This window comes from Salvelinus alpinus, chromosome 7 (genome assembly GCF_045679555.1).
Source record: "Salvelinus alpinus chromosome 7, SLU_Salpinus.1, whole genome shotgun sequence".
Classification (NCBI taxonomy): Eukaryota; Metazoa; Chordata; class Actinopteri; order Salmoniformes; family Salmonidae; genus Salvelinus; species Salvelinus alpinus.
Window position 1 is genome coordinate 26,755,704 of NC_092092.1, and position 127,550 is coordinate 26,883,253.

A 127,550-nucleotide genomic window follows, 5' to 3' on the forward strand; every position below is an offset into this window, starting at 1 on the left:
CCTTCAGGCAGAGAATAGACAATCTTATTTTATGGTGTTTATTATGCATGTGATTAATTGTACTGCACACACAAACAAAAAGTCCAACAAACTGGCCTTAATAGTATCTGCGGCTGAAAGGTTTTTGGGTTTCCAGGAATTCACTGACGAAACATTGCAAAGATTACTGTCCAAAGATCTAGCGCCAAGTCAATATTTTTAAACTGCATTGTTGGTTAAGGGCTTGTAAGTAAGCATTTCACTGTAAGGTCTACACCTGTTGTATTTTGCACATGTGACAAAGACAATTTGATTTGATTTGAAGATGCTCTTCCATCTCAGGCACCAGAGCCTGTAGGGATGGACGTTGGCAGTTGAATCTGAATAAAGGAGTACATTGAGTTTAGTTTAGTTTATTTAGTTTACTTTTATGTTAATTATTTTTTGCTGATATACAGCCAAAACAGTAGGTGGAGGCATGCACCTATAGCATTTGTTTGCAGACCACACTACTAACAAAGAAGAAGAACCCATACAGTAGGTGGCGGCAATACACCAATAGGTGTAGTATGACGTAAAACTTTAAAGAAGAATAGATGTTCTTTGCTTCAGATTCTTTGCTTCAGTTTTGTGTATTTCTTCCAAATGTTACAGTTATGACTGGGGGAAAGGAAGACTATCCTATAGGCTAGATCTGTGGTTAGGGTAACTTCCCTGAGCCCTAGTGGTTATTGTGTCATCTGACCAGGAAGGTGTGGGACCAGAGGAGGGGGATGACCCGAGCACTTTACGCCAGTAGGGGCTCTGGGGAAGGGGGATTTGACAGGCAGGGATCCGATGGAGCTTTCGTTGGTGGGAAGGGGAAAGAGTGTGTGTGTGGGTGCATGCGCAAGTGTGTGTGCGTCACGGAGGTATGGGGAGGTTAAGACACGAAAAGCCTGGCCATTGTGCTCCAGTGACCCCTCAAAATCAATGTGACAGACTGGTTGATTGGCTGGAGGGTCCTGGCTGTCCACACCTAATCCCTCAAGGTAGGCCCATGGCCTCGGTTGGGATACGGCTGGGGTCTGAGGGAGTGTGTGTGTGCTTGCGTGCAATGAGGCCGGCGGGAGATGGGTGCATGAAGGTATGGAAGGCAGTTGCCTTGATAAGACTGGCGGAGGCAGGACCAGGTACATGGCCAGCAGTTGTAGTTAGGGGCATTTTTCTGGGGACACATTTCAGGGCAGATTTGGGAGTATAATCCAGTCGGGGTGAAATTAGACACAGGCATCTGGATTTGACCTACTGACCTCTGTAGGTGACCCCAGGTCGCAGTGGGGTCGCGGGACACAAAGCAGAGCTCTGACCCCTGAGAGGTCAAGCATGCGGACGGCTGAATGGAGGCCTTTCTGGGGCCAGGCATGCACACGATTTCCCATGAGCACCGGGGGCTTGAGGTCCTAAGTCTGCCCAGGAAACCAGTGGAGGGAGGGAGGGAGGGAGAGGGAGAGGGAGAGAGAGCCCTCTGCTCCAGTAATCACAGTTAATTACAACGCAGCATTAGCCCTGGCCATGAATGGGGTTTTCAACCAGCCTCCTATACAGAGAGAGAGACTGCATGGCCCTGCCTATCCAACTGAACATTGCCTACCTTTGTGCCTCTGGCCCCTCAACATTCTATTAACCCCCTGTCATTTGACCATCAGTAATACACTGGGGGCTAGAGGCTCTAATGACCACTCTGCTAATAGGCTACTAGACTACAGATAGAATGAAGGAATGGACAAAAGATGTCTTCTGGGCTGGATGGTTAGGTCTGGTGTTGTTGTTGTTAAATGGGGAGGCCATGTAGAATCGGAACGAAGCTTTAAAATTAAACTTCAGTTCATTTTAGTTGATTCTGTCTTTGAAAAATGGAGGGTTATGTTCTAAGTATTTGGGTCATGAGAAAGCTAGTTATGGGCATTTCCATCTAAAGGACCCATGAGTACCAACATGTGAAGTTTATAGGAGCATATCAAATTGGGTGTCAAATAAGAGTCCATATTTTTTTTAAATTAAGGCATAGAATACATTTTCAACCATTTTTCAGCTTAAAAATGAGGTAGTACTGTAAGTGCTTTTATTTTTGGATAAACAGATGTTGGCATGGAAAACATAGAGCATAAAAAGTCTTAAAAGTTATCAGAAATACATCAAAATACAATAATGTTGACGTGAAGACCCCTGCCAACTATACTGAACAAATATATAAATGCGACATGCAACAATTTCAAAGATTTTACAGAGCTACAGATCATATAAGGAAATGAGTCATTAGAAATTAATTCCTTAGGCCCAAATCTATGGATTTCACAGGACTGGGAATACAGATATGCATTTGTTGGTCACAGATACCTTTAAAAAAAGGTATGGGTGTGGATATGAATACCAGTCAGTATCTGATGTGACCACCATTTGCTTCATCCAGCGCAACACATCTCCTTCACGTAGAGTTGATCAGGCTGTTGATTTTGGCCTGTGGAATGTTGTCCCACTCCTCTTCAAATGGCTATGTGAAGTTGCTGGATATTGGCAGAAACGGGAACACACTGTCATACACGTCGATCCAGAGCATCCCAAACATTCTCAATTGGTGACATGGCTGGTGAGTATGCAGGCCATGGAAGAACTGGGACATTTTCAGCATCCAAGACATGAGGCTGTGCATTATGAACATTCAATTCTCTGGCAACAGCTCTGGTGGACATTCCTGCAGTCAGCATGCCAATTGCATGCTCCCTCAAAACTTGAGACATCTGTGGCATTGTTGTGTGACAAAACGGCACATTTTAGGGTGGCCTTTTGCTGCCCCCAACACAAGGTGCACCTGTGTAATGATCATGCTGTTGAATCAGCTTCTTGATATGCCACACCTGTCAGGTGGATGGATTATCTTGGTAAAGGAGAAATCCTCACTAACAGAGATGTAACACATTTGTGCACAAGATTTGAGAGAAATAAGCTTTTTGTGCGTATTGAACATTTCTGGAAACTTTTATTTCAGCTAAATGAAACATGGGACCAACACTTTACATGTTACTTTTATATTTTTGTTCAGTGTAATATCAACACTTATATTTAGTTTTGGAGAAATGTTTTACCTTCTGTAAGTTTAAGAAATATTGCCTTGTAATTCCGTTACCAAACCCCACATATCTTGAAGATATTTTCTAATTTCTCTCCCTCAAGAGGGAGGGTAATGAAAGTTCACAGAAGTAACAAGTAATGGTAGACCTACCAATTAGTTATAGTGATTCTTTTTTAAATATTTATTTTGGTTAAGAATTGTTAACTTATTCAGACGTGTAACTCCGTTCTCAAATTAACAGAATTACCCCAAAATCAATAATGGAGTTACTGCAACTGAATTGGCTACAATGGGAAATCATAATATTCACAAATCACAGTTTGGCCACCTGCCACTGTCCTCCCTTCTACTGGCATACTGTTATGTTCAGCTCATAACTGTTTTCTTTGTCTTTCTGTTTTCTGGTGGTCAAACCAAGAGTGTGAGTCTGGACAACCCCTCCTACTCTCTCTCCCTCTCTGCCTCTTACTCTCCAGTTAATGTAATCTCTCCCAGCTCTTACTGACACCTACCGATGGGCTCCCTCTTTTCCCATGTACTGGAACCAGAACCAACTGAGCACCTATCGACACGGGACGTCCATGGACGTTGGAAAGTAGTTGACATTTGGTCAGTCCACCCTGGCCTTGATGTTAATGCCCACAGACTTTAATTTAATTTGATAGGTTCAGATTTGGTCAAATCAAATCAATCATAGATGTATGTTTCACAAGTTTGGATAGTATAGTGAGTAAAGCACAGTAGAGTACAATACAGTACCAGTACAGTGAGTAGAGCACAGTAAAGTACAGTACAATAAAGAAAGGTAGTGTACAGTTGTAACGGCTGTTTGAAGAAGAGGACCAAGGTGCAGCGTGGTGCGTGTTCATGATGTTAATTAATAACCTGAACACTGAAACAAAAAACAAAAGTGGAACAAAAACGAAACAGTCCTGTCTGGTGCAGACACAAAACAGAAAACAACTACCCACAAAATACAGGTGGGGAAAGGCTACCTAAGTATGGTTCTCAATCAGAGACAACGATAGACAGCTGCCTCTGATTGAGAACCACACCCGGCCAAACACATAGAAATAGACAACATAGAACAAAAACATAGAATGCCCACCCCAACTCACGCCCTGACCAACCAAAATAGAGACATAAAAAGGATCTCTAAGGTCAGGGCGTGACAACAGTACAGTAAAGAAAGGTAGTCTACAGTACAGTAGAATAAGGGAATTTTACTGTAACAAAAAGTTAGCATTGCACAGTTCTTCCACTAAATTAGTTATTGTAATTTTTCAATGGAAATTGTTAAAAATAGTCCTTGTGCATAGAGTTATATGGTTTGTTAAACTTTGAAATCAATGGTTTTTGTTTGGCATACATTTTAAAGTGAAAAAAAACTGACTGAAAGCATAATTCCGTTACCGTGGAATCCTTAATCCATATCTTAATGTTGGCAGGTTTAATGCATTATGATGCAGTTGTTATGTCAAATATATACAGACACTCTTATAATGTCTTAATAAAGTTCCGTTATGGTCCTGTCTAAATAACATCTATTTCCAGTGTGTGGAGGGGGAGCTTGGGACAGTAAAAGTGTCAGTGTAACATTTTTGGTAAGGAGGACAGCTCAATCCTCCCTCTAACACTCTTCTCGTATACGAATGGTGCCTCTTTCTAACCGTCACCTATTTTAGGCCACACACACACACACACACACACACACACACACACACACACACACACACACACACACACACACACACACACACACACACACACACACACACACACACACACACACACACACACACACACACACACACACACACACACACACACACACACACACCCTCTTTCTATGAAATACCGCCTAAACTGACCATAAATCCAGTGTGTTTTTAAAAGGCCAGACTCATAAAGAGGAGAGGTGGAAACGCTGCACTGATGGCCCCTCTACACTGTCTACATCAGCTCAAACACACAGATACACACACACACACACACACACACACACACACACACACACACACACACACACACACACACATACACACACACACACACACACACACACAGATACACACACAGATACACACTTATGGGAACACACATATAGGGATGCACACACGTACAGATACATACACACAGTCACACACACAGAACGATGTATATACACACACACACACACACGCACGCACAGACGGTATATTACCCTCCGGGGACAGCGTGCAGTGTGAATGGCAGAGACTGTTACCTGTGTGAGTGAATGGAACAGAGCGTCTGTGTGGATTCATGCTGGGTCTCCTCTATTAAACCAGGCTATAAGGTACAGTGTGTGTTTGAGTGCTGACACTCCTGCCCACACCTATGATCTACAGCCCGTGTGTGTCAGTGTGTGTGTGTGTGTGGTGATGAGTGTAGTTCAGTGTAGGGAGGAAATTCCTTCACATTTAAATGGAGATAGAGGTCTCTTTGGTGGAGTTCGAAATGTAGAAAATCAGGGATCTAGGGATGATCATTTACACAGGCTTTTCACTTTCACACTGACTAGCCGGGGTAAAACTGAAGTCACTCAGTGATTGGCGGAAATGAACCCTGCCATATTACTCCTTAATTGACACCACCCCCCACTCCCTCCATCCCTTCTTCCATCCTTCACTCCATCCTTCCATTTCTCTCGTTCATAACTGAGTCTACCAACTCTGTGATTAGACTTTACTGTCTTTACTGGGGTGAAGTTGACCTTAACTCTTACTGAGCTAAGAGAAGTCGATGCCATCTTGGTCCTGTTGTTGAACCCTCGCCTCCGCTGGTTTCCAGTTAAGCCCATTGACTGTATAGACAATATTCATCAACTATGAGTTACCGGCAGATTAACTGGATCCATTAGTTAATTTAACTCGCACACCTATCCTCCTTTCTCTCCTTTTCCCCCTCCTCTGTCTCACTATTCTGCATCATCCCGCAACCCCTCATACTTTCTTTCTTTCTCTCCTCTATATGTCTTCCTCCTTGCTCTCTCATTCTCCAAACTCTCCTTCTCTCGCTCTCTCCTTCCTCTTCCCCCTTTCCTCTGTCACTCAACTATGCGTGTGGATGGCCCCACAGCAGCTGGTGGCTGAGAAGCAGTTGCTTCTGGGGAAAAAAACATTAAGGTTCTCATAAACAGGAAATATCTCTTTAATACCAGTAAATAGAACACAGACGCAGCCATTCATTATCCCAGGCGAACCCTGACCTCATAACATGGCTGCTTGTCCTACTTCATGACAAAAATGTGAAGCAGCAGTGAACATTATGTACAGCAATGTAAACAGATCATGATGGAGAATGTGGATCTTCATTATAAGGGAATGTGTAATGTATTAGAAATTGTGCAATGAAGTCTAAATCATTAAGGTCTGAATCATAACTTGAGATGTGTACACTTAACACTGAATGTGTGTTCCTGGTTCCTGCCCAGATCCTATTTGTGTTTTGTCTGTGTACTCCGCACTCCATAAATATTTGTCGCCTACAACCCTGACCACACTAAACACTTTACAGTCCAGATGACCCACACACATCACCCCCTCCCCTCTTCTCCCATACTTAGTTCTAGTCTCCTTCCTTTCTTCTTCTCTCATCAAAATTCAGCTGTTTAATTCACTGTCGGTGGACCTGATTGATCTGCTTCCTACATATTTGAGAAACATCAACTTAAAGGGTTATTTTAGATCAGAGAGAGAAATGAGATAGAGGAGAAAGGGAGCGAGAGGGGGAGAAGAGGAGAGCAGTACCGCTGTGGTTTAAGAAGAAAAGACACGGGTTCCCTTTGTGATTACATGTTCTGCCCCTCTTTTTCAATAGAAGAGAAACAAGGGAGCAGCTAGCTATTGTAGGCCCACATAATGGGGACTTTTATTTACTTTCCTGAATGCAGCCTCTGCCAGGGACTCTTGTCTCCCTGTGTCTCTCTCTCTCTCTGTCTCTATCTCTACATCCGTCTCTCTCTTTCTCTCTCTCTTTCACAGACTCTTTGTCGGATCCCTCTGTGTTGGAGTATGGAGTTATGCGTATATGCATGCCTCTGATATTCAACACCCCAATCACCCACCCACAAGGAAAAACCCCATAGGGGAGAGAGATGTGTATCCCCCTGCAACATGTGGGTGCATTTATATATGACCTGTACCTCCTCTGTCCCCTTTCGCCCGGGAAACAAACACACACACCTAGATCACCTTTACTCCACACAGAAACGCATACAAGGCTCTCCCTCGCCCTCCCTTTGGCAAATCTGACCATAACTCTATCCTCCTCATACCTGCTTACAAGCAAAAATTCAAACAGGAAGTACCAGTGTGGCGCTCAATACGGAAATGGTCCGATGAAGCGGATGCTAAGCTACAGGAGTGCTTCGCTAGCACAGACTGGAATATGTTCCCGGACTCATCCAATAACATTGAGGAGTTTACCACCTCAGTCACCACCTTCATTAATAAAGTGCATTGACGACATCGTCCCCACAGTGACCGTAAATACATATCCCAACCAAAAGCCATGGATTACAGGCAACATCCACACTGAGCTAAAGGCTAGAGCTGCCGCTTCCAAGGAGTGGGACACTAATCTGGACGCTTATAATAAATCCCGCTACGACCTCCGACGAGACAGGAAAAAACAGGAAAAACGGCAATACAGGACTAAGATCAAATCCTACTACGCCGGTTCTGGCACTCGTCGGATGTGGCAGGGCTTGCAAACTATCACAGATTACAAAGGGAAAACCAGCTGCGAGCTGCCCAGTGACAGCCTATCAAACAAGCTAAATACCTTCTATGCTTGCTTCGAGGCAAGCAACTCTGAACCATGCATGAGAGAACCAGCTGTTCCGGACAACTGTGTGATCACGCTCTCCGTAGCCGATGTGAGTAAAACCTTTAAACAGGTTAACATTCACAAGGCCGTGGGGACAGACATATTAGCAGGATGCGTACTCTGAGCATGCGCTGACCAGCTGGCGGGTGTCTTCACTGACATTTTCAACCTCTCCCTGACCCAGTCTGTAATGCCTACATGTTTCAAGCAGACCAGCATAGTCCCTGTGTCCAAGACCGTGAAGGGAACCTGTCTAATTGACTTTCGCCCCGTAGCACTCACATCTGTAGCCATTAAATGCTTTGAAAGGCTGGTCATGGCTCACATCAACATCATCATCCTAGACACCCTGGACCCACTCTAATGTGCATACCGCCCCAACAGATCCACATATTACACAATCTCTATTGCACTCCACACTGCCCTTCCACCTGGACAAGAGGAACACCTATGTGAGAATGCGGTTCATTGACTACAGCTCAGCGTTCAACGCCATAGTGCCCTTCAAGCTCATTACTAAGCTCAGGACCCTGGAACTGAACACCTCCCTCTGCAACTGGATCCTGGACTTCCTGACGAGCCACCCCCAGGTGGTGAGGGTAAGCAACAACACATCCGCCACACTGACCCTCAACACGGGGGTCCCTCAGGGGTGCATTCTTAGTCCCCTATTGTATTCTCTGTTTACCCATGACTGCGTGGCCGTGCACGACTCCAACACCATCATTAAGTTTGCTGACGACAGAACGGTGGTAGGCCTGATCACCAACGACGATGAGACCGCCTATAGAGACTCCTGCCACCCAAGTCACAGACTGTTCTCTCTGCTACCGTACAGCAGCGGTACTGATGCACCAAGTCTGGATCTAACAGGACCCTGAACAGCTTCTACCGGTAAGCAATAACGCTACTAAATAGTTAACCAAATAGCTACCCAAACTATCTCCATTGACCCTCTCTGCTCAAACTCTTTTGACTCATCACGTACTGCTGCTACTGTTTATTATCTATCCTGTTGCCTAGTCACTTTAACCCTACCTATATATACATATCTACCTCAATTACTTCGTGCCCCTGCACATCGACTCAGTACTGGTACCACGTGTATATAGCCAAGTTATTGTTACTCGTGTATTTATTCAGTGTGTTATTATTTGTTTCTATATTTTTCTCTCTGCGTTGTTGGGAAGGGCCTATATTGTAAGCATTTTACGGTTGTTTTCGAAGCATGTGACAAATACTATTTTATTTTATTTGACCCCTCTCCCTAAATCCTTAGCTGCTATCCAGCCGCTGATCAGTGTCACTTCCTGTCCAGAGGCCACATAGTTAGTAGTTAGGCCATGGAGGGTTTTTTGGCCAATCCTGCTGTGTGTGTGTGTGTATGTGTGTGTGTGTGTGTGTGTGTGTGTGTGTGTGTGTGTGTGTGTGTGTGTGTGTGTGTGTGTGTGTGTGTGTGTGTGTGTGTGTGTGTGTGTGTGTGTGTGTGTGTGTGTGTGTGTGTGTGTGTGTGTGTGTGCGTGTGTGTGTGTGTCCAATACAAAATACTATGTAGCTATGGGTTATTCTATGCAACTCTCTGTAACGTTATGTAGCCCTATTTAGTTCTGTGTGCCTGCCCTCTGGTAGTAACATGCTGTATATGGAGCCCTCTCCCCTGGGGCTCAGAGTTACCTGCATTCAAAAACAAGTAAACTACCACATAAAGATCATCCTTCATTTCTCTTGAAGTCACTCACTGACACACACGCACACATACACACACACACCTCTGACACACAGAGGGGGACCAAAATGAGTTTCAAATGTTGGCATTATTTATTATTGGGTGTCATCTCACTGTACAAATCCCTTACAGATGTTTGCCTCCTGTGCATGCCTGTGTGTGTTCATGCCTGTGTGTGTGCATGCCTGTGTGTGTGTGTGTGTGTGTGTGTCCCTGTGTCTTTGTGTGTTTGTGTGTGTGTGTGCGCCCACGTATGTGTGTGTGCACGCCACGTGTGCTTGCACGTGCGCCTCTTAGCGCGCGTGTGTGCGTACGTGCCTCTTTCTGAGTGTGTGCACATGTCTATGTTATGACCAATCATATGCTGTATATCCTACAGGTGTTACAGTTTACTGATATGAACCTCCCCCCTTTCCCTCCTCCACAAACTGAAGAGAAACTGTCCTGTTATTCTACAGCTGGCTGCCAGACATCCCAATGCAGACTCACAGACCTCCATGCAGATTGATCAACAGTTTTGGTAGTAATTGTAGTAGATCTGTATGTTGATCAGCTGGTATACCAATGATAGTCATTAAATATTTTACAAATATCTGTTTGCCACCATTAGAACATTATATTGTTCACACACTATCCATACTCCTCTGTTGCCTCCTTCCTGCATCAACATGCAGTTTTGTGTATTTACCAGTAGGGGGGGCCCCAAAGCATCCTTTCATTCTCTCATTCAGAGAGTGATATCATTGAAGTATAAATTGAGGTTGCGCATAGATCCTTTTCTAAGGTCAGTTTTGTGCTTTCACGTTAATTAATGTTTAAGTTTAGGTTTGGGGGAGGGGAAGCTGTGGGGGAAACTGACCTAAGATCAGTATCTAGAGGCACCTTCATCTCCCTACTCCTCCCTCCATTTCTGTTTCTCATCCCATTCCAGCCTGTTGCATAATCTTCTGTTTGTCATGGCAACGCTGAATTGTTTGAGATTCCAACCAAGTCATCTGTTATGTCACCTGATCTCACCCTGAACTCTCTCTGACACACAGACACATACACACACTCTTTCAGGCTGATGTCATTGCAAACACAGAGTCAGTTCCTGGAGAGGGCTGTGGCTGCAACAGTGTGATCTTCTGCCATGATGTCCTATTGATGTGTGTGTGTGTGTGTGTGTGTGTGTGTGTGTGTGTGTGTGTGTGTGTGTGTGTGTGTGTGTGTGTGTGTGTGTGTGTGTGTGTGTGTGTGTGTGTGTGTGTGTGTGTGTGTGTGTGTGTGTGTGTGTGTGTGTGTGTGTGTGTGTGTGTGTGTGTGTGTGTGTGTGTGTGTGTGTGTGTGTGTGCGTGTGTGTGTGTGTATTTAGGAGAGAGAGAGAAGTAATGGTTGGGTTGAGGTTTCTGTACATAGGTTCCGTAAACACCTACGTGTGTGACAGTGTTTTATTGTCATTCATTTCATCGGCAGGTAGGGAAGGGGAGGGGGAAAGACTCAACCCCCTTAAACATCTGGTTTGGCAATCGTTTCCTCTCTACTGATGTACCCCCTCCCCCTTTCTCCTCACCCCTCGCAAACACTAACTGTGAAGTTACAAATATGAATACTAAATAGGACTTATTAAGTGTCCAGTTACATAGGGAAGATCCATCTTAAACCCCCCACGACCGCAAACTGCACACATTGTTGGAGGTAAAATAACACTGTTAAACAATTAAAGGCAGATTGGCAGCACTGTTTCTATTCGAGAATTAGAAGTCTTGCTGTATAGGTTATAATGAAGCCATGAATGATACATAAACTGTTGCATCAGCTATTTAAGCTAGTCATTAGAAAAAAACATTCAAGTATAATGACAACCTTAACCTTTGCACAATCGTTTTGGTTGATGTCAAACTAGGGAATAATACTGTATAAAGAGATAATAACAATGCCCAAATTTCAGCACTAAACTTTTCAGGGCTAACTTTTTCAATGCCAAATGCCATGAAATGTTTTCAGCTGTGCCATAAGATTCAAACAGGTTGAATAAAGCTGAAGAAAGTCTGAAGAAAAAAGAGGGAAATTTAGAAGGGCAGAGCTTTTAAAAAGTGACAACAGACAGGAGGGAGGAATTTGTATTTCTTTTCATTGTCTGCGTATTAAAAAAACATCCCATGGTCAAGCACTCAGCATACAGAGACAGAAGGCTAGCAACAAACACCCTGTTTCCACCCCGACAATGCAGTTGTGCGCCTAGCCGTTAGGCAGGCAAGGAGGAGGGGGGTTCGTTTTGGTAGGGAGGGAGGGATGTGGTCCAAGAGAGCTAGCAACACTGACTGCACCCCTGTACAAAAGAAGACGCAACTCGAACTTGAATGTCTGTGTCTCTGTTCGAGGGGGCCCAGACCATACCCCTCCCCCCTCTACATACACACACACATTAATTCTCCCCGTAGTGTTCTGGTCTCTCCACTCTCGATCATTGGCAAAGTAAACCCCCAGCACGTGAGGGTAATAAATGGACTATCCCACACCGGATACACACGTTAGGAAAGACCCCCTACCATTCCCTCACTCTCTCCTATCTTTTTCTTATTTTCTCTCCCTCTCTCTCCCTTTTCTCTTCACCTCTTCTCTCTCCCCTCGTTTATTCTTCCCCAGCCATCTCCCTCCTCTCTTCCTCTGCTGGCCCTGCTGACCTCCCCTGTCTCCTTCCTTCCTCTGAAAGCAGAACACCTGCCCCCTTCGTCTGCCCCAGTGGTCCTCTGGCCTGTCAGTCTCAGCCATGGGCCCTGGCTTGCATTGCTGCTGGCTGGGGTCTGGTTATCCCTGCCTGGGGTCTGGTGCCTGGGATAGGTAGGTGTGTGTGGTTCCACTGGACTCCCCCATGACCTTAACATCTGACACTGCCCCCTGGTGGTGTGTGTGTGTGTGTGTGTGTGTGTGTGTGTGTGTGTGTGTGTGTGTGTGTGTGTGTGTGTGTGTGTGTGTGTGTGTGTGTGTGTGTGTGTGTGTGTGTGTGTGTGTGTGTGTGTGTGTGTGTGTGTGTGGTCTTGTTCTTCTATCCTCCTGCAGACCTGAAATCTGCAAAAGTCCCCACAAGGATAGTAAAACAAGGAAAATTCTCGTTTGTGGGGACATTTCCCACATCCCCATGAGGACATAGACTATTTTAAGTTTAGGGGTTAGGGATAAAATTAGGTTTTGGGTTAGGGTTAGGGTTATGGTTAGGTTTAGGATTAAGGTTAGGGAAAATTGTAGGTCCCCACAAGGATAGAAAATGTTTGTGTCTGCTTCTGTCTGTTTGTGTGTGTAGGCCTACATATGTGTCAGTGCAAAAAAGGCAATGAGTACAAGGCCAAATGTGAGTTAATCTCTTTATTATTGGATATTATGATAACATTGTACATTACATTGTAACACAACAACATAAAATGACATGAGACTTTGGCACATTTCAATGCAAACCATACATTACAATAGATCAGCATAAAATAGTTGATCAGAGGGGGTTCTAACCATTCATTGGAAATACTGAAACTCTGGGAGGTCCACAACTAATTAAATAAGCACCACTGCTCTTCTCCCTACAACCCCACACCCGACTCTCCTACACCCTGGAGAAAGAGAGAGGGAGGGAGGAGGGGAGAGAGAGACGGGAAAGCAGGATAGAGACAGAGAGCTAAAGGTTCAGCAACAGAGGATTTGCGTGTGCTGATCTTTTAAAAATGATTTTTATTGCTGTCAAAACATTTGTAGTGGGATTTAATACAGGATGGGGGTGGAGGAGAGGTATAAAACGCCTCTCATCCATGGCCCATACCGCTGAGGAGGAGATTGAGAGAAAGAAAGAGGGAATGCAAAGAAAGAGATCCGGAAGAAGAGGCATGTCCATAGGTACAAGTCTGACAAAACATTTGTCATAGCCTAAATAAATTCAATCCCATTTACAGTTTACATAGGAAATCCTGAAATGACTTAGCTACTATATAAAGGTCCAGACTATCATTAAATTACTTTCTGTCCCCATCATATTTTAGTAAGATTTGATGAATTGTATTATGTATATTGAAAACATCATAAAATCAAGAATTCATATTTGGCTCAATTACAGATTAAGAAATCGTACCAAACAAAACCCATAAAAGGCATTGACACTGACAGGGGCATCAATTTGTACATATCAACATTGTAAATTTAAGGAATGTAAATTATAGAAAAGGTGGCAGGCTATTGCTGTGAGTTTAGATTGTTTAATCATATTTTTTCTTTAATTATAAATCGAAATTTTTATCTCCAAATACACGATTAAAACAGACATTTGACCCATTGAAATTGAATCATTGAACAGTCCTACTTTTAAAATAGAAGGTAAAATCACTTGACCAGGCATGGACTTCACGTGCCAAGATCCACGATGGAGATATGCTTCTGACGCGCGGGCGCAATTGTTCTATATTCTAGCTACCTCAATAAATGTACCTTGATAATATTTCTTCACAGTTCCCAACACGCCTCGTCTCGCCCTGTTAACATGAATGTGTCTGCGAAATGAAAGGCTGAAGGAGGGAAACATTGAATCGATGTTGTTGTTTTATCACATTTTTCTACACGGACGAGGTAATTGGGTAAGGCTTGTACGTGAACATATCATGGTACATCTGCAAATGAAAAGCCTTATAGTTGCCTAGTATGTATAGGCACATAGAAGAAACGGCTATTGAATGTGCATGGTTGGATCCATGGAAGCCTACTTGCAACAACAGCTTGTGAAATCCATAGTTTACTAGATTGAAACCAGAATGATGAAACCATGTCATTCTGTTCCATTATCGAAGTTATTTCATTAAATAAGTACGAGTTTATATCGTATGTAGGTCTACTTCTAAAATACCTGAGGTCTAGAAGGTAGACCCCCCCCCCCCCCCCCCCACGCGCTTCTCTTTCAGCCCTATGGCCTGCAGACCTGGGATAGTAGCCCTGCGTGTCTGTCTGTCAGGCCACGTCCTCCCCCTTCTGTTTGTAATTATTGTTTACACTGTTTACCGCTAAACCATATTTTCCCTGTTCTCATTTCACGGTCGACAGCAACGAAATTATTTTGTTATTCGCAAATGTGTACATTTTTATTTTCCAACGTCTGGTAAAAAGGATAACTAGCAATCTAGCAATAAAACCATTTGACCTTAAACACTGACGCCTTGAAACAAACCTGGTTATTTAGACTGGAATTTGCAACAAAAGCGAGAGATGGTTTACCAGCAAGACTAAATGTGGTAAATGTATGCATATTTTACATAACGATTTTGCCTATTATTACAATTTGAAAGATCCTAGTATGTGAGAAAGACTACCAATGTATAATTCATTGCAGTAAATCGCAGCGGAGACCGCATTTAATTGACGTTGTATTGTATTTCTTAGCTGGGCGCAGTATGCCTAGGGTGAGGATTCGCTCTCTGCCCGTCCCAACTCAGCGGGGTGGCGAGAGAAGCCCCCGCCGCGATGGAGGCCCCTTCCCCCGCTGCAGGCAGGCAGCTACTCTGCCTTGCTGGCCACCAAACAATCAACTGGTAGCGAAGGAAGGCATCTTGTATCTTTGACCACGGGTAGTTCTGGCCTGTCTTGCCTAAGAAAACTGTACAGGCCTATCATCTACGTCGAGAAAAATAAGAAATAAATTCTGATGCAGCCAAGTCCCCAAGGCAAAGTAGGCCTACTGGAAGTATTGTAGACTATCAGAGACGGTAGCCTAATGATTTATCTATGCAAATAAGGCAACTTAATGATCTGAACTGAAATCGGTTGACTACTTCGACGTGGCTGCTGCTATCCTCTACTATGGACCACACTATCTCCACTATTGTTTAAAATCACATAACCTCTAGTCAAAAGTTTGTGCGTGATACAAAACATGGTGCAGTTGTATGAGGCGAGATGGTAGCCAGCTGGTATAACGCCCATATAAGCGGCTCATAGGCCTATTTGTGGAGAAATCCCCAAGCTGTGTAAAATAAGGCTCTCTTGGCCTATCCCCTGATGAACAAATAATGTTTCAGGAGGCTGGTGGGTTTCTTTAATATTTAAGACGCGTTCAGCTTACAAAACATCGTGAGTAAAGGGCCAGAGTACAAAATGGGGGTTTGGAACGCAAGCCATCAAAGGACAGCCTACATCTACGGAGTCTGAATAGTCCTTGCTTTCTGATTTGAAGTGTTTTCTTCACACCGGTGCTTCTCGTGAAACAAATGTAGTTGTTTAGAAACATATTCTATTAGCCTTTGTAGTAAATTATTGCAAGTTAAATGCAGGGGCTTATAGGCTATAGCTTCCTGCCCATGTCCAAGTTGTTGATCAGTAGCCCTACCTCATTACATGATTCTGCAGGTCTCAACGCTATAATTGCCCCTTCCCCTCACATATTAGATGTAGGTATTTTTTTAATTCTACAATAGAATTCGAGATGTTTTATCTTTACGCACAACAAAATATGTTCCTAATGTAACATTTTGGAAGTATTTGAATACTCGAAATAGAAATAAGGACATTGTAGGCTACATTTCTCTAAACTGGGAGGTGGTCTTGCAGCCATACCTACATGTGTGATATACTATATTTACTGTAGGCCTACGTTTTATATAAATATGAATATTTATATATTATTATTAATATTACACCGAATTTGGGCCTACTGGAATTTTGATAATATTTTTTTCTTTCAACAAATAAGCCATTGTTACTGACAATCTTATCTAAGGGGACTGAATTGTTTGTTTGGCTAGCTAAACGCTACGGAAAGTGCCCCCATCCAAAAGTAAAACATGCAACATCGACGCACCAGTATGCTGCCCCCAGTTTCCTTCTGTGCATTTATGCTCCTAAAGAGTCATGCAATAACCATCTAACTACAATATATGTTTTAAGATACTCAGGGTTTGTCCTATAACCTACATTGAAATTCTGAAGACTGCCTTGTAGTTATCTCTTCTTCAAGTCATTTTTTTTCTTCATTTACGTAATTTAGCAGACGCTGTTATCCAGGGCGATTTACAGTAGTAAGTACATACATTTTCGTGCTGGTCCCCTGTGGGAATCGAACCCACGACCCTAGTGTTGCAAGCACCATGCTCCACCAACTGAGCCACACGGGACAATGTTAACTCAAACGAGATCAATGTCGTGAAAATGTTGATATTCTCTTCCTAATATATTTAAGGTTAGGCCCTGTGTACAGACTGGCGGTGTTGTTATTATTGCTATTATCGCCGTCATCATGTTCATAGTCAAAAGCTCCCCCTCCCGCCGCAGTCACTTCGAATTAACTTCACTACAGCCGTGCACAGGTCCCTGCTTGAGCCTCCATAGGCTCCATTCCTCAAAAACGTTACGTTCAAACGTTCTGACAAAAAAAAGAGCTAGAGCTATTTCTAATTTGTCTCAATGCCCACTTGTTGTTAATCAAAAGCACACCACATAATGCAGACTTGTGTGTGTAGGCCCTATATGTCGTTCATAATCGACAATAAATAAACACGTCTTTTATTCTATGTGAATGGTAGTGTGCATGGTGGAATTTTGTTTAGGCCAAGATTAAACCAAGCAGTCAAACTGTGTTAAAGGCCTGTATGTGGGAACACATACAGAAGATAGTAGAGAAGATAGTGAAACAAGACGTTCCAAAATAACGTTTTTTTTGTTACAGCCTTATTATTATAATCATTATAATTATAATACATGTATAATAAGGATTTGTATACATTTTGAGAAGTCTCTTTAAACTCTAACTCATTAAGGTTTCTTTGTTTTTGCAAAATGTGTTCGTTCACATTAAGTCATGTTTATAAACACTAACATGGTCATTTAGGATTTTATTTAAAAACAAAATATCATTCAACTCTAACCGTTTGTAGCTAACTTTATATTTTGCAGACTCTACTTTAGGATGAAATTTTCCAGTGGCCTTGACAACAAGAACTTATTTTTAAACACATTTAAAAATGAAGAAATAATATTACTAAAATGGTTTATTCTTAGATCATATATAGGCTTAATTGTAATGCAAAATAAATTGTAGCATTATCAAATAATGCAGTGTCAACGACTAGATATTAATCAATTAACATACTAATGTGCACACAAAATTGGCAAACTTAGTCATGGTTTTTAATTATACTGTATCACACTCACACATTGAAAATAAATTATCAGAAAGGAGTTTAAAGTGGAATTGAAGTAGTCTTATCTATAAACACATTGTAAAATCAAGTCAAATGAGGTGATTTTGAAATAAAATCTTCTAAACCTATTATCCTCAAAAACAATGCAGGGTCACACCATGCTTAATTTTTAACCAGATATAGTTGATTGTATTGAAGTAAAAAAAAAAAAAAGTTTATGGTTAACAACAGGCTATAGTCTTTATCTATATAGGCTACACAAAGGATTTCAACATGGCGATAGAGGCGCGCTCACCCCGCCCGTTTGATCGATTTTAAGGTTTTATTGCTGTGGATTTTATGCCTTCAATGCACCAATGGCTCCTACAGGAGTGAAAGGGCACTTTCACAACAATTCTGTAGATATGTATATATATTATTAGTATATCTGGTTAGTATTCTACTACGTTTGATATTTAAAACAAAGGAGAATTAAATGTACATAGTGAAATAAATCTAATTATTTCAAATTGAATAGAAACGCGTCCTAAACAACATACTTTGTTATGTGTATGGTAAATAATTTAATTACTAACATGCACACAATTTACAAATGCTGGATAATAATCTTTCTGAAATTGTCCCTATTATAGTAATATGGACAATAGCCTACTATATCCTACATTTTCAAACTAACTATAGAAGTTATATTAGCTTTTTCATAATGCTACATTAAATTGTTGCAGATAATTTCATGCATTTTATGTTCCGCAAAGACTATCCAAATGATCGAATACAAAAAAAAATTCAGATTAATGAATTAGCTCTGCAATCTGCATCACAACTATGAATTAATAATATAATAGGGGGGAAACACATTTAGTACATTGCCCACCTTTTCTTGTTAAAAATAAATCCTTTGCAGCTCCGATTATTATTTTACAAAATATTTTCCATAAAGCGTTGCAATTGATTTGGAACTCCTCTATATATGTTAACGCAAAGTGGATGAAAACGCAATTGTTCGATTTTCCAGGATTTAAACTCATTCAGAGCTGGCAGATTGCATGTAACATGAGAAGTGAGCACGGATGCAGTTTAGCTCAAGAATACAAATATACCACATTATGCAAAAATTTGAATCTCGCGCCCTGGAGCTGACACCTCCTTGTCACGGGGGGCGTTCCAAACGGCGTTGTGTCGCGCGCATAGGCTGCGTTCCTATGTTGTTGTAGAATTCGAATATGAAACCAATCCCTGGTATTTGCCGGTAGCCGAGGATGTTCCTTACGAAAACACACGTTACCAGACTAAATGTTTTGGCGTTCTTGCGTTTTTCTAAGTGAAAAGGGGTTGATTTTGGGTATCGATGGTGCCGTGTCCAATGTCCCCATCCCCCCTCTCTGAAAAGCGAACAGTTTTTCCGCAAGACGACTTTCCTTTGCCAAAATTCTCCCATATCGAAGACCTAGATGCCCTCTTCAGATAAATATCCTCCCGCGTTGCCCTGGTCCATCCAGTCCTGGTCCAGCCGTGTGCTTTACCTCTCTCATTGCCGTGTAGCCCTATCCATATCCAAACAACGCCATTACCTCTGTTCAAGTGTTCTTGCAGACTGCACGGCAGTAGGGCTGCCAGGGGAGAGACGCGAAGAAGCGATCTCCCCCTCCCCTTCTCTTCTCTCAGCCGAGCAGGGGGGGGGGGGGGGGGGGTAGTTGGAGGGAGCCCCGGTGCTCTGAGCTGTGTAGCGTTCTGTAATCGTTGCTTCGAAATCCCGCATGAGGGCACGTGGGTTAAAGGGGGATCTGCATATTCACGCGAGGAGAGGAGATGTAGAGTTGGATTGGCAGCTGGTTTGATGGGGTAAATTCTACTGTGTTGTTGTTATTATCCATCTATAGATTATAGTATAAATATTACATCTAATTGAAAATCAATTAGCCATTCTGAATTCAGATGTTTTTCTCATGATTCAGCATTTGCCTTTAGGTCAAACAATCCCTCTAGCTATTATTGGGTGAAGTGGATCAGTCAAAAGCCATACATTACCATAGCTAATACATACCCCTACAAATGTATGGAGTCACCAAATTTACAACATTTATGCTCCGTCAAAGTATAGCTCCCCCCTCTTCACACTCCCGTGCTGTCAGAGCATTAGTGGCTGTTCTGTGTTCTGCTGCAGCTCTCAGTTAGACAGAGTTGTTGTGGACGTGAACAGAATCTTTGACATTTATTGTGCAATGCTTTACAACATGACTGGAGCTATAATCGTATCACCAGCTAAGTCTTGCTCTCTTGAAGTAGTGGATATACGCTTGGTGTACAAGACATTAGGAACACCTGCTCTTCCCATGACATACACGGAGCAGGTGAATCCAGGTGAAAGCTATGATCCCTTATTGATGTCACCTGTTAAATCCACTTCAATCAGTGTAAATACAGGGGAGGAGGCAGGTTAAATAATATTTTTTAAGCCTTGAGACAATTGAGACATGAATTGTGTGTGTGCCATTCAGAGGGTGAATGGGCAAGACAAAAGATGGAAGTATCTTTGAACGGGATATGGTAGTAGGTGCCAGGCGCATCGGCTTGAGTGTGTCAAGAACTGCCACGCTGCTGGGTTTTTCACGCTCAACAGTTTCCCGTGTGTATCAAGAATGGTCCACCACCCAAAGTACATCCAACCAACTTGACACAACTGTGGGAAGCATTGGAGTCAACATCCATGTGGAACGCTTTTGACACTTTGTGGTCCATGCCCGACAAGTTGAGACTGTTCTGAGGGCAAAAGGGGTTGCAACTCAATATTAAGGTGTTCCTAATGTTTTGTACACTCAGTGTGTAGGTGATTAGTTGACATCTGTGTGTCTCGTCTGTGTGTGCACAGCAACTTCTCCAGTGTTAAATCAACACTGAGTGTTAAATTAACTCTGAAAGTGTGGACTCATGTAGACACTGGAAAGTGTTAAATTAACACACTGCTTGGTGTAAAGCCTTATTTCCCAGAGTGCCTTGCCTTTTCAAGTTAATTGTAGAGTTACCACCATGACTCTTTTTTTTGTGAAAAAGACATTGCATTCATACATTTTCAGTCCTTAGCACATCACCAAGTGAGATATTGGGCGAATGTACAAATGTAAATTGTATTATTAAACACAATACAATACATATTTCATAGACCTTATTTTGAGTGTATACACTCTAAACATAACATTTAATTCTGTAAGTGTTGAATTAGCACTCATGGGTGTAAAATAACCCCAATGTTGTTGTTAATAACCAGAGTTGAACCAAAACAATGGTCATTATTATCTTATTTTACAGCATGCTCTATTGCATGTTAATTTTAAGAATTGTTTGTTTCAATATCTATGTTTTAGCATGTACATTGATTTATTAATGAATGTTATGCTTCTCAAATATTTCGAAACTACACTGAACAAAATTATAAACGCAACATGTAATGTGTTGGTCCCATGTTTCATGAGCTGAAATTTTCCATACGCACAAAAAGCTTATTTCACTCAAATTTGGTGCACACATTTATTTACATCCCTGTTAGTGAGCATTTCTCCTTTGCCAATATAATCCATCAACCTGATAGGTGTGGCATATCAAGAAGCTGATGAAATGGCAGTATCATTACACAGTATCATTACAGTATCATTACACAGTATCATTACACCTTGTGCTGGGGACAATAAAAGGTCAAATGTGCGGTTTTGTCACACAATACAATGCCACAGATGTCTCAAGTTTTGCGGGAGCGTGCAATTGGCATGATGACTGCAGGAATGTCCACCAGAGCTGTTGCCAAAGAATTTAATGCTAATTTCTCTACCATAAGCTGCCTCCAAAGTCATTTTAGAGAATTTGGCAGTACGTCCAACCGGCCTCACAACCGCAGACCATGTGTAACCACACCAGCCCAGGACCTCCACATCCAGCTTCTTTACCTGCGGAATCGTCTGAGGGCGTGTGTAATAAAGCCATTTTGTGGGGGAAAACTCATTCTGATTGACTGGGCCTGGCTCCCCTGCCCAGTCATGTGAAATCAGTAGATTAGGGCCTAATAAATGTATTTAAATTGACTGATTTTCTTATATGAACTGTAACTCAGTAAAAAAAAATGAAATTGTTGCATGTTGCGTTTATATATTTTTTCAGTATAATCCAACATGTTACTTGGATTTAATGTACCCGTTACTGAAATGGTTGTTCCAGTTTAGATTCTTAAGGTACTCTCATATTTCAGTCTTCCCAACCCTGGCAGTCATTCACAAAGTTGGATATCCCCACGCTGACCTGCGTAATGTGACAGGTTGCGTTAATCACCCAACATATCATGTTGTTCAGATTACCCAAACATGGGTTCATTTGACCATCAATTGTGTTTCTATAAAAAAAAAAATGTTGAAGACTTCAGTTACCCAAGTCATAGACTGTTCTCTCTGCTACCACATTGCAAGCGGTACCAGAGTACCAAGTCTAGGTCCAAAAGACTGGTTCAAATCCAAGCTGTATCACATCCAGCTGTGATTGGGAGTCCCATAGGATGTCGTCCAGCTTTGGCTGGGGTAGTCCATCATTGTAAATAAGAATTTGTTCTTAAGACTTGCCTAGTTAAATAAAGGTATCATTAAAATAATAAGACTGCTGAACAATTATTCAAATGCCCACCCAGACTAGTTGATCTGCGGGGTCATATCTCAATAACCCAGCATCAACAAACCAACCTTGCTCTTTTTAAAACAACCCAACTAAGTGACCCAATCCAAACAACCCAGTATTTTTTTGTGTAAACCCTCAAAATAAGTCCTTATGAAATACATATTGTATTGTGAAAATATTCACCTAGTATGTCACATGGTGAAGTCCATGGAACTGAAAATGGATGTATGCAACAAGCATGTCTCTGTCACAAATTTTTTTTATTCATGGGTGGTAACTCAAAAGGCAAAGCATTCTGTGAAATATGCAAATAAAGCTTTACACTAAACAGTGTTAATTCAACGCTGTTCAGTTTCTATATGGGCCAACACTTTCAGTGCCAATATAGCACTGGGGAATTTGCTGTGTGTGTGTGCTCACTTAAATGGAATGTGCCTACCTGGGTGAGAGTTTATACACACACTCTCTCTCTCTCTCGCTCTCTCTCTCTTACTCTCTCTCTCTCTCTCTCTCTCTCTCTCTCTCTCTCTCTCTCTCTCTCTCTCTCTCTCTCTCTCTCTCTCTCTCTCTCTCTCTCTCACACGCACGCACGCACGCACGCACGCACGCACGCACGCACGCACGCACGCACACACACACACACACACACACACACACACACACACACACACACACACACTCTTACTCTCTCTCTTTCTCTCACACACACACACGGCACACATAGCACCGTAAGTGAAATAGGCTACTCCACCCATAGAAAACCAATTTATTCAGTGTAGTGCTATAGGGTCGGGGGTAGGTGGTCAGGGGACGGGGCTGGAGGCCGGGGCTAGGTGGTCGGGGGACGGGGCTGGAGGTCGGGTTAGGTGGTCGGGGGACGGGGCTGGAGGTCGGGGGTAGGTGGTCGGGGGACGGGGCTGGAGGCCAGGGGACAGGGCTGGGGGTCGGGGGTAGGTGGTGGTATTTCAGATAAATCACTCTAGGGTTGCTGAACAGTCAGTCCTCACCTATGTAAACGCACCCCTGAGGGCAACAGATTCATCTGCAAGAGGACTATTCAACCTCACCAGCCCACACACCATCCCCATACACACTCACACATACAACACATTTCCCCCTCCCCATATCACTCACACACACATTCGCTCACACACACTGTGACACCCCCTCCCCCCACAAACACACACACATCATCCCCATACACACACAATCCCCCCTCCCCTTTTCCCCATGTCCCTTTTGTCTGGATGCAAATGGACTTTAACCCTGAATTAATGGATAACTCTCTAGAAGGAGGTAACAATGTGATGCTAGCCTGCCACTAATCCACTCACATGTATAATATAGAGTAAACTCACTGACAGTCACATCACTGCTGAGAATTTAGATGGCATTTTGGTGTATGTTTACATTTTAGTAATTTAGCAGACACTCTTATCCAGAGCAATTGCTTACAGGAGCAATTGGGGCTAAGTGCCTTGCTCAAGGGCACATCAACAGATGTTTAACCTAGTCTGTTCAGGGCTTGGATCCAGAGACCTTTCAGTTACTTGCTCTTAACCATTAGGCTACCTGCCACCCTATAAATGTCAGAGGAAGATAGCAGCAGGATTAACATTTTCATAAACAGTTGTTGTTGTTGTGGAAAGTAGAGGCAGAACTATAAATGTGCAATGTTCTATGATAAAATGCTTCTCCTTACTCTTAAACCTCAGTGGGTATTGTGGAATGAACCAAGTCTTTAATTTGGGGCACATTCTCACAAAACACACACACAGTGCTGCATATTCAGTCTCTTGTAGAATGGAAAGCCAGCAGGAACAGTGAAAGGATGGGGTCAGGGGTACAGAGCACTAGGGGTTAAGGGGGTAAGGGGAACCTGTGGGGGAGCGTAGGGGGTAGGTAGCCAGTAGGGGCCCATATGGGGGTTGAGTGGGGGTAGTAGTAGTAAGGGGGTTCAGTACCATTACCCTAGGACAAGGCATAACTGCAACACAAAAATGTAACTCAAGTAAGGTCCTAAACGTTCTTCTGTGTGGGTGTGTGTTCTGACCGTTCCTCTGTGTGTGGGTGTGTGTGTTCTAAACGTTCCTCTGTGTGGGTGTGTGTGCTGACCGTTCCTCTGTGTGTGTGTGTGTTCTGACCGTTCCTCTGTGTGTGTGTGTTCTGACCGTTCATCTGTGTATGTGTGTGTGTGTGTTTCTGCTTATTCCTCCTACCCCCTCCTCTTCTAGTGCACTTGCTCGCTGTCCCATATAACTCAATGTTCCCGGAGGCCCATGAGCCCAATCTATGAAATATCACCCCTCTGTTTCACGTCAGGAACACACTCCCCTACGATACTACCAATGTAAAAATTAATCTGAGGAAGAGGCCACCTGTTGCCAGGGACGACAGAGGAATAGTGAAGTAGCCTGAATTATGGAATGAATGTTTTTAATGCAACAGCTCATGTAAAATCAAAATACATGTCATATAAACAAACGTATGTAGGTACAGCTTTATGGAAAGCCTATGCTGATGTTCAGGGTTATCAAAAGGTTAGGAGGCACCTATATGAAGTAGAAACTGGTGGTGTGTAGGTAACCCTTTTAGCGGAGCAGGGGGATAAAAGAGAGAATGATTAGTATTGTATCATTTCCTTCTCCCTTCTTCGAAATGCCCTGAATTGTTCCTTTTTCAAACTGTTTTATATGATGTTCTAAGAACACTAAATTGCCGAGTCTCGGGACCATGTTGTGGCAGTGATGCCCGGGTCAGCTGGCGCTATCTTGAGATCTGCCTCGGGCCTGGAGAGATGGAGATGGATCAGACGGGGAAGAAATTAAATAGGAAAGGAACGCTGGCAAAGAAGCAAGAGGGAGAGAGTTGGCTCTTTGTCAGGACGAACCTATTGGATCAGCGTTTGCATTGACCTCTCAACCCACTGCTGGGTCTGAAAAAGGTTTCGGACACAAACTTTATTTCTTCTCTCGGCGGGCAGCTGCTGTGGGGTGACCATCGCTATCGATCACATTACTTACCCCGGCCACGCCACTCCTTGTGATGCTGTTGAAGATATGAGGAGAGAGGGAAATAAAACGTATGTTTTTTAACGATGGAACGAAGAGGAAGAGAAAGAGAGAGCGAGAGGGACAGATGAAGGGTATAGGCAACAACCAACTGCGTCAGCAGAGAGAGGGAGGGTGACAAGGCAGCCCTTGTCTCTGTCCCGGAGGCTGCACCAGCAGCTGCGATAAAAAGAGTTTAGACTGAAACCCTGGAGAGGAATGATGGATGGATGGAGGGATGGAGGGAATGGTAAAGAGGGCAGAGAGGACAGAATGCCTAGCCTGGCGTTTAAGAGACGGCTCTCTGTTCGCAGCCTCGGCATCCTGTACTGTAGGACTCTTTTATGGGGTACATGCATAATGTGAGGACGTCAAAGGGAAAAATACCTATATCCTCAATAATGGGAAGCTTGCAGCTTGACCATCCTCGACTACTGTGCTGTACTGGAATTTTATGTAACATACAGTACATGCATATTAGCATGTCAAAGACTTATAAAAGGGGGTTCTGTAATTTGGGCCTTTGCCCTGGCCTGCTTCTTAACTATGGCGCTATAAGACTCTCTCCTATGCCCTCTGTCTGACTACCCACCCAGGCAGCCAGACATCATGGACTCACATGTTCTGATCGCGGGCGGCCCAGTGTTTTTCTATGTCCATTCCTTTCTGTGGTTAAACCGTTTCTGCGTGTGTTCTATACCCACCTGACGAATCATGAGGACTCTAAAAACAAGGGGGAGTGAAGTTTGTGGTTGAACTGAACTGAGTGTGAGTGTGTTTGCATATGGCCTTTTCCGGAGCAGGCTCTCTTCAACTCCAGTTCTAGAGAGCTCACGTGACCATGTATTTATTTTACGAGGCCGATGCCAAGGAACCATCTTAAATTACCCATAGACACTGATCTGGGGTCCGTTTTTCCATTTCACCCCTAATGTTTAAGGTTAAGATTCAGGCAGGGTTAAGCTGATCCTAGATTTGTGCCTGAGGGTAACTTGTACCCAGAGTGTCCGTGGCACCTTGAAGTGTTTTCTGTTTACCAGAGAGCAGTCTGTTGGCGCAAATTGGAAGCAGAAACAGGTTGAGCGCCTGATTCTTAACCCGCTCCAGCTGTGGTTCTGCCTGCCGCACCGCCCCCGCACCGCTCCACCCACGCTCGCAGTCAGGCTTTCATGGCCCTGTTAGGAACCTGCAACTGAATTATACACCCCATACACACACACACGCATGCAAACACACACATGTGCGCGCGCATGCACGTACGCACACACACACACACACATTCAGCAATACCAGGAGCATTCACACATCACCAGCAAATGTGAACCAAGTTTGGTTCTATCTGTGGACAAACTGCCCATTAAATCAAATCAAATGTTATTTATCACGTGCTCCGAATACAACAGGTGTATGTATACCTTACCGTAAAATGTTTTCTTACGAGCCCTTAACTAACAATGCAGTTTTAAGAAAATAGAGTTAAGAAAATATTTACAAAATTAACTTAGGTAAAAAAAGAACACAATAAAATAACAATAATGACGCTATATACAGGGGGTACCGGTACCGATTCAATGTGTGGGGGTACAGGTTAGTAGAGGTAATTTGTACATGTAGGTAGGGGTAAAGTGACTATGGATAGATAATAACCAGCGATAGCAGCAGTGTAAAAACAAAGGTGGGAGGGGTCAATGCAAATAGTTTATTAATGTGATAACAAAATTTTGTTACTTTATTTAGTTTGCATTTGTAATTGTTATTGGATTGCATGCTAATATTGCCTGTGTGGTATAGGACACTATTTGTAAGGGGTTTCTTTTTATTTTGTATTACAGAACACACAGTGCATCAGAGTTTAGTCGCTAGAGCGGGCTAGAGGTCAACTTCCTGAGTGAGGCCCTGGTCAACCTGACCATCCCTCCCTTCCCCATAAATCCTACCAAACATTTGTATTCCAAAAGCATGACAAAACCCTGGTGTGTGTGTGTGTTTCAAGTACAGTGAAATGCCTTTCTTGCAAGTTAAAAACCCAACAACGCAGTAATCAATATCAATGTAGTACTAAAAATAACATAAGGTAGAACAAAAACACCTCAATAAATAAAAATAAGAGCACAAGAAAGTAAGAAGCTATAGACAGGGTCAGTTCCAGGGTCAGTTCCAATACCATATTTACAATGTGGAGGGATACTGGAGAGATAGAGGTAGATAGGTATAGGGGTAATGTGACTAGGCATCAGGATATATGATAACACAGAGTAGCAGCAGTGTAAATTATGATTGTATGTGAGTGTGTGTGTGTGTGTGTGTAGAGTCATTATGAATGTGTGTGTTATGTGTTGAAGTGTCAGTGTTTGTGAGTGTAGAGTCCTGTGACTGTGCGTAGAGACAGTGCAAAAATGTGAATTATATACAAGGGTCAACTCAGATTGTCCGTGTAACCATTGTATTAGCTATTTAGCAGTCTTATGGCTTGGGGATAGAAGCTTTTCAGGAGCCTGTTGGTGTCAGACTTGATGCACCGGTACCGCTTGCTGTGCGGAAGCAGAAAGAACAGTCTATGGCTTGGGTGGCTGGAATCTTTAACGATTTTCCCGGGCCTTCCTTGGTGTGTGTGTGCATGTGTGTTTTTAGATTTTACGGGCTTTCCTTTGTGTGTGTTTAGATGTAATTGATTACCTGAAATTATTTAAGCCTATTGTATGTATGTTTTGAGATTGCTTTCATATGAGCTTCAGTTTATTGCCAGATGGCACCACATTAGAGATATGGAGATATTATCTTTATCTCTCTCTCTCTCTCTTTCTAACACACTCACACACACATGGTCCCGAGACAGAGCAAGCTCTTTCCCTCCAACCGGTAGTGTAGAGGTTAACCTCGTGACGTCATGATTCCTGGGGCGGTGACCTATGTAGGGGGCAGTTTAGGCTGGAGGAAGGACAGGGAAAGAAAGTCTGACTATCAAGTCTCACGTCCTACTTTAGACTACACGTTTCTCAATTATTTTCGAGACGCACATTTTGAAAGTTTTTATATATATATTTTTCTATTTATAGTACTGAATTGCTTTTTTATGCAAAAGTAAACTTATTAGTAAACGGCTCAGGACTGTGTGTTTGTGTCCTCTTTTCTTTTACATTTATTTGCGTGATGAATCCAGATGGGTAATATGTGGGTTGTATTCTCTCCATGGCGAATAGTTGATAATCAGTCTTTTTTACTTTAGCGCGTCAAATCGCACCTTTTATGCACAAGCTCGTCGAAACCGTTTAAACCTGATCAAAGGTCTTCGACGGGCGCAAGTAAACGCCATGGACTTTTACGCGTGTGCTAAATAGTTAGGGGTTCCTTATAACTCAGACCGTGTGTTTGTGTCCGTTCGTCATCTTTGAAATGGCACAACAGTGTGCTTCTGAAAGTCTGAGAACCGTGAAATTCTTGTGGTAGGACGCGAGCTGGGAGAGGGGGGGTGTGCCGAAACTTGTTTTTCTGCTGCCAGTAGCCTAGTTTGATAGATGTAGGGTCTTTTTTTAGAGGCAAGAAAAGGTGAAAATTCTGACTGGAGGCTCCGATGGGACTCGATGTTAACCAGCTAACGTTATATCTCTCCAAGATGGGGAAGTCTTCGCTCTCAATCTCTCTGTCTCAGACTCCTCCATAGATCCGGTCCACGACAACAATCAGAAATGCAAACAAAACAATAATGGCACGGGGAAGGTTTGTGTTTTCTGTAGGCTATGTGTGTATGTGTGGGAGGGAGGGAGGGGGGCATACATGTTATCGGTCGGTGTGTGCATGTGCCCCCACCCCTAATTAAAAACGGCAAGAAAGCTTTGTCCTGGACAAGGAGAGGGAGAGATGGGGATTGCGTTACGTTCGTCTTTCCATCAATTTTCTGTTTAATGTCAACGCTCGAGCTCCATTGTGGGAAGAGAGACGCGTCATCCAGCCATAAATTTGCGATTATACAGTCTCGAGGAGACTGTTCGTACGGATTCCGTCTCGCGCGCTCACAGGCACAGGATCCGGTGTTTCTAAAACACTAGGTGCAGAGTTCGAGCGAACGGAAAACCCCCAAAAGATGATTTCTGAAGTTATTTCTTTGGAATAAACAGTACTAGGAAAGGAAGTGGAGAGGTATTAGAACATTATGTATATTAATGCGGATAACCTTTTATAAATCACTGATTTGATTAGATAGACTAGTTAGATTACACTTGCAAGGATTAAGACTGTTTGAAGATTTACATTTTAAAGAGGGTAAGGTTTTACACCTTATCTATATTTTTATTTTATTCTCCCTTCTGCGTAAATCAATAGGGATACGGTGTGTTATAAATAGGCTACAGTTTTGTGCGGGACCGACTGTCGTTTTTATAGGTAGGTGTTTTCTACTTTCCACATTTTTATTTATCATTGTCACTGTGAATTACAGAATAAAAACAAACTGCTGTATTTTGCACGGATGACGTTTTAAAACGTTGATATACTCTGACATAACGGCTTGAATAGACTGGCGTGTTATAAACTGGTTTAGATGTTTTTATTTTGTCATAGGCTTTGCGTTTCTAATTGTGTTTTGTTTAGATGGATTGCAAACGCTGCAAGGACACACACACATGGATTTAAATCACAACGCATTCTTTATTTATTTAGTCAATACGGAAATATTTTGTATGTTTTTCATTTATCAAATAAATTACTGCTCTTTGTATCCGATTTAAATATGCACTTTTGGCGATTATAACACTGCAATAATGATTTTAGCATGCATTTATTTTCCCACAGTCTCTAGCAGCTGAAATATAACATTCGTAGTAATAACCTTGTGTCAATTGTTCCAGAGTTGCTATTTATTCAGCTCTTATAGCACAACCTTTATGGCTAATTTTGACTGCGTAGCACTGCCCTTTTTCGAGACAACACCAGTTTTCCTGTAGCCTATTTGCACATTGAAACATTTGACATTCGGACCACCTTTGTTGTAGACTACCTAAATTACTTAGGGTGACTTTAGAGTAGGCTATAAGTAGGCCTACATACACCGATCATGTAGCCTGTGTTGTTCATTTGTAGCCAACTTTTAGGTTTGGATATGACTGTGAGTGAGCCTCTTACGTCGGCCACATTTAAAAAGTAGAATAATGACAATCTTTACTGATTCGGCATGGTTTTGGCGGGTAGCACATCGCTCTAATGTAATGTATGGTTATAAACAAGGGACTTTTTAAAAAATCCATAAAACATTTCATATGGATTGCTTATTATTATGGTATTGGTCACACACACGCACACACTCCTATTCGAGGAAGGACAGGATGAGGCCTATAGAGATTTTGATGCCTGACCATCGAACTATGTAAAGATAGTTTGTCGCTTTCTTCGTGCAATTGGGTAGGCTACTTAAAATAGTTTTATAAGTTGATGCGTATCTGATTGTTAACAGTGCGTCATGTGCGAAAAGAACACTTCGCTGATTCCTGAATCCCCACCACACACGCACGAGCCGAAACGTACACACTCACACACACACTTGAGGGAACAACACACACACTTGAGTGAACAAACGTCACATGATTATTTAAAATATCAATGGTTGAAGCAATGTTCAGTTGTTATTGTTGTTTATTTCCTGAAGTTGGGAGAGATTTAACCCAGAGATGGTAAACAACAACATGTCGACATTTTGTGACCATTTTGTGACTCTCTTGTCTTAGCACATTGAGGTTTCATGCAGTCACTGTTTTATTTATGTTCTCTGTCAGAGGATTTGGAGTAGACTACGTAATTTGACAATTATTGATTAGCTAATACAACAAGCAATACATTTGTGGCATAAGGCCTTATGTGACGCCACTTTTCCCCAAATTGTTTTATAGTAGCCTATGTTTTATAGTTTCACTTCCAGAACAACTAAAACGTATTGTAAAGTTTAAATTGTAATGTATGATTTCAATATAAAATTATCCATAAACAATAACTTCTTCGATTAGGGCCTACATTAATTACGCCAATTATTACCAATTAATTAATTATGACATTTAATAATGATTGCATTTTGAAATAAACCAACAGCAAGCTTCAACGATTAACATGTTTCATCTGAATTATCTAAATTATGTAATTTTATAATGAACCACACATGATCCAGTAGGCTCCACTGGCTTATACCTTCACCTTAAATCGATTAAATAATAGTTTGCACCAACCCAAATCTTTTAGCATGTTCAGGTTGCTATAGTAGTTTTTTATTTTGCGTAGTTTAACGTTTAGCCTCTTCTATAAAACAGGTCGTAATGAAGGAGGCATGTGCCATTTATAGGAGCTGGGCATATACTTCCACTAATGAGGTGCAGGTTTGCTTCTATCGATAACCCTGGACCAGGGACTCAGACCCTGTTTTAAAATTACAAATGATGGTCTTGGCAGCTTGGCGACTTCCTGCTCAACGATGTTTATCTAATAGGCCTAACCAATGTTGATGCTCTGGTCTATGTAACCTGTAGACGTATGCTTAGTAATAATAACTTACAATCTCATAACTCGTACTTCCTATCCAGTCATGCACTTCTTGTATTCTTTTGCACTATTTCAATTGCACATAGAACGTTTAGGTGGGAAATATTCAGTGTATTCCTGAATTGCAATCGACGACCTAGAGACACCAAAAAAACTCAATTTTATAAGGCCTTGACTATTGACTTCACGTTCAACATAGGCCTACACTGTAGTCACCTGTCCACACAAGAACGAGCCTCTTCTTTAGCCGCCTCTTCCTCCTCCTTCTCCTGCAACCGAAAATCAGGGCATATCATATCTCACATCTCTGAACGCAGGCCTAAGCAAATCGTGTCCAATCATGTTGTGTGTGTTGAGAGTGTGTAGGTGTGAAGCCAGGGGTGTCATACTTTTCACTCGGTCATATTTTATATGAAGCAAGTCTTCATAGACCCCATGGCCATTCCCCGGCTTGTTCTCTGTTGAGAAGGGAACGCCAATTTGCTTCCCCTGGTCGAAGGATGCCAGTAAAACTGCTCGAACCCTAATTAGCGAAAATGATAGCTTTGCAGCGAGTCTCCGAGGTGTACAGATGAATGCACGTTAACTTGGACGTATAGGTCTTTAGTCCAGGTTGGAACCCTCGTCACTAGTCGGCCACACGCATGTCTTCTGTATATTTAATCCCATTATGTGTCCATATGTACTGACGGTGCTACAGTTTTGTTCTGGCCTAAACTGCGTTTCCAATATCTGTGTTGCGGTCCAAACGCTTAAGGTAGAGTCAGGCCTAAGCTGGCAACTCTTTTGTGGGACTTTATGGAACGTCCAGGTAATAGGCTCTATATTGAGGCTTTAGAAAGCTGTTTTATGTATGTTCAAATGCTGATAATGAGGACATGTTAGCCTACATGATGGCGACCTCGGTAATGGATGGCATTCTGTCCCAGTGTATTGCCCAAGCCCATTGTAACCTCCTTGTTGTTTGGCAAGCTGTTCAGAAGCTAAAACATGCTGGCATTCAGTAGGTTTGTGAGGAACATTAGGCTGTTGTCCTTGACATTACCAAATTTTTTATACTTTTGTGGTTATTTTTATTTTGTCGATGTGTAATATAATTGACTCACTGTTATACATGTAGACTTTGGCTATTTTGCGTGGTCACCAAGATATGTTGATGCGAGAGAAGCATTCAGACATTCTGAAATTATAGACCTAAAAATGAAGTTGAAGAAAAAGATCTTATTTGTCTTTTTTTTAAAACCTATGTTTATACAAATATGTGCTCAATGCTGCTAACATTGGAGATATTTGGTTTACAACCATGCCTGCTGTAGCTTGTAGTGTTTTATAACATATCGGCGATGGCCTGTTGTGAAGTAGCTATCTATCACGATGACCAGAAATAGCAGCTTCTCATGCACACACTGAGCTTAAAAGGTCACGTTGCTTTTAGGCTGAAGTTCGAGTCCATCATGTCGTGTTTTGGGGACGGTGTCCTCACCAGGGTCTTAGGACCTGCACATTCTGTCTGGGTGCATGTGGTTATAGCAAAGTTGAATTTATTGATATAGATGTATAGGCCTAAAAACACACAAACTGAAGAGTTGCTCAGTTGCAGTCTCCACACACCCTTGTTGACCAATCAGCCATCAAAATATAGGGCTTAACGTTTATATGTTACTCCTAGAGCCCCAGACATAGACTACACCTACATTTAAGAACTTGTTTTCAGTAAATGTTATTTTAGTAATAACCGCAGAGAAATTTCAATAAACCTATTTTGCTATATTTCAGTCGGTCAGTAATTTCATCAATGTCTCGGAGGGATCAGCCTATACCTTCGACTTGTTAAGGCGTTTCCCTGGTGAAAAGCCCTGTTTGGAATTCGTCATCATTAGTGGACATCAGAAATATTTTCGTAAGAATAGAATTGTTGCCCGCTGTAGAGGCCCTCCCGTAGAGATCTTCAGTTGGCCCTCATTTACCTCGCCCTGTCTGTCAGTGTTTCCCGTTGACTGCGAATTGCACTGGGAATATGTAGCTATACCCTTCCTAAGTTAATTCAGCTTTACCTTAGGACCATTGCATCTATACGTGACACCCCATATTTATTTAGAATACCCAGTCGTTTTACGCACACACTTGCGCACACGCTAGAAGCAGCAGGCTCCCTTTGCCTACAGACATTGCCTCGAGCGCGGAGGCGAGTGAACTGTGCTGTGCGGACGTCCTTTGGTTCTAGAATGGTCACGGTGAAAACACAGGTCAAACAGAAAGACGCTCGTCTCTCCAGCGGAAATGAAAACTCCAGCCTGGCTTTTTGGAAGTGGGCCTTTGCTGGCAAAAAACGCCCCGCTCTAGTAGTTTGGGTGTCAGAGGGGACGGGGAAGGGGGGAAAGTGTCAGTCAAGAACGCTTTATTGCTCGATGACAATCCCTCGCGCAGGACCGGTCTGTTTCAAGAGTAATCAGTCAATCCGCATTAATTATCCGCGCGTCCCCTCCTTATAGTGTAGCTCGCGCTGGCACACAGGCGAGAGAGAAGAGAAAAGTGTGTGTGTGTTATGCTTTCTACACACACCGAGCAGACGAGCACCCACCCAACCCCCCACCTTTTAAGTGAAAAAGAACCAATAAAAATCAGGCAGTAAAGGGCTTTTTCTTGTCACTAAATAAATTAAATGCAGATTTCTGTTTTAAGTGCGGGACCCCTTTTGTGCAGGCGAGGAACATACTTCTTTATTGTCCCGATGTCATTAGTTTTAAAGACAACGGTGCTGGAGAATGGAATGGGAGAGGGAGGTTGGAAGGTGATTTCTTCTATATAAAAACATCACAACGAAATTAATGAAAATTATATATTTTTTATCTAGAGGAAGGCGATTCTGTTTATCATTGAGTATGCATGCACCACCTAACTCGATGAAAGCATGGGAAATGTAGGTTGAATAGAAAACTGCCTGTCTTACATTAGAGTGATTTTACTAATGTAGTATTTCACACTTAGGCTATAGGTCTGCGTGTATCAGCCTAATGGGCACTAATGCATAAATTACAATACTGAAATGTATATTTGGCACATTTGGGGCTGGACAGTGAATTCTCAATTTTGAGGAATGGAGCAAGTCGGTGCTTACAATATCGATGATCAGATTTTGTGTGTGTGGACAAGTGGTGGCTCCAATCCATCGACAGGCCAATGGGGTCAGGACCCATGGAATGCGGGGTGCATATGTAGATTGCGATGCGATTAGATTATTGAATTAATACGTACAAGTCTAGGCTCCTCGTTTTTACATTATTTGATTTTAATTATATTTATTAGTTAATGGCATTGCCATTGTCCACGGGGGATGATGTTGGATCATGTTTGATGCCGCTGGTCAGATGTTGGGATTTTGGTGTTTGTTGTAGTTCTACCAAAAGGAGATTGATTGAATAATGCCGATATAAAGAGTGCATATCTAATATTTTCTCTGATGTTTGACTGCTCATTAGATCTACCCCAGAGAGGCAGAGTGATCATTTTTGTAGTCTGGGATTTTTTCATGTTGCCTAAATTATGGTTTTGCAGTCAATTAGAAATTCTAACATTTGTAAAAAAATATATATATATATATGAAATCTAAAACACTAACATCTTGATTAGATAAGTATTCAACCCCCTGAGTCAATCAGTAAGAATCACCTTTGGCAACAATTACAGCTGTGTCTTTCCGGATAAGTTTCTAAGAGCTTTCCACACCCAGATTGTGCAATATTTGCCCATTAGGCCTATTCTTTTCAAAATGGTTCAAGCTCTGTCAAATTGATTGTTGATCATTGATAGACAACCATTTTCAGATCTTGCTATTGATTTTCATGTAGATTTTAAGTCAAACTGTAACTCGGCCACTCATAAACATTCACTGTCTTCTTGGTAAGCAACTCCAGTGTAGATTTGGCCTTGTGTTTTAGGTTATTGTCCTGCTGAAAGGTGAATTCATCTCTTCTAGGATTTTGTCTGTGCATAGTTCCATTCCATTTATTTTTCATTCTGAAAAAGTCCCCAGTCCTTAACGATTACAAGAAAACCCATAACATGATACAGCCACCACTATGCTTGAAAATATAGAGAGTGGTACTCAGTAATGTGTTGTATTGGATTTTTCCCAAATACTTTATATTCAGGACAAAATGTTAATTGCTTTGCCACACTTTTTGCGGTATTACTTTATTGCCTTGTTGCAAACATGTTTTGGAATATTTGTATTTGGTACGGGCTTCCTTATTTTCACTCTGTCAATTGGGTTAGTATTGTGGAGTAACTACAATGTTGTTGATCCATCCTCAGTTTTCTCCTATCACAGCCATAAAACTCCGTAACTGTTTTAAAGTCATAATTGGCCTCATGGTGAAATCCCTGAGAGGTGTCCTTCTTCTCAGGCAACTGAGTTAGGAAGGACGCCTGTATCTTTGTAGTGACTGGGTGTATTGATACACCATCCAAAGTGAAATTAATAACTTCACCATGCTCAGAGGGATATTCAATGTCTGCTTTTTTTTCTTTTTTTTACCCATCTACAAATAGAGGCATTGGAAACCTCCCTGGTCTCTGTGTTTGAAATTCACTTCTAGACTGAGGGACCTTACAGTGGGGTATAGATATTAGGTAGTTATTGAAAAAGCATGTTAAACATTTTATTTTTTCATTTATTATTAATTTGTGCAAATTTGTGCAAATTTCGAAAAACATAACTCCACTTTGACATGATGTGGTATTGTGTGTAGGCCAGTGACAACCAAATCTCAATTTCATCCATTTTAAATTCAGACTGTAACACAACATCATTTGGAAAAAGTCAAGGGATGTGAATACATTCTGAAGGCGCTGTATGTCAGCATTGTTGTAGCATTGCGTCATAAACTAATATGTTATATTTATTTTCATTATTATTATCATTAGGCTATTATTATTAGCTCTGTTCGGTTAGTGAATTAATTATGAAACCCTCCACCATTAAACCAATGGGACCATGCTGGTCCATTCTGAATCATGCGAGATTGGATTTAGCCTATTCTTTAGAGAGAACATTTAAAACAATTTATTCTCTCCTTATTTTCAGCCCTTCTTGAGATATTGTTGTTTTCTTGTAGCAAGCAATGTATGTAGCTAATCCCAATTCATGGTAACAAGTAAACCAACACCCATGTGAGGTATCCTTGAACAGTTATGGTAATACTCCAATTTGCGAGTGTAACGTATCCTACTTACTGCGTAAAGTCGGAAATATCCACTTACTTAAGCATGGTTATTGAATAGCTGGCAATAAAAACGTACGCTAACGTTTTAGAAACACCGATGAAATGACACGAGTCCAAGGTTTTCTACCACCGAATCCGAATCGACCTCGCTCTCGCTCTTTATCTCTTTTGCAAACTAATCGTTTTTGTGGTTCGTATCTTGGAAAAACAGCATTCCCATTTCAAATAAAAGCTAAATAGTTGTTTCCTGTCATTGTAGCCATTTTACCTTCCATTTTCTTTATGCAACGTTGTTATTCCATCGCATTAATCCGCAAATCTAGCCTCTACATTTAATACAACATGTAATTTCCCCCTTTTTAACGTATTCCCTTTGATTTAGTCACTCTTGACTCTCCTTTTGCGCTGGGGCCAACGGGGTTCGCCGTGGGGGCGCCTTGAAACAGCCTCTCCTTATCTCCTTTCATCGTTCAACCCGGGGCCGCCTTGAAACCGCAGGGCCAGTAATTGCTTTTTTCAGGCAGCCCAGTGCGGACTGGCCAGCAGCCAATCAGAACCTTGTTTACACTCTGTGATTGACAGCACTCTGGCAACATGCCAACCAATCAGACACTTTACACAGACCGAACGCTCGAGTTTTAACCCTTTACTTCCATTAAAAACAAACTGGGAATGGACTGGGAATATTAGCCTATAGCTCATAGATTTTTAACATGGAAACACACAAGGCCATATCCTTCCTTTTTTAATTGACTAAATTAGGGAACCGTGAGCAAAACTAACCCCGAGGACAGTAATGCTATCAAATTACATTGTGATTCGATTTCCCTAACCCTGTGTGTGTGTGTGTGTGTGTGTGTGTGTGTGTGTGTGTGTGTGCGTGTGTGTGTGTGTGTGCGTGCGTGCGTGCGTGTATGTGCGTGCACGTGTGTGTGTGTGTCATGACAGTAAACATAAACAGACCCCAAAGTTTTTACATCCCGAGTTATTTAGTCTATTAGAATCAAATTTGAATTGCTCCTGCATTTCTGTTGTTCTTTAATTACCTTTTAATCTACTTATTTTCTATTATATTTACCAAATCTTACAAACATATATTTGTAAGGCATAATTTATAAATATGATACTCAGGTTTAAGACCTTTTAATACATGTGTTATTAAGCAAGTTATAAATAAATTAAACTGATCATCAAAACCTTTTGCCTATTTCTGGTGACACAAGTAAGGCATAAGTGTGAAGCTATAAAAAAAATGTTATTGTAAAATACTACAAATAAAAACTGCCAATGTTATCCAATTTTTTTTTATTGTTTTAAACCTAGTTTGGTGATTGACGTGTAGGCCTAGTTAATGTGATCACAAAATATTCAGTTGACTTTCTAGTGATCAAAAAGTGTATATTTTCTGCTTTTCACTCACAGTGCTGTGCTGCCTGTCTCCTTGCATTTGCGTGCAGGGCATGCTGTTCTCTGGAAAGGGCTTGAATCAAACGCCCGCCGTTTTGTTTTGCGAATCCAGCAACTTCGCCATTGGTTTACGGCATCATCCAATCGGAGACTCTGTTTATCACGGGGTGCGTCTCACGGGCACGCTTCTCATTGTGTTTACCAAACCAATGGGCGAGCGCGTTCCCCTACTGTCCCTCCTTCGCGCGTAGTTGTGGCACTAGCGGATACAGTGGGAGAGTTTCTGTGTGGATGTGCGATCTTCGATTCACTAGAAGCCTGTACTTCTACGATGCATCTCTATACCTCAACTGCACAATACAATCTGCAGACTAGGATGTAACTATTTCCACGTTTTTCTTTGTTGTACGCCGCTTTTTTTCATTTGTATGTTTTCGTACTATTTTTTAAATCATTTAATTGTTATGCAAGGAATAACTTACCAGTAAGTAATTTCTTTATTGTATCCATTTTGAATGTGTGTGATAATAAACATTTATACTTTCAAGTGCTGCTTTTAAGAGTCTTTGTAGTAGAAAATGTGTGTTATTTTAGACTGAGAGGGTCTGGAGCAATTATTCGTAAAGAATATGCATGAATTTAATTCACACCGCACATAGATTTGATTGTTTTGTAGTAGTCCAGTAAGCCTATAGTATTAATAATGAAAGTAATAACAGTAATAATATTACTAACAAAATAATTATATTTATAAATAGTATAATGACAAATACAATAGTGAGCATAGTGTTATATTATACAACAACAGTTCATGACAATGTAGCGATTTTAATAATTGTACTTGAGCCAAGTTGCTCATGCTGTTGACAACCTAAACGTTGGTTGTTGTATAGACAATTATTATTGTACAGTTAAACAATCATCTCCAATTACTCTCTCACGATGAGATGAGATGCCACGTTTGCAATTTATTGTATTTTAATATAGTTTACAGTTATTTGGTTATATCCGTTCTATTCTTTTTCGCGGTTCAGATACCACCATTTGGTGCTAAATAATGGATTAATTCTATTGTAGTTTTGTTGTTTTAATATCAGTAGTTGATTACATAGGCTTGGCCTACTACAGTTTTTCACAGTTGTTATCGAGGGGGCTTTGCCAGTAGAGAGATCTTGACGAGTCCCACCCGGCAGTTTTCGCTGTGCTTGGAGTGTCTCTCTCGCTTAACTGGCATTTGAATATCTTGATTTAGTATGCCAGTTATGGCTTGTGACTTTGCTTTACTGCAAAATAGTGAATTGCACTGAGTACGCTCTTGGGCCCAACGTAAAGCCGTGTAGAGAACACATGACAATGATAGCAGTTATGTCCTTACGAGAGTCTATTCTTTTTCAGAAGATGTTTGGACTTTCTATGCCCAAAATGCCGTACTTGTATTCCAATCTCATGCGGGGGACTAGGAAGAGAGGAGAAATTAGTGCTTGTTCCACCTCAGTGCTTATGCAGGCTTTTCATGTAGCCTATTGCCATTCGACTGGTAGTTTTCGAAGGGGGATTTTTTTGTCTCCTGATAGTTTGACCCTTTGGGGCAGCGATTGAGGGGGTGAAAGAGAGAGAGTGTCTGTCGTAGAGGAGTGGAAGGAAAGGAAGTCTCAGCGTCTCCTAACCTAGAGTAGCCTACTCCCACGTTGATCCCAGATTTAAATAGGCCCAGGCTACCTTGTTTTTTAATCAGATTTTAATAAGTGATTTTTAATGTGATGGGCTCTCGTCATCTCTGTGACGCTCTTGAAGGACGGTAGGCCTTGGCTCCTACATTGAATGTAAATGTTGTTTGGGTCGAATTGCATAGTTTGAGTGGCTTCGTGTTAAAGTAGAATGTAAACATTTTAGACGTTTGTTGACGACGAATAATGTAAAAATGTATCCGTGTTAAATGAGAGGAAGCCACGTACCTTTGATTGTTGCAACATGAAATAACATAATTGTTTTCCATATAGTCCCATTAGCCTACTTATTTATAAAGAAAATAAAAAACGTTAATCACGTCACCAGGAATGTTTATCAATTTTTTATGTGACTATTTGAATTGAAATGGCATTTTTTAATTGCATTTAGTAATTATAGCTTTATGTAATTGAATGAAACATAACATTTTGGAGGCGTGTAGGCCCTTCATAACCAAGACCATTTTTAAACGATTGTCAACATTTTGAATGCAAATACTCTCTCTACCATACACATTGTCATGCTCAAGGATTTGGATACGTGCAAATCTCTCACTGAGCACCGTGTACGTACGCACACACACACACACACACGTCAGCAGCCTATGCTGCGTGAACTTATAGGCCTCTGTTCTGTCGTTTTGAGAGAGCCATGTTTTGCTCAGGATAGAATTCCTGAAAGTTTGACTAGAAGACCTACTGTTCTAGTAGAATGTTCGCTGTATACTTTTCTCCTTGAAACAGCAAGGGAAACAGTTGGTTTAGCTCGCCATTTTATATTTTCTTTGTTCTCTTATCTTAGATTTTATTGATATCATTGAGGTTCACCAATCACCGTATCAGCCTATATGTGCGCTGAATGGACGTGCTATGGAAGGGGACTAATACATTGCCCAATGAGGTGTGTTTTGTGAACATAGGCTCACCTATCCATATTTGAGCGCCATGGGGTGTTCCATTGAACTGAATGACTAGGGCTATAAGGCACACATGGGCATGTTGATTCCCATTCCTATATGTATTATTACGTCTCTCTCCCTGGCGGTTAACGTCATTTAGTTAGTTGTCTTATTATTCCTATATTATTATTACGTCTCTCCCTGGCGGTAAACGTAATTTAGTTAGTTGTCTTATTATACATGGTTACACCCACCCATGCCTACATGCATAATAAGTGATTGCCATTGTAAAAGGGTGAGATGCAATGCTGACTTAACTATTCAGTTACATTTGCTTTAAACAAGCGATTTCAATGCTTCTTCTCAAGCACATTCACTGGCATGTCAGTAAAGAAAAACAAATATACAGACAGTCAATTTATGAGCCAGTCAAACTTCACTGACATGTCAGAATTGTCCCAAGTCTAACAAAATACGGTAGCTGATCCAGTTCATACATTTAAGTCTTCATAGTATTTTGTTTACCTCGACATATGTATAATGTGTGCTCCTTTTAATGATTTGCAGTAGGCTATGGTCGAGGAAACAATTTTGATGCTTGAAGTTTGAGAAGGGGAACATTTGGTCTTTAATGGGCTGACTGAAAGATCAAACATTTGCTTCAGGTTTTATCTGGTTCCTTCTATCAGAGAGGGTGAGATATAGCGTCCCCCCCCCCCCCCCCCCCCCCCCCACACAGACTGACTCACATCTAGGTTTCAGGATACGCTGATGCAGTATAGCTTTATGGTCCCCAACAATAAAACAACCCGTAGTTTAGGATGACCACGTCTTTTGTTATTCTGTTTGTAGCCTACCCGTCTCTTGTCTGCAATGGAGACCAAGGTAGGCGGTTTGGGTCTCGGCAAACGACCAGACTTGTAGCATATACTTTACTGTAGGGTATTTGTTTTGTGGTTTAATTTAGTTAAACCTATATCATTCTTTTTTATTGTTTTATTTAACCCTTATTTAACTAGGCCAGTCTGATATTTTAATGATATCTAAAAAGACTTAAAATGTATACTTTTGTTATGCAAGGTAATAGTTTTGTTGGCATCATTACACAGCATGCGTGTGAGAAGTACCTTCCTAAATAATTATTTCAGAGTTTTTGTCCCATTGTTTTCAGTGCATTGACGTGGTCTTGTGTTTTCTCATTGTAGAACATGACCGGGACATACTTTTTGGTCGGCAAGGCAAAAACTCGACTGAATGCAAGACGACCTATCCGAAGTTCATAAAAGGGATTATTGCATCTGGGAAGCGTTCGATGCTTCTGGCTTTTCCTCTGGATTGGGGGATTTATTTCTTCTCGACAGAATGGAAAGCCGGGATTTCGCTCCTCCACACCACCTCTTGACAGAGCGGGGCGCGTTGGTTCACCATGCCGCCTCTCGGATAGCTCCTGGCGGCCACAGCACCGTGCAGCACCCCGCTCATTTCCAGCCCGGAAAATACTATCCCTCTCACATCTCCATGGCCCCACATTCAGGTTGGTGTGAATACGAATTTGTTGTGCAAAATAAAATGAATAATACAATTGTATTAAATCCTCTATGGTGTTTTTTGGCTGTTGGAAAGTGCTAACCTACAGACAGTTTATATTGTCTTATTTACCGCCCTCCCCCCACCCCCTTAAAAACTTAACTCTGACGTTTTTCAGTGAAGAACGAGAATTTATTAGAAAAGGAAATTAGTTAGTCGATGTGGTCATTCAGGAAATTAGCACTTGCTGTGGACTCTTTAGATATTTCATGTTTCAGTTTTAGGCAAAATTACGTTTTATTGAACTGTTTAGTGTTGTTTCTTACTTACCTGGTCAGAACCAATCCACTGGGTTAACACTGGTTAAAATAACGTAGTTTACACGTAATTTCAATCCAATTACTTTGAACCCACGTGGAATAGACGATGAATTGATGTCTGTGCCCAGTGGGACTGTACTTTAATATGAAAAAGAATCGTGCATCTTGTCAAACTAAGCACAAAATAAGATTATTTTGTTGAATTGCAAATTTAGTGAGATTAGGCCTATTCTAGACAAGACGATTTCTATTAAGAACAATATATACAACGTTAGGCCTATTTTTAGATTACAGCCTATTATAACCGAGAGTATTGCATAATTCAGAAATATGATGGGATTATTCAGAAATCTATGGGATTATTATTATTATAATTGATTTGCTTTCAAGTGACATGGAATCTTATTTTATATGGTTTGATAGTTTCATTCAAAAATGTCAGTTTAATTAAATGGATTAATCATACTGTTATAATTGGGTTTTAATCCATTTGTAACTTTATATTGCCTTGTTTACCATCAATCATTTGTTATTTGCTAAAATGATTGGTGTATGTGCGCAGGCTCTGTACTGCAGGCCTATTTGGGTGAGTGTGGTGCGTGTGGAGGTGGAAGGGGTTAATTAAGCGCGAGCTGGTGCGTTCCATTCGGTTGTCCGTGAGGCCCCGGGACTGTCCTGTGTCTGGGACCGGGGATCAGTCCGGTGGGAGCGGAGCTCGCGCTAATAGAGGTGCGCGTAATACCAGAAAATCCCGTTTCTGTTATTCAGCACGGACGTGACGGGGCGAGAATGGTTTGACAGTGCATGCATTAGATTTGAAAAGTAGCTTTGGTATCCTGCCCCAAAGGAGGAGGAGAAGCGGGAGGGAACTGGTAAGGTGTGTGTCTGTGTGTGTGGGTTGGGGGAGGGGTGTCTGCTGCACCTAATCATGTATTGAATCATATAACCGAGCGGATGTGTGTAGAAATCTAAAATAAATGTGTCTTGAGTGAAATCACATGAATTACTTATTATGTTGAGATTAAGAACCTGTGTTGTCCTAATATTTCTGAAAATGACTTTTCCAGCGGTAGATGTTGGTGTAAATATATTACGCCTATCAATTAAATTATGCATTTGAATCGTTTTGTCTCTCCTGTAATAGGCGAGATTCACAGTGAACGACATCGTAGACTGCATATATGCCTTAAATCTACAAGACTAATGGCATACTAGAAGGAACATCCAAGGAAGTCATATAGGCTTATGCGTTTCTTTTTTTCTTCACTTTCAAAGAAGAAATGCCAGGCCGTCTTTGTAAATAAAAATGTAGTGACTATACCTTTTGAATGAAGATTGAATGAAGTAAAAATAAAAAATAAAAGAAGATGAGAATTATGGTTAAATTGACAAATTATATAGAGACTGTATTTATTCTCACCACTCATGTTTATCATAACAATTTGCGTTACAATTATTTGCAGGTGTCTTATTCAATAGGTTAATTGGGGCTTAAAAAATAATAATCTTTAGAAGTTTTAGGACTTTCGCTATTTGACACAGAAGAATTCAGTAGTTATGCCATTGAATATAATGTAGAATATTTCCATGACGTTATTTAATCATTTGTTTGTGAATATTTTATAATTATTGCTTTTTTGAAGTCTAAGGGAGATTTTATTATATTGTTTGTATATAATTTAATCGCTCAATAGAGAAAATACTAATATCGTAGTAAATGAGTGGTGTATATGCCTGCCTGGGTTATCTTGGGCCCTTTCTTACTCTAAAATAGTGAAGTTTGAAGGTTGATTGGTGTTCTAACCATAGTACTAAAGTTTGAGGTTACTGAGGCCATATCTAGACGACACTGGTCACATACAATATCATGCTCATGCGCACATCTGTCCTGCTCTTCTAAACCAACACTGTTGTCTTTATGATCATCTTACAGCATATATAGCTGTGTATTTGGAGAGTGTTAGGAATTGGCTGCTCTCTTTACTTGTACAGTCACTTTGGTGGTGAGGCTATTATCTAACCACAGAATATTATTGAAATAATAATAACTATATTAAATGCTATTATATAGTATTTTAGCATTTATATAGTCTGTTAACATTTATATAGTTTTCAAAGTGCTTTACATTGTATTTTATTATATTTAGAAACCAGAGCTTCGGTATTCCTTCATTATTCCTGATGGCCGACTGACATTCTGATGGGGATTGTTTTTTGGATGGGCTTCTGGTGTAATGGGGCTGGGGAGGGGGGAACTTTGCCCCCCCCCCTTGAGATTCAGATAGCTGTCTGCCTGGCCTAGGCCTCTGGGCAGGGGGTTGATGTGATGTGAGGTGCAGGCAGGGCAGGGGGGAGGCAGGAGGAGGAGGAAAGGGTTTCAGGGTTTGGGGGTTAGTTAGATCTCCTCTCCCTGGGACTACTCCCCTGCCAAAACGCGCACACACACACACACACACACACACACACACACACACACACACACACACACACACACACACACACACACACACACACACACACACACACACACACACACACACACACACACACACACACACACACAGATTCACCAATGTTTTGCTTCTGCAGCAGGGTAATTCCAGAATCTCAATTTTAGATATGGAGAGGAAAAATGACAATTTCCTTCTTTTGTCATTGTTGTTTGTTCTAAATCTGTAACATGATCCATCTATAACGTCCACGTCCTTATAAGGATCAGCATGGTGTCTGTTGACGAGGTGACTGAGTTATAACTGTTATATAGCGTAACTATAAACCTCAGCCCCTCCGATGAACACCAGTGATATAGCGTTGGCAGTGAGGGTTTGATATCTGCACTAGGACTCTTTGTCTTTCTATTCCTCATATCCATTTTCTCTTGTATGCATTTTTCTCTCTTTCTCTTTCTTTCTTTCTTTCTTTCATTCTTTCTTTCTCTCTCTCCCTGTCTCCCCCCTCTCTGTGATGTTAGCCTCTAGGCAGTAGTTGTTTCAGTGCAGGTGTGTGTCTGTGTGTGTGTAGACAGACACAGTTGTCTAGTCTGGAGGTGTATAGTTGTACAGGTGTGCTGTATCACAGAGGGTGTGGCTGAGCCTGTCCTTGCACAGGTGTGTCACTTCTCAGCAGGTATGGATTGGCGGGGGTGTGTGTGTGTGCATGTGGGTGTGTGTGTGTGCACACTTTTGAGAGGGAAAGAGGCCAGCTCTGATGTAGTCATTGTGCCCTTGAAGCTGCACTACACACACACACACACACACACACACACACACACACACACACACACACACACACACACACACACACACACACACACACACACACACACACACACACACACACACACAGCAGCTCAGGCTTAGTGCTGTAATAATCATGTTTCAGAGAGACCTGCAGACCTGGCTATCAGACCCTCGTTGGCTCTCTCTTTCTTTAATCTATCTCTTTTCCTCTCACTCTATTCTTCCCCCTTTTCTCTCCCTCTCGTCTCTCTTCCTTTCTCCTCAAGTGCTGTGTCTGGTTATGTCAGCGCTGGCTCCTACACTGTGCCGTCTGTGTGTCGTGTGTTTGTGTGCTGTGTGTCGTGTGTTTGTGTGCGCTGTGTGTGTGCGTGTATCAGACGCTGTCTCACACTCCGCAGCCCTGTCCAGTCATCCTGATGCTCTTGTAACAGCTCTCGTTGCGACTCAGAGCCAGCGAGCAAGCTGATTGGCTAAGGTGTTTCAGGTGCTCTAGCCTTGGGGTGCCATGACTTTGATCGCCACGGTTACAGAAACAAGACACCCTGTTCTCTCTCCCTCCCCTCTACCCCCCCCCCCCAATCCAATGGCAGACTAGTTAGTGCCTTCTGTCTGTGTGTCTGTCTGTGTGTCTGTCTGTCTGTCTGTCTTTAGAAAGTGGAGGAGAACAGTGGAGTGGGCCTCTGATCATAGTTAAAAGGAGAGCCGGGAATCTTTTCTAGAACAGTTTTAAAAGCCTCTACGGGAGCAGGGAGAATGTGTCTCTTTATAGCCCGACACACCAGCCCTTATCACCCACCACAGGTCTCACTATTGGTGATTTCTGCTCACATTGTTGTAATACTTGGAGGAGAAGGAGGAGGAGGGAAGGAGGATAAGAGGAATGAGCATATGAAGAAAGGATAAAGGGATGAGTGAGAAGGGAAGAGTAAGAGAGGAGGAGGAAATAAGGAAGAGAGAAGTTAACTGGACGAAGAGAGAGAGAGCAGTTGGAGGGAGAAGAGAGAGGGAGGGGGGGAGAAAGGAGGAGAGGAGGGGGGGAATAAAACAGCAGGATAGGAGGGTAGAAAACAGCAGGAGGGTGACGATGGAGGGAGAGTGGAGCGGGGAGGCTAGGAGGAGAGAGGGAAAGGAGGAGTGGAGAGGGGGAAGAGAGAGAGAGCGAGAGTGGCTGAGCGTTTCCACCTGGTTGATAATCCAGTCAGATTACCGCCGCCTGACAGCACGGACCGTCGTCCCCGGCAACTCATCCGAGCGTCTCCGCGGGAACACGCTGGCTCTTAAGTGGTGTGTGTGTGTGTGTCAGTGATGAGTCAGCAGATCTGCTCAGCCATAGGCAGAGACAGAGACAGGCCCCAGCCCCCTTCACCGTCCTCCCCAGGGAAGAAGACTTCATATGGGGCATGGCAGCTAAGGCAACCCCCTCTACGGAGCTGGAGATGGTGGTGGTAGCGTTAGCGGGTGGTTGGGTTGGTGGTGGGGATCATGTGGTTTAGCCTACGCTTGGAGACGGTGTAGAAGAGCTCTACTCCTCTTCTACTACTACAAACACACACACACACACACACACACACACACACACACACACACACACACACACACACACACACACACACACACACACACACACAGGTATGTTGTTGTATGGGGTGACTAAATCTACTCTGCATCTGTTCTGTAGGGTGTTTGTCAGTGGCACTGCTGTAGCACGTATTAACGTAATGTAACCAGTCAGTTTTTGGTTGTAAAATTCTGGGATGTGTACTGATGGACGATGACTGAAGATCTATATGAATGAAAAGACCAGCAGGAATTCCCTCTACTTCTCATCCTCTCTCTCTCTTGTCTGTACTTCTCTCTTTCACTCAATCTCTTTCTAGATCGCTCCCCCCCGATGTTGTTAATAGCCCATCCCGGTCTCTCTCGGCTCGTAGCCAGCTCACTAAATCAGAAACGATTGGAGGATTTGGCAGAGGGAGTAAGAGCTCAGCGCAGCGCCTTTGAAGTCAGAGAATGAGAGAAAAATTGCATTTTAAACAGCCCGCAAAACACAACGCTAAAAGTGCTTCTTGTTCTTTAGGATGAAGGGGAGGTGTGTGTGTACCGGTATGTGTGGTGTGTGTGTGTGTACCGGCATGTGTGGTGTGTGTGTGTGTGTACCGGTATGTGTGGTGTGTGTGTGTGTACCGGTATGTGTGGTGTGTGTGTGTGAGAAAGGGGGACAGAAGTAGTTGTGCAATAGTGGACACGGCTTTTAAGTGTGTGTGTGTGTGTGTGTGTGTGTGTGTGTGTGTGTGTGTGTGTGTGTGTGTGTGTGTGTGTGTGTGTGTGTGTGTGTGTGTGTGTGTGTGTGTGTGTGTGTGTGTGTGTGTGCAGGCGTACAGTGCCTGGTGTTTATGGTATTATTGTGGATTGCTACCTCTTGCCTTGAGGCCAAGGCATCCACTGTTTAAATGAGCCAGAGCGATGACATAATTTAACAGGGACAGACATGATGTCATCCACGACGGGATTCCTCCTTGGGCGGCTGGTCTGACACCTGAAAAACACACTATTGTCCAGAGATGCAGCCACGGAAACCCTCACTATAATAACCATCAATACCTGGAGATAGCCACCTGAAATGGCCCTGAAATGTACAGCTGAAATGTGTGTGCTTTTTATTAAGTTAATGTCAGCTCTGTTTACTGCATCTCAGCTCTATTTGATTCATTTGGCTCATTCATATTGTAATGCAGTCCATTGAGCACTGTTTGTGTGTTAATGTCAGGGTCTTAGATGGATGGAGAGGTCCTGGGTTCACAAATAGGTGAGGGAATATAGAGGGACAGTGAGGATAAAGGGCATGAAGGAAAGAGGGACAGTGAGGATAAAGGGCATGGAGGATAGAGGGACAGTGAGGATAAAGGGCATGGAGGATATAGGGACAGTGAGGATAAAAGGGCATGGAGGATAGAGGGACAGTGAGGATAAAGGGCATGGAGGATAGAGGGACAGTGAAGATAAAGGGCATGGAGGATAGAGGGACAGTGAGGATAAAAGGGCATGGAGGATAGAGGGACAGTGAGGATAAAGGGCATGGAGGATAGAGGGACAGTGAGGATAAAGGGCATGGAGGATAGAGGGACAGTGTGGATAAAGGGCATGGAGGATAAAGGGCATGGAGGATAGAGGGACAGTGAGGATAAAGGGCATGGAGGATAGAGGGACAGTGAGGATAAAGGGCATGGAGGATAGAGGGACAGTGAGGATAAAGGGCATGGAGGATAGAGGGACAGTAAGGATAAAGGGCATGGAGGATAGAGGGACAGTGAGGATAAAGGGCATGGAGGATAGAGGGACAGTGAGGATAAAGGGCATGGAGGATAGAGGGACAGTGAGGATAAAGGGCATGGAGGATAGAGGGACAGTGAGGATAAAGGGCATGGAGGATAGAGGGACAGTGAGGATAAAGGGCATGGAGGATAGAGGGACAGTGAGGATAAAGGGCATGGAGGATCTGCCTGAAGTTGAGGGAGCATGATCCTTTCATTTGATTCTATTCTGTTGTTTTCTCTTCTCTCCTTTCTTTCCCTCCTGTTCTCCATGACAAACTCTTTATCAAATGTACTCTATCTCTCAAGCCCTTTTTCCTGTATGGACTGGAAACTGTTCAGTCTGACAAACTCTATATTGGAAAATATTTTTTGGCCATGAGGGTTACCTAAATCCATAAAGGTTGAGTTTAAACTGTTGTTTATCTGGTCCAGCAATGGCCAGTGTGTGTGTGTGTAGATGTGTGTGTGAGCGAGTGTGTATTTTTTGTGTGCATACAAGGAAGTGACTGTGTGGAACAGTGTGGAACGGTACACCGTAACACATGAAAGCGTTAAGTATATTCAGGATCCTCTGTTGAATATACATGCAGATCTGTGAGTGTGTTCCTGTCTCCTGAAAGCTCTCACCCGAGTGCAGAGAGAGAGAAAGAGGGTGAGGAAACAAGAAAAGAGAGAGACAGAGAGAAAAAAAGAGAAAAAACCCCAACAAAGATCTGTCATCAGTCATTCATGGATAATCAGTCTCGTGGGACACACACACACACACACACACACACACACACACACACACACACACACACACACACACACACACACACACACACACACACACACACACACACACACACACACACACACACACACACACACACACACACACACACACACACACACACACACCTACACCTACACACACGCGTACACACACACACACACACACACACTCCCGCCAGGGTCCTAATCCTTTGGGGACTCATTGTGCCTGTGTGTATGCCTATCTACATTTTGGCTAAGAAAACCAAACCCTCGTTTTCTTGCTTCGTTCTCTCTATCTTTGATTGCAAGTTTAGTATTTCTCCTCCTTTTTGTCTTTAGTTTCTTGTCACTTTGATCATCATCTGTTGTCCTTTTCAATCATTTTCATAAGAATATGTGTTTTATGTTGGATGCCTGCACGCATGCATTACGTGTGTGCTTGCTTTTGTGCTTACTTATGCATGCTTGAGTCGAATGTGTGCCTATCAGTCAGTGTTTTTCTGTGCATATGTGTGCACGTCTATGTGTGTGTCTGTCTGTGAGTTGCACCCAAACCTCTTTGGATTCTCATTGGATTCAATGCCCCCCCCCCCCCCCGTCTCTCACTCTCTTCAATAATGCCTTTATTGGCAGGAAATTCCCATGTAAATATTGCCAAAGTCAGGGAATATGAAATGGGACTAGATTGAATAGCTTACATATAGATGAGGTTAGGTTGGGCTCTCTCTCATTCCCTCTCTCTCTCCCTCATCTCTATTGCTCTCTCGACCTCACTCAACTCTCTCACTCAACTCCCTCACTCACTCTCTTTCACTCACTCCCTTTCACTCATATGCTCTCCCTCTCCTATTTGCTCTATCTCTCATGATCTTAGCCTACTAACCTCCGTCCCCCGTTCCCCCATCCCCCTCTCGTATGCTGCTTGCACTGGCACATGACTGAAGACACACGCGCTAATGCTTGGTGTAGATATAGTGCACGCACACTGACATCTGTGCAGAGCGCAGTTAATGTTCTATTTAGGTAAAGCAAAGTGCTGCATGCATAAACCACAACCCACCCACACACACACACACACACACACACACACACACACACACACACACACACACACACACACACACACACACACACACACACACACACACACACACACACACACACACACACACACACACACACACACACAGTGATGCTTGTTGTAGATGTAGTGCTCTGAGGGTACAGGGTTTGTTCTACATTTAGATAAGCATGCACAACTCCTACCTCCACTCAGAACAGATCATTGGCAATACTGGATTTACTGACTGTTTTGACCAATCCTAAAAGGGGTTCATTTCAGATTCTTAAAAAGGGGTGCTCTCTCTCCCCTCTCTCTGTCTGTCTTTCCTCTCTCTCTCTCCCCTCTCTCCGTCTGTCTGTCTTTCCTCTCTCTCTCTCTCTCTCTCTCTCTCTCTCTCTCTCTCTCTCTCTCTCTCTCTCTCTCTCTCTCTCTCTCTCTCTCTCTCTCTCTCTCTCTCTCTCTCTCTCTCTCTCTGTCTGTCTGTCTCTCTCCTCTCTCTGTCTGTCTGTCTCTCTCTTGCTCTCTCTCCTGTCTGTCTCTCTCTGTCTGTTAGTCTCTCGCTCTCTCTCCTGTCTGTCTCTCTCCTCTCTCTCTCTGTCTCCTCTCTTTGCATGGTTCCTGTGTGTTTTGAATCAGCCAGGGCTAGAGGCTGAATGGACAAGAGGTGTGGCAGAGACAAATCTGGGCCAAGGAGTGAAGACTAGACACACACTCTTGCACTATTGACTCCCATCAGTCTCATGCAGTAAAGGCAGATCACCACAGGCTCTCCAGAAATATCATCCACCCTTGTGCTTTTCATTAGTGTGGACTTGGATGGCCCATATCCCCACATCCTGTTACTATGGTGAACATGGAAAGTTCACTCATCCCTTTACTTCCTGAAAGCCCATATATGGTTGTTCCTTCCACTGTGGGCTGGGTGAGGTCTAGCCAGAAGAACTCGGCTGTTATGATACTGGAGCCATTTCTTCCTCTCCTAATGGGTTAATCAGGGCCTGATTCTTTAACTTGAAAACGGACTAAAGTGATGTCAGCAGGGACTGGGTATGCCGGTCCATGGACCAGGGGTTGGGAAAAGGTGGTTCTAATGTCTCAGGGCAGATGGTGTTCTGCAATCCACTGTTTAACACTTGAGTCATTCGCACAACTTCCGTTCTTCTTTCAAATCAGCATCTGACTCAGATCTGGGAAACAGCTGTTTGCCGTCTGTAAGCAATCAAATGCCGAGAACCAGCAGACTCTCATCTTGGTGTAACAGGGTAGGGGTATACTAGGGGTAACGGGGTAGTTTCCAACTTGTAAGTCGCTCTGGATAAGAGCGTCTGCTAAATGACTTAAATGTAAATGTAAATGTAGTGTGGACCTGAATGTGTGAGGGCTGTTATAAGGTTCCCCCTTCTTTAATCCTTCAGTACAGAGAGAAATAGAGGGTGAGAGAAAGAGAAATGGAGAAAAATAAAGGATGGTTCCCCCTCTCTTCCCCTCCTGTACATATTCTGCTGATTTATGTGCCTCAGAGGGAAATCTCTCATTTGTAGCTTTTCATCTATTTTTTTCTTTCTTTTTTTTCTTTCTCTCTCTCCAGCTCCTGTAATGTAATTCAGTACTGCTGGTTGTCCCAGGCGACATGCTCTCTCTCTCTCTCTCTCTCTCTCTCTCTCTCTCTCTCTCGCTCTGCCTCGCTAGCACTCTCTCCTACACACACACACACACACACACACACACACACACACACACACACACACACACACACACACACACACACACACACACACACACACACACACACACACACACACACACACACACACACACACACACATTCATTCATTCTCTCACCATTTCTCTCTCTCTCTCTCTCTTTCTCTCTTTCTCTCTCTCTCTTTGATGAAGTAACATGAATGAGTCAGGAAAAGAACTGTGGAGGGACAAAAGAGGCAGAACTGAAGGGAAAAGCAATCTAGATCTTGTTTAACAAAAAGCCTCTCTTTTTCTGGCTGTGTGTGAGTTTTTTGTAAACACTGCTTGGCGCCTGCTCACATTTGTAGAGTGTGTGTGTGTCCGTGTGTACCACTGCCACCTTATTTGAGTACTCCTGTCACTTTTGCAATTTCTTCCCATCAAAACATATGAGAAGGACCTGCCACACACTTGCTGAGGGCGGTGTGCCAGGACTGTGGGTGGTTGGAGCCTGTTGAAAGGGTCGGACGGAGGGGAAGGTGCCAACTGTGCAGCAGTGAGCGGAACAGCTCAGCTAACAAGAGTCAGAACCTCTGGTACACGCAGGGAGACACACATACACACTTTTTGTCCTCTTTTTCCACTCCTATTCTGTCAATTAGTAAAATTGTATTCATTATTTTGCAGTATATTTGTGTCAAGTGGAGGTAGTGTGTGTTGTGTTCAGTGGTCAGTGTGTCAGCATGAGGATAGAGGCACTGTTAATTGGCTAAAGTGACAATAGAACACAAGGGGATATTGATCTCCGATTGGCTGCTGATCGATTGAATCTACCAACTTCCCGTCTCTCAGGAGTGTGTGTGTGCCAGGGAGTGTGCGTGCGCGTGTGTGTGTGTCCATTGACCAGGGGCAGTCCATTCAAGCAAGAATAGGCTACTAGGAGGAAGGTTATTCACAGTGAGCTAAACTGAAGGAAACTTCTCTTCATCCCTACCTTCTCTCTCTATGTGTTTGAAAGTTCCTCATAATTTCCCTCACTCTTGCTTTTTTTCATAATAGTAGTGTGTGTGTGTGTGTGTGTGTGTGTGTGTGTGTGTGTGTGTGTGTGTGTGTGTGTGTGTGTGTGTGTGTGTGTGTGTGTGTGTGTGTGTGTGTGTGTGTGTGTGTGTGTGTGTGTGTGTGTGAGAGAGACAGAGAGAGACCTTGAGTCGTCTGGTCAGTTATGTTTTCACTCTGCTTCTCCGAGCCAAATACCACTCTGCTGCTGTGGACAAGAAACCGACCAAAGGGAGTGTGTGTGTGTGTGTTTGTGTACTTGTGGCTTTTAACAGAACTGGGCTCCCATTTGCAGAAGACAACCAGATCTGGGAATCTTGGAATATGGAATTATTGTTGATACTCGTCAGTAATGTGGTCTCCAGAACCATCTCCCAGGTGATGTGTTCAGTGTCAAAGGTCATAGATGCGAGGTCATGGAAGGAGGCCTGGGAAGAGAGCATCTGCTAGGCCAATCAGAGATATTGTGCTTGGTGTCCTTGACATTCTCTATCAGCCACTTCCCTATACCAAGACCCTCCTTCTCTCCTTTTCTCCTACCTCTTAGCCTGTATGCCCATCTGTCTGTCTATCTACTATAACTTGTGGATGTTAACATGTGGTTGTCTTACCAAACATGGCTACAATGTTGAATGCAGAAACAAACAGTTAGGTACCGGAGCTCTGGTTTAGATCTGAGACAGGGGTTATTTCTGGTTGTGATATACAGCACATCTGTGGGGTCTCAACAATCTCTCCCAGTCTCACTGAAGAATTAGACGTTCATCCACGTTCTCCAAACGTGAGGTTAAGGGTTACGTTTAGGCACCTATTCCCGAATGGTTAAGGTTTGGGATAGGGTTGGAATAAAAATCCAATGTCTCCACGACTGGGACCAAACAAGCAACCTTCTGATCCAGAGTTATGCCCATCCACCACCCCTGTCCACAACACTCTAGCAAAACCCAAGCCTACTTGATGGTAATAGCGCTCACCGTTGCCCCTAGTGGCCGGTTGTGAAGGCATTACCCGACGTCCTCAGGAGATGGATAAATGTCACATTTTGATGTCAATCTTGAACGATCCCCCTGGGGGCCCAGCTGTGTGTTTTTACAAGGCTTGGGAGACATTTTACAATTGAGAAAAAGAGGAGAGAGCGACAGAGGCGACAGAGAGGAGCAGGGGTAGAAGAGAGAGATGCGGATAGAGAGACAGAGAGAGGGATAGAGGGAGATAGAAGGATGTAAGCAACAAAGGGAAGTGGAGAGAGAGGAAAAGGAGGAGAGAAATATGGTGGCAGTTGGCTTCTGAGAGGATTTTCCATATCAGCGGCCCACAGGGAGAACAAATATGATTTTCTCCTCAACAGACGGAAAACAGAGCAGAACGAGAGGAGAGGAGTGAAAGACAGAGGAACGTGAGAGATGGAAATCGTGTGATAGACTCTCTATCTGGCGTGAATTTACCCTGTTCTGTTTGAGAACTGGTTTCCAGGACATCGATGTGTTGTGTGTGTGTGTGTGTGTGTTTGTGCGTGTGTGTGTGTGTCCGTCCTCTATCTGAACCCCTGTGATGCAGCGTGGGAACCTAACCTCACACACGTCTGGAGTGTTTTCTAGGATGGGCACTAGTTCACAGTTAGTACAACCGTCAGGGCAGACAGACTATTGTCTTCCGGGGGAGAGAGAGTTGAGAGAGAGACAGAGAAAACAACAGTCTGGTATGGGAAGTCATGTCTGGGTTTCTTTAAACAGCTTTCAGGTTTTACCCAGAAATCCGGTTTATTTTGACTACGCTGAGCTGAGAGAAACTATAGACGGTAAATAATATGGTTTCTCCTTTTAGATTGAGAGGGTGTGTGTGCCCCAGCTGCAATAATAGAACGCCCCCTGACCCGCCTCCTTGTCCACAGACCATCGCCCCTTTCCTGTCCCCTTCAGTCTCTTACCCCCTCCTCACATCACATCCTATCACATGATTATTGACCCTATTCTGTTCAAACACTATGTGTGTGTGTGTGTGTGTGTGTGTGTGTGTGTGTGTGTGTGTGTGTGTGTGTGTGTGTGTGTGTGTGTGTGTGTGTGTGTGTGTGTGTGTGTGTGTGTGTGTGTGTGTGTGTGTGTGCGTGTGTGTGTGTGTGTGTGTGTGGAGACAGCAGCTCAGATTAAAAGCAGTTGAGAGTTCTTGTGGTTGTTTGGGTGTTTTGTAGTGGTCTGACTGTCAAGGGTGTGACTGTGTGTGTCTGTGCGTGCCTGTGCGCGTGTGTGTTTGCAGGCATTGTGTGCCACAGACTGTTGTGGCTATTTTGTCTGTCAAAGGTTTTGAGCAAGGTTAAACGGTCTTTCTCTATCTATCTCTCTCAACGCAAGAAGCTTTACAAGTGAAATAACTTACATTTCTCTCTCTCTCTCTCTCTCTCTCTCTCTCTCTCTCTCTCTCTCTCTCTCTCTCTCTCTCTCTCTCTCCCTCTCTCTCTTTCTCCCGCTTTCTCTCAGGTGCATCGTTCATGGGCTCATTCCTGGCCAGCAGTTTGGGCTCTCCCCAGTCTCACCCATCCGGCCCCCCTGCCTCCCCTTCCTCGCCCTCCTACAGGGGAGTACCTCACTCCAGTGCCTCTCCCATCTGGTTCCCCCACTCACATGAAGGTAAGACAGACAGACAGACAGACAGACAGACACAACACAACACAACACAACACAACACAACACACACACACACACACACCAGGCTGTGTAAGCCTTGGAGTGTTGCTGTGTAAACAGAAACGTGACTGGTCCCTGTTTCAGCTCAGAGCTTCTTTAAGGCACATAATGACTCTGTCTCTATCTATCAGACCTGGGATTACACTCTCTGGGAACAGGGAATGGGAGGGTGTGTGTGTGGATGTGTGTGCGCATGCTTGCTCACTCTCTCTGTTGCCCCACTCCTTTCTCTAGTCTTCCCCCTCCCCTCTCATCTCTCCTCACTTACCCCCCGCCCTCCTTGTGGGTATCAGGAGTGTAGCTTCAGGTTTCGGGAGCCCCTATACCCCGTCACCCCCCTCTCTCAGACCGCAGCCCCGCCCTCAGGGCCCCTCTGGGCTAACCGACCTCCAACGGCCCCTTCCTGCTACACACACATACACGTGTTTTGTGTCTTTTGGAAGGGTGCACCATGTCTTCTTTTGGCTGTTAACCGTTTGCGGTCAGAAAGAGAGGTTGTCTTAGTTATCTACCCCAGTCAGGTGTGTGTGTGTGTGTGTGTGTGTGTGTGTGGGTGTGGGTGTGTGTGTGTGTGTGTGTGTGTGTGTGTGTGTGTGTGTGTGTGTGTGTGTGTGTGTGTGTGTGTGTGTGTGTGTGTGTGTGTGTGTGTGTGTGTGTGTGTGTGTGTGTGTGTGCAGTTTCAAGGGGAGATGAGCTAAAACAGATAACACAAAACAGAATGCTGTTTTCAGCGTTTCTCAACTAATCAACGATGGTTTGGAATACTCACTGCATGCGTGTATATGTGTGAAAAGGTATGTTTGTGTATCTGTTTATGCATGTTAGTGTAGGTAGGTGCAGATATATATAGTGAAAGCAGCATACTAGTCAGAGAGAGGGAGTGTTGCTAATGTTGTCTTGTTGTTAATGTAAGACTGCCTGGAGCTTATTTGGATTGAATTGAATTCATAGAAAGAGTAAAAGAGAGCGGAAGAGTTGAATTGTGAGAGCAAGACAGTGAGAGCAGGAGAAATACAGGGAGAGGGAGTGGGGAGAAAAAGAGAGGGGGAGAGAGCGAGGGGTGAGAGAGAGGAGAAAAGAGAGGGGGAGAGAGAGAGCGAGGGGGAGAGAGAGAGGAGAAAAAGAGCGAGGGGAGAGAGGGGGGAGAGAGCGATGGGGAGAGAGCGAGGGGGAGAGAGAGGAGAAAAAGAGAGGGGGGGAGAGCGAGGGGGCGAGAGAGAGGAGAAAAAAAGAGAGGAGAAAAAGAGAGGGGGGAGAGAGCGAGGGAGAGAGAGAGGAGAAAAAGAGAGGGGGGAGAGAGGAGAAAAAGAGAGGGGGGAGAGAGAGGAGAAAAAGAGAGCGAGCGAAAACGTTTGTGAGTATCAGACGGATTCCTCTCTGTGTGGCTCACCTTTGATGTGTGTGTGTGTATGAACACGCACACTCGCACGCACGCATGCACACACACACTACAGATGATTGTTTTGAAGAATCCAAGCCAGGGAGCACCAGTAGGCAGACTGCCAGCTGGCCTCAGTCCAGAGAGTGAGGCACAGCTAGTACAGAGAGGAGAGCCTGGACACACACACACACACACACACACACACACACACACACACACACACACACACACACACACACACACACACACACACACACACACACACACACACACACACACACACACACACACACACACACACTCTCTCTGTGAAACACCTGTTCTTGTCTTCCCTGTTTCCCATGTGTTCTTGCTTTTTCTTCCTTTCTTCTTTTCTTATCTTAAAGCTCTCCACTCCTGTTCATTTTGTCCTTCATCTTCCATCCTCTCTCCATCTCTATTCCCTCTCTCCTTATTCTCTCACTCCTCTACTCCAACTCCATACCCTACAGATTAGAGTTTTTATTGACAGAGTTCTCAAACTGTTTTGGTGTGTGAATGTTCTCACTCCGTATCCCCCCATTCTTGTCCCCTGTCTCCTTCTCCTCCATCTCTCTCTGATCCCCTTCTCTCCTCCCCCTTCCTTTTGCCTCCCCCCCCCTCTCTCTCTCTCTCTCTCTCTCCTCCCCCCTCTCTCTGTGAGGTTAATCCCTCACCATTAGCCTATGACTGCCTCTAGATGGCCGATGGAGCCTTTTGGTTAATTGTTGCCATTTAGATTAACTGGTTGTTAAAAAACACACATATGCACGCACGCACGCACGCACAAACACACTCACACAGACACACTGAGTGGGACCAGCATGTCAGGGGTGTTGGTGGTTTTGTGCATCTGAGGAATGTGGAGGATGAGTTTTATGGAGTGCTGTTTACTTTGGCCACCACCGTTAAACTGTTAACTGCTGTCAATTAACCGGCCGGCAAGGACACTGTGGGGCTTGAAACCAGCTGGGAAACCAGTTTGGGAAAGGGCACAAACAGACACACACACACACACACACACACGCACACATCAAGCCTTTTGGTAACTCTCACTGTGTGTAGTAGGCCCGGTGTGTGCAACGTGTGTTTGTGCGTGTGCAGGACTACATGTTTGTATGTGTTTGATGTGTGTGTGTGTGTGTGTGTGTGTGTGTGTGTGTGTGTGTGTGTGTGTGTGTGTGTGTGTGTGTGTGTGTGTGTGTGTGTGTGTGTGTGTGTGTGTGTGTGTGTCTGGTTTGTGTGTTTTGTCTGCTTCATGGTGACAGAAATATTTAGTTTTCACATAAATATCCTCTCACCCCCCGTTGAGGCCTCCGCTATCCCAGGATGCAGTTCAATGTTCTTGGAGGTGAGGAGTTGAGCAGAACCACTATTTACCTCCCGCTGACCCCCTGGGAAGAACTGTGTGTGTGTGTGTGTGTGTGTGTGTGTGTGTGTGTGTGTGTGTGTGTGTGTGTGTGTGTGTGTGTGTGTGTGTGTGTGTGTGTGTGTGTGTGTGTGTGTGTGTGTGTGTGTGTGTGTGTGTGTGTGTGTGTGTGTAAAGGCGGGTTGAAATGGGTTATGGGCACCACTATTTGTCTTGGATGAGCGTCCTGAAGAGAAAAACACAGGCTTGTTTTGTATAAGCAAAGTTCATCCTGAAAAATACTCCGTTCTTGTCAGTTACACTCTGTTATGGTTGTTGTCACCGCTGTGTCCACTGTAAATGATGGGGATAATCATGTTGGGCCATTTAATAGAGGTCTTGTGGTCAAAATGACATTGAATTTCATTGAACTTCTCTCTCCCCTCTCCCTCCCCTGTCTCTCTTCCATCCTGTCTCTCTTCCATCCTGTCTCTCTCTCTTCCTCGATCTCTCTCTCTCTCTCTCTCTTTATCTCTTGTTCTCTATGTCCTTGCTCTCTCTCTCTCCCCTCCTCTTTCTCTCTCTTTCTCTCTCAGGGTATCCCCGTTATTCAGGAGGTCTGACCTCCCCCTTTCTTCCCATGAGCCACTTGGATCACCATAGCAACAGCAGCGTTCTCTACGGACAACACCGATTCTACGACACTCAGAAAGGTGTGTGTGTGTGTGTGTGTTTTTTTGTTGTTGCTACAGAACCACTTTCTGTGTTTTGCAATTTTGTAATTTTGTATTGAAATGACATCAGCCAAATTTAAATCCATTTTTATTTTCCTATTTTTATTTTCTAAATTTTGCAACCTTATACATGTTTTTTATTAGTTTTTTTCTCTTTTCAGATCACTTCTATCTGAGAAGTCTGCCGTCCCAGCCCCCTCTTCTCTCAACCAATCACAGCCTTCCGCCACTGTCTAGGACCGCCCCTGGACATCCTCTGGGGTCCTGCAGCAGGGAAACAGACTCTGGGGAAGGAGGAGGAGGGGGAGGGGGATCCCAAAAGAGCTCCAAGGAACCGGGGATGGTGGAAAAGAGTGTGTCGAGAGAGAGATCCAGCAGCAAAGAGAGGCCCCAGGAGAGCAAAGAGCGACATCATCATCACCACCATCAACATCAGCCTCATGCGCTTTCTCACCCCCACTTCCTCCCCACTCACATTGGTGAGGAGGACCACAGACACAAAACCCCCAACCTGCCCACGGAATACAGGGACGACTCCGCAAAGCATGGAAACGACCCCTTAAACCAGGGTGCCAAACACATGACTAACTGTGCGCAACTAAGTAAACTATCCAATGGAGAATCTGGGTCTGGGTCCAAGGGCGGGTCCCTGAACAGCTGTGGGGGTGGAGGTGAAGGGGGTAACAGACCCCAGGGGAGTGGTAGTGGGGGGGCGAGACGATGCTCCAAGGAAGGGGGCGTGAGCGGGGAAATGAGGATAAGTGAAACTGTCCCCTCCTCCTCGTCAGACTGTCTGCGTCGAGCAGCCATGATGGGACCCCACAACCCCCTTGCCATGGCTTCCTACTCCATGCCCCCGCCCCCTCCTCCACCACTACATATGGGGCCTGCTGTGGGAGGGGGCTGGCTGCACCATCCTCACCACCCCCATCACCCCCACCCTGAGTTCTACTGCCCCCCTCCCCCCGCCCCCCTTACCCTCACCCCCCCTAAAGACAGAGGATCAGGGAGGGAGGCGAAAGGCTCTGGCCCAACGTACGTCCCCTCGGTCGGGTCTTTTGGGGACATGGGGTCCTCTGACTGCCGTGGTGCTGGAGGAGGAGTGGGTGTAAGCGGAGCCAAGGATGTAAAAGGGGCAGAGAAGAGCGGAGGGGGAGGAAGAGGAGGAGGGTCTAGTGAAAGTCTTTCTCTTCTTAATCCTCATCATCCTCAGTCTAGTAACTGCCAGAGGAAGCCGTCGTCCCAGACGCAGCAGCCCCAGCCCCATCAACAGCAGCTGGGCTACGGCAAGGCAGACAAGCCCCCAGACTGGAACCAGAACCACAAATACAACCAACACCACCACAGCCAGAACAACCAGCCTAAATCCCAGCCTCAGCCCCATACCTCTAACCCCCAGTCCCACCACCCTAACCCCAAGCCCGGGCCTCGCTCCTGCAGCCTAGAGGCCTCTTCTTCCAGGGGAGAGTTGGAGGTCCTAGAGGTCTACCGGCCCTCCCTGCCTCTTGAAGCCCAGAGCGCTTACCCCAGGGTTGGGCACCACGCCAACAAGACTGGGCCCTACGCCAGCACCCCGCCCTTCCGGGACTGTTCCCACTCAGCTCCTCCTGAGGGAAAGGGGGGGTCAGGAGGGAGAGCCCAAAGAGTTGGGCAGAAGGTTGCTAGGATAAAGCACCAGCAGCACAGTAGTCATGGCAGCGGGTCAGGTTCTGATGGATCAGGGACTGAGAGGGGGAGAGAGGGGGGTAGGCAGAGTCAGAATCAGAATGGTGAGGGTGGTGTTGTTATGGGGTACGGGGTTCAAACGCCCCCCACACTGCACCCTTGGGGGGTACTGAGAGGTCCTCAAGAGGACGAGAGGAGGTTGTCCCCCCACACAGAGTCCTACCCAGATAACAGGACTCAAAACCCCCATGACCAACAGCAGTCTATGACAGCACCTCACCCCTCTCACCCCCACTCCTCCCCCAACCCAGAGGGAGAGAGCAGCGCCATGAAGAACCTAATGAACTACAGTTCGCAGCAGCCTTTGCTGCTCTCCCAGAGGAGTCCCTTCGGGGGGCTGGGCTGCCTGAAGCAAGGGGGTGAGAGGGGAGTGAAGGGGGGTAGACCCAGCGCCCCTCAGGATCCCCCCAAACAGCCCCTACCCCCTAGGAGAGGGTCCACCAGCGAGGGGGAAAGGATGGACGGAGGGGGAAGAGGGGGGAGGGAGGCGGGGGAGACACACGGGGAGGGGGAGGTGCGACAGCCCCCTGTGGGTATAGCTGTGGCGGTTGCCCGGCAGAGAGAGCCCCCCCAACGCCCGTCTGATACCCCCCCAGGACACAGCCGACAGGGCAGGGTGCTGCCCAGCATCAAAGGTGAGAGCTGGATCTATGTATCTGCATGTCTCTGTATTTATGCACGCATGTTAGTCTAGCTTCAGTATTGGAATGTTTTTTGAATGTTTTTTCAACTCTTTCAACAGCTGCGTTGTGTTTAGAAATCTGGCATGACTTATTAAGAATTAAGGCATTGCCAGACTAGCTTTGTTTAAGGGTTACCAGATCTGCTTTCTAAACCCTCTCTCTCCCGCTGTGTGTGTTGCCAGGTATGTCTCGCTCTGTGTACCCGCTGGGCCGGGAGGCAGAAGAGAGGAAGAGGATGACAGAGGAGCAGCTGAGCCTTCATCACCTCGACCGAGACAGAGAACTCCTCATCAGGGAAAACAAGGAGAGAGGGGAGTTCGCCAGGATCCACCCATCCAGCAGTTGCCATGGTGACCTGACCTCTCACCTTCTGGTGCCTGGCGGGGCCAGCCAATTAGGTGGAGACCCTTCTGCTCATGCCCACCACCATTGGATGCAGCGGACTGGAAGTCCCTCCCTTTGGATGGGCCATTCATATGGTGAGCTGAGCATTCTTGTTTTCCTCAATACAGTTTCCCCACAGACCATGACAAACACTCGTATTGTTGTGCAACTGTTTTTACATGTGGATCAGGAAGTGTGGAAACAACATGTTGAAACAAACTCAAAAGTTCATGTTCTAATCTTCTGTTTTCTCTCTCTCAGGTCTGAGCCATGCTGCGCTCCACCAGAGTATGGGCCCAGGGTTTGGCCCTGGCCTGCCCAGCCCCCTGCAGCCTGTGCTGCCTCTGTCCCAGGACCCCTCTGGTTCCCTGGTGGTCCTACCCTCAGAGCCTGGAGCACACCACCACCTGGGTAAGACACACAAACACACATGCAGGCCACACACACACACACACACACACACACACACACACACACACACACACACACACACACACACACACACACACACACACACACACACACACACACACACACACACACACACACACACACACACACACACACACACACACATACCCAGCCAGTTAGCCAGCGCTAAAGATGAACCTCCATTAGAATGGCTTGCATAATGCTTTACACTCGGAGAGGAGACATTAGAATATCTGCTCCCATTAACAGAGCCATAAAACACAGAGTCTCTGACAGAGGGACTTAGCCAACCATTTTACTATGATTAGCTAATGATACTAAAATTCAGGGAGAGAGATGGCACCGCTTCTCATGGTTCAGCCACAGAGAGAAAGATGCAGTGTGTGGGATGAGTGTGTGTTGGTGTGTTCCTATGTGGTGGAGTTTGGTGGTGTATGTGTGTGGTGTGGTGGAGTCAGATGTTTGTGGTGTGTGTGTGTGTATGTGTGTGTGTGTGTGTGTGGGTTACTGCTCTTTTGCAAACAGGCTGTGAAATGTAATTATCTGCCTGCTCCCTTGCCTCGCTCCTTAGGAGTTCCTACAGAGAGGGGAAGTGCATCCACTGAACCCTTCCCCAGGGAAACATAAGCCCACTCAGGCTAATCTCACAGAACAAAGGTTCCCAGCGACGGCTGTGGCAGCCACGAAGGGGTGGGGCATATGGGAATGTATGTCTTGCCATGCACATAAAGACACCACCATGAGAAATTGAGAGATAAAGAGAGAGGGAGAGAGTGATGTCTGAGGCCACACTGACAGAAATAACACAGCTGCTTCCACACACCCTTACTCTCTCTCTCTTGCTCTCACTCACACACACACACTCTCTTACTTGCGCCCCCTTTCTCTCAGACACTCAGTCCCTTTCTGAAAGTAAAATTCAATCACGCTTTATCGATTTGAACAGAACAGACCGAAAATACCACTATCAATACCACTATCTCTCTCTCTTTCTCTCTCTTTAGATGTGATGGACCAGTCAGCTCTGTGGCCCTCGGTCTACGGAGCCCGAGGTCCCTCCCCCCACATGCAGCATCACGCTGTTTACTCCCGTTCGCCGTTCCTACGGCAACAGGAGCTCTACGCCCTGCAGCATCAGCACCACCAGCAACAACACAGGGCCATGGAGCATATGCACCGGCAACACACACTCTCACAGGTAAACACACCCGCGATTCACAGGTAACACACACTCTCACAGGTAAACACACCCGCGATTCACAGGCAACACACACTCTCACAGGTAAACACACCCGCGATTCACAGGCAACACACACTCTCACAGGTAAACACACCCGCGATTCACAGGTAACACACACTCTCACAGGTAAACACGCCCGCGATTCATAGGTAACACACACACTCTCAGCACTCGTGTGTAACGTTTAATGGAGAGAATACTCTTTAACACAGTGACTTTTGCTCCCATTTACAGTAGCCCAAATGAGCTTTTTACACTGCAGTTTCCCCCTTGACCATGATCAACACTCGTATTGTTTAACAGTATGCACACATAGATCAGGAAGTTAGGAAACAACATGCTGAAACAAACCCAGAGTTCATGTTTTCACCATTTTCAGCATATTCAGTTGTAGAGTGTTGATTCTCAACCACAAGAGCCAGATGTTTCAACACAGAGAAAGGGGAAAACCAGGCCATTTTTAAAGAGAAAGCGTTTTGTCAAGAGACAAAGGATCCTAGCAGACTGCCAGTGACCTTTGGCTAGTTGAAAATGTCTGTACTAGCTTGTGGCATTCACCCAATAAACCCCATTGTGTTCCTGACATGATGGTCTGTAGTGATGCACGGGCTGACTTATAACCCGCAGTCCACGTGGGTCATGAGATATTGTGTGGATGAAGGTCGGGTGGGTGGTGGGCGGGTTGAATAAAGAGGGGAAAAAACATGAAAAATTCATAAATACAATACCAGTCTCATTCCAGGGTTTTTCTTCATTTTTACTATTTTCTACATTGTAGAATAAAAGGGAAGACATCACAACTATGAAATAACACACAGGGAATCATGTAGTAACCAAAAAACTGTTAAACAAATCAAAATATATTTTATATTTGAGATTCTTCAAAGTAGCCACCCTTTGCCTTGATGACAGCGTTGTAAACTCTTGGCATTCTCTCAACCAGCTTCATGGGGTAGTCACCTGGAATGCATTTCAATTAACAGCTGTGCCTTGTTAAAAGGTCATTTGTGTAAATTCTTTCCTTCTTAATGCATTTGAGCCAATCAGTTGTGTTGTGACAAGGTACAGAAGATAGCCCTATTTGATAAAAGACCAAGTCCATATTATGGCAAGAACAGCTCAAATAAGCAAAGATAAACGACAGTCCGTCATTACTTTAAGACGTGAAGGTCAGACAATGCAGAAAGTTTCAAGAATTTCAAGTGCAGTTGCAAAAACATCAAGCACTATAATGAATCTGACTCTCATGAGGACCGCCACAGGAAAGGAAGACCCAGAGTTACCTCTGCTGCAGAGGATTAGATCATTAGAGTTACAAGCCTCAGAAATTGCAGCTCAAATAAATGCTTCACAGTGTTCAAGTAACAGACACATCTCAACATTAACTGTTCAGAGGAGACTTTGTGAATCAGGCCTTCATGGTTGAATTGCTGCAAAGAAACCACTACTAAAGGACACCAATAAGAAGAACAGACTTGCTTGGGCCAAGAAACACGAGCAATGGACATTAGACCGGTGGAAATCTGTTCTTTGGTCTGATGAGTCCAAATGAGAGATTTTTGGTTCCAACCGCCGTGTCTTTGTGAGATGCAGAGTAGGTGAACGGATGATCTCTGCATGTGTGGTTCCAACCGTGAAGCATGGAGGAGGAGATGTGATGGTGTGGGGGTGCTTTGCTGGTGACACTGTCAGTGATTTATTTAAAATTCAAGGCATACTTAATCAGCATGGCTACCACAGCATTCTGCAGCGATATGCTATCCCATCTGTTTTTCAATGACACAACACACCTCCAGGCTGTGTAAGGGCTATTTGACCAAGAAGGAGAGTGATGGAGTGCTGCATCAGATGACCTGGCCTCCGCAATCACCCGACCTCAACCCAATTGAGATGGTTTGGGATGAGTTGGACCGCAGAGTGAAGGAAAAGCAGCCAACAAGTGCTCAGCATATGTGGGAACTCCTTCAAGACTGTTGGTAAATTAGTCCAGGTGAAGCTGGTTGAGAGAATGCCAAGAGTGTGCAAAGCAGTCATCAAGGCAAAGGGAGGCTACTTTGAAGAATCTAAAATCAAAAATATATTTTAATTTGTTTAAAAAGAATTGGTTACTACATGATTCCATATGTGTTATTTCATAGTTTTGATGTCTTCACAATTATTCTACAATATAGAAAATAGCAAAAATAAAGAAAAATCCTTGAATGAGTAGGTGTGTCCAAACTTTTGACTGGTATTGTATATAATTCTTGTGCATTGAGGTTCTTCTTTCAATATTTGTATCTGGTGTTAGTACGTAGCCCAAGCCTAAACTATAGAGCCCAGCTGTAGTGCTCCAAATACACGCCAATTGCCAAAATGCTTTTGGGAACGTGGGCAGAAAAAGTTAACGTCGATCCTCTAAGGAAAAAAGTACAATGCCAGAGTTTAATTCAGTAAGAGGAAAGCTGCGAAATGGAGAGTTCAAAATAAATATAAATAGGGCCAGAACAGTATTCTAATGCTTGGGAAAGATTTGGTGAAGTGGCAAAAGAGGATGATAGCAGTGCCGGCTATGTCATGCGTGATGATTGTGAGGCACTATACAAATTCAAAGTCACAAGACCGGACTTTAAGATGGCACAACAAGGGTAGGTGACTGTTCAAATGGGTTAAATGGATGGAATAATAGCCTAACTGGAATCTGGACACTGACTGTAGGTCTATAACCTTTCACATAACCTAATATAATATTAACTCTTGCAGAATAATTATACAACAAATGTGAATTTTTACTCTGAAACAGGAGTTTTTTGGAGGGTTATTGCATTTTCTCCCCGGTCCCTCAACGTCTTTGCTGCACGAGGGAAGCAGAGACGAAAGAGGAAAGACAAAACAAACTTTACCGATGGCAACTAGATTGAATCATTCATTCTATCGATTTATTACATTATTCTGGTACGCAAAGTTTTTTTTTGTCATTTAGGGCAGTGTTTGCTAAACTCAGTCCTGGGGCCCCCTGGGTGCATGTTTTGGTTTTTGCCCTAGCACTACACAGCTGATACATATAATCAAAACTTGATGATGAGTTGATTATTTGAATCAGCTGTGTAGTGCTAGGGCAAAAAAAAACGTTCTAGGGCAACGACCCTGTTCTAGGGCAACAACCCTGTTCTAGGGCAACGACCCTGTTCTAGGGCAACGACCCTGTTCTAGGGCAACAAGTAATGACAGAAGAAAAGCTGTATGTATGTCTAGTTATAGACAAGTTGACTAACTACCAACATGTTGTAAATTAGAAGCAGAAACATAGCCCTGTCTAAAGATCGTGGATTATTAGCATTTGCGTGTGTGTGAATGAACAGCTGACACACACATCACAAATGGTCAGGGTTTTTAAGGAATACAGTATGTGGCTATTCTTTAAGGCTCAAAATAGATTGAACTTCTTTCCCCTCTCTGTCCCCCCCTTTCTTTTCCCCCCCCCCCCCGCACCTCTCTACAGAGGAAGGCAGAGGACACCACTATCACCATTGACGACCCTCCTCTCCACGACACTTCGAGAACCTCCCGTGCTGCTAAGCCCTTCTCCCATACCCCTCCCTCCAAGACCACCCCTCCCTCCCAGGGGGTGAGTCCCAGCAGTCGCCAAGCACCCTGCTGCAACTCCCCTTCCAGGAGAACACACCCCCAGAACCGTTTAATTCCCGCCCCCAGCCCTGCGGCTGCAGCCCCGAGATCCCCAGCTCTAAGCCCTGCCCCCTCACACCTGTTGAAAGGAGCGGAAAGAGGGGAAAGAGGAGAGGGGCAGCCGCCTCAGGATTACCCACAATCCTTAGAGCCAGGTGAGTTTGGATTGATGGACTGATGTCTGAGCTCTATGTTTCCTGGTGCACTCTGACCCTGTCACACGCAAGTAGCCTACGAACTTTATCCCCACTCTCTCCCATTCTTCATTCTACTCACAAATATGCACCACACTGTGACAAACACTTGAGCTTTAGTCTCTGGCACGTTCTCTTGCACTGTGTCTTTATTTCTGATATAGTATTCATCAACACCAACTAATAAACCGAGAGACACATAGCGGTCTTATCCCTGATTCCCTCTGCTCTGTGGAGGAGAGAGGAGAAACACTGGAACATTTCATCAGTTCCCAAGGTTAGAGTCTGTACCAGCCTCCATTTACTACTGAGATTGAGGAGGAGGAGGGAGGGAGAGGGAAATAGGAAGAGATAGAGCGAGAATGTGTGTGAGAGAGAAAGCAAGAGAGCGAGAGGAGTAGAGGGAGAAATAAACATTTATATAGAATTGGTGAAAGAAGGATATGGAAAAAAAGAAGGAGAACAGATAGTAGCAGAGACGTTGAGAGATGAAGATGCTGCAGGAAAGATAAGAATACTTGGCCTGTTATTCTTTGATTCTGCAAAGAACGTTTGAAGCAAGGATGGACCCTAGTCTGTGTCTTTGAGTGTGTGTGTGTGCATGTTTGTGCGTGTGTGTGTTGAATGTGTGTGTGTGTGTACTATATATGAGCGAGGTCAGAAACATTTCTGATAGCCCCTCCTTATCCTTCAGAGGTCCTTGAAAGACAGCAGGCGGAAGGATATGCATTCATCTGGCGGCGTTGTCAGGGGGCGGAGGGATACCATCAATAACAGAGTTGTGGGGTGACAGGGTCGGCACTGCAATCCCAGCCAGGCAGCAGGGTGTCATCAATATCCCCTACACATACACACGGACATATAGCCTAGATGCACAAACTGCTGCTGCTGGGATGCCCTATTTCTTACTGCCTATAGACTACACTTGCTGTATCAATGCTTCCTCAACTAAAGCTCTGTTGCCTTATTGATTGAATGATTGATTGATTATTAGTCACTCTTGACTAAAGGAGTTTCTTTTCTATCTGTCTCTCAGATCTTCCACCAGGTTACACCTATCCAGAAATCACCATGGGTTACAAGGCTGGTCCTTCCCCAGAGGAGGCCCGATTGGCTGAACATGCTGATCTGGAGGTGGAGCCAGCTGAGTCCTGCCCTAAGCCCCGTCCACACACCGTGAGGATTGTGGAGGATGAGGAGGTGAAAACAGAGAAGAAGGAGAACGGGTATAAAGTTGTAGAATCTAGTGCAGTTGTAGAAAGGGAACGAGAAGGAGCAGAGGTGGAGGGGCAATCAGTATCTGAGCCCCCACTATTTGGCAGTGGAGTGAAGACTCCTGAAATGGCGCCGTGTCCTGCCCAAGTTTCAACCTCAGCCACATCCCCAGCCACACTTCCAGCTCCATCTCTAGCCCCAGTCTCTGCTTCTGAGGATGCCCAGAAAGGAGAGGTCTCTGTGGGCGGCCTGGTCCAGCCAGCTGGCTTGAAGGACCCACAACCAGCACAGGCGAAGAAAGATGAGAAGGAGGAAAGTTCAGCAGAGTTGAAAAATAACCACCTACCAGATTGTACTGTTTCCCTGCCTCTTGAGCTAACTGGACATGGGGAGAAGGAGGAGAGAGAGACGGGTGATGATGTGGAGGAGAAGGAGAAGGAGGAAGGTAGGATGAGTACGAGTGAAGCCTCTGTGGGGATACCAAGCAGCCCACGGCCCTCTCCAGCCCCAACCCCAACCTCCACCCTCACCCTCAGTGATGATCCCTGCATCTGGAGTCTGGAGCTTCTTATTGCCGCAGCGTTGTGTGCCACCCGGGATGCCTGCTACCCCCCTGTGCCCCCCTCCAATACACTCCTGCCCGCCCCGTGCCCACTCCCACACCGAGGCATGGAGATCCTGGGAGAGTTGGCTGAGCTGGGGATACTGCAGAGGAACAGGGAGAAGGAGAGAGAGACAGGAAGTGAGTGGATAGAGAATGTGTGAGAGCACACACATTCACACACACACACACACACACACACACACGCACGCACGCACGCACGCACGCACGCACGCACGCACGCATGCAGAGACAGAAATACAGAGGAGCAAAGAGAGAAACAGAGATGGGAGAACTGAGTGTGGAACCCAGATGTGCATGCCACACACACACACACAACGTCCCCACTGACTGTCCAGCTTCCTTCCTCTGTTCTCTTAGAGCCTCTGTTCAAGTCCAAAGATCAAATGTTTCCCTGGGGGAGGAGATGTGGTGGTGAGGGAGAGGGGTTTGGAGTGGTAGGGGGCAAAAGGAGGGAGGAGGAGAGGGGAAATGGATAGAAAGGAGAAAGAAAGAAACACAATACAAAAGTGTAAGTGTCCCTCCCTCCCTCCCTCCCTCCCTCCCTCCCTCCCTCCCTCCCTCCCTCCCTCCCTCCCTCCCTCCCTCCCTCCCTCCCTCCCTCCCTCCCTCAGGCTCTGGAGTGTGGCTTGGCTAATTAGAAGCTCTTGTTTAAAACACTTCTTCTTTAAACCGTTCTTCTTTTCCCTCTGAGAGAACGTGTTTTTATTTACGCGTGCGTGCGTGTTTGTGTGTGTGTGTGTAAGCTGTTAAGTAATCCCAGATGAATCCCTGTTACACTCCATCAGCATCTGTGTTTCTCTTCACCACACTGGCTGCGCTTTTCTCCGTTTGCCGTCCCCCCCCTTTTTTTCATTTATAAAAAGCGATGTAATCTTCTGTGTAAATCCTTCCTTAGCAAGCCCTGATGACAGAATTAATAAGTTCAAAAAATTATAACGCGCAGCACAGCTGTGTGTATGTGTGATTTCATGTGCGTGTCTGTGTGTGTTTACACCTGCTTGTGTGTGTGTGTGTGGCCTGCGGGCGGAAGGCACTGCATCTCAGTGCTAGAGGCGTCACTACAGACCCTGGTTCGATTCCAGGCTACATCACAACCGGCTGTGATTGGGAGTCCCACAGGGCGGCGCACAATTGGCCCAGTGTCGTCCGGATTAGGGTTTGGCCGGGTTAGGCCATCATTGTAAATAGGAATTTGTTCTTAACTGATTTGCCTAGTTAAATAAAGGTTAAATAAAATAATAAAAATTGACCTAAGTGCAAAAAATTATAAGGCACAGTCTGTGTATGTGTGTGTTTACACCTGCCTGTGTGTGTGTGTGTGTGTGTGTGTGTGTGTGTGTGTGTGTGTGTGTGTGTGTGTGTGTGTGTGTGTGTGTGTGTGTGTGTGTGTGTGTGTGTGTGTGTGTGTGTGTGTGGCGGGCAGGCGGAAGGCATCTATCTGTGGCTGCCGCCCTTGGGGAGGCTAAACTAGGCCTGTTGATGTCAGCGGTGATGTCATCCAGTCAGGGGTAACCAGAGCCTCTCATTGGCCCAGAGGTCTGACAGATGAGACTCCACTCCAGGACAGGAGAGATACATCCCTCTACCCCTCTTTCCTATCCCTCACTCCCTTTCGTTCTCTGCCTCTTACACCCTTCCTCTTTCTCTCTCGCTCTATCTCTTTCTTTCTCTCTCTCTCTCTCTCTCTCTCTCTCTCTCTCTCTCTCTCTCTCTCTCTCTCTCTCTCTCTCTCTGAGGGGAATGGTTCATTCATTTATATATTTATTCATTTGCTCATTCTTTCATTCACACTCTTTCTCTGCATCCATCCATCCATCCCTTCCTTTCTATTATTTCTCCCTGCCTTCCTCACTTTTAATATATTCTGTGTACCCTGCCTGTTCTATGGTTTGAGCTCAGGTACACACACACAGGTTTTTAATATTGTCAGTGAATAGCCGTTCAGCTCCAGTGGTCCAGCTCTGAGTGGGTCTGTAGTAAAACCAGACACTGCTTCCTTTTGGCCTAGCAGACCGATCCCTTTCTCTCTCTTTCTCCTCTATTGCCCATCTCTCTTCTCTTCTGCTCTGTCGTCTAGCCTCTCACTCGCCTTCCCTCCCTCTATCTTCTCCTTCTTTCTCTTGCAATGCCACCCTCTCTTCCCCTCTTACACTCTCTCTCGATCTCTCGCTCCCTCTCCGTCTTCCCCTTCTCTATCGTTCTCCTTCTCAGAAGACTTCAGTCCCCTTTCTTGCCCTCCTCCTCTCTCCTCCTGTAGGGTAAATTGGATTGTGTCCATGTCGGTAATGAGGAGATGTAGGAGAATAAATAGATATCTCAATAAACACCTTGCCTCTTATTGCTTCTCCTCTCCCTCGTCCTCCCTTCACCCCCTCCTTACCTCCCTCCCTTTGTCTTTATCATCCTCTCTCTCCTTCTCTCTCTTCTTTTCTCTTGCACGCGGCAATATGACTGTGTCTGTGCAGCTCAGCCTGTGTGTGTGTGTGTGTGTGTGTGTGTGTGTGTGTGTGTGTGTGTGTGTGTGTGTGTGTGTGTGTGTGTGTGTGTGTCTGGGGTGGCTCGTCCCTCATGAATATTCTAGTTGATCTGCAGGCGGTGACAATGACAGAGTTAATGACAGTGATAGATGGAGAGACAGCACTCCTTTAGCGCTCTCCCTCCTTCTTTCTCTCCGTCCGTCTACCTCTTTCCCTCTCACTCAGCCGATGAGTGAGTGTGTGGTCCTGCGTGCGTGTGGGTGTGGGTGTGAAGGCTATAAGTTAGCTTGTAAATCACTTGTTTAGGAGGCGGCAACAGGACAAATCATGTCATATTCTTTTCACACCACTTTCATTTAAAAAAAAATTCACCCCAGAAAGAAGTAACGTTTTTCCTCTCTCTTTTTTAGGTGAGGATGTTTTGACCTTTGAACTGCGTAGCCTGGCGACCCTGGCTGCTGCCCGCAGTCTGGAGCTTGGGGGAGGAGCTACAGGGACGGGTGAGGGGCAGCAGTGTACCGTCAGAAGGACCCTCAACCTGCGACGGAAATGCAGCTGGATGCCTCGCCACGAGCCGGTATGTGTGTATCCCAAAACATACATAGAACTGTATACACTCACATAGAACTGAACACACACACTTATACTTATAATGCACAGTATGAATGGTATATACATACACACAGATACACAAGCTACCTTTTATATGTTACACCAACAAGCTTGCACAGTTTCACTGCAGAATGAGACGTTTTTCCACGTTTCTCCAAACGTCAAATTTCAAAGTTGCTCCAAACGTCAAATTTCGAAGTTGCAAACATGAGTTCTAATCACTGGGATTGAACACGCAACTGCCGGAGCTCGCAGATTACACCCATCCACCACCCCTGTTCACAAACCCCAGCAAAACCCATGCCTACTTGATTGTAATAGCACTCACCGTTGCCCCTAGTGGCGACGTCCTGTATTTAGGCACAAGCTATATTTTTGCCCTTAGTGGATGGTTTTGACGGCGTCTCCCGACGTCCTAGGGACCTGCAAAAACGTCATATTTCAACTTGAATCTGGAGTGATCTCTCTGAACGACACACAGTACAGTCCATTTACAGTCTACTATATATTTAATGTCTGTCTGTATTGCAGGTGTGTCCAGTGAAGGCTGCCATGGAGACGATGGATGAGGCAGAGCTAGCGATGCGAGTGCAGCTAGCGGAGATCCAGAGACGTTACAAAGAGAAACAGAGAGAGTTAGCCAAGCTGCAGAGAAAACATGACCACCAGAAAGCAGAGACCTCTCACAGCCCTGTTCGCAGACGACCTGGTCGCCCCCGGAAACGCAAGTCTACCCCCGGTCCCAGCGCCTCAGATGGCCCCAAGAGACTCAGGTGAGTGTCTCCGCAGGGGTTCTTCTATCCAGATACACTACATGACCAAAAGTATGTGGACACCTCCTCGTCGAACATCTCATTCCAAAATCATGGGCATTAACATTCAGTTGGTCCCCCTTTTGCTGCTATAACAGCCTCCACTCTTCTGGGAAGGCTTTCCACTAGATGTTGGAACATTGCTGCGGGGACTTGCTCTCATTCAGCCACGAGCATTAGTGAGGTCGTGCACTGATGTTGGGCGATTAGGCCTGGCTCGCAGTCGGCGTTCCAATTCATCCCAAAGGTGTTCTATGGGGTTGAAGTCAGGGCTCTGTGCAGGCCAGTCAAGTTCGTCCACACTTTTCTCGACAAACCATTTCTGTATGGACCTCGCTTTGTGCACTGGAGCATTGTCATGCTGAAACAGGAAAGGGCCTTCCCCAAACTGTTGCCACAAAGTTGCAAGCACAGAATCGTCTAAAATGTCATTGTATGCTGTAACATTAAGCTATCCCTTCACTGGAACCATGAAAAACAGCCCTATACAATTACTCCTCCACCAAACTTTTAAGTTGGCACAATGCATTCGGGCAGGTAGCGTTCTCCTGTCATCCGCCAAACCCAGATTCGTCCATCGGACTGCCAGATGGTGAAGCGTGATTCACCACTCCAGAGAACGCGTTTCCACTGCTCCAGAGTCCAATGGCGGTGAGCTTTACACCGCTCCAGCCGACACTTGGCATTGCGCATGGTGATCTTAGGCTTGTGTGCGGCTGCTCGGTCATGGAAACCCATTTCATGAAGCTCCAGACTAACAGTTCTTGTGCGGACGTTGCTTCCAGTGGCAGTTTGAAACTCAGTAGTGAGTGTTGCAACCGAGGACAGACGATTTTTATGTGCTACACGTTTCAGCATTCGGCAGTCCCGTTCTGTGAGTTTGTGCGGCCTACCACTTCGCGGCTGAGCCGTTGTTGCTCCTAGACGTTTCCACTTCACAATAACAGCACGTACAGTTGACCGGGGCAGCTCTAGCAGGGCAGAAATTTGATGAACTGACTTGGAAAGGTGTCATCCTATGACGGTGCCACGTTGAAAGTCACTGAGCTCTTCAGTAAGACCATTATACTGCCAATGTTTTGTCTAGGGAGATTGCATGGCAGTGTGCTCGATTTTATATGCCTGTCAGCAACGGGTGTAGCTGGAATAGCCGAATCTACTAATTTGAAGGGGTGTCCACAAACCTTTGCATATATAGTGTATATTTACTGTACTTATATGGTTTTCAATAAAGTATTGTTCCCTGAGATGAACCTTGTTGAGAATCTTTATGAGAGGAACTGCTACTGCTGAGTGGAGGAACTGCTATCTCTCACTCGCTCGCTCGCACACACACACACACACACACACACACACACACACACACACACACACACACACACACACACACACACACACACACACACACACACACACACACACACACACTCAGTACGTGTGTGTGTGTGTGTGTGTGTGTGTGTGTGTGTGTGTGTGTGTGTGTGTGTGTGTGTGTGTGTGTGTGTGTGTGTGTGTGTGTGTGTGTGTGTGTGAACCTGGTAGTAAACCCGGTGTGGTTTCTAAATGAGAGGAGTTAATAGATTAATCAGCTCAGAGGAGAGACTCATTAATCATCATTAATCACATTTAATCATATTTATCACCACCATTGATTATGTCCTGACTCCCTCTCACCCTCAGCACATATTAATATGGCTGGACAAAGTCCCCATGTAAACTTATCACAGTGATGAATGACTCACCAACCTCTTCTTCTAACACATACACTTGAGCTCGCAGGCAGGCATTCACAAAGGCATGCACGCACACACACACGCGATTACAAAGCAAACCCCCTAATGCCCTACACATGCTCTCTCTCGAACACACACACACACACACACACACACACACACACACACACACACACACACACACACACACACACACACACACACACACACACACACACACACACACACACACACACACACACACACACACACACACACACACACAGTGTTACATTCCAGTGTTAAGTCATCATATTGATGAATGTGTTTTCTGGCTGTGCTCCACCTCTGATAGTGCATGTTCCCCTCGCTCTGATAAACTGATTAAACAAACTCAAGGTTTATCACGGTTACCACACTGATTACAACGAACTAATGAAAAATGACAAACACACACACACACACACACACACACAAAAACACATACACACATTGCATGATTTTACATACTGCACAGATAAATGCATAGACGACACACACACAGACATATTCGTTTAATTACTGGAGCTGGCTGGTTTGTGACAGGGTGTATTTTTTGTCTTAATTAATGAACGTGGTATCAATAGTGTATTCCTTCATCTCAGAGAGAGAGAGGGGGGGGGGGGGGAGTGAGGGAGGGCTGCAAGAGGTAGAAATGTCTCTAGCGACTGGTCTGTTGGTGGCAGTACTTGTTGACAGAGGTATTGGAGAGAGGAAAGGGGGGAAGGGTGCTGTTATTGTAATTTAATACTCTGTTAGGGCTGGGACCTCACGTTATGATAGTATCTCGATACTTTGGTGCTATTACGATATGCATTGTGATTCTATTGCGATTTGATGTTCCAAACATATTGCTCACTATGTGTCTGCTGCAAAGGGACGAGAGAGAGCAGGAGAAAACTAGTTGATCAGTCATGGAAATAAAAGTGCTGAAAACAAATTGTCTCCCTATAGAGAGCAATAGTAATGGTGTCTTTTTGTAGGCACCAACTCCGCCAGGGTTCGTTGGACAAAGCCTATTGGAAAATGAATGGAGTTTTTATAGGGTTTTTGGATAAACGCCGAAAATAAGGTCTGTGGTTACCACAGGTTTAGGAGATCCAATATGTTTTGTTCTATGAGATAATCTTCATCAGCTACGTCACCTTTTGTGAATTTTGAAGAATGTATGTCATCAAAACAAGCACATAAAGGCTTCCTAATTCAAAAAGGTCATGTTAACAGACTGATAATATCTCATAGAACAAAACGTATAAGATCTCTTAAGCCTGTGTTAACCTCAGACCTTATTTTCGACGTTTATCCCAAAACCCTATTCTTTTCCCATTCATTTTCCCATAGGAATAGCTGAACGAACAAGATGTAACTCATTTCTGATTTTTAGGACTACAAGCTGGCAAGCTCTATTTAAAAAGAAGATGGAGAACAAGCTATGAAGGAAAAATACTGGAGTTTTGGTGCAGGTAGAGTCAACCAGCACAAAAATAATATTGCAATATTGTCAAAACGATACGATGCGATATATCGTCAAAAAGAATATCCCGATATGTAACTGTACCGATTTTTTTCTCCAATCACTATTCTCTGTGGATTTACATTATTCTACGTCAACTGACTGCCGTTGCACACTGACAGAGGGCTAACGCTAGGGCTTAGGGCTGACTGGAGGTCAAAAGGTCAAAGGTTGAAAGGAGTGGTAAGGGGTGATGGTGACAGACAGGTTAAGGCTGGGCCATGGAGGGTTGGTGTGGGGGATGGGTATGGGGGACGTGGGAGTTTGTTAGGGGCAGTTTAGGGGTTTTCAGGAAGCTGCCCACTGGGCACACACTGGTTGAATCAACATTGTTTCCAAGTAATTATAATGAAATTACGTTGAACCAACTTGGAATAGGCGTTAAATTGACGTCTGTGCCCACTGGATGGCTTCTCTGTAGATCTTAACTTCAGCAGAAAAGTTTTGAATTTGTCTGAAATGACAAACTAGACCACCTCGTATTTCTCTCAGGTTTCACATTACAAATCCTATCTTCCCCTCCTCTTTTTCATGCTCCTCCTTTCCTCCATTCATTCCCTGTTTTATCCTCTAAAATCTCCCTCTCTTTTCCTCTCCTCTCCTCTCCCTCCCTTCTCCCTTTACTCCGCTCATTCCCCAAATCTATCTACCTCCTCCCTCCCTCTCTTTTTCTTGATGGGAGATGCTGAGCACTCTGTGGGAATATAAGATTCACCTGCCTCAGACACCAGCTGCTCACAGCAGTGTGTGTGTGCGTGTGTATGTGTGTGTTGTGTCTGTGTGTATGTGTGTGTGTATGTGTGTGTGCACTTTGAGAGATAAAGAGAGAGAAACGGAGACAGAAAGAGAAAGAGAGACACTGGGGAGAGAGAGAGAGAGAGAGGAGAGGAAGAGAGCGAGAGAGAGAGAGAAAAGGGGTAGAGAGAAGAGTGGTGTTCAATAGAGGTTAGTGTTTATCGATCCAGCCCCGGAGCGTAGGTCAATGGACAGACTCCCCTGAGACTGCCTCGCCTCTCCCTCTCCCTCTCTCTCTCTCTCTCTCTCTCTCTCTCTCTCTCTCTCTCTCTCTCTCTCTCTCTCTCTCTCTCTCTCTCTCTCTCTCTCTCTCTCTCTCTCTCTCTCTCTCGCTTTCTCATACTCCCGCTCTGTGTGCTCTCTTTTGTTAGCTCTCTCTCTTTTGCTCCCTCCAACTCTCCCCATCCCCCTCTCTCTCTCGCTCTGTTTTTCTTCAGTAGCTGTCTCGCCAGCTATTTCTCCCACTTTCTTGGTGTGATTCAGCAGGGTCTCATATTCACACTCCTCTTGGATATTTCAGAGTTTACCGACAGAATGCTTTCTCTTCCAAACAGCCTCCGTACGGGAAAATACCCCCCCCCCCCTCTCTACTCATCAAAGGCCAGAGAGAGAGAAGGGAAAAAAGGGAGAAAGAAAGAGAAAGCAGAAGGGAAAAAGAGAGAGAGAGAGAGAGACAGAGAGAGAGAGAGAGAGAGAGAGAGACACCGAGACAGAGAGAGAGAGAGAGAGAGAGAGAGAGAGAGAGAGAGAGAGAGAGAGAGAGAGAGAGAGAGAGAGAGAGAGAGAGAGAGAGAGAGAGAGAAGGGCAGAAAGACATGACCTGTTACCTTTTCTTTGATCTTCTTTAGCCTTTCTGTTTGCACCTCTCCATCTTCCCCCCTTTAATAAAATCCATCTCTCTCTCTTCTTCATTTGTTTTAGGGTGGCGGATGAGGAAGCAGAAGGGGGTGGAGAGAAGCGGAGGAAGAGGATGACCAATCATGGCTTCCTCAAGAGGAGGAGAGGTCGTCCCAGCCTGAGCTCCAGACTAGCACGGAGGGTGACCCAGCTGAAGCAGAAGGCTGTGGCCCAGAGAGGTGCACCATCAGGGGGCATGCACCGCCACAGAGTGGACCCCAGACCTGGAGCCCACGCAAACTGCAGAGAGAGTGACACAGGTAAAACACACACATGCACTCCACACATGCACACGTATGTACACATACACACAGGCACACACACACACACATGTAAACCTTGTACCTCATACACTCCCTGACACTAACACACCCATGTTTCCATGTCCACCCAGCAGCCAATACATCCAGTGCCCAGCAGGACTGGGCGCCCAATCAGGGGGTGAGGAGGAGGAGGAGAGGTCGGCCAAAGGTCAAACTGGGCGGACCATCGACCAGAGTCCTCCGCAGAGTGGGCGAGGCCTCTGTGAACCAGGAAGTGAACGAGGGGAAGAGCAACAGCGAGACCTCCGGCCAGGGTGAGTTACGTCTCAATGAGATGTCTCCCAGCTGTGTGTGTGAGTGTGTGTGAGTGTGTGTGAGAGTGTGAGAGTGTGTGTAAGTGAGTGAGATGTCTCCCATCACGGTGGCCTCCTCTCACTTCCCGGCTCGTCTGTCACACCATTAAAACCGTTAACGGCTGCCCACTGGCATGCGGGCAGTGGGCAGTGGGCAAACCCGCGCTGTAACGTGAACCTCGCTATCGCCTCTTTTAGAATGTCACACCCCTGTCCCCCCCCCTGCACCCCCCCCCAATCCAACCAGTAGAGACACAATGTCCCCCTTTCCTCAATAATCTCAAATTAACATTTCATAGAAATAAAGTGAAGTGTCCCAATGTCTGTCAGTTGATTAGGTCCTGTGTGTGTGTGTGTGTGTGTGTGTGTGTGTGTGTGTGTGTGTGTGTGTGTGTGTGTGTGTGTGTGTGTGTGTGTGTGTGTGTGTGTGTGTGTGTGTGTGTGTGTGTGTGTGTGTGTGTGTGTTTTTGCCACTATCTGCCTGTCCCCTCGCAGGCAGCGGAGTGTTTGTGATGTGTGTGTGTGTGTGAGAGAGTGTTGACGAGGACACTGAGTAAGTGACAAGTGTGTCAGCAACGTGTCGACACCCGACACGACCCCCAGTCAGCCACCCACAGCTGCCAATAAAGATCTGATCTGTGTGTGTATATGTGCATGTGTGATTGTGTGTTTGCATGGGTGCGTGCGTGATTATTTGTGTGTACAGTACGTGTGTGTGTGCTTATGCTTGTCTGTGCATGAGAAAGAGAGATAGCCATTGGGTTTCCTTGACCGCAAAAATTACTGTCTAAAATAAATAGTTCAAATCCAGCGATATATTATATGGTAAAAAAATTGGGAAGTTATATTATTTTATACTAATATAATTGCTCAGAGAAAGAGACTTTGTTTAACAAGTAATACTTTTTTTGTTTATTGGCACCACTGTTTTCAATACCTTTCAATATCTTTTAATACCTAGGGATTCTTTTCTGCTCATGCATTCTCATTTTGACACCAAACCCACACTGGTGTGCGTGGCCAAAGAGCTCTATTTTCATATCATCTGACCAAAGCACTAGTTCCAATCCAAGTGCCAATGCTGTTTAGCAAACTCCAGGTATTTACATGTGTTGGATGACATGAAAATATAGTTTTTTTTCCATGGACAACAGTGGTGGGTTTGGGTGTCCAGGTGAGAAAGCATGAGAAGGAAAGAATCCCATACATACAGTAAATATGGTGGTGGAGCTTTGATGTTATGGGGCTATTTTGCTTCAACTGGTCCTGGAGCCCTTGTAAAGGTCACCGGCATTATGAACTTTACAGTACTAGGATATTTTAGTCAAAAACCTGGTTGCCGCCAGGAGGCTGAAACTTGGCTGCAAGTGGATCTTCCAACAAGACAATAACCTCAAGCACACATCAAAATCCACAAAGAAATTATTAATAGTCCACCAAATCAACATTTTGCAATGGCCATCTGTCTTCGGACTTGAAACCAATTGAAAACTTGTGGTTTGAATTGAAGATGGGAGTCCATAAGCGCAGACTAAGGATATCGAGAATCTCAAAGGATTCTGTATGGAGGAATGATCCCTCCCAATGTGTTCTCCAACTCATAAAACCTTCTAGAAAAAGGCTCAGTGCTGTTATCCTCGGAAGGTGAGGTCAATAATTTTTACCCCTGCCTTTTTGAGAGAAACATTTATTACTTGTTAAACAAATTACTTGTTAAAAATTACTTGTTAAACATTACATTATAAACATTATTACTTGTTAAACATTACTTGTTAAACTCTTTCTCTGAGCAATTGTATTAGTATAAAGACAATAATTTACCCCCCCAAAAATGGAACATACAATATATCTCAGTATTTGTTTTATTTATTTTATACAGTCATTTTTGCTCATCTTTATCAAGGGTGTCAATAATTTTGGACCCCACTGTAGCTTCTCTACACTGTCTTTCACTAGAGCCTGAGCTTGAGATGGTTGTGTCACAACTGATCTCCAGACAGTTTCTAATCGATTTTATTGATCCCTTACTTCCACAGAGGAGGAAGATGAGGGGAGCTATGACAGCGACAAAGGAACCAATGACGTCAAGATGACGCCACCATCCGCCAAAGACACGCCAAGAAATACTGCTGCGATTGGCCCAGCCGCTATGCTTCAAGCCAATCAGAAAGCCAGGAGCAAGAAGGAGAGGCAAGGTGATGATGCAAGCATGCCCAGTGCGGAGCTGAGGATGAGAGGAGCCCCCTGCACACCGCGTCCTGCTACTGCAGACCAGAGACGCCCAGAGCTCCAGGAGCCACAGGGGGCTATGAGAGGACCGGTACCTAGCTGGAGGGCCTCATCAGTGGGCAACAGCCTCCAGGACAGCAGGGGGGTCCAGGGACCTCTGGCGGAGGCCGAGATGAAGAGCTCAGGACCCCAAAGCATTCTGGGACAGGTGAGGAAGGGGAATGAGAGGACCTGGGGGGAGGGACTGTGGGTCTCTAGGTTAATCAAAAACGGCTTCCTCTGTTAAAATCTCCCTCAGCTACTTGAGACTGTTAAAATGCACGTGTTACGGTTTCTCTCTAGCTACATGGTGATTATGATCATTGTCTATAATGCTAACCTGTCCTGACCTGTTTGGTTGTTCCAGAGGAGAGGCTGCTGGTGGGAGACTGAGACCCAGAGAGAGGACACCACCAGGGGCAGGAAGAGCAGGAAGAAACAGGTGAGGATCGGGGTCAACATGGGCGGAGGGGGAGGGGGAGGGAGGGGGGTCATGAGAGAAGGAGGGATAGGGGCAAACAAAAAGAGGCAGTGTGGAACAGGAAATGGCAGTTGGTGGAGAGATAGAGTCCTGAGCAGGAACAACAGGTAGAGTAGAAGAGAGAGGATGAGTGGGCATGGAGTAATGGGGAAAAGGTACATAATGTAACTGGAAAGGTGATGTAAATGTGCTTTGGCGAATTTAAGTCAGAAGCTATTGCATGACATATCTTATTATTACCAAACTGCATGAGCTGATCAGTTTTAAACAACCGTGAATCTGTCAGCTGGTGAGATATATGACGGATGAATAAGGGTGATGTCGTGTGTGTTTTGGTGAGATATATGACGGATGAATAAGGGTGATGTCGTGTGTGTTTTGGTGAGATATATGACGGATGAATAAGGGTGATGTCGTGTGTGTTTTGGTGAGATATATGACGGATGAATAAGGGTGATGTCGTGTGTGTTTTGGTGAGATATATGACGGATGAATAAGGGTGATGGCGTGTGTGTTTTGGTGAGATATATGACGGATGAATAAGGGTGATGGCGTGTGTGTTTTGGTGAGATATATGACGGATGAATAAGGGTGATGTCGTGTGTGTTTTGGTGAGAACAGCCCTGAGGTGGTTGCCTCTGACTGATCCGTATCATAGTCATATGGAGGGAATGTGACAAACACATGACTCTAAGCAAACAGCACAGAACAAAAACCCCAATATACACACACATACTTACTAAACTCACACACATAAGCGCACGCGTACTAAATACATACACTTGTTCATGTGCGCATACACACAATTTCCACACACACCAACCCAGAGAGGTGAGTAATATTCCATACCCTCTGGTGATGAAACCTCTGTCACTGTAATATATTGTCCCTTCATGTGGAAAACACCCAGACAAACACACACACACACGCACACACGCACGCACGCACGCACGCACGCACGCACGCACACACACACGCACACACACACACACACACACACACACACACACACACACACACACAAACACCTCTTCACCGACACACGCCCGCCCGCCCAAAACACACACACACACACACACACACACACACACACACACACACACACACACACACACACACACACACACACACACACACACACACACACACACACACACACACACACACACACACACACACACACCCTTACACACACATCTTTCAGGCAGTAATATATGGTCCTTTCTTTGTAAAGCCCAGATACAGGCAGAAACCTGTTGAACAGGCTGATTTTACAGCTCCATCATCAGTCATCAGTCATCATTAGGAAACCAGCTTAAACCGGAATAGGACAGGGGCTGGTGTGTGTGTGTGTGTGTGTGTGTGTGTGTGTGTGTGTGTGTGTGTGTGTGTGTGTGTGTGTGTGTGTGTGTGTGTGTGTGTGTGTGTGTGTGTGTGTGTGTGTGTGTGTGTGTGTGTGTGTGTGTGTGTGTGTGTGTGTGTGTGTTTTGGGCGGGCGTGTGTCGGTGAAGAGGTGTTTGTGTGTGTTGGTGGACAGGGGTAGTTCTGACAGCAGTATATGGCAGAGGTTACAGGGTGTGCATGCTTTTGTTCTAGGCCTGCACTAAAATACCAAATGAATCGATGAGCAATGAATTTAAGATAATCGACTGTTAACTCTCCTTCCAGACTCACATTAAGCATCTCCAATCCAAAATTAAATCTAGAATCAGCTTCCTATTTCGCAACAAAGCCTCCTTCACTCATGCTGCCAACATACCCTCGTAAAACTGACTATCCTACCGATCCTTGACTTCGGCGATGTCATTTTCAAAATAGCCTCCAACACTCTACTCAGCAAACTGGATGTAGTCTGTCACAGTGCCATCCGTTTTGTCACCAAAGCCCCATATCCTGCCCACCACTGCGACCTGTATGCTCTCGTTGGCTGGCACTCACTACATATTCGTCGCCAAACCCACTGGCTCCAGGTAATCTATAAGTCTTTGCTAGGTAAAGCCCCGCCTTATCTCAGGTCGCTGGTCACCATAGCAACACCCACCTGTAGCACGCGCTCCAGCAGATATATCTCACTGGTCACCCCCAAAGCCAACACCTCTTTGGCCGCCTTTCCTTCCAGTTCTCTGCTGCCAATGACTGGAACGAATTGCAAAATCACTGAAGCTAGAGACTTATATCTCCCTCTCTAACTGTAAGCATCAGCTGTCAGAGCAGCTTACCGATCACTGTACCTGTACACATCCATTCTGTAAATAGCACACCCAACTACTTCATCCCCATATTGTTATTTTTTCTCTTGCTCTTTTGCACCCCAGTATCTCTACTTGCACATCATCATCATCTATCACTCCAGTGTTAATTGCTAAAATTGTAATTATTAAGCCTCTATGGCCTATTTATTGCCTTACCTCCCTAACCTTACTACATTTGCACAACCTGTACATAGATTATTCTATTGTGTTATTGACTGTACGTTTGTTTATGTGTAATTCTGTGTTGTTGTTTTTGTCGCACTGCTTTGCTTTATCTTGGCCAGGTCGCAGTTGTAAATGAGAAGTTGTTCTCAACTGGCCTACCAGGTTAAATAAAGGTGAAATAAAAAAATAAACCATCATTTGAATTAGTGCTGCGATGGAACAAAAGCCTGTACACTCTTTAGCTGTCCAGGAACGTGGGAGGGTGACCACTGGTTTAGGAGTTTAAAGATGTATATAGTCTAATGATGTAATTTCCTGTCGCAGGCTAAAGGGCGTGCAGTGAGCCGGCTGCTGGAGAGCTTTGCGGCTGATGAAGGATTCCGATTGGACGAGGAGAGCAGCTTCTCCGAGGGGGAGGAGGAAGACATGGAGCATATATCTCACACACGCAGAGCACCAGGTGAGAACACACACACACACACACACACACACACACACACACACACACACACACACACACACACACACACACACACACACACACACACACACACACACACACACACACACACACACACACACACACACACACACACACACACACACACCACAGGGTCACAAACCAGTCTAAATGTTCATATTTTTCTCTCTCGTTCTTTCTCGCTTTCTATTCTGCCTCCCTCTCTCTCTGCAGCAGTGCTTAACTGTGTGCTGAGCAGGGAGATGCTGGTGGATGGTCTGAAGGTGTTGATATCTAAGGAGGATGAGCTGCTGTATGCTGCCCGACTACACACTCTGGACCTGCCTGACATGTAAGGCACTGACACCTACTGACACCTACTCATATGGCCTGCTTAATCACAGATAGACATGTTGATGCAAAGGACTGGCTAACTGGCTTGTAATACATTACATGTAATACATTTACATTTAATACTCTGTCTCTCTCGCTCTCTCTCTCCGTCTCGCTCTCTCTCTCCTAGATTCCGTGTAGTGATTGAGGGGGAGAGGGGGAACAGACCTAGGATCTACTCTCTAGAACAGCTATTAGAGGAAGCGGTGTTGGATGTGCGGCCGCAGACGGAAGCCATCTTGACTGCCGGAATGCGTGTTTGTGCCTACTGGAGCGAACGCTCCCGCTGCCTCTACCCTGGATACGTCCACAGAGGGGGTCTGGGAGAGGAGGAGAAGGAGGGCAGTGTGATGGTGGAGTTTGATGACGGAGACAGAGGAAGAATCTCTCTGCCCAACATACGCCTGCTGCCCCCAGGTTACCAGATACACTGTGAGTACACTGTGGCTCCCTGTCTCTGTCTCTGTCTCTGTCTCTGTCTCTCTCTCTCTCTCTCTCTCTCTCTCTCTCTCTCTCTCTCTCTCTCTCTCTCTCTCTCTCTCTCTCATATTCATATATATACACATTCCTGGAGGGTAAATACATGGTCTGGAGAAAACTGGAGTCTGTCAACATTCAATCCAGCTTCACTCTATAAGTATTGTTTGCCCTACCTCCCTCCCGTCTCGCTCCCCCTCTCTCTTTCGCTCCATCTCTTTCTCTCTGTCACTCTCTCTCGCTCTGTCACTCTCTCTCTCTCTCTCTCTCTCTCTCTCTCTCTCTCTCTCTCTCTCTCTCTCTCTCTCTCTCTCTCTCTCTCTCTCTCTCTCTCTCTCTCAAAGTCAAATTCAGATTGCTTTATTGGCATGAAGTACAATTTGTAAATATTGCCAAAGCAGTATAGTGGTACAGCATTTCAGTAAATACAGTACAATGCAATGAGGATAATGGAATACAGTTAATTTCAGTAGTAATAGTAATAGTACATATAATCATGTATTCAGGTACAACACTACTGCTGTTGTATTGTGTAATCTTCGGTCGATACATTTAATTAAATCAAAATAAAAAAAAATTAAAGAAAAAGAAAGAATGGCTAACAAATAATCTCTCCCTGTCACACTCTCCCTTTCTCTCTCTCTCTCTCTCTCTCTCTCTCTCTCTCTCTCTCTCTCTCTCTCTCTCTCTCTCTCTCTCTCTCTCTCTCTCTCTCTCTCTCTCTCTCTCTCTCTCTCTCTCTCTCTCTCTCTCTCTCTCTCTCTCTCTCTCAGGTGCGGAGCCATCTCCAGCCCTGCTTTCACCTGGTCGTCGTGGTCGCAGAAGCTCCACCCAGGACAGTAGAGACAAGCCCACAGAGAGACCAACCAATGGGGAGGCAGGAGAGAGGAGCCAGGAGCAGAGACCAGGTAATGGCTCAGAGCATAATTCCATGGTATTACACTGAACAAAAACAGAAACGCTACATGTGGTTGGTCCCATGTTTCATGAGCTGAAATAAAACATTTTCCATACGCACAACAACAACAAAAATTCTCTCAAATTTTGTTCACAAATGTATCTACATCCCTGTTAGTGAGCATTTCTCCTTTGCCAAGATAATCCATCCACTTGACAGGTGTCACATATCAAGAAGCTGATTCAACAGCATGATCATTACACAGGTGCACCTTGTGCTGGGGACAATAACAGGCAACTCTAAAATGTGCAGTTTTGTCATACAACACTATCCCACAGATGTCTCAAGTTTTAAGGGAGTGTGCAATTGGCATGCTGAATGCAGGAATGTCCACCAGAGCTGTTGCCAGAGAATTGAATGCTAATTTCTCTATCATAAGCTGCCTCCGAAGTCGTTTTTAGAGAATTTGGCAGTATGTTCGAAGGGCCTTACAATCGCAGATTACGTGTAACCACGCCAGCCCAGGACCTCCACATCCGGCTTCTTCACCTGCAGGATCGTCTTGAGACCAGCCACCTGAACAGCTGATGAAACTGTGAATTTGCACAACAAAATAATTCCTGCACAGACTGTCAGAAACCGTCTCAGGGAAGCTCATCTGTGTCCTCACCAGGGTCTTGACCTGACTGCAGTTTGACGTCGTAACCAACTTCAGTGGACAAATGCTCACCTTTGATGGCCACTGGCACGCTAGAGAGGTGTGCTCTTCACCGATGAATCACGGTTTCAACTGTACCGAGCAGATGACAGACAGCATGCATGTATGGCGTTGTGTGGGCGAGCGGTTTACTAATGTCAACGTTGTGAACAGAGTGCCCCATGGTGTTGGTGGGGTTACGGTATGTATGGGCAGGCATAAGCTACAGACAACAAATTCCTGAAAGCTGAAAATGTCCCAGTTCTTCCATGGCCTGCATACTCACCAGACATGTCACCCATTGAGCATGTTTGGGATGCTCTGGTTCGACTTGTACGACAGCGTGTTCCAGTTCCTGCCAATATCCAGCAACTTTGCACAGCCATTGAAGATGAGTGGGACAACATTCCACAGGCCACAATCAACAGCCTGATCAACTCTATGCGAAGGAGATGTGTCACGCTGCATGAGGCAGATGGTGGTAACACCAGCTACTGACTGGTTTTCTAATCCACGCCCCTACCTTTTTTGAAAGTATCTGTGACCAGCAGATCTGTATTTCAAATCATGTGAAATCCATAGATTAGGGCCTAATGAATTTATTTCAAATGACTAATTTCCTTATATGAACTGTAACTCTGTAAAATCTTTTCAGTTGTTGTGTGTTGCGTTTATATTTTTCTTCCGGGTAGATGGTGCCAGTTCCTCCCATTTGTTTGAAATTGTGGCTTACAGCACCAGTGAGATAGATAGCATAGACAACCAGTCATCAGTCATCTCATCACTCACCATCCCAGACCCAATCAGTCACTGTAGCCCCAAGACAAACTGCTTCATAGGCCCGCCTGGCCAACTTACTATTCAGACCAGCTTTACTCATGTATAATACACATATATAATATGATTTTATCTCAACACTTCTTCCTTCTCAATGGAACCCCCCTCATGTCTAACGTCATCACTGTTCCAACTGTCACTGGTCTGAATGCCCTCCAGTCAAACAGCATTCTCATAACTCAACACAGACTAAATGTGACAAGTTGCCTCCAGCTCTACAGTAAGGGCTGTTATTTATGGTTATGAAGAATTTGTTCTCATTGACTTACCTGCTTTAAAGGAAGGTTAGGTTGATCAATCTTGTTTATAAATCTCTCTCTCGCTGTCTACCTTTCTTTCTCACTCTCACCCTTTCTCTTTATTCTGTTTCTTCTTCCAGTAGGACGACCCAAAAAGGTCAAGCCAGGGGCCAATAGTTCCTCAACAACATCAGAGAGTGTAACCAGTGGCAACACTTCCTCGTTAAGCTGGCCAGCAAAGAGACTTCCAGCGGACTTCTTCCTGTTCAACGGGACGTCCCGTAAAACCCACCGAGTGGGTCACCAGCGAGACTTGGGGGTGTTCCACCGCCCCGCCACACATCCCTTCGCCCCTCCTGCGCCCCTCAAGGGCATCTTCCGTTCCCCATTCGAGATCGACTCCTTCAGTAGCATCGCCAACGGTTACGCTGGAGCCTTCGGAACCGGAACCCAACGGCCTGTAACCACGGTTATGCCTCTGGGGCTGAGGGACTCTGTCACCATGACAACGGCACCCTCCAACAGGAAGTCGAGCGACAGGGACAGAAAACAGTTCCTGGTGAAGCTGGATCACGAGGGTGTGACGTCGCCCAAAACCAAGAATGGGAAAGCTCTGCTGCGTCTGGGGGGTGGCAGGGGGCACAAGGGTCCCTCTGCAGGGGTGGCGGGTGCACCCCTGAGGTACATCCACCCTGCTCTGGTAGTGAAGGACAGGAAGAAAGGAGGAGGAGAGAGTGGAGTGTCCAGGTCTGAGCTGCTCCTGAAGAGGGCTCCAGCCCTCAGAAAAGGGCTCCCCTCATCTGGTTTAGGAGGTCTGGGGGGAGAGTTTGGAGCTCTGGACTGCCCCAGCGACTGCCCCAGCTCTTACTCTGAGCTGGATGAGGATGATGATGATGGAGATGAAGAGGTAGCTCGGAGGAGAGCAGCAGCAGCGGGTGCGGGACGTTTCCTCTCCCGTCTCTCCGTCTGCTCCTCGTCCTCCTCCTCTTCCTCCTCCTCCGGCTCCCTCTCTTCCTCCTCCCTCTGTTCTTCCGACAATGACTCTTCATACTCTTCAGATGAAGAAGGGTCTTCATCCCTCCTTCTCCACAGAGCGCTGCTCCAGCAGCAGAAACACAAACACAGGCAGAGCTTGACCTCTAACCGCTTAACCCCTGACCCCTCCACAAACCCCAAACCTAACGCCGCCTCCTCAGCCTCTGCCCAACCACACGCCTATGTTGCCAAGGCAGCCATGGCCATCACCGGAGGTTCAAAGGTGAGAGGAAGTGACAGAGGAGAGGACAGGAAAGAGTACACATCAAAGGGAAGGACTAATAGTAGCAGTAGCGCAGCCAAAAGCCAAACTAAGAGGAGAGATGGTCCCGGCTCCAATACACACACTTCGACCCCCAACACCCCAGCCTCCCAGCCCAAACCTCCGAAGGACCACCCAGCAGCCAAGAGGCAGAGGATGTTGTCACCGGACCCCCATCCCAATATGTCCGCCCTCCTGCCGGGTCGCCAGCTGTGGAAGTGGTCTGGAAATCCCACGCAGGTGAGAGGACACACAGAGTCAGAGTAGAGGCCATTATAACCTGTCCTGTAAGCTGGTATGTGGGAGGCTTGATGGTTAACACAGTCTGAAATAGACTTATTGAGCAATGTCTTATTAAATTGACTTTTTGAGTAAGATCACTACATTTGTGACCGACTGCCTCGATTCTGTATTACGTGGCAACATTTTACATTTTACTTTTTTAAATTGAACCTTTATTTAACTAGGCAAGTCAGTTAAGAACAAATTCTTATTTACAATGATGGCCTACCTGTTAAATGGTGTTTTTTACATTGGAAAAAAGTACAGACTCTGAGCTATAAAATGGTATATCATACACTGCAGTTGATGAACAATGGGAAAGTAATTCTGCTTAGAAGGTTCATAAACTTATAACCCAACTTTTGAGAAAATGGCCCTTGGTGTTTTGGTACACCTACTGGAGAGCTCCTCTTTGTCTACACCTATTCAGCATCGTTCACACCCTCTTAAGCCTTAGCCCCACCCATCTTTTTAAGGATTCACATGTGAGGCCATGTGCTAAACAGGGTGAGTAAGGTGGTGTAGTAAACAACCAAAGATTTCAAGACTAAAAGTGGTTTAAGTAGTAGCCTACAATAAGGGAAAAACTCCATGTAAAACTACACTTTGTCTAGTCCTTGGCCTGTATCCTAATCTGACTTTCAGATAAAAATATTTTATAAATTATTTTAGAATTATTAGATGATGCTTACCCAGACACTTGTCTCAATTGATGGGTCATGTGAAAGAAATCCTATAACCACATCTAGCTAAGTGGATGGTCACTATTGTCTAGATGTTCAGGAAATACAATAGATGGCCGTAATCACCCCCAGACACACCTGGCTAACTTGATGGGTCATGCAATCATTATTTTGCGAAGTGGAGTCTTTTGTTTAGACATGTAGCTTGCTAGCTAAACAATTAACCATAATCCCAACCCGTAGCTACAGTACAAACAGATTGTCATAGCTAGCCACCAAGCATGACATGCTGGAGTATGAATCTGCAAGTAGCTAACGCTAACCAACTAGGTTCAATATTAGCTAGCTAGCTATAACTAGCAATGCAAATGGATTTCTGAGATATGAATAATATTACTATATAGATCATACCAGCAAGATAACGATCGCTAGCTAGCTAACAGTATGCTTTAACTTGCAATGTTAACTACTTTCTGACAAAATTAGAAACTTATGATATCTGAAAATGTAGCTAGACTCTTACCCGTATACATGGTTTTAGTACCACTGCTTTAAAGGCTCTGGCCCTAACCATTTTGCCACCATAGAAGTTTGGTTCCATGTTCTTACCTGGACTCCCTCCTAACTTCCCCCCTCTTTCTCCCCCTACAGAGGCGTGGTCTGAAGGGTAAGGCCCGTAAGTTGTTCTACAAGGCGATCGTGCGTGGTGGTGAGACGGTGCATGTGGGGGACTGTGCTGTATTCCTGTCCCCCGGTCGGCCCCAGCTGCCCTATGTGGGGCGAGTGGAGAGCCTCTGGGAGTCCTGGTCCTCCAGCATGGTGGTCAGGGTCAAGTGGTTCTACCATCCCGAGGAAACACGCCTGGGGAAGAGGCACCACGACGGAAAGGTACGATGGATAATCATTCAACAACTTGATCAACTTTTTGATCAAATGTATCAACTATTTGATCAACAAATAATCAACATAAATCTATTTCTCCATGGGATTAATGAAGTGGCTCTTTATTTATCTTTTGATTTTCAATGTATCCCCCCTCTACCCAGCATGCTTTGTACCAATCAAGCCACGAGGATGAGAATGATGTCCAGACCATCTCACACCGCTGTCAGGTGGTCAACCGTGCCGAGTACGAGCACCTGATTCGCAGACGCAAGTCAGGGGGCGGAGCTCAGGACCTGTTCTACCTGGCCGGGACCTACGAACCAACCACAGGCCAGCTAGTCAGCGCCGAAGGCGTGGCCATCGTCCCCTAGCAACAACTATGGAGTGTAAACAAAACAAAGCCTTCAAGATGGCTACCTCATCTCATAGGGCTGGACCGAGCTACTGGCGCTGGTGTCAGTGAAGCATGGTTCTGTCCAGAACTAGAAGAGTCCGGAAAGGAGGATCTTCCTTGGTCTGGTTCTAGTTCTTGCTGGTTCTGGATCTTGGTTCTTGGTCTTATTGTGTGGACGATCCCAAACCCCAACAGGGATAACAGCACTTTGGACCGCAGTGGATTCTATTATCAGCACTGGAGTCATCTGACCTGAAGAGGGACTTCAGTACTCTACTGACCTAAAACAAAGACAAACAGTGCCCACTCTACACTCTGTCTCCAATAGTTGTTTTATAGTCTGTCATGGAGTCAAAGACTGTCATAGACTGACTCTCAGGCAATCTGACAAAGAGAGACTCACCAGGTTGTTGCTGTAAGTGAGAATATGTTGTTTTCACTTCTCAGCCTATAGATATGGTTATATAGAATACATGAAAGAGACTGGGAGAGAGGGAGAACGTAAGGAGGGGATGAGGAGAGCAGAGACTTTTCTCTCCCCCTTCAGGGTTTAATGGTCTTACTGGTGGCCACACTGGTCTGATGATAAATGAACAACGGCAGGATTGAGAAATCCCAACAGGACCAAAAACACTGTAGTTCTGAAGTGTGTGTGTGTGAGAGAGTGAGAGTATGAGTGTGTTTGTGTGCTGAGTGGTTGTAATGGATGCATTTGGTACTTGAAGAGCTCAGAGTAAATAGTGCTTTAGCGTGTGTGTTTGCTTGTCTGTGCGTGCGTGCATTGGTCTCTAGTCTAGACCTCACCATGGAAAACCCTCAATGTCTTTAACACTCAGAAAGTAAACCTACTAAACGTAAATCTATAAATATTAATTAATATATAGATCGATTTACTAACAGCTTCTTCTCTAGACAAAAAAAAGACAAAAAGGATGATTATTTCTCCAGTCAAGCCATACACTTCAATACCTCTCATATCCTCCTATTCAGGTGCATAGATGTACAGCTTAATTATTTGTCTATCTCTGTGTGTTGTACAGCATTATGTATAAAGACGTTATGATTAAACTGTACATAGTATACATATATAATATACATGAAGAGAGAAATATATCCCTCTTTGTTGCTCTTTAGGTTGTGTTATTTTTCAAATACTTTTCTTTGAGTTGTTCTTTTGGCTTAGGGAGGAGGAGGTTTTAGTCCTCTCTTCCTGCACTGAGTATGTGGTGGGGATGGGATGGTATGGGGTCCAAGAGGGGTAAAGCTGTAAATATGCTACAAGGGAAGGGTTCAAGTCCCATTTTTGGGATTAGGGTGGATTTGGTGACTTGGGATGGAAGGGGATGTTTTTATAAGAAAAGTGGAAAAGGCTTTTTGTGTCCACATCATCATTGGTCTGTTTTGTATATTTTTCATATAGGTTTTTATTGTGTCTATTGTTATGTGCTTATTCTCCTGAGGGGGTTTAACAGATTAGAAATACTGGACAGAAACCGAGTTTCTTCTATTTGCTGATCCTTAAAGATCTAGACCGGAGATTTCTAGATGTTCTATATCTATATTATATTCCTAGAGGAGATCTATGTAGGTATTTATCTGGCCTCAAAAAAACTAAACCAAAGCGCATCTATGTTTACGCTTGATCACATTAGAATACAATATGAAGAAATATACAAATATACAAATATTCAATCTAATCAAAATTCCGGGATCCTGCAATCATATTGAAGTAAAATACCTGTGTTCCCTCATACCTGTTGGCATAGAACATCGCTTCACCACCATGTTGCCATGGGAGCAACGTTTCCTTTCTGCACATTGCCCGGCTGTTGCACTTGAAGGCTCCATGACAACCGTATATGACATCACATGAAAGTAAAGGACAATCAGAGCCAATCAAAAGAGGGTAATATATATTTTAAAAAAAAGATAAAATCAAAATTGTGCTTAATCTTGTTCCTGCATTGCCAAAAATGTCTCTTTCTGTTTTTAATATTTTTATTTTGCCATTGTCTTTTTCCTGACTGTTATGCAAGCCTGGGATGACTGTGTTTTCAGTGTTGAGGTTTTTACAAGGAGAACATTAATGCCTTTTCGTTTGCGACATACATCGACTTTTTTAAACATTGTTGCTGTTACACTGCGAAGCAAAAGCTTTAAAAGAAATCTAATGTGAACATCCATATTATGTTACTTTTTGTAGGTCTTTAAACACTTTTTTAAAAGCTGTATTTTCCTAAAGAAACACTGGATTCAGTTCTAAACATCACATTGGGTAAAGTGTCATCATCCTTGCGCAACCTGTTTTTGAGGCCCACTGGAAACAATTTACTTTGTAGGGTTGATATATACTTTGTAACATTTGTCTCAGTCATTGTTGGAAACATGACTAAAATATTTCCCCTGTGTAAAAAACAAACAAAAAAGAAAAGTTATTTATCTTAATTTTATTGCCTTTGTGTTGCGTTTCATTAAAAAAAACACTAAAAATGATATCAGCAAAGTTTTTAAATTTATTTTTATAGTACATATACAAGTACCTGAATTTAGTTTAGAAGTTACAATTCCTTCACAATCCACTGTTAGGTGCAGAAAGAAAAATAAGCAGGGGAACAGTAAACTGAAACTTTATACCATGTTTGAGTGAAAGAGTGAGAGTGATAGAGCTATGGTCTGTGTGTGTGTGTGTGTGTGTGTGTGTGTGTGTGTGTGTGTGTGTGTGTGTGTGTGTGTGTGTGTGTGTGTGTGTGTGTGTGTGTGTGTGTGTGTGTGTGTGTGTGTGTGTGTGTGTGTGTGTGTTTGCAGTACAGTGTGGTTTACTGGTAGACTTTCTAAGCAGTACAGGTGGGTCAGGTATTTAGAATAATACAAACGGAACAGAACCATTAAGACTACAATGCAGCCATATCACATTACCCATGCAAGAACACACTCATTTAAAACCTGTGTGTGTTGTGTGTGTGCACGTTGGTGTGTGTGCAGCACGCAGTGTGTGTGAGTGTAAAGCCTATACAATCCCCTGTAGTGTATAGAGTTTCTTGGACAAAGTGTATATCTTTGAGAATTATATTATTTGATACTTCCCATGATACATTCTTACCGTTTATTACATTATGACAGTATCCTTTGTCACATGGATTTCTGCCATACCCTGCCTAAAGCCTCATGTTACTGTAGTCGGTTCATGGCAACTTACAGAGGACGAGTAGAGGATCTCAACACTGATCTAAGGTCACTTTTGTTTTCCTCTGTAATGTTTTAGGTCAGAATTTGGGGAATGTAAGTTGATCTGCTCTTAAATTCAAAATGGCTTCTGTGCTGCCCCCTATGGTGTGTTTTTGACTGGGTAAAACTGGAAAAGTTGAATCATTCCTTTCCTGAGTGACTGTCCTAATGATCCTTGTCGGGACCAGTGGCGGTCGGTGCCATTTAAGATGAGGGAGGACGGTTTAGTTTTTTAGTCAACATAGCTAATAGAACTAACGCGTTAGTAAACCCGCTACAATCATGCAGTAACGTTACAGTGTACAGTCATTAAGCAGTTTAACACTTACACCAGCGAGCCCCGGTGGCAATAAATTAGTTAAACCAAAAGCTTACCTTGACTTGAAAGAGTGACAGTATTGTGTTGGATAGTCATAGCCAGCTAGCTAACATAGCATTTCTCTGTTTGAGCAGGGTGTTTCAGTAGGCTAAACTAGTTAGCTGCAATTTCTAGCTAAGTAAGTGAAACTGAAAGTGAAAAAAAAATGACAATCTCTCTATCTCACTCTTGCTTCTCCTTCATTTTGGAAGAAATTAATTTGTTCAAAACTGTTCAACTGTTGTCTTTCTCTCTCTTTGAGTCAACTACTCACCGCATGTTATGCACTGCAATGCTAGCTAGCTATAGCTTCTGCTTTCAGTACTAGATTCATTCTCTGATCCTTTGATTGGGTGGACAACATGTCAGTTCATGCTGCAAGAGCTCTGATAGGTTGGAGGACATCCTCCGGAAGTTGTCATAATTACTGTGTAAGTCTACGGAAGGGGGTGAGAACCATGAGCCTCCTAGGTTTTTTATTGAAGTCAATGTACCCAGAGGAGAACGGAAGCTATCTGTCCTCCGGCTACACCATGGTGCTACCGTACAGAGTGCTGTTGAGGCTACTGTAGACCTTCATTGCAAAAAAAGTGCATTTGGAAAGTATTCAAACCCCTTCACTTTTTCCACATTTTGTTACGTTACAGCCTTATTCTAAAATGTATTAAATTTAAAAAAAATCCTCATCAATCTACACACAATACAGTGCATATCAGAGCAAAAACTAAGCCATAAGGTCAAAGGAATTGTCCATAGAGCTCCGAGACACGATTGTGTCGAGGCACAGATCTGGGAAGGATACCATAACATTTCTGCAGCGTTGAATGTCAATATGTGTTATTTCATAGTTTTGATGTCTTCACTATTATTCTACAATGTAGAAAATAGTACAAATAAATAAAACCCTTGAATGAGTAGGTGTGTCCAAACTTTTGACTGGTACTGTATGTAAACATGATATTTCAGTTTTTCATTATAGGGTATTGCGTGTATTGATTGATTGATAAGGGAAAAAAACTATTAAATACATTTTAGAATAAGGCTGTAACGTAACACAATGTGTAAAAAGTCAGGGGGTCTGAATACTTTCCAAATGCACTGTATTTAGTATAGTTTAATCTGAAAAGGCACATTTTTTAGATGTTTTAAAAGTTTGACATGAATGAAATTCACTGAGGAGGATCAGATTAATGAACATCCGAACTCAGGAGCCTCCACTGGTCGGTATGTTTAGTTCCACTTCTGTGTGTTTGGCACCCATACATTATCCTGTGGTATGTGTGTGTTTACCCTCTTTTGTTCTCAGAGCTGGACGTGTGGGCGGTTTACCTCTTTATGGCGGAAACACAGAGATATGAAGCTGTGTGCCTGCCAGTCTGAACATACACATACTCTCTCACACACACAAACACACACACTCACACACACACTCACACAGGTACACACAGAGAACACACACACTGCTTACTTTTAACATCTACTACATCCCCCCACTCGCCCTCTCATCCAACCAACGCCTTGAAAAAACACAGACATTAAGAGCAGTCTTTGACTGCTTATCTGCACGTTTGCATTGGGCTTATCTTGTTGACATTGTTAAACTACTTTACCCAGCATGCCGAGGGAGATAGAGGTACAATAGGAGGCCAGGGGCGGAGCTAGGGATGACCTTGGGGTTAATGGGACAAGGGCTTTCAGATACAAAGACAGAACACAGTATTCAAAACCTGTGTGTGTGTGTCTGTGTGTGTGTGCGTGTGTGTGTGTGCTTACGTGTATGTGGTTGGGGTATTTTGGGAACATGGGTTGGGAGAGAGTAGAAGGAGATCACCACTACTCCGACTCGCCTCATCCATCGTCCACTTGATATCCTGTGTGATCTGTCTGCTTATGGATAAGTGTGTGTGTGTGTGTGTGTTCATGTGCATGGGTGCATACCTGTGTCTGCGAATATAGCTGGCAGTAGTAACAGGTGGAGCTGAGTTGCAGTCTTAATTGTCCTATCCTGAGAGTGGGCTAAGCTTAACCCTAACCCTAACCCTAGTTTCATGTTCACACCCTGGCTCAACCTTAACCATATCCCTAACCCTAGTTTCATGTTCACACCCTGGCTCAACCTTAACCATATCCCTAACCCTAACCCTAGTTTCATGTTCACACCCTGGCTCAACCTTAACCATATCCCTAACCCTAGCTTCATGTTCACACCCTGGCTCAACCTTAACCATATCCCTAACCCTAACCCTAGCTTCATGTTCACACCCTGGCTCAACCTTAACCATATCCCTAACCCTAACCCTAGTTTCATGTTCACACCCTGGCTCAACCTTAACCCTAACCCTAACTTCATGTTTACATCCCCGGCCCAACCCTAACCCTTCTTGTCTCCTCTCCTGAATACCCATTCAGGCCTGAGTGATTGATTGGTGGATCCTGCTAACCTCTTCCTGGATACTGGCCAATGGCTGTGCAGTGAGAGCTGTGAACTCTGCACAGGGTCACAAGCATGAGTTCCGGAGGAGGGGAAGGGGGGGTAACAAATACCGTGGTACCACCAATTACTTTTTGAAGGTTATGCTAGAGAAGTCCAAGTAATCTTCCTACTTCTTTTTAAGTGGATCCAGTTATGGGATAGCACACAGCACTCAAAATAACTTAATCGTGTGCCCCAGCTGTACCAACTGTACCCACGATTGACCAATGTTAATGTTGAAAGGGATATCATGCACAGAGCCCGGGTAATACTCCCAGTTAGTGCTGATTCACCCGGCTGAAATTTGGCGTAGCACTACATACTGAGAAGGAACTGGATCCGCCGAGGAGAAGATTTAAGGCCTTGGATACTGGTGGTGGTTGACTGTTCCAACTCTGGGGACTTTTCCAACTGGCATTGGAGTTTTAATGGATCGTGTAGGTCAAACATCGTGTACATTTTTACTGGATGCAGCTGATATGAGTGATACGATCTGAGGTTGTTTGGGAATGTGTGTGATATTTGGGATATGATCTGGATGTGGTTGAAGTGTGTGTGTGGTTGAAGTGTGTATGTGTGCGTGTGTGTGTGCGTCAGTGCGGAATGCTTGCGCGCGCGCGCGCGTGCGTGCGTGCGTGCGTGCGTGTGTGTGTGTGTGTGTGTGTGTGTGTGTGTATGTGTGTGTGTGTGTGTGTACAGTAACTGCGGCAGACAGTGCCAAGCTGTTCTAGTCTGCCCTGGAGACAGTAGGTGACAGGACATATATTTATATAAGACCCAACCAGGCATTGCCACTCTGTTACACGGCAAGCTAACACCCCCACAACACACACACACACTGTTTTAATTTGTGAGACCCTCATTCCGTTTCACCTGTATGGGTTGCAGTTAGCCTAGTGGTTAAGAATGTCGGGCCAGTAACTGAAAGGTTGCTGAGATGAATCCCCAAGCCGACTAGGTGAAAAACCTGTTGATGTGCCCTTGAGCAAGGCACTTAACCGTAATTGCTCCTGTAAATCGCTCTGTATAAGAGTGTCTGCTAAACAACTAAAATGTTAATGTACTGTAAATGTATGGTATCCATCAGAAACTGGAGACCCCCATTCCTCCCCTGACCTCTCCTCATCCTGCCCCATCCCCCATTCCTCTCCACGCTCAGTGTGTTCTTTCCTAAGATCGTGTCTGCAGCCACATTGCAGAGATAAAATATTAGCCATCATATATCTACAGTTAAGAAATTCCCTTCCCTGTCTGGCGGTGTCCATTTCTGTATCTTGCCCCTCCATGGCCCCCTCTCCCCTAACTGCTCTCCTTGCCACGGACCATCTCAGGGCAATGCGCCTCTCATCGTAATCAATGCCCCCACAGTATCTATGTCACATTCTGCTCTCGGTCTATGTCAAACTAACATGGCTGGTCTATGTGCGGCATGGTCATCCAGGTCGCTCAAGATCCACTTCTAAATCCGACGTCCGTCCAGGTACCCAGGACATCGAGAGAAGCCTTCAAGACCAGCCACCACGGGCAAGAATGACCAGCCACCACAGAATGAATGACCTCCGGCTCTGAGGGTCGCTTATTCAATCCCAATGAAAGACACTCATTTTTTATTTTGTTGTTTTAACCCCATCTCAAACCTAAACCCTTAACTTAACCATTTGGAATGAATGCTTGAACTTAACAAGCCGTGAGTCACTGGTGACAGGAGCGGTACAACCCGGGGTGCAACTGCAGCAGGGGGAGCAACCCAGGGTGTCCAAAACACCTAGAAATTTGACGTTTGGTGCAACTTCAACATTTGATGTTTGGAGAAATGTGAACCAAAGTTGGAATCTGAAGTGAAATTGGTCAAACTGTGAGATCTTATTGGGCATGATGACCTGCCTACCAGTCCCTTGCCAGACCACAGAGTTATGCAGGGATACCCAAATCCACTCAGTAGGGAGTCCGGGAGGACTTGGGCAGTGAGATGAGGAATGTGTGTGTGTTTGCCCTCTGGCCAGTGACAAGCTTCCTCTTTCCAGTGCTGACAAGACAACGGAACAACTAATGAGGATGAGACCCAGTTCCCTCATGGCTTATCAATATTTCATAAACACACACACACTGTGAATGTAACACAAACTTCTCCGATCCACCTAAGGGATTGTCAGATTTCTTAAAATGCCAACACACGGTTACCCACGTACCCTAGCATAGGATCTAAAAATACATGGACAGTTAACCCTGTATGGAAACCTAAAAGTAACAGCCAAAATAAAGGAAACACCAACATAAAGTGTATTAATAGGGTGTTGGGCCACGAACCAAAAAGCTTCAACGCACCTCAGCATAGTTTCTACAAGTGTCTGAAACTCTATCGGAGGGATGCGACACCATTCTTCCACGAGAAATGTCATAATTTTGTGCTTTGACGATGGTGGAGGAAAATGCTGTCTCAGGCGCCACTTCAGAATCTCCCATAAGTGTTCAATTGGGTTGAGACCTGGTGACTGAGACGGCCATAGCATATGGTTTACATTGTTTTCATGCTCATCAAACCATTCAGTGACCACTAACATGACACTAGCATGATGAGATATTAATTGCTTAATTAACTCAGGAATCACTCCTGTGTGGAAGCACCTGCGTTCAATGTACTTTGTATCCCCTATTTACTCAGTGTTTCCATTCTTTTAGGAGTTACCTGTATCTGTGCATGTCACTTTCAGTCTATATGAAATATTTTCAGATTTCAATACATTTTGCTGTTGGGATCCAGTGGCGGTCAGTGCCATTTGAGATGAGGGGGAAATGTTTGACTTTTCATGAGCATAGCTTATTTCTATTACAGCATATTGGATGACTGTCATTCATATTCCATTCACCCAGTTCAATGTAACAGCGATTGGTTTAGGTTACTACATGATACTCAAACGTTCCCTATACCCATCATGAGGTTTCTACAACCTAGCCTATGAATTAAAGTTTACAACATACTGTAGGTGCACACAGGTCGCAAGAAAAATTTGAGGTGACAGACAGTGACACATGGACAGACAGTGACACATTCAATACCGCCTTGCACACTCTTGCCTGCATCTAGCTGATCCAGGGTGTAATCATTAGTCCAACAGTTGCAAATGTGAGTTTCTATTGGACAAATTCACATCTGTTTATCTCTGTTTTGTTCCATTTGTTTCCGTTTAAGAAACTTTTTTTCTACAGAATCGGCGGAATGAATACACCCGTGATCACGCGTAAAAACATAGTTCACGTCCACAGCAGCCACATTGTATTCCTTTTCACAACAATGAGCTCCCCTCCTCACACCTTTTCCTTCCCTTGTGGACTTTAATATAAAACACATCAGCTGTATGTGACCAGGGGAAAAAAACTATCCAAGCCAAACCATATCATAACCACTACACACAGCCTACATCGTCACCATATTCGCTAAAATAACGTCATAGTCAACATAGCTAATAGAACTAATGCATTAGTAAACCCAATACAATCATGCAGTAAAGTTACAGTGTTGGACTTACACCGGCAGGCTACGGTGGCAATAAATTAGTTAAACCTAAAGCTTACCTTGACTTGGAAGAGTGACAGTGTAGTGTTGGATAGTCATAGCCAGCTAGCTAACATAGCATCTCTCCGTTTGAGCAGGGTGTTTGAGTAGGCTAAACTATTTAGCTGCATTTGCTAACTAAGTGAAACTGAAAGTTAAAAAAATTGTAATCTCTCTTTCTTTCTTGCTTCTCCTTCATTTTGTAAGAAATGAATTTGTTCAAAACTGTTCAACTATTGTCTTTCTCTTTGAGTCAACTACTCACCACATGTTATGCATTGCAGTGCTAGCTAGCTGTAACGTATGCTTTCAGTATTAGATTAATTCTCTGATCGTTTGATCAGAGACACAGTGTGTTTTCAATTATTTGGTAACGTGAATATATTTAGCATAGTTTTATCTAAAAGGATAACTTCTTTTTGTTTTACAATTTAAATGTTTATGAAATTCACTGAGGAGGATGGTCCTCCCCTTCCTCCTCTGAGGAGCCTCCATTATTGCAATCATATTATTACCCACTGTTTCTTAGTATGAGTCAGCACTTTCTAATATTCTGTGTGTGTATGTGTGGGACTGAGAGAAAAAGAGGAGGGAGAGAAAGTGAACGAGCAGAAAAAGATAGAGCGAGAGAAAGGTGTTGCCAGGGAGTGACTATGTAACACATTTTTGTGTGTGTGTTTATTTTTGCCAGGTCAAAGTGGATGTACCTGTGATCAAGTGTGTTCACTTGTGTGTGTGTGTGTGTGTGTGTGTGTGTGTGTGTGTGTGTGTGTGTGTGTGTGTGTGTGTGTGTGTGTGTGTGTGTGTGTGTGTGTGTGTGTGTGTGTGTGTGTGTGTGTGTGTGTGCAATATGCATATGTGTGTGTGTGTGTGTGTGTGTGTGTGTGTGTGTGTGTGTGTGTGTGTGTGTGTGTGTGTGTGTGTGTGTGTGTGTGTGTGTGTGTGTGTGTGTCTGGCAGCAGTATGCCCTACTCAGAGTTGTTTTGGCATGGGGGTGAGTGCTGTAACTGCTCCCACATGTTGGCACAGCCTGGCACCGGGACACACTCCTCAGGTGCCAAGGGTGTGTGTGTGTGTGTGTGTGTGTGTGTGTGTGTGTGTGTGTGTGTGTGTGTGTGTGTGTGTGTGTGTGTGTGTGTGTGTGTGTGTGTGTGTGTGTGTGTGTGCGTGCGTGCGTGCGTGCGTGCGGCGTGCGTGCGTGCGTGCGCCAGGGGGCTGGGTGGGCCTGTTCAACAAGGCGAGGGGGCGGAGGGGAACTGCATTCTGAAATAGCCTCCCGACGGCAGAAAAATCTCTCTTTTTCTCTTTTTCTCTCTCTCTCTCTCTCTCTCTCTCTCTCTCTCTCTCTCTCTCTCTCTCTCTCTCTCTCCCTCTCCCTCTCTTTTTCTTTCTCCATGGCCTTCTCTCTCTGTCCTCTGTCTTCTCTCTCTGTCTGACAGCGAAAGAGGAAAACAATTCGTTCAAAGTGGACTTTATCACCACTGCGTCACCCCAGCCAGCTTGCTCAAGATCCACTGCGAAATTAGTCTTCAAAACCGGCCACTAGGGGCAGTGGTGAGCACTATTACCATTAGGTAGCCTTGGGTTTTGCTAGGGCATTGTGGACAGGGATGGTGGATGGGCGTAAGTCGCTAGGCACCCGTAACTTAACCACTCAGAATGAATGCCTAATCTTAACCACTCAGAATGAATGCCTAAACTTAACCTCTCAGAATGAATGCCTAAACTTAACCACTCAGATTGAATGCCTAATCTTAACCACTCGGAATGAATGCCTAATCTTAACCACTCGGAATGAATGCCTAATCTTAACCACTCGGAATGAATGCCTAATCTTAACCACTCGGAATGAATGCCTAATCTTAACCACTCAGAATGAATGCCTAATCTTAACCTCTCAGAATGAATGCCTAATCTTAACCACTCAGAATGAATGCCTAAACTTAACCTCTCAGAATGAATGCCTAATCTTAACCACTCAGATTGAATGCCTAAACTTAACCACTCAGAATGAATGCCTAATCTTAACCACTCAGAATGAATGCCTAAACTTAACCACTCAGATTGAATGCCTAATCGTAACCACTCAGAATGAATGCCTAAACTTAACCACTCAGAATGAATGCCTAATCTTAACCACTCGGAATGAATGCCTCAACTTAACCACTCAGATTGAATGCCTAAACTTAACCACTCAGAATGAATGCCTAATCTTAACCACTCGGAATGAATGCCTCAACTTAACCACTCAGAATTAATGCCTAAACTTAACCCTATACCAAACCTTAACCATTAACTTAAACATTCAGAATTAATGCCTAAACTTAACTTTCTAAATTTGACATTTATGGACAAATGTATGATTATTATGCATGAGACCGTGAGATCTTGTTTGGTCACCCAGCTTGTATGTCATGGCTGCTTTTAACTCCTCTTTCTGTGTGTGTGTGTGTGTGTGTGTGTGTGTGTGTGTGTGTGTGTGTGTGTGTGTGTGTGTGTGTGTGTGTGTGTGTGTGTGTGTGTGTGTGTGTGTGTGTGTGTGTGTGTGTGTGTGTGTGTGTGTGTGTGTGTGTGTGTGTTTGTGGTATTATAGTCTAAACTGTGTTATTCTCTTCACATCTCTGTCGCCTCAACTTTTCACCTGTAATCATCTCTTCATCTTTCACGCTTGAGACTGTGTATGTGTGACTGTGCTCGTACTTTCGACGTTCGTGCATGTGCATGTGCACGTTTGTGTGTGTGTGTGTTTGCATTTGCGTCCCGATAGCTCTCGTCTTTCATCCCGTCAAGCGTCCCATCACTCCATCCCTCATCAATCATTCTGTTCTGTTGATCCATCATCAACAGAGGGGGCCTGTATTTAAACGATAGGATCTCTCCACCCCTAGAAAACACACAAGCGCATACACCCTCACGCGCACACACACATGCACACATACAACCACGCGCACACATACACAGACACACACGCACAATGTAATCATTGCGGTATAGTGTATAGTGGAGGTATTCTGACACGGTAGAGGGTATATACGTATACCTTACCCACCACAGTCACATTACTCCCCCCTCCATCACACTCGAAATCAATGGACATACACACACACATACAGTTTCCATGGCGACAGATAGGCAGCCATGCTGGATGAGTAGAGAGTCCCTTGCGGCATCTCCTTTGTCCATCTCTCCATCTCTCTCCTTTAGTGATGACAAGAGAGGGAGGAACACGCACGCATCCACACACACACACACACACACACACACACACACACACACACACACACACACACACACACACACACACACACACACACACACACACACACACACACACACACACACACACACACACACACACACACACACACACACACACAGACATACCTCCAACTCCACCATACCTCCAACTCCACCATACCTCCAACTCCACCATACCCCTAATACACAAGCAGTCGAGACTATCAGCCCTAGGCTTTTTAACTGACTTGGAGACATGCTGTAAATCCTTGAAAAACGTGCTTAACTTGAATGTCAATGGGTGTTTGCATTAAGATTCAGCCCTTGATCAACAGTGTTACATTGTTTGGCATTCTGTATGAAAATGACACATTCATCAGTTTGGGTTGACTTGTCAGGCTGGTTCTGGTTGAATGGTGCCTCTCCTTCATGACTGTAGCCTTACGGGAAACATGGATGGCGTGACAGATGGAGGGAGGGAAGGATGGGGAAGAAGGGGTGTATTTTTGTGATTGTGAAAAGAGGAGTTGTCATGTTCTGTTTGTTTTTCATCCAGAGACTGAGCCAGATTGCTCAAGATTGTCTTCAATTTTTTTTTTTAACCCTATCCAAAATCTTGAACCCTTAACTTAACCATTTGGAATGATGTGGAGCAGGAGGAGCAATCCAGGGTGTCATTTAAAAAAAAACATTTTACGTTTGGAGCAATGAGACTATCCTGTCAACGGAACCTGAAAAACTGTACATTTCTATGTTTCTCAGAGTCGTAGCTGAAAACAAAGGAGATGATCGTGGACTTCAGGAAACAACAGAGGGAGCACCCCCCTAGCCACATCGAAGGGATAGCAGTGGAGAAGGTGGAAAGTTTTAAGTTGGTGGGCGTACACATCACAGACAAACTGAAATGGTCCACCCACACAGACAGTGTGGTGAAGAAGGCACAACAGTACCTCTTCAACCCCAGGAGGCTGAAGAAATTTGGCTTGTCACCCAAAACCCTGACAAACTTTTACAGATGCACAATCGAGAGCATCCTGTCAGGCTGTATCACTGCCTGGTACGGCAACTGCACCTCCCTCAACCGCAAGGCTCTCCAGAGGGTGATGCGGTCTGCACAACGCATCACCGGGGTCAAACTACCTGGCCTACATGACACCTACAGCACCCGATGTCACAGGAAGGCCAAAAAGATCATCAAGGACAACAACCACCCGAGTCACTGCCTGTTTACACCGCTATCATCCAGAAGGCGAGGTCAGTACATGTGCATCAAAGCTGGGACCGAGAGATTTAAAAACAGCTTCTATCTCAAGACTGCTAAACATCAATCACTAACTCAGAGAGGCTGCTGCCTACAATGAGGCCCAATCACTGGACACTTTAATAAATGGATCACTTGTCACTTTAAACAATGCCACTTTAATAATGTTTACATATCTTACATTACTCATATCACATGTATATACTGTATGTTTTACCATCTATTGCATCTTGCCTATGCCGCTCGGCCATCGCTCATCCATATACTTATCTGTACATATTCTCATTCACCTCTTTAGATTTGTGTGTATTAGGTAGTTGTTAGGGAATTGTTAAATTACTTGTTAGATATTATTGCACTGTCAGAACTAGAAGCACAAGCTACACTCGCATTAACATCTGCTAACCATGTGCATGTGATCAATACTATTTGATTTGATTTGATTTGAATGAGGACATGAATAATATACATCTCGATGGTTTTTCTATGCATCGTCGAGACCAGACGGCAGACTCGGGTAAGATGAAGGGAGGAGGGGTGTCTCTTTGTTGACAACAGCTGTTGCGCGATCTCTAATCTTAAGGTAGTCTTGACTTTTTGATTGCCTGAGTTAGACTACGTCATTATAAGCTGCAGACCAAACTATTTACCAAGAGAGTATATTTTTCATAGCCATCTATTTACCACCACAAACCGATGCCGGCACTAAGACCGCACTCAACAAGCTGTATAGGGCCAAAAGCAAACAAGAAAATCCAGAGGTGGCGTTTCTCGTGGCCGGTGATTATAATGAAGGTAAACTGATATCCGTTTTACCTCATATTTACCAGCATGTGCAACTACAGGCAACAAAACAATAGATCACTTAAAATCTACACATAAAAACGCATACAAGGCCCTCCCTCGCCCCCCCTTTGGCAAATCAGACCATACCTCTATCCTCCTGCTTCCTGCTTACAATGAGGGACTCAAACAGGAAGTACCAGTGACGCGCTCAATACAGAAGTGGTCCGATGAAGAGGATGCTAAGCTACAGGACTGTTTCACTTGACCAGACTGGAATATGTGAGATTCATACGATAACATGGAAGAGATTACCACATCAATCACCGGCTTCATTAATAAGTTCATAAACGACGTCATCCCCACAGTGACCGTGCATACTAGAGGTCGACTGATTAATCGGAATGGCCGATTAAATAGGGCCGATTTCAAGTTTTCATAACAATCGGAAATCGGTAATTTGGGGCGCCGATTTTGCCTATTTTTGTTGCTAGTTGCTAGCTAGAATTAAACTTATCTTATAAAAAACAATCAATCAATCATAATCACTAGTTATAACTACACATGGTTGATGATATTACTAGTTTATCTAGCGTGTCCTGCGTTGCATATAATCGATGCAGTGCGCATTCGCGAAAAAGGACTGTCGTTGCTCCAACGTGTACCTAACCATAAACATCAATGCCTTTCTTAAAATCAATACACAGAAGTATATATTTTTAAACCTGCATATTTATCTAAAAGAAATCCAGGTTAGCAAGCAATATTAATCAGGTGAAATTGTGTCACTTCTCTTGCGTTCATTGCACGCAGAGTCAGGGTATATGCAACAGTTTGGGCCGCCTGGCTCATTGCGAACTAATTTGCCTGAATTTTACGTAATTATGACATAACATTGAAGGTTGTGCAATGTAACAGGAATATTTCGACTTATGGATGCCACCCGTTAGATAAAATACGGAACGGTTCCGTGTTTCACTGAAAGAATAAATGTTTTGTTTTCGAAATAATAGTTTCCGGATTCAACCATATTAATGACCTATTTCTGTGTGTTATTATGTTATAATTAAGTCTATGATTTGATAGAGCAGTCCGACTGAGCGATGGTGGGCACCAGCAGGCTCGTAAGCATTCATTCAAACAGCACTTTCGTCATTGATGGGGCTGTGGTGGAGCGGATCAAGAGCTTCAAGTTCCTCAGTGTCCACATCACTAAGGAATTAACATTGTCCACACACACCCACACAGTTGTGAAGATGGCAAGACAGCACATCTTCGCACTAAGGAGGCTGAAATAATTTGGCGTGGGCCATCAGATCCTCAAAATGTTCTACAGCTGCACCATTGAGAGCATCTTGACTAGCTTCCTCACCTCTTGGTACGGCAACTGCAGGGCACCCGACCGCAAGGCGCTACAGAGGGTGGTGAGTACAGCCCAGTACATCACTGGGGCTGAGCTCCCTGCCATCCAGGACCTCTATAAGAGACGGTGTCAGAGGAAGGCCCAAAAAATAGTCAAAGAATCCAGCCACCCAAGCCGTAGACTGTTCTCTCTGCTACCGCACGGCAAGCGGTACCAGTGCACCTAGTCTGGAACCAACAGAACCCTGAACAGCTTCTTCCCCCCAAGCCATAAGACTGATAAATAGTTAGCTACTTAACCAAATAGCTACCCAGACTAACTGCATTGACCCTTCTTGCACTAACCTTTTTTTAATTTTCTTTTTCACCCCCTTTTTCATGGTATCCAATTGTTAGTAGTTACTATCTTGTCTCATCGCTACAACTCCCGTACAGGCTCGGGAGAGACGAAGGTCGAAAGCCATGCATCCTCCGAAACACAACCCAACCAAGCCGCACTGCTTCTTAACACAGCGAGCATCCAACCCGGAAGCCAGCCGTGCACCTGGCAACCTCGCATGCACTGCGCCTGGCCCGCCACAGGAGTCACTGGTGCACGATGAGACACGGATATCCCTACCGGCCAAACCCTCCCTAACCCAGACGACGCTAGGCCAATTGTGCGTCTGCGACAGAGCCTGGGCGTGAACCCAGAGTCTCTGGTGGCACAGCTAGCGCTGCGATGCAGTGCCCTAGACCACTGCGCCACCCGGGAGGCCCTGCACTAACCTTTTTGACTCATCACATATGCTGCTGCTACTGTTTATTATCTGTCACTTTATTCCTAGTTATATGTAAATATGAACCTAGATGACCTCTTACCCCTGCACATCGACGCGGTACTGGTACCCTGTGTAGATAGCCAAGTTATCCTTACTCATTGTTATTTATTATTACTTTTATTATTAGTTGTACTTTTCTATCATTTCTCAATTTTTTTGGTCTCTGCATTGTTGGGAAGGGCCTGTAAGCATTTCACTGTTAGTCTACACTTGAATTCACTAATATACACTCAAACTTTGTCTTTCTATATCCCTCTCTCCCTCACACAGAAAAAGATGGCGGATCGAAGAGAGGGCGGTGCGGCAGGTGCTGTTTCTCCTCCAGATGCTGTTATTGTGTGTACAGGTGTACGCCGACCCCAGCTAAATAACTCTTGCAAAGATTTAAAGCGCAATTATGTGTTTTATCTCCAGTACTTTGCCACGATTGTCAGCTATGTAGCTGCTCTACTGATAGTCTCAGTGCGTCCTTGCTGGGATGACACAATCAATATACTGTTGGGAAATGCAAACTCCCCAGACAAACACCTTGGTTCACCGTTCCACACGAGCGGACAGTACACATCATACCATAATGTTCTGAATAATGGCCAAGTCTACCTCGCTCCCTATTCCACTGAATCACTTGGGAGTAACAAACACAAGTCCAACACCTACCAGAATCTGCTAAGCTACCTATTCACTACCCTCCTGCTCTCTGGGGAGATGCACCTCAACCCTGGGCCACCACCGAACCAGAAATACTCACCAGAGTGGAAAGCAGTGGAGGGCTGTGTCCTCAAATCATCGCCGCCGCTGAGGTGGGTGAGTGTTATGGTCCCATGATTTCTCTTGAGTCACCTGACTCCAAGGTGAAATTTGACTCTACAAACATATCCAATTCGCTATACTCGATCCCCGACTCTGCTTCTGGCACGCAAGCTGTTTTAATTAGTTCCCCGCATCCAATGCAAGCGCAAGGGATAGTTAATTGCACTAACGAACTGCCCCTAATCAAAACTTAACAAAATGGTCTAAACCCAGCAGTCAGATAACACCAGTGTGTCAATCACGCTGGAGTCATCTGAGACCCACAAGCTAAGCTCAAGGGACTACTAGAGGGGAACTTGAACATTCGCAGTGTTATTCCAAAAAGTGTTCAAATTCAACATCTTCTCACAGATTCCAAACTTGACTTCCTCTGCCTTTCAGAGACATGGCTCCATAAAAACTCTCCATCTGCTGCTTTGATTGTGCCCGGCTACAAAGTTTTCAAGAGAGACTGGATTGAAGGAAGAGGAGGGGGTCTGATGATTTACATTAAAGAACATATCGATGTAAACAAATTGAGTGGTCATGTGATAATGAACTAGAATGTATTGGCCTAAACGTTGCACTGTCTCCCCAAATGTCTTTTACCCTCATTGAAATGTACAGACCACCTTCCACCAAAAGTTTAAAAAAAAAATCAGTTTAACAACATACGTAGGAAATGTGGTTTTGGGAAAGAGGTCATCTTAATGGGAGATCTTAACATTAATTATGAAGACAAGTCTTGTAGGAAAACCCTCAAACGTATCACTAATGCCTTTGACCTTACACAGCTAGTTAAAGGGCCAACCAGGGTGACTTGTTCTTCTAAAACACATATTGATTTGGTGTTCAGTAATAAACCAGAGAGAGTGACTAAATCATTCATTATGGTTACTGAGCTGTCTGACCATAATCTGACACTCATAGCCAGAAAGCTTTCTAAGAACAGGTTTAACCTCTCTACTGTTAGAAAGCCTGATAAGCTCAGACTACATATGGCTGAATTTAAATGATTTTGAAAACACAATTAAGGGAATTAACTGCAATGATCTTCTGTCCTATACAAATGTGGAAGCTGACAGTCATGTTTTTCTATCCACAATCCTGACTACAGTAAATGGCTTCCTAAAGAAAATGAAATCCAAACCTGGCCAAAAGAGCACTCTTCCTTGGCTAAATGGAGAAATTTGGAAACTGACGAAAGAACAAGATCATGCTCTAAAAAGTCTCAAATTGGAGCATGACAGATGTAGGTTTACCATGTTAAAAAATAAGGTGATGAAATAAATCAGACAGGCCAAGGAAAACATTTTAATCAACATAATTGGTGAAGCCAAGGGAAATTCTAAAATGATCTGGGAGAATCGAAAAAAGTGAACAGGGAAAGACCATAGTAACACTGCAAAAAGACTAGAAATCAATGTGAATGACAGTCTAACACAGGATGCAGTCGAAACAACAGCCTTCAATTTCTACTTTGTTGACTCTGTCAAGGTACTGACACAGAACCCCTCCACTGGTTTCTTTGGCTCACTAAAGAACTCTAAAGCCAAAGATGTGTTTGGGCTGGACTCTACCTTTCTTAAAAACTACAAAGAGTCACTCACTGGCCCCATTACTAAGGTCACCAACACATCTATTTGCCAGGGGGTGTTTCCAAGGATCTGGAAGTCGGCCATAATAACGCCCATCTTTAAATCAGGTGACTTTGCTGACGTGAGTAACTACAGACCCATTGGTTTACTACCTGTGGTGTCGAAGGTTGCTGAAAAGTGTATAGCAGAGAATGATTGCCCACCTCAACAACAGCCCCTTCACATTACACTCCATGCAGTTTGGCTTCAGCGCAAAACGCTCCACAGAAATGTGAGGTCCAAAATGGACAAAGGGGGCGTTGTTGGGGCTGTGTTCTAGACCTAAGGAAAGCCTTTGATACTGTTAACCATGAGATTCTCATTACAAAACTGTCCAAGTTCAACTTTTCCCCCGATGCCTTGAGATGGATGAAATCATACCTTGAAGACAGAACCCTGTGTGCCAGAGTGAGCAATGAGATGTCTCCCACTCTTAGCTAAGATGTGGGCATGCCCCAAGGGTCAATACTGGGGCCCCTCCTGTTCAGCCTGTACATTAATGATCTGCCCTCTGTCTCTGTATGTACTGGGTCTGAAGTTCAAATGTCTGCAGATGATACAGTGATATATGTGCATGCAAAGAGCAAACAACAAGCAGCACAACAGCTCTACTGCATTGGTCCATGTTACAAAGTGGCTCAGTGACTCATGTTTGCATCTCAATGTGTTCATTATTCATTGTGTATTTATTCCCCGTGTCACTATTTCAAATGTATTTTTATGTTTTAATCTTTATCTTTCTCTCTGCATTGTTGGAAAGGAACCGTAAGTAAGCATTTCACTGTTAGTCTACACCTGCTGTTTACGAAGTGTGTGACAAATACAATTGATTTGATTTGACTTCCTGTGACTCACTTCCTCTCTGCATGTTGGGCTCTGCTGAGATTAACACACGCACCCACGCACACACGCACGCGCACACACGCACGCACGCACGCACGCACGCACGCACGCACGCACGCACGCACGCACACACACACACACACACACACACACACACACACACACACACACACACACACACACACACACACACACACACACACACACACACACACTGGGGAAAAACCCAACCCACACCTGGTATGAAGAGAAATCTTTATGACAGGAAATCTAATTTAATAACTGTCTATTGCAAAATTAAAGCGAAGGCCACTGTGGCATTTCCACACACTGTTCGACATATGCTGTGTAACCAGAAAGTATTCAATGCAATTTGGTCAAAGGTTAGGAATGTAGTAACATTTCATATTAGGACTGCCAGAATCTCGATCTGGAGTACAGTAATAAATACTGTACTCCCGATACTCCCCCACACACTGTTGACCCCCTCCCGTGTATGGCATGTAGAACATGTTGTTCTTCAGTTTTATAAGGACAGGTTTTAATAAGCTGTCCTTCGGATGCCACACACACACACACAATCATCTATCCAGCAGCGACCACAGAAACCAGGGCTACTGTCTTTGCCAAGGCTATTCAACATGTTGAAATCAACCTCTCCTGTCTTTACGACCTATATTTTATATGACCCTCCTCTCTCTCTAAATATCTCCTCTGCTTAGATACAGGCCTATGACATCCAACCATACGAACTGCGGTATCTGACCACATCCCATAACGTCCATCCACCTGCTGGGAAGTTAACTCTAACATATACACACTAAAAACAAATGGTTATATATAGTGCCAAATTAGGGTTATTCAGCTTGTAACCATAGCGGAACCCTTTTTGGTGTTATATGGAATCTTTTTTTGAAGGTTCTATAAAGAACCATGCTCATAAGGTTCTAAATGGAACCTGTATGGTGCTATAAAGAACCCTTAAAAAAAGGTTCTATATAGCACCAAAAAAGGGTTACGCTATCGTTACAACGCATTTTGGGGCTATATAGAACCCTTTTTTATGGTTCTTTATATAACCTTAATGGAAGGTGGTTCTATAAAGAACCTTTCTCAATCTCAAAGGTTATTTGTAGAAGGGAAAGGGAAAGGGGGATACCTAGTCAGTTGAACGCATTCAACTGAAATGTGTCTTCCGCATTTAACCCAACCCCTCTGAATCAGAGAGGTGCGGGGGGCTGCCTTAATCGACATCCACGGCGCCCGGGGAACAGTGGGTTAACTGCCTTGCTCAAAGGCAGAATTTCATATTTTTAGCTTGTCAGCTCATGGTTTCGATCCAGCAACCTTTCGGTTACTGGTCCAACGCTTTAACCACTAGGCTAGAAGCATACCATTTTTTTTATCCTGGTTTAATAGCCATATTATATTGTTAAAATTCCATAGGTTTTATTATTGTATTTATTAACAAGTTGAATTATCTCTGGAACAGCTGGGGGTCCCTGAGGAGAGACTTGAAAACTACAGACTTAGTCAACCTTTCTCAATTGATGAAAGGCCATATGTGAGTCTTTCACAAGACACCGTCATTGACCACAGTCATATATAACATGCAATATCACAACACAACAGATTAGACCAACTGGAATGACACTCTCACTCATGGTTGCACAAAAAGAGCTGTGCGCAAACCACGCCCCAAAATATTTGAATGAACTGCCGCCACTGTATTTGAATTATCACTAAAAGAGGAAAGAACCCTTTTTTGGACTGCAAATAACCATTGAAGGGCTCAAAGGGTTCTTTGGGTCAGTATGGTTCCACAGAGAACCATCACCCTTGCCAATGAACCCTAGATGAACCCAAATGTTTTAGCGTATGTAATGTATATTAGAACGTATCTTATGTTAACTGCCTGTGGTCTGAGCAAGAGGCTAAGTCATATACCCTATAGTCAGGTGTGTGTGGTGAGTGTGTGTGCGTGTTTTTATGTTTTGTATCTGGGGAGGTGGAGCCCTGAACACTTACAGAACTATAAAAGGAGAGACAAAGAGGAGCGTTGAAAGGCAGAGAGGTAGCACGGGGGGCAGAGATGGAGAGAAACGGATAAATACTTTGGGATGTTTATAGAGAAGGAACGAGAGAAAGAGAAGGAGTGAAAAGAGTCATGAACAACAACAGAGTCATGTGGGAGAAGGAGAAAGGGAGCAGAGGGGGGGGGGGGTGGGCGATCAGAGAATTGAGGGAGAGAGACGGAGGGGGATGGTAAAAGAGAATGAGAGGAGGTAGCAAGACGAGAAGAGATGAGAGAGAGAAATTGTTAGAAGAGGGGATGAGTGAGAGAGTAAAGAATAGAGGTTGGGAATGGAGAGATGGAGAGAGTGGATGGGAGTAACAAGTGGACATCACTGATGCCTTCCAATCTTAGAACTAACCTGGACAGACCCTGCTTGGCTTCAGATGAGATCGGGTGGCCAAACTGTCGCCTAACCTCAAACACTGACCTTCATCATTTTAATCTATTGAATGTCCCTACTAGGACAATAAAGATAGAATTTAATTGATTTGCGTCACATGTAGCTCACATCGGAAAGTTAGCTATAACAGCGGTATTATAATTGTGTTACATTAGAAAAACTGTCCATTGGCCCCCTTCTCTCCGGACGACACGATAGGACGGCTGCCAGTCAGCACAAAGTCATTATCCAATCACAGCATGGAGTCTGGAGAGGGAGGAATAATCATAACAATAATCCAGCAGACACGTTTATTTCATTATAAAAGACAAATTAAAGTGTTTAAATGCAGAGCAGGCCACAGAGGAGTGCTGGTGGGAGGTATGTGTGTGTGTGTGTGTGTGTGTGTGTGTGTGTGTGACATGTGACTGAAGCACCGTTCTGGATCTTTCCCTCCGCTGTTTCTTCATTAACGGAGAAGTCAGGGAGGACGCAGGCAGGCAATTAATGCAACATCACAGCACTGACGTTTAACCCAAGAACACGCGAACGAACACACACACCCGAACGAACGAACAAACACACACACACGAACGAACACACACAAACACATACACACAACCACATGCACGCACACACACACATTAAATTTCCAGGTAGACACAACAGAGCACTGCTCATTACGTCTGTTTAGGGCTATGTTCTGATCTGGGTGCTGCTCATATTAAACACATCAATGGATCCTATTTTGATAATCCTGCTTTGTGGTCTGGTTTCTCTCTCTCTCTGTCTGTCTCTTTCTATAGAGTCGATCTACAAAGCCCAACCCAACAGTCTGGAGATATCACATACCAGTGGTGTCCTTGTAGCCTACCTCAGAGGCAAACCCGCGCGAACACACTTTCTCTCTTTCCTCTTATTCTTCCTTTCCGTTTAGCTGTAATTGTCAGTTACTGACCTTTGACATGGATACTGTTTGTTAAAGACACACACACATACATACACATAAGCACAATTGAGGAGTTTCAGCAGTTGCGATAGATGGTAAAATAAGTACTGAATTGTCTAATTTCCAGAATATGCTAAATGCTTTAGTCTTCAGTTAAACAGATACTCAAACAGCCATGACAACAAACATGTTATGAATATGCAAAATGCTTTAGTCTTCAGTTAAACAGATACTCAAACAGCCATGCCAACAAACATGTTATGGAACTTTCATGGCAGTTGGAAAGAGAGTAAATGTCCACTCAGTGTTTGCTGCTTCCAAATATGACACCAGTGATAATTCCTATGAAATATGGACCTGTGATATATTGCTTCAGTAACCGATCATATTTGTGCGAAAACAGTGATCTCTTTTTTTTGTGTCCATGGTAATTGGAACAGATAGTAAAATAGTTTAACTACACTGAACAAAAATATAAACGCAACATGCAGCAAAAATGTCAAAGATTTTACTGAGTTACAGTTCATATATGGAAATCATATATGGCTCGCGAGTGGCGCAGCGGTCTAAGGCACTGCATCTCAGTGCAAGAGGTGTCACTACAGTCCCTGGTTCAAATCCAGGCTGTATCACATCCGTCTGTAATTGGGAGTGCTATAGGGCGGTGCACAATTGGCCCAGCGACGTCTGGGTTTGGCTGGGGTAGGCCGTCATTGTAAATAAGAATTTGTTCTTAACTAACTTGCCTAGTTAAATAAAGGTTACATCAGTCAATTGAAATAAATTCATTAGGCCCTAATCTATGGATTTCACATGACTGGGAATAGAGATATGCATCTGTTGGTCACAGATACTGTAAAAAAAAATGTAGGATCACAAAACCAATCAGTGTCTGGTGTGACCACCATTTGCCTCATCTCCATTGCATAGAGTTGATCAGGCTGTTGATTGTGGCCTGTGGAATGTTGTCCCACTCCTCTTCAAATGGCTATGTGAAGTTGCTGGATATTGGCGAGAACTGGGAAACACTGTCATACACATCAATCCAGAGCATCCCAAACATGCTCAATGGATGACATGTCTGCTGAGTATGTAGGCCATGGAAGAACTGAGACATTTTCAGTTTCCAGCAATTGTGTATAGATCCTTGTGACATGGGGCTGTGCATTATCATGCTGAAACATGAGGTGATGGTGGCAGTTGAATGGCACGACAATGGGCCTCAGGATATTGTCACGGTTTCTCTTTCCAATAAAATGCAATTGTGTTCGTTGTCGTAGCTCATGCCTGCCCATACCATAACCCCACCGCCACCATGGGGCACTCTGTTCACAATGTTGACATCAGCAAACCACTCGCCCACACAACGCCAACTGCCCGGTACAGTTGAAACCGGGATTAATTCGTGAAGAGTACACTTCTCCAACATGCCAGTGGCCATCGAAGGTGAGTATTTGCCCACTGAAGTTTATACGAAGCCGAACTGCAGTCAGGTCAAGACCCTGGTGAGGACGACGAGCAAGTAGAGCAGTTTCCCTGAGACGGTTTCTGACAGTTTGTGTAGAAATTCTTCGGTTTTGCAATCCTACAGTTTCATCAGCTGTCCGGGTGGCTGGTCTCAGACGATCCCGCAGGTGAAAAAGCTGGATGCGGAGGTCCTGGGCTGGCGTGGTTACACGTGGTCTGCGGTTGTGAGGCCGTTGGACTTCTCTAAAACAACCTTGGAGGCGGCTTATGGTAGAGAAATTAACATTAAATTCTCAGGCAACAGCTTCGGTGGACATTCCTGTAGTCAGATTGCCAATTGCACGCTCCCTCAAATCTTGAGACATCTGTGGCATTGTGCTCTGTGACAAAACTGCACATTTTAGAGTGGCCTTTTATTGTCCCCAGCACAAGGTGCACCTGTATAATGATAATGCTGTTTAATAAGCTTCTTGATATGCCACACCTGTCAGGTGGATGGATTATCTTGGCAAAGAAGAACTGCTCACTAACAGGGATGTAAACAAATTTGTGCACAAATGTGTTTTCAGCTCATGAAACATGGGACCAACACTTTACATGACAAGTTAATATTTTTATTCAGTGTCATTTTTTGGCCTTCGCAATTGATAGTGAAATTGTATGGCTTGCTGCAAGAATGTTGTACACAGTCAAGCTAGTGTGTGAAAAAAAGTGTGTGTGTGTGCATGACTATTGGCTCCGTCTATGAGGTGAGGACAGACAGAAGACAGTCAGGGACGTTACTCTGATCTGGTTGAGTGAGTTATGTTCAGCACATGATGACTGAGCTATGTGTTTTTTATTTTCTTACTCCTGTAACATTGTCTCATGCTCTGGGGCCTGGTGAGAGTGTGGGGAGAAGAGTTACAAAACATTTACAGAGTTCACCATTTCAGAGCGACAGTAAAATACTGGGATTTGATCCAATCTGAGATAGGAGCCACGGTGTTGCAAACTTGTTTCAAAATGAGAGTCCACAGATGGCTTTTTTACTTGCAAAACACTCCTCTCTCAACCTAGAAAACACACACACACACCAGTAGAAAAACATGCAATCTCTCAACAATCTCTCAATGGAAGCGTGACTATGAATAATCCTAACTCAGTCCTGCTTAAACTAGCAATGCATGCTTGTTTCATCTTTCAGGCACCACGCACTTACATACACACTGTCTGCTTGTGTGTGTGTGTGTGTGTGTGTGTGTGTGTGTGTGTGTGTGTGTGTGTGTGTGTGTGTGTGTGTGTGTGTGTGTGTGTGTGTGTGTGTGTGTGTGTGTGTGTGTGTGTGTGTGTGTGTGTGTGTGTGTGTGTGTGTGTGTGTGTGTGTGTGTGTGTGTGTGTGTGTGTGTGTGTGTATGCATGTGTGCATGTTTGTGCGTGCATGAGCATGTGTGTGTATTGGTTAAGACCTGGGATTTCAATGAGGCAAGTGATTAATCTGTCTCGCGTGACTTCTGATTCCCCACCTTAGCAACTGTCGCCGGGTCGGAATCTCCTGATTTTGATTTATCTATCGGCCAGCACTTAGGTTCTGTTTTGTTAACAGGATTGCAGCCATTTATAACAGTGTTTCATTACTGTACTAAGAGCCGATAAGATGATCACTCACACACTCTCACACACACACGTACACACATACAAAGAGACACGCACACTGAAACACAAAGACACACATGCACACACACACACACACACACATACATACAAAGAGACACGCACACTGACACACTGACACACTGACACACTGACACACAGAGACACACACACACACACACACACACACACACACACACACACACACACACACACACACACACACACACACACACACACACACACACACACACACACACACACACACACACACACACACACACACACACACACACACACACACACATACATACATACATACAAAGAGACACACACACTCACACAAACAGGGACACACATGCAGACACAGACAAGCTAGCGCTAATTCACTCTGCTGACAGGAAAGCACGGCAAACAACATCCATTATGGACACCCAGCTAATTGGTAGTGGGGAGGGGATGAGGGGAGGAGGGAGGAGGGAGGAGAGAGGGAGAAAAAGAGGGGTATAAGGAAGGAGAAGAAGGAGGAGGAGAAGAAATAACAATGTAAACACAGTAAGGGAAGAACAAGCCTCTGTTTTCTGATGTTTGAGAGCAGGACTGTACTTATTGTCCTCCTTGCTTCCTTTGTCCATCTCCCCCCCATTTCTCTCACCCTTCCCCTTCTTTCTTGACAGGTGAGCAGATACCTTGAGGACTCTGTCCCTCGGTCCCCCCTCTCTTCTTCTCCCCCCACTCTCTCTGTGACAAAAAAAACTTAGTTACAGTAACAGTGATCTCCAATACTTGAAATGTCACATGAATCTGAGCACAGAGACTAATAAACAGCTTCTATCTCCAGGCCATCAGACTGTTAAACAGTCACTACTAGCCAGCCTCTGCCCAATACCCTGCCCTGAGCCTCATACACTGTTACTAGGCGAGTCCCACCTGGTACTCAACCCTGCACCTTAGAGACTGCTGCCCTATGTACATAGTCATCAATCACTGGTTACTTTAATCATGTTTACATACTGTTTTACCCACTTTATATGTATATACTGTATTGTAGTCATGGATCATTCTATATAAATACTGCTGAACACACCTTTTCTATTCACATACTGTCTATACACACCATTCACATATATACAGTATATATTTATATGTTTTGTACACTGCTGCTACTCGCTGTTTATTATCTATGCATAGTCACTTCACCCCTACCTACATGTACAAATTACCTCAACTAACCTGTACCCCTGCACATTGACTCGGTACCAGTACCCCCTGTATATAGCCTTGTTATTATTATGTTATTGTGTTACTTTTAATAATTATTTTATTTTATTTTTTACATTAGTTTATTTGGTAAATATTTTCTTAACTCTTCTTGAACTGCACTGTTGGTTAAGGGCTTGTAAGTAAGCCTTTCACGGTTAGATCTACACTTGTTGTATTCGGCGCATGTGACAAATAAAGTTTGATTTGATTTGATTGGATTTATATTCCAGACTCTGGTCCGGAAGTTAATTTACATAGCTCATTCTAAAATTTCTACTACTGTACACTGCATTTTAGTGTATGTTTCGTAAGTTCATCTGGTGTAAATATGTATAGATTGTATTTGGATTACTGTTACAGTACTATTTGGGTTGTTAATTAGATTCGTTCCGACATTTCTTGATTTCTTCTTGAATATTTTTTTTGTGTACTGTTGAACACTACACTGCATTGTTAGGAGCTAGTAACATGAGCAATTTGCTGCACCCACTAGAACATCTGCTAAACTGTGTATGCAACCACTAAACTTTGATTTGACACACCCAATGAAGTGATAAACGGGGTACGACCGTCTTACTGGCAGTGAACATTAAGGCCAAAGCCAAATAAAGATGGCTGGGTTAGTGGCATTAAAAAAAAAATGCTGTTCCCCTAGGTAGTCAGTTACACCTGGGAATAAATCTACTGGGTACTGATGAATGAAGCGGTGAGTGTATTGGAAAAATAAATATGTGTGTGTTGTGTGACAAAATAAAACAAATGCGCGTTTGTGGATTGTGTTTAGGGTTCTCTGGAACCTGAAGGTTTTATAAATATGAGAAATGGGGAGAGAGAGAGAACAAGAACATGCTAAGGGGGAGCGAGAAAAGGCACCAGAAAGACAGACAGACAGACAGACAGACAGACAGACAGACAGACAGACAGACAGACAGACAGACAGACAGACAGACAGACAGACAGACAGACAGACAGACAGACAGACAGACAGACAGACAGACAGACAGACAGACAGACAGACAGACAGACAGACAGACAGACAGACAGACAGACAGACAGACAGACAGAGAAAGATGACAAGATAGAGAACAGAGTCGAGATGGATGTGCAGAATCAGAGTGTGAGATAAGAGGAGAGATAAAGAAGAAGAAAACAAAGTGAGGGAGGGGTGGAGAGGGCACAGCAGACATTGTTTACATTCTCTGATACATCATCCAACATGTCTGCTTATTTATGTCATTATCTCCAGCTACTGAGCAGACACAGATGGGCTACACACACACACACACACACACACACACACACACACACACACACACACACACACACACACACACACACACACACACACACACACACACACACACACACACACACACACACACATTTTACCACATCAAAAGCACAGCAAAATATCCAGTGTTAAATCAACACTGAGAGTGTTAGATTTAACAATGAAAGTGTAGACCCATATAGACACTGAACAGTGTTGAATTAACACACTGCTTAGTGTAAAGCTTTATTTGCATTTCCCAGAGTGCCTTGCCTTACGAGTAAATTGTATTTGTTGTATTTGACTGTATTTGTTAGTGACAGAGACATGGTTGTTGCATTCATCCTTATGAAGTCCTGTGGACTTCATCAAGTGAGATCCTAAGCAAATAATTAGCACAATACAATACATACAGTACCAGTCAAAAGTTTGGACACACCTACTCATTCAAGGGTTTTTGTTTATTTGAACTATTTTCTACATTGTAGAATAATAGTGAAAACATCAATACTATAAAATAACACATATGGAATCATGCCGTAACCAAAAAAAGTTTTAAACAAATCAAAATATATTTTAGATTTTTGATTCTTCAAAGTAGCCACCCTTCGCCTTGATGACAGCTTTGCACACTCTTGTCATTCTCTCAACCAGCTTCATGAGTCACCTGGAATGCATATATTTCGATTTTTGTATCACTTTTTTGATTACTACATGATTCCTTATGTGTTATTTCATAGTTTTGATATCTTCACTATTATGCTACAATGTAGAAAAAAGTGAAAATAAAGAAAAACCCTTGACTTGTATTTCATAAGGCCTTATTTTGAGGACCTAGTTTCACCCCAATACAGTGGCCTGAATCTCGTGGTTTACAGGCCACAGCAGGCCTGCAAGTCACATTATGCTGGCTTGCAAAGTGATGTGTAAATCCTATTGGAATCAAGCCAGAGTGAGGAAATCCAACCTTTGGAATTTTTTCTCACCCGCAACTTGCATTCAGAATGACTGCCAGGGTTGGGAGGATTAAACGATGAGATGACCTAAAGTATCTAAACTGGAACAACCATTTCAGTAATGGGTTCAATAAGTCCAAGTAACATATTTCATTAGTTTAGAAAATGTATGTAACGTATATTTGAGTAGCAAAAGATTCATTGATCAATGTACATGCAAAAACATTGATATTGAAACAAACAATTTAAAAAATCTACCTGCATTAGAGCACACTTGGAAATATGATAATGATGGGCGTGGTTTGGGTTAAACTATGGTATTAAAACCAACACTGTGGTTATTTTTACACCAATACGTGTTAATTTAACACTGACAGTGTTAATTGTTATGTTATACTGAAAAATCAGCACTAGATTTGTGTGAGTGAATAATCATTCAATTCATTCCCATTAGAAGCTCAGAACGGTGCATTAGGTAATCCAAAATCTGCCATGGTAAATGACAGAAATATATTTAACATTTTCCATAACATAGAATATACATTAATAATCACATTTACTGTTAAAAATCAACAACAACAAAAAGTATTTAGTAATAATTAGCAATAATCATTTCTATATACTTCAAGGCATATAATCTAAATTAAGCTTAAACCCGCTTAAGCCCATTGGATAGACAAAATCAATATAACATATAGAAAAAAGCAGAGCTGTTAGGTACATAGCTTTGGTTTGGTGCCATTACTGCTGTTCCCAATGGCCAGTCCATTTCTGTCCAAAAGCCCTCAGTCCAGGCTCTGTCGTGATTCTCTTCCCTGGATGCTCTCATACTCTGGGGACTCAGTGTCTCTCTCAGAGGCTAAGTCCCTCACACCTGCAACTGTGTCACACTCAGAGGACCAGGTCTTAATGTTCAGAGCTGTGTACGTGTCAATGTTCTGGTCAGGACTGTTTGGGTCAGGTGTGTCCGCTGTGACATTACTTCCTGTGGATCTTCTCTTCAGTATAAGGACTAGAAGGCCTCCTAAAGCCAGGACAGCCACAACCCCCACAACAGGAGCCCAGACATACATTGCTTATCCGCTCGGTGTTGGTGGTGAGTCATTTACTTCTATGTTGAGGAACAAGGAAGTGGAGAGCTGAGCTCCCATCTCATTCCCAGCCTCACAGAAGTACTGGTCTTCAAGACTAATGCTGGGGATGGTGTAATTGTCTGTTCCAAGAGTGGTTGTCTCTTTTCACTGGGTCTAGGTACAAGTGGTTGGTTAGAAACTTTGGGTTGGTTATTTGATATCCATTCTTGTACCAGATGCATTATGGCGCCGACAGAGACGGTCGCCTCGCTTCGAGATCTTAGGAAACTATGCAGTATTCTGTTTTTTATGTATTATTTCTTACATTGTTACACCAGGAAATCTTAAGTCTTATTATATATAGCCGGGAAGAACTATTGGATATAAGAGCAACGTCAACTTACCAACTTGACTTTCCCGAAGCGGATCCTCTGTTCGGACCACCACCCAGGACAATGGAGCTAATTCCAGTAGGCACTCCCAAGTATACTACTAGCCAATGTCCAGTCTCTTGACAACAAGGTAGCCGAAATTCGAGCAAGAGTTGCCTTCCAGAGAGACATCAGAGATTGTAACATTTTCTGTTTCACGGAAATATGTCTCTCTCGGGAAATGTTGTCGGAATCGGTTCAGCCACCGGGCTTCTCTATGCATTGCGCCAACAGAGATAAACACCTCTCTGGGAAAAGGAAGGGCGGGAATGTATGCTTTATGATTAACGACTCATGGTGTAATCATAACAACATACAGGAACTCAAGTCCTTCTGCTCACCCGATCTAGAATTCCTTACAATCAAGTGCCGGCCATTTTACCTACAAGAGAATTCTCGTCAGTTATAGTCACAGCTGTGTACAGTCATGGCCAAAAGTTTTGAGAATGACACAAATATTTATTTTCACAGTCTGCTGCCTCAGTTTGTATGATGGCAATTTGCATATGCTGCAAAATGTTATGAAGAGTGATCAGATGAATTGCAATTAATTGCAAAGTCTCTCTTTGCCATGCAAATGAACTGAATCCCCCAAAAACATTTCCACTGCATTTCAGCCCTGCCACAAAAGGACCAGCTTACATCATGTCAGTGATTCTCTCGTTAACACAGATGTGAGTGTTGACGAGGACAAGACTGGAGATCACTCTGTCATGCTGATTGAGTTCGAATAACAGACTGGAAGCTTCAAAGGGAGGGTGGTGCTTGGAATCATTGTTCTTCCTCTGTCATCCATGGTTACCTGCAAGGAAACACGTGCCGTCATCATTGCTTTTCACAAAAAGGGCTTCACATGCAAAGATATTGCTGCAAGTAAGATTGCACCTAAATCAACCATTTATCGGATCATCAAGAACTTCAAGGACAGCGGTTCAATTGTTGTGAAGAAGGCTTCAGGGCGCCCAAGAAAGTCCAGCAAGCGCCAGGATCGTCTCCTAAAGTTGATTCAGCTGCAGGATCGGGGCACCACCAGTACAGAGCTTGCTCAGGAATGGCAGCAGGCAGGTGTGAGTGCATCTGGACGCACAGTGAGGCGAAGACTTTTGGAGGATGGCCTAGTGTCAAGAAGGGCAGCAAAGAAGCCACTTCTCTCCAGGAAAAACATTAGGGACAGACTGATATTCTGCAAAAGGTACAGGTATTGGACTGCTGAGGACTGGGGTAAAGTAATTTTCTCTGATGAATCCCCTTTCCGATTGTTTGGGGCATCCGGAAAAAAGCTTTGTCCGGAGAAGACAAGGTGAGCGCTACCATCAGTCCTGTGTCATGCCAAAAGTAAAGCATCCTGAGACCATTCATGTGTGGGGTTGCTTCTCAGCCAAGGGAGTGGGCTCACTCACAATTTTGCCTAAGAACACAGCCATGAATAAAGAATGGTACCAACACATCCCCCGAGAGCAACTTCTCCCAACCATCCAGGAACAGTTTGGTGACGAACAATGCCTTTTCCAGCATGATGGAGCACCTTGTCATAAGGCAAAAGTGATAACTAAGTCGCTCGGGGAACAAAACATCGATATTTTGGGTCCATGGCCAGGAAACTCCCCAGACCTTAATCCCATTGAGAACTTGTGGTCAATCCTCAGGAGGCGGGTGGACAAACGAAAACCCACAAATTCTGACAAACTCCAAGCATTGATTATGCAAGAATGGGCTGCCATCAGTCAGGATGTGGCCTAGAAGTTAATTGACAGCATGCCAGGGTGGATTGCAGAGGTCTTGAAAAAGAAGGGTCAACACTGCAAATATTGACTCTTTGCATCAACTTCATGCAATTGTCAATAAAAGCCTTTGACACTTATGAAATGTTTGTAATTATACTTCAGTATTCCATAGTAACATCTGACAAAAATATTTAAAGACAATGAAGCAGCAAACTTTGTGGAAATTAATATGTGTCATTCTCAAAACTTTTGGCCACGACTGTAAATTCCCCCTCAAGCAGACATCAAGATAGCCATCAAGGAACTTCACTGGACTATATGCAAACTGGAAACCATACATCCTGAGGTTGCATTTATTGTAGCTGGGGATTTTACCAAAGCAAATTTGAGAACAAGTGTACCTAAATTCTTCCAGCATATTGATTGCGCTAGCGCATGCGCAACACCCTCAACCACTGCTACTTTAACTTCCGTGATGCATACAAAGGCCTCCCCGCCCTCCCTTTGGCAAATCCGACCACGATGCCATCTTGCTCCTTCCATCTTATAGGCAAAAACAAACAGGATGTACCAGTGACGAGAACCATTCAACGCTGGTCCGACCAATCAGAAGCCACGCTTCAAGATTGGTTTGATCACGCAGACTGGAATATGTTCCAGTCAGCCTCAGAGAACAACATTGACCTATACGCTGACTCGGTGAGTGCGTTTATAAAGAAGTGCATTGGAGATGTTGTACCAACTGTGACTATTAAAATCTACCCTTACCAGAAACCGTGGATGGATGGCGGCATTTGCACAAAACTGAAAGCGCCAACCACCGCATTTAACCACGAAAAGAAGTCTGGGAATATGTCTGAATATAAAAAGTGTAGCTATTCCCTCCGCAAGGCAATCAAACAAACAAAATGCCAGTACAGGGACAAGGTGGAGTCGCAATTCAACCCTTAGACATGAGACGAATGTGGCAGGGTCTACAGGAGATCACGGACTACAAAAGAAATCCAGCCACGTCACGGACACTGACATCAAGCTTCCAGAAAAACTAAACACCTTCTTTGCCTGCGTTGCGGTCCGCTAACAAGGACTGTGCCCCCCCCCTCTCCTTCTCCGTGGCTGACGTGAGTAAAACATTTAAATGTGTTAACCCTCGCAGGGCTGCTGGACCAGACGGCATCTCTAGCCGCGTCCTCAAAGCATGCACAGACCAGCTGGCTGGTGTGTTTACGT

At 44.2% G+C, this 127,550-nt stretch overlaps 1 protein-coding gene across 5 annotated transcripts; it reads left to right on the top strand.

The window, feature by feature from the left end:
• Nucleotides 1–28,460: 28,460 nt before the first annotated feature.
• On the top strand, nt 28,461–95,250 carry LOC139580698 (BAH and coiled-coil domain-containing protein 1-like). Of its 5 annotated transcripts, none has more exons than XM_071409626.1 (23): nt 28,461–29,232; nt 42,498–42,826; nt 56,725–56,874; nt 60,275–60,391; nt 60,574–62,772; nt 63,003–63,299; nt 63,466–63,615; nt 64,641–64,834; nt 68,358–68,697; nt 69,773–70,693; nt 73,464–73,630; nt 74,197–74,438; nt 79,458–79,693; nt 79,828–80,010; nt 82,086–82,486; nt 82,685–82,759; nt 85,540–85,675; nt 85,910–86,027; nt 86,199–86,500; nt 87,319–87,453; nt 89,357–90,753; nt 92,130–92,366; nt 92,525–95,250. In XM_071409626.1, the coding sequence occupies exons 2-23, from the start codon at nt 42,547–42,549 to the stop codon at nt 92,732–92,734; spliced, it is 8,487 nt and encodes a 2,828-aa protein (XP_071265727.1). In that variant the 5' UTR covers nt 28,461–29,232; nt 42,498–42,546; the 3' UTR covers nt 92,735–95,250. The 5 variants fall into 5 exon arrangements, with proteins under 5 accessions (XP_071265727.1, XP_071265726.1, XP_071265729.1 ...); XM_071409625.1 differs by lacking the exon at nt 28,461–29,232 and adding an exon at nt 29,327–29,895; XM_071409628.1 differs by lacking the exon at nt 28,461–29,232 and adding an exon at nt 35,620–39,150 and having other exon boundaries at nt 85,913–86,027.
• Nucleotides 95,251–127,550: the final 32,300 nt, after the last annotated feature.

What these genes read in the sequence shown, in the direction of transcription:
- LOC139580698 (XM_071409626.1), top strand. Translation starts at nt 42,547, where the DNA reads ATGCAAGACGACCTATCCGAAGTTCATAAAAGGGATTATTGCATCTGG. An exon ending in GTTCCCCCACTCACATGAAG is followed by an intron (nt 56,875 to 60,274) that starts GTAAGACAGACA and finishes TTTCTCTCTCAG; the next exon opens with GGTATCCCCGTTATTCAGGA. An exon ending in TCACACACGCAGAGCACCAG is followed by an intron (nt 85,676 to 85,909) that starts GTGAGAACACAC and finishes CTCTCTCTGCAG; the next exon opens with CAGTGCTTAACTGTGTGCTG.